Source organism: Peromyscus californicus, unplaced genomic scaffold (assembly GCF_007827085.1).
Source record: "Peromyscus californicus insignis strain IS unplaced genomic scaffold, ASM782708v3 Scaffold_12__1_contigs__length_115047231, whole genome shotgun sequence".
In the NCBI taxonomy this organism is placed as follows: domain Eukaryota; kingdom Metazoa; phylum Chordata; class Mammalia; order Rodentia; family Cricetidae; genus Peromyscus; species Peromyscus californicus.
The window spans coordinates 69466840-69606357 of NW_026294413.1; the positions used below are offsets into that span (position 1 = coordinate 69466840).

General features: G+C 48.2%; 5 protein-coding genes, 2 long non-coding RNA genes and 1 other non-coding gene across 11 annotated transcripts; 4 read left to right on the forward strand and 4 right to left on the reverse strand.

Moving 5' to 3' along the window:
* Nucleotides 1-12042: 12042 nt before the first annotated feature.
* Nucleotides 12043-28003, forward strand: CUNH14orf93 (chromosome unknown C14orf93 homolog). The gene is made up of 6 exons (XM_052733249.1): nucleotides 12043-12645; nucleotides 16797-17114; nucleotides 24374-24435; nucleotides 24627-24730; nucleotides 26537-26649; nucleotides 26927-28003. Exons 1-6 carry the CDS (start codon nucleotides 12043-12045, stop codon nucleotides 27377-27379), a joined length of 1653 nt encoding a protein of 550 aa, XP_052589209.1. The 3' UTR covers nucleotides 27380-28003.
* Nucleotides 28004-34569: 6566 nt separating this feature from the next.
* Ajuba (ajuba LIM protein) lies at nucleotides 34570-44811 on the forward strand. 2 transcript variants are annotated; one of them, XM_052733250.1, is made up of 8 exons: nucleotides 34570-35866; nucleotides 38869-38970; nucleotides 40496-40563; nucleotides 40681-40743; nucleotides 41890-42020; nucleotides 42108-42159; nucleotides 42878-42946; nucleotides 43380-44811. In XM_052733250.1, exons 1-8 carry the CDS (start codon nucleotides 34831-34833, stop codon nucleotides 43503-43505), a joined length of 1647 nt encoding a protein of 548 aa, XP_052589210.1. In that variant the 5' UTR covers nucleotides 34570-34830; the 3' UTR covers nucleotides 43506-44811. The 2 variants fall into 2 exon arrangements, with proteins under 2 accessions (XP_052589210.1, XP_052589211.1); XM_052733251.1 differs by lacking the exons at nucleotides 34570-35866; nucleotides 38869-38970 and adding an exon at nucleotides 39358-39838.
* LOC128107426 (uncharacterized) lies at nucleotides 37075-40674 on the reverse strand. Of its 2 annotated transcripts, XR_008217084.1 has the most exons (5): nucleotides 40561-40674; nucleotides 40152-40218; nucleotides 39829-40031; nucleotides 38737-38872; nucleotides 37075-37423 (listed from the first exon to the last, which is right to left on the reverse strand). It is a non-coding gene; the product is annotated as an uncharacterized LOC128107426 (long non-coding RNA). The 2 variants fall into 2 exon arrangements; XR_008217083.1 differs by having other exon boundaries at nucleotides 39829-40218.
* On the reverse strand, nucleotides 40663-41883 carry LOC128107427 (uncharacterized). The gene is made up of 3 exons (XR_008217085.1): nucleotides 41441-41883; nucleotides 41066-41138; nucleotides 40663-40769 (listed from the first exon to the last, which is right to left on the reverse strand). It is a non-coding gene; the product is annotated as an uncharacterized LOC128107427 (long non-coding RNA).
* A 14774-nt stretch (nucleotides 44812-59585) lies between the features above and the next one.
* On the forward strand, nucleotides 59586-71789 carry Haus4 (HAUS augmin like complex subunit 4). Its single transcript, XM_052733252.1, has 10 exons — nucleotides 59586-59922; nucleotides 61472-61545; nucleotides 63387-63529; nucleotides 63618-63749; nucleotides 64615-64749; nucleotides 67099-67195; nucleotides 69100-69245; nucleotides 69346-69476; nucleotides 71125-71193; nucleotides 71338-71789. The coding sequence occupies exons 2-10, from the start codon at nucleotides 61491-61493 to the stop codon at nucleotides 71513-71515; spliced, it is 1086 nt and encodes a 361-aa protein (XP_052589212.1). The 5' UTR covers nucleotides 59586-59922; nucleotides 61472-61490; the 3' UTR covers nucleotides 71516-71789.
* Nucleotides 71790-92575: 20786 nt separating this feature from the next.
* Nucleotides 92576-92648, reverse strand: Trnar-acg (transfer RNA arginine (anticodon ACG)). The gene has a single exon. It is a non-coding gene; the product is annotated as a tRNA-Arg (tRNA).
* A 324-nt stretch (nucleotides 92649-92972) lies between these two features.
* Prmt5 (protein arginine methyltransferase 5) lies at nucleotides 92973-102890 on the forward strand. Of its 2 annotated transcripts, XM_052733253.1 has the most exons (17): nucleotides 92973-93104; nucleotides 93725-93843; nucleotides 94148-94233; nucleotides 94989-95123; nucleotides 95570-95682; nucleotides 95806-95855; nucleotides 97280-97443; nucleotides 97963-98124; nucleotides 98736-98813; nucleotides 98902-98960; nucleotides 99044-99166; nucleotides 99250-99425; nucleotides 100343-100452; nucleotides 100670-100763; nucleotides 100908-101024; nucleotides 101297-101361; nucleotides 102141-102890. In XM_052733253.1, exons 1-17 carry the CDS (start codon nucleotides 92995-92997, stop codon nucleotides 102291-102293), a joined length of 1914 nt encoding a protein of 637 aa, XP_052589213.1. In that variant the 5' UTR covers nucleotides 92973-92994; the 3' UTR covers nucleotides 102294-102890. The 2 variants fall into 2 exon arrangements, with proteins under 2 accessions (XP_052589213.1, XP_052589214.1); XM_052733254.1 differs by lacking the exon at nucleotides 93725-93843 and having other exon boundaries at nucleotides 92990-93104.
* Nucleotides 102891-131608: 28718 nt separating this feature from the next.
* Nucleotides 131609-135967, reverse strand: Rem2 (RRAD and GEM like GTPase 2). The gene is made up of 5 exons (XM_052734291.1): nucleotides 135779-135967; nucleotides 134311-134655; nucleotides 134027-134100; nucleotides 132918-133125; nucleotides 131609-132590 (listed from the first exon to the last, which is right to left on the reverse strand). The coding sequence occupies exons 1-5, from the start codon at nucleotides 135879-135881 to the stop codon at nucleotides 132310-132312; spliced, it is 1011 nt and encodes a 336-aa protein (XP_052590251.1). The 5' UTR covers nucleotides 135882-135967; the 3' UTR covers nucleotides 131609-132309.
* Between the last annotated feature and the right edge of the window lie 3551 nt (nucleotides 135968-139518).

Consider the following 139518-nt stretch of genomic DNA (forward strand, 5'->3'; position numbering starts at 1 on the left):
TGTGATCTGCAATATGGTTGCTGGGAATCAAACCCCGGTGCTCTGGAAGAGCAGCCTCTGCTCTTAACCAATGAGCCATCTCTCCAGCATTCCCTCTCTCTCAAGACAGAATCTTACACGCTTACACCATAGTCAGGTAGCCAGGCTGATCTAGAATTCAGTATGTAGTCCAGATTGGCCTCAAACAGGCGACAGTAATTCCATCTCATTCTCCCAAGTGCTGGGATTACAAGACTGAGCCACCATACCTAGCTTCCCATTTTCTTATTAAACTCATAGGTCAGGGTCTCAAGTGAGGTGGGGAAGCCAGGAAGTCCCAGGAAGACTGAGAAAGGTCGTGGGTTTCAGATACTAAAGAACATCAATAGGTATAAGTAGGACTTGATTTATCCTTGGGGATCAAGATCGAGGGGATGCCTGGTGTGGTAGCACACACCTTTAATCCCAGCGCTTGTGGGGATGGGGACGGGGACAGGGACGGGGACGGGGGTGGGGGGTGGGGGGGGGTGGTAGGGTGGAGGGGGGGATGAGAGAGGGGGAGTGGCAGAGGCAGGCGGGCTTCTAAGTTTGAGGCCAGTTTGGTCTACAAAGCAAGTTCCAGGACAGCCAAGGATACACAGAAACCCTGTCTCAAAAAAGAAAAAAAAGGAAGAATTTAGTGCCCAGGGGGTCATTACTCAGTCCGTGAAGGCCGCCAAACCTGCGGACTTGGCTTTTATCCTCTAGACCCACAAGGTGGAAAGGAGAGAACCGACTCCTGCAAACTGTTCCCTTACCGCCACACTCGTGCTAAGGCTCGCGAGCGCCCTCACACATGAATATGTACGTATTTTACGTGTGTGTGTGTGTGTGTGTGTGTGTGTGTGTGTGTGTGTGTGCGCGCGTTTTAGAACAAGTAGGTGCGGTGAGACCAGTTTATGGGCTGCTTAAAACCCAGGTTTCAGCAGTAGTCTACATGCAGGGAGACATTTTGGTTCCTTCAGAATACGGTTTTAGCCCAGGAGGGGAACCTAACTCCGGCTGTGCAAAAACAAGCCCAAGGTGTAGGGCCCAGCGTGCGGCTACTTTGCCTTTCCCTGGGACAGTGTTACACTCAGAAACGTTCATGCACAAGTGGGCTGCTAGGCAACACGTGTGACCCAGAGACACTGCCCTGGGGAAGCCAGGGTTGAGGCCCACGCCCCTAACCCTGACGCTCCAGCCCAGTCTAGACAGTCACAGGTACCGAGCTAGTGCGCCGAGTTTGGCCAAGTCAGAAGGCGCTCACTCACAGGGTTGTTCTTCTGGGTCTGGTTTTACAGGGGAAAAGCGAGACACGAAAGGTGAGCGCAGGGTGAGCAAGGCACAGCCACCGGGCAGTGCGGCCAGGTCCGCCAGCCTGCGGCCCTCGGGGGCCCCCCGGGCGGACGCCTCGGGCGCGGCGCGTGTGCTTGCGGGCGGGGCGGCCGCCGGCCAATCCGGGCGGGCGTCCGGGAAGGGGCGGGGCTTGCGAGCTCCGGCTCCGCGAGTCCTCCTTTTTTGCACACACACGAATACAAAGAGCCATACGACCTTCGGGTATCCTTTTTCCATTTTTTTTTCCCCTCCTTCATCTTGTGTGCGTTTTCAGATTTTTTTTTTTTTTTAAATAGAGATCTGTGGCAGTGCTGGGGTGAGGAAACTGTTGCTAAGGGGAATTTTCTCTTTTCCCCATTTCTTTTTCTGTCTCTCTTTCTCTTTCTTTTTCCTGGTCAAGGTTTAAAAATATACCAAGTTGAGAAGCAGGATAGTCGTGTGCAACTGTTTCCAGACAAATTTGCAGAGAATTTTTTTTTTCTTTTTGCTATCACATTTTAAGAACTGGTAAATTTTGTGCTTGAAGGATTTTAAATTTTAGTCGCTTGGGGAAGTATAGATTTGTTTTTAATCGGGCTAAAGGGATAATGTAAATTTCTACCACAGGCAGCAGAGAGACTGAGGTGCCCTCACAAAGCCGTTTGGCAAGCGTTTTACACACACTCCCTCAGAGCCAAAACCAATTGGTGTGGATATGGCAAGTGTGCCAGGCCAATAGATTAAGTATACTGGGATATTATAATTGGGACACTCATTTCCCTGGAGAGAAGGGAAAGCCCTCTGACGGTGTGTCTTACACACACAATTTCATGAGGACGTGTGTGTGTGTGTGTGTGTGTGTGTGTGTGTGCCTAAAGCAAACCACTTCATATGGATTTATTCTTTGTGTATATGTAAAGTATGTGTACGTGTGCCGTATTAGATTTTATTTTTCAAGTGTTTTCCTTTGGTTTTATGTGTGCAAAGCAAACTCTAGGATGTAATTTTTTTTTCCTCTTGTGTTCCCAAATGTGATCAACACCGGATTTCGTACGCCAAGCAAAGCTTAGAGGAAATCCTGCACTTAGCATACTTAAGAACTTTCATCCTATTGAAATTTACCTTGTTTTCTGCTTTTCTTTTGATCAGATTAGTGAATAATTAAATAATTGCCCAAAAGCATGCCGTCAGCCTGCTTGGCAGCTGATGGAAGGGAAATTATTGAATCTGTAGCCCAGAGCCTCCTTTAGTGACTTTTAAGTGATTTTGCCTTTTTATTGCTGCTTGTTCGTCAATGTACAGCTGTGTATATTTTGGCCTCTATCCGTGGTTTTGGGGAGAGGTGTTCAAAAGGGAATTTTCTGGCTTTTTGACAAAATGCTCTTTTATTGGTTGGAATTTGTTTGAAAAAGTCCACAGGTAGGGAAGTGTGGTGAAAATAGTCCAGTCTAGTTATCGGAACTCTCTGGGGTAGGGGCAAGAGGAGGCAAACACAAAACCTAGGAGGGGTTAAAAAATACAACGTGATTATCATATTGCATTCTGTGAATGCAAAGCTTTTCTCACTTTTTCAAGTTTTTGGGAAAGAGTGTGCGCATTAAAGGACTTTTGGCCGGGGCAGAGCCTCCCCTTCCCATAGGAGCTGCGTGGGGGGACAGTCTAAGTGGGAGTTATACAGGATATACCTGTATCCAGTCTGTATTTGAAGATTGTGTGAAAACATTAGTATATGCGGACAGATCAGGGAAATGTCACAAGTGTTGTTGTAACCCGGAGGGTAAAGTTCAAGTTTTCACTACAACAACACCTCTGTATTCCTTAGCTAAGTGTTGTAATTTCACCTGCAGTAAAATTTATACCAGGTCTTAAATTCATAAGGAAAATGGCTCTGCTTGGATTTTCTAGACTTCCTGTTTATAGTAAGTGTGTTTTTATTGCCCAACAGTGCAAGTCAGATTGGTGCATAATAAATACTGGCTCCATTGTGGACCTTCCCTAAGTTTAGACATGCATTTCTTTGAAATGTAGTTAGATTCTGGCGACCTTAATGAGCACACAATGATGGTAATTTTTATGTTACCCTTTTAAAGTCTCGGGCACCTCTGCGGGCTGTCACCTAACACGTAGCTCCTCAGAGAAGAGAAAGCACCCTTAAGAGTAGTTGCCAGCCGGTGTAGGCATTCGGCTTTTACATCTCACAGCCTCGGCTCATCGCCTAGGAATCCCTCCCGTGGATTGGCTTGGTTGGGTTGACAGTCGCAGCGAAGCAAAGCAAATCTATAGCGTTTGCTGTGACCCCCCAACAGTAAAAGATGCAAACTGAACTAAGGAGGAGCTGCTGCTTTGCCACAGTCATCCGACAGATCTGTAACTAAACGCAGGCAGGAACCCCCAGATCAGCCCAACCAAATGCGTGAAGACACGTTGCGGCCTCCCGTACTTTACAGTCGTGTACACACAACTGTTAGAGCCCCACACAACAGAAAGCGAGTAAACAGAAAGCCAAAATGGCGCCCGGCGTCCTTGAAAAAGCCTCTTGGTCGTGTCCCTCCCTGAGGAGGCCCCTCCCTTCCCGGCTCGTTGAGTGACTGGGAACCGGCGCCAATAGCGTCCCCGGCCCTGCTGCACCCCTTTGGCGCCACCGCCTATCAGCGCGAGCCGGAGGGCAGGCGGGGCGGTGCCCCGACTCCGTGTGCGCGCGCCGGCGGGTACACGGGCGCCGCGGTCTTGGGGGCCCGGCGTTGGGCCCCGGGGTTGGTGGGGGGGCCTCGGCTACCCTTGAGGTCCGCTCGTGAGGCCCCGGGACCCACTCTGCTCGAGGACCTCCCCGGGCGTGGAGCCGAGCTGCCTGTAGATGGAGCACCGCCTCCCTGGGGATTCGACGCAGTCCCTGGCGCCCATCTGGGTCACCTTAATCATCAACATTAGCTCAAGGCGCCGTGTGCTGAAAAGCCCTGGGAGTTAGTGTCACATTTTCCCGTTTCTCCACAAATACAGTAAAGTCCCCTCTATCAGGTCTATTCTAGAAAAGCGGAAACCTTAATCTTGCCAAGCTGCACGTTAGCATGTTCATTTTTTTTTTTTTTAAAGACTGCCATCTTGATTTGAAAACTCTTGTGACAAATGGAGCATAGTGGTGTACACCTGTAATTCTAGCTCTCCAGAGGCTAATGCAGGAGGATTGCTACGAGTTTGAGGCTGGCCTGGTCTGCATAGTTCGGGGCCAGTGAAAGCTGGAGAGTTGGCTCAGCGGCTGTATAGGAAGGACCCTGCTTCAGTTCCCAGCACCCACATGGGGCTTGCTCATAGCCATCTGTAACTCCAGTCCCTCGGGAATGGATGCCCACTTCTGACCTCCTTGGGCACCAGGCCTGCCTGCGGGGCACTTACATGCATATAGGCAAATACTCATATACATAAATAAATCTAAAAATGTTTACATTAGAAAAGAATTACATGCTGAATTCTGTCACAGGAGGGTGGAGGGGAAAGGCACCCCCCCACACACACGGGGGAAAGAGAGGGGGAGTACAATTTTCAGATTGCTTTTGTTTAAGAGCCCAGCCTCTGCCTGGCTTTTCTGTTTTGTACCTGATGATGACATCTTAGAGGTTTTGTAAATTATTAGACAGGTCACTCTTTTTTTGTTTGCTTGTTTTTCAAGACAAGGTTTCTTTGTGTACCCCGTGGCTATCCTGAAATCACCTCTGTAGACCAGGCTGGCTCTCTGCCTCCAGAGTGCAGGGATTAAAGGTTTGTGCCATCACTACCCGGCCTAGACTGGTCACTCTACAAATAGAGGGAAAGTGTATTTTATGGTAACTGCTCACGTGCTGTCGTGTGATAACTCATTTCTGATAGGAATGGGTTTTAAGAAGACCATTTTGGCCGGGCGGTGGTGGCGCACGCCTTTAATCCCAGCACTCGGGAGGCAGAGGCCGGCGGATCTCTGTGAGTTCGAGGCCAGCCTGGGCTACCAAGTGAGTTCCAGGACAGGCGCAAAGCTATACAGAGAAACCCTGTCTCGAAAAACCAAAAAAAAAAAGAAGACCATTTTGTACCTAAAATGGAGGCAGCAGGGCTGACTAGCTGAGAAGGAGCCTTAAGTGACTAGTTCCTTTTTATTTCCAAAAATGAAGACTATGATAGCAATTGCCTATCACATTTAAGAAAGCCCATTTCTATCCCGACCCTGAATGAGTCAAAGGCCCATTGTAAGGACATATATCTAAAGAATACCGTATCACACCCATCTATTAAATAGTGAGAAACTTTTATTTTTCATAGTTTGAAGGTAAACTCAACCATGCAGAAAATTCAAACACAGAATGAGGAGAAAACAGACAAAGAAAAACTACCAAGAATATGATATATTTAGTCTGAACAAAAACACATGTGACTTGGGAGGAAAGAGGTAGTTCAGATATGGATGGCCTCTCCCTGAACTGTTCTGTTTAAAGATGAAGGGTTTTTTTTTTTTTTGGTGGGTTTTTTTTTTGGCTTTGATGTTGGTGGGGTGTGTGTGGAGGGGGGGGTTGTTGTTATTGTTTTATTGTTTTTTCGACACAGGGTTTCCTCGAATTCACACAGATCCGCTTGCCTCTGCCTCCTGAGTGGTCAGATTAAAAGTGTGATGTGTGTGTTATTCTTTATTCTGTCTGGACTTCACCCCTTCCTGTGTGGTGGAGTATGACTTTGAACTTCTGATCCTCTTGCTTACAAGACCCAGTCTTATGTAGTGCTGGCGATTGAACCCAAGGATGAGAGACTCTACCGAGCCTCATGGCCAGCCCCACCCACTGTATTTTTTTGAATTGGAGTTTTCGCTATACTCAGGCTGTTCTCAAACTTATAGGGGTTCCTTTGCCTCTAACTCAAGAGTGCTGGGATTACAGGCATGAGTCGCTTTGCCTAGCTGAAAAGTACAGTTTCTAAATTAATTTCACATGTATTAAAATTAGACTACCAGATGTGCTGGCAAATGCTTGTAATCTCAATAGTGGAGAAGTGGAGGAAGGAGGATCAGGCATTCAAGTCAGTCCTTGGTTACATAGCAAGTTCAAAGCCAGCCTGGGCTGCAGGACAGCTTGTCTCATAAAAGAACAAAGCAAATAAAATCAGACAGTGCCGAAATGACTCCTAACTATATTTTAGTAAGCCTCATTTCGACATTTGTCATTTGGGTTGTTGACTCATTAGTTTGTGGTGTTTTTTTTTTTTTTTTGTTGTTGTTGTTGTTAGTTGGTTGGTTGGTTGTAAGATGTATTATTTTGGCTGAGCTTGGTGATGCACACCTTTAATTCCAGCACTCGGGACACAGAGGCAGGTGGGTTTCTGTGAGTTCAAGACCAGCCCGGTCTATATATTGAGTACCAGGACAGCCAGCCAGGGCTACATAGAGAAACTGTCTCGAAAAACAAAAGAGAGAGAAAGCTTTTATTTTTATGTGTGTTGTGCTTGCAAGAGTTTACATGCACCGTGTGTGTGTGTGTGTGTGTGTGTGTGTGTGTGTGTGTGTGTGTGACTGTGTGCAGGAATCAGGGGAGGTGAGAAGATGGCATTAGATCCACTGGAACTAGAGTTACGGATGGCCATGAGCCACCTTGTGGATGCTGGAAACTGAACCGTGATCCTCTGCATGAGCAATGAGTGCTCTTAACCACTGAACTATCTCTCCAACCCCAAGATATTTTTGGTTTGGTTTGGTTTTTCTTTTGGTAACCAAGGATGACCTTGAATTCTGGCCCTCCTGTCTGCATCTCAGGCACGGTGGCCCACACCTATAATCACAGTACTCAGGAAGTTGAGACAAAGGGATTGCTGCAAGCTGGAGGCCAGTTTGGCCTACATAGTGAGTTCAAGACCATTTTGGGGTAGATAGTAAAACTCAATAAAACGAAAAACAGCTGGTATGCCTGTAATACCAGCATTTGAGAGATGGAGGCAGGAAGATAAATGGTTCAAGGCCACCCTCAGCTACACAGTTAATTCAAGTACACCTGGGTTACTTGAGCCCCAGTCTCAAAAGCAAAAAGGCAGGAGAGATGGCTCAGCTGGTAGGTGTTTAGTCCTCTTCCAAAAGCCCGTTTCCCAGCAACCACGTCCATCATGCAGTTGAGCTTCAGGGCTCCAAGGGTGTCCATACCCCCACCACCACCACACACACCAACTAAAAATAAGTCTTTAGCTGGGCGGTGGTGGCTTATGCTTCTAATCCCAGCGCTTGGGAGGCAGAGGCACTTGGATCTCTGAGTTCAAGGCCAGCCTGGTCTACAGAGCAAGTTTGAGGACAACCAGGGATAAACAGAAAAATCCCTGTCTCAAAAAAGCAGAAAAACAACAACAAAATTTGAATAAATATAAATGAATAAATACTAAAAAACAAAAAAGCTGGCCATAGTGGTTCGTGCTTGTAATCCCAGACTTCCAGGGGCTGAACTGCTTCAAGTTCAAGGCCAGACCGGGCTACAAAGACAGACCTTGTCTCAAAAGAAAGGAGGGGGGGGGGGAGAAAAAGGAGAAAGAAAGAGAAGAAAGAGAAGAAATTTGATGTTAAAGTTGGGGCAAATACCTTCCACTTCCGTTTCAAGCGTTTATGTTTTATTCAAATTAGAAATTCATTTTGGAAGTAAACATGAATGGACTAAAGGGTAAGCTGTGTGTCTCAACAGGCCACACTATAGCTTCCACAACAAGATTTTTTTTCTTATTCTGTTATTTTGTTTGGTTTATTTTTATTTTTTTCACTTAAATTTGGTTTTGATTCAGGGGTGGGATTGTAAGGGCAGAGGGTGGGTGCAAGGAGATGGGGAGATAAGTGGGATCTCAATGTATGATGTGAAATCCACAAAGAATCACTAAAATTAAAATTAAAAAAAAAATTCCTGTTGGGCATGGTGACAAGATACCTTTGATCCCAGTATTCAGGAGGTAGAGGCAGGTGGATCTCCACGAGTTCAAGGGCAGCCTGGTCTATATAGCTAGTTCCAGGCCAGCCAAGGATATGTATGTATGTATGTGTATATATAGTGAGACTCTGTCTCAAGAACAACCCCCAAACAAGCAAATTAGAGTCAGGGCTGATGTCTGTGGTAGAAGGACAAAACTTAGTAGTAGTAATTACACTATTATCAAGCTGCCATTTGTGGAGCACTGGTTATAGATCTCTATAGATATTTTTTGATGTGGACAATCTTTTTAAAACTTTTAAAATTATTTATTTCTGTGTACCTGTGTGTCGTTGAGGATGGTACCCTTGGAAGCCAGAAGAGGGCATTAGAACCCCTGGAGCTGAAGTTGCAGTTAGTTGTAAACCACCTGACGTGGGTGCTGGGATGTGAACTCAGGTCCTCTGGAAGAGCCGCAAGTGCTCTTAACCTCTGAGCCATCTCTCCAGTCCCTGTTATAGAAAATCTTTATGCAAATAAAGAGGCAGAGATGAGTGTAGTTGGAAGGTTTCTCTGTTCCTACCCGGCCCCTCAGTCCCACAGCTGCTTATAATTACTCAGAGGTTTATATTAATTGCCAGTTGCTTGGCCTATGGCAAGCTTCTTGTTAGCTAGTTCTTATATCTTAAATTAACCCATTTCTATTAATCTGTGTTTTGTCATGTGTTCCGTGGCTTTACCAGTCTGCTGGCATGTTGTTCCTTGGGCAGCAGGCTGGCATCTCTCTCCTCTCTCTTTTCTTCTTCCTGTCTCTCTCTTCAGTTTCCCACCTACCTATAACCTGACTTGCCATAGGCCAAAAGGCTTTATTTATCAACCAATCAGAGCAACACATATTCACAGCATGCAGAAAGACATCCCACAGCAGATGAGAAAACTGGGATTCAGAAAAATGAGATTAAGCTGGGCTTGGTGGTGCATACTTATAGTCTCACCATTGGGGAGGCTGAGGCAGAAAGGGCTTGGTAAGGTCAGCCTTGAACACGGAACAAGTCTGAGATTAGCCTGGGAGTGCATTGTGAGAATCTCTCTTTAAAAAGCCCAACCAATCAACCCCTCACCAAGTTAGCTGTGCTGGTTTATGCCTATAGCCCTAGCACTGAGGAGCCCGAGGCAGGAGAATTGCTATAATTGCTATATATTGTGCAGTGTTACATGGCAAGTACCCAGTCAGCCAGCTAGGGCTACATGGTAAGACCAAAAATTTGCCTGAAAACAACAAAAACCCTCTAACTTTCCTTCACGATCCATGTTTAAGATTAACGTCGTTGTATCACGGTGGTTAAAAAAAAAACAAAATCGAGGGGCTGAAGAGATAGCTGTGGTTAAAAGCACTCGCTGTGCCGCCGTGAGGACTTGAGTTCAGATCACAGCGCCCTCATAACAAGCCAGGCTGGCCCGGTGCACCTGTAACACTAGCGCTGTGGAGAGCAGAGGCAGGAGGATCGCTGTTACTTGCTGACAGCCTTGCTGGAAAAAATGAGAGTGCTAGTTTCAGGGAGAGACCCTGCCTCAAAAAAAAAGATGGAGGGTGATAGAGGAGGACACCCAGTGCTCTCCTCTGGTCGCTGCAAGAACACCCACATGCATACCACACTCATGAGCGCACACCCAGGTCTTCAGGTGCATAGTAGGCCCTTATTTAGGAAGTGAAAGAATACGTTATGTAAATGATCCATCCACAAGTTGATGTAGATTTGCCTAGTGGTTCCCTTTAACCTTTGGTTTCGAGTTTAACTATGCTTTCCAGTGACTAATGACAGGAAAGCTATAAATGGCTTTGAGTTAAGCTCTTTTTTTTTCCCCACCGGGCGGTGGTGGCGCACACCTTTAATCCCAGCACTCGGGAGGCAGTGCCAGACAGATCTCTGTGAGTTCAAGGCCAGCCTGGTCTACAGAGTGAGATCCAGGACAGGCACCAAAGCTATACTGAGAAACCCTGTCTTCAAAAAACAAAAACCAAAAAAAGCAATAAATCTAAGGGGGAAAAATCTTATGTATTTTTTGACTCTGCCTCCTGAGTGCTGGGATTAAAGGCGTGCGCCACCACTGCCCGGCTTGCTTATGTATTTTATGTATATGGATTTTTGTCTGCATGTAGATCTGCACACCAGAAGAGGTCATTGGACCCCATGGGACTATAGTTATAGACAGTTATGAGCACCATGTGGGTGCTGGGAATTGAACTCAGGACCTCTGGAAGAACAGCCCATGCTCTTAGCTGATAGGCAATCTCTCCAGCCCCTTGAGTTAAGTTTTTAGCGAATATGTAGCCTAGGAAAGCGATTTTTTTGATATAAAGGGAGAAAGAGCAAATTAGAGGCTTTTGACATTTTTGTTTGTTTGAACAGTGTCTCCTTATATAAGCCTGGATGTTGTGGAACCCACTATGCGGTCTAGGCTCTTCACGGTTGAGCCAACTCTCCAGCACCTTCTTCAGGACTCTTATTCTGAATGCACCTGTATAAAAATTATAGACTATAATAATAAATAATTATGGTAACAAAAATGTGGTATCAGCTTAAACATATATTACACGGAAAATAGCCATCACCAGGTTCTGTTTTCTTCTGTGACCATCACAAAGGCACAGAACTTCTCTGTACTTCTCTGGACCTGGCTAGTACTTGTTTCTAGCATTGTGTAGCTGTGACAACCTATACGAAGTGTCCTGGACTCCTTAAAGGATGGTGTCAGAGCAGCAAGGTGCAATACTGTTATTAACGACAGGAATCGGAGAGAAAAACAGGAACTAGATCTTCATCTTCTTCCTCAGCCTTGTCAACTTTCCAGGTGTCCCTTTTCCGTCCCCTGGGTTGCAGTGGGGGTTTGGGAGTGTCCTTGCTTGGGTGCAAGAAGAACGCCTTGAATCCTCTGAAACTGTACTCATCAGGCGAACCTTTGTTTTGCTTTACTCTTTCAGGGAAGGCCGTGTGGCACCAGTGTGCTGTGTGGTTAGGGAGCACAGGACCCGTCAACAGAAGGCTGAGGACAAGCAACCATGGACTGTGTGTGTTTTCACCTGCCAGCCTCCGCAGATCCCACAGCCTGGAGCCCCAGCCCTTCTGACCACCTTCCATGAGAAAGGAAAGTGAATCTCGAGGCTAGTGCTTACCTGGCCAAGGCCAGTCCTCTGGAACACTCGTGAAGCCGTCCGGCAGTGTGCACCCGGTTGTCTGGAACACTTGTGAAGCCGTCCGGCAGTGTGCGCCCGGTTATCTGGAACACTTGTGAATGTGCACTCGGTCCTCTGGAACACTCGTGAAGCCGTCCGGCAGTGTGCACCCGGTTGTCTGGAACACTCGTGAAGCCGTCCGGCAGTGTGCACCTGGTCCTCTGGAACACTCGTGAAGCCGTCCGGCAGTGTGCACCTGGTCCTCTGGAACACTCGTGAAGCCGTTCGGCAGTGTGCACCCGGTTGTCTGGAACACTCGTGAAGCCGTCCGGCAGTGTGCACCTGGTCCTCTGGAACACTCGTGAAGCCGTCCGGCAGTGTGCACCTGGTCCTCTGGAACACTCGTGAAGCCGTCCGGCAGTGTGCGCCCGGTTGTCTGGAACACTCGTGACGCCGTCCGGCAGTGTGCACCCGGTTGTCTGGAACACTTGTGGAGCCGTCCGGCAGTGTGCGCCCGGTTGTCTGGAACACTTGTGACGCCGTCCGGCAGTGTGCGCCCGGTTCTCTGGAACACTTGTGACGCCGTCCGGCAGTGTGCGCCCGGTCCTCTGGAACACTCGTGAAGCCGTCCGGCAGTGTGCACCCGGTCCTCTGCATCCATCAGCTATGTCCTTCAGTGCCACCATTCTCTTCTCCCCTCCCAGTGGCAGTGAGGCCAGATGCTGCTGCTGTGCCTGTAAGAGTGAGACTAGCCAGGGCAGCTCGGGTTCTCAGGGTGGGAATCCTCCTGCCGGCACCCCTATCACAGTGACAGGGCACGGCCTGGCAGTTCAGAACTCTGAACAGCTCCTGCATATCATCTACCAGCGGGTGGACAAGGCAGTGGGTCTAGCTGAGGCAGCCCTGGGTCTTGCTCGGGCCAACAACGAGTTGTTAAAACAGCTCCAGGAAGAAGTGGGTGCGCTACGGCAGGGGAAAGTGTGCACCGCTGATGAAGATGGGGAGAGCCGGGCCCGCAGCCCCCCGCCCGAAGAGCCTGGCCTGCTCAAGGGGAGTCCGGGAGAAGCCTGCAAGACACTCTCTGCCGTGGAGGAGGAGTGTGACAGCGTGGGCAGTGGCGTGCAGGTGGTGATCGAGGAGCTGCGGCAGCTGGGGGCCGCCTCCACCGTGGGGCAGGGGCCCTTGGGCTTCTTCGCAGCCCCCCAGAGAGATCTGCGGCTCCCAGGATGTGCTCTGGCTGCGGTGGAGGGAGCCCCTCTGCTCAACCCCGTAAGTAACTCCCGGGGTGACTGATATGCCCACGCTGCTCGGGATGCTGAATCATATGCCTTCCTCTCTTCCACTCTTTAAACCATTCTTTTGCTCGTGCCTGTGATAAAACAGAAGAGCACCCACCAAGTTTCCTCCACTTTCAGGGATAACCAGCACTCCTGTTTCCACCCCGGACCCGTTTTTTTGGCAGGAGGTCGTTTTTGGTACACGCGGTGACGTGGTGCCTCCCACCTTCTCAACAGCTCCACCATGCCATCTTTTCCACAGCTGTCTCGGCTGCTCCACTGGCTCTGCCTTTCCTGGCGAGAATGCCTGCCATGCACAGACGGCTCATTCATATTTTATCACGGCCTTCAGCTTGCCAAGAAGGGCTTCGATGCAGAGAGGGAAGTGTGGAGGGGAAGAGGGGGAAAGGTGGCGGCAGGGGAGTGGAAGGATAAGGACACTAGAAGGCAGGTGAAGGGGAAAAACGGAGTGGAAAGAAGGGGTTTGAAGAAGGAGGAAAGAGTGAGGAAGGAGCATAAAAGAGAGATGGCTCAGCAGTTAAGAGCACTGGCTGCTCTTCCAAAGGTCCTGAGTTCAATTCTCGGCAACCACGTGATGGCTCACAACCATCTGTAATAGGATCCGATGCCCTCTTCTGGCCTGCAGGCATACATGCAGGCAGAGCACTTGCACCTAAAAAATATGCACTCGTACCTAAAAATACATATATAAATAAATACAATTTAAAAATAAAAGAAAAAGGTAAATCTGAGCCTGGCAGTGGTGGCATGGTGGCAGATGCCTTTAATCCCAGCACTCTGTGAGTTCAAGGCCAGCCTGGACTATAAAGTGAGTCCCAGGACAGCCAGGGCTACACAGAGAAACCCTGTCTCAAAAAAAAAAAAAAAAAAAAAAAAAAAAAAAGTGATGATGATTGACAGGATCTCACTCTCTAGCCCAAGCTGGCCTAGAACTCACTCTGTAGTCCCTGGCTTTTCTCCAATTTGCTGGCGTTACAGGTGTAAACCACCATACTGGGTTTCAAGAGAATTTAACTAGGGAAAGATCAGATGAAAGGTAGGCAGAATACTGGGCATGATGGCACATACCTTTAATTGCTTTTCAAGATTTATTTTTTTAATTTTTAATTATGTATGAATGGGGGGGGCACATGTGCACTTGAGTGCAGGTGCAGGGGGAGGCCAGAAGAGGGAGTCATCTCCTGGAGTAGAGTTACAGACTATTACTAGCCCCTCGGCGTGGGTGTTGAGAAGCAAACTCGGGTCCTCTGGAAGAACAGTACGTTCTCTTAACCTCTAACCCATTTCTCTAGCCCCCTTTAACCCCCCCCCCTTTTTTTTTTTTTTTGGTTTTTCAAGACAGGATTTCTCTGTGTAGCCCTGGCTGTCCTGGAATTCTGTAGACCAGGCTGGCCTGGAACAACCACCTTTGCCTCCCGAGTGCTGGGATTAAAGACGTATGCCACCACCACCTAATTGCTTGCTTTTTTTTTTCTTTTTCTTTTCTTTTGGGCCTCGATCAGAAGGACTTGGGCCCCCCACGAGCAGAATTGCTTGCTTTTAATACCAGCACCCAGGAGGCAGAGGCAGGTGAATCTCTGTGAGCTGAGGGCCATCAGGGTGTACGTGGTGAGTTCCCGGTCAACCAGGACCATGAGACCCTGTCTGAATAGGAACATTAGGAACATCAAAGATGTGACAGTGACGAGAGACTCGCCATGATTTGTGGCCAGCCTGGGCTTCATAGTGAGTTCCAGGCCTGCCTGAACTAAATATAGAGATCCTGTCCCCCAAAAAGAAAAACAAATCAAGAATTAGCTGAGGAGAGACTGCAGAGATGGCTCAGTGGTTAAGAGAGCATACTGAAGCCGGGCGGTGGTGGCGCATGCCTTTCAGACCAGCACTTGGAAGGTGGAAGCAGGCGGATCTCCATGAGTTCAAGGCCAGCCTGGTCTACAAAGTGAGTTCGAGGACAGGCTCCATAGCTACGCAGAGAAACCTTGTCTCAAAAAAGCCCCCCCCCCCAAAAAAAAAGGAGTAAAAAAGAGTGCATACCTCTCTTCCAAAGGACCTGAGTTCAGTTCCCAGCATCCTTGTCAGGTGCCTCACAACAGCCAGATCCAAGGGGATCCGATGCCTCTGGCCTCCTGGGACCTGCACTTACATGTTCACATTCACACACAGACATACACACATACACATAATTAAAAATAATAAAAATACGTCTTCTGAGAAGGTGGGGGCAGAGAGCATATTCTGGGCAGAAAAAGACACAGAGATACACAGTGCTATTTCAGTTTTTCAGTGGTCCAGGGCCTTATGAAGAAGAACAGCCTGGCTAAATAGAAGAAGAACAGCAGAGAGGCCCTCAAGGAAGAGAACAGGAGGATGGCAGAGACAGGGAGTAACAGATGCTCCACACTCAACAGCCGGAGGGGAGTCTTCCGCTCTCCCCGACCCTCGGTCTGCCCGCTCTCCTCCCTTTCGCCCCCAACGCGGTAACAGTACCCAGTAAAGAGTAAAGATCCAAACACAGGGTGAATGAGAGGGCGGGAACTCCCAGCCCATCTGCTGGATACGAGGAATGAGCATCTCGACCTCTCCCCTAGACGCCAGCCTCTCATAGCAATGCGCTGCTGCTCTCCTAAAGGCTTAGCTCTGTAGTCGTGGCCACTGTTTCCACTCTCTCTGCCCGGCTTGGGCCTGAGAGACAGGAAACAGGAGGACCCCCAGGCCAGGTGGTGCTCTCCACTGGGGGTTCTTTAGGCAGGGAAGGCTTCCAAGCTGACAGGATGGAATTAGCTTTTAGATGTCACAGCACGGGAAGGAAGCAGCTCCCAGGCCTGTAAATCTCAGCTGCCTCCTCCGCATCTTTCTGTATGTGTGTGGCTCCCCCCACTTTCACTGTTTTGTTTTCTTGGCTGTAAAAATCCCCACTCTCTTCCCTCGGCTGTCTGCTCCGCTCCCTCTCCCTCGCCCTGTGTGTCCTTGACTGCACCGGCAGTCAGCTGGATGCTCAGGCTGAGACTGTGGGATGTGGCTTGGCCCAGACTGGCCCCTCCAAGGGACTAGAGGGTAGGTGAGGAGTCTGTTGTGTTTGGGACATCCTCTCGAGGGGTCTTGACTTTGCATTTCTCTGCTTCGCTCTCCCCTTTTCTCTCATGTCCCTTTTTTGTTGTTGGTACTGTTCAGTTTTCTTGTTTCTGTCCTGCTCCATTTCCCCTTCTTGTTCCCACTTTCTCTCCTGGTGCCTTTCAGACAGAGCTCTTAGCTAGATACATTTCTTGTGTTGTTTGTTATTTTGTTTTCTGAGACAGGGTTTCTCTGTGTAGCTAGCCCTGGCTCTCCTGGAACTGTTCTATAGACCAGGCTAGCCCTGCACTCAGAGATCCGCCTGTCTCTGCCTCCCGAGTGCTGGGATTAAAGGCGTGCGCCACCACCGCCCCTGAGATACATTTCTTTTTTTTTTTTTTGGTTTTTCGAGACAGGGTTTCTCTGTGTAGCTTTGCGCCTTTCCTGGAACTCGCTTTGGAGACCAGGCTGGCCTCGAACTCACATCCGCCTGGCTCTGCCTCCCGAGTGCTGGGATTAAAGGCGTGCGCCACCACCGCCCGGCTGAGATACATTTCTTATACTCAAGAGTATGCCATAAGTAACTGTTCACATAGACCGTCAAAGCATGCCTTGTTCATGTAAGACGTTTTGGGATTAACAACCCAACATTACAGGTCCTGTTTACATAAGAAGAACCTGCCCCGGGGCTGGAGAGATGGTTCAGTAGCTAAGAACACTGGCTGCTCTTCCAGAGAACCCAGGTTCGATTCCTTAGCACCCTCATGGCGACTCACAGCCATCTGTAACTCCAGTTCCAGGAAATCCAACACCCTCTTCTGGCCTCCACAGGCACTGGATGCATGTGGTACATAGATTTACATGCAGGCAAAACACCCATGCACATGGGGTGGGGGAGAGAAAAAGTTGCCAGTTTGCCTGATGTTCTCATAGACGCCCAGAGAAGTAAGTCATTGCCATGAAAGGCTGCTGACCTGGCCTCTTCTACCTTGTTCAATATCCTTGGCCAAGACTCGTGGGTAAGCCAGCCCTCCTCTGCCTGCTGGTAAAAGACTCTTCTTGTGTTCTTAGGTGGCGGATGATTATGTGGCCTCTGAGGGCACAATCCAACGGGTGCTGGTCCCTGCCTATGCCAAACAGCTTTCACCAGCCACACAGCTGGCTATCCAGAGGGCATCCTCAGAAACAGGACCAGAAAATGGCACCAAGCTACCAGCAGCCCACCCTGAGGACATGCTTGGTTCGGCGGCACTGGACAGTGCCTTGGAAGAGTCGGGCCCTGGTGGCAACGGGGAGTTGAGCCGTTCCATGGGATTTATTGGCTCCCCATGCAGAATCCGAGCAACCGGGCAGAAAAACTCCAGGCGCAAGCGAGATCTGGTGCTCTCCGTAAGTGAGCTCGGTGTTAATCATTTCTTCTTCAGTTTGAAAGAGTGGGTTGATTTTAAGCCTCCCAGTAGAATGGATAGTGTCCTGAATCCCTACTGGAATGGGAAGGATCAGGGGAGACATTATTCCATAACTATGGGCAGAGTCTTTTCCATCACCTCATCTTTTAGGCTTATCTAGATAGAATGGCACCTTCCCTTTAAAGAGAGGAGAATTCTATCTCTCAGTGTTCTCATAATTCTGATGGGAAGATCTTTAAGGATCGAATAGACTGACCACCGAAGGGTCCTGTTTTAGCCAATGTGCTGGGTAAGTAACAAGGGACCTCTTGTGTGGGAAAGCTGTTGTCCTGAAAAAGTGCCAAGCCCCACAGAGGTGCTGAGCCTGATGCAGTCTGCCCAATCCCAGAGCTCTGGAGAATCTCCTCATTCTGAGAGCTCTTGGCAGGCAGAAAGGGACTGGCTAGGAAGACTGCCTAATGTTTTATTGGAGAGGATGAGAGCCCCAGGGTCACTCTGCTGAGATGAGAGTCCCCGGTGGTGCGGCAGCCAATGGAACCTGAGGAACTTGTGGAGCCATGGTTCTCAGCCCGGAGTAACTGCCCTCCAGGGACATGTGTAATGACTAGTGACTTTTCAGACCGTTATCGCTGGTGAGTAGGTAGAGGGAGAATGCTTATATCCAACAGGTAGAAGCCAGGGAGGCTACTGAGTGGCCCACAGTATACATTCCAGCTCAACATGTCAACAGCGCAGATGTTAAGAGATTTTCTTCTGGAGGAGCATAGTCTCTTGGATCAACTGTGAGCTCAAGAGCTTTGTGGGCTTTGGGGGGCTTTGTTTTGTTTTGTTCGAAACAGGGTCTCATGAAACTCAAAGTGGCCTCAAAGTCACTGCAGAGTTGAGGCTGACCTTGAACTCCTCCTGCTTTTACCTCACAAGTGCTGGCTGGAATTTTAAACATATATATCATTATATCCAGCGTACTCTGAATTTATTTACTTATTTATTTAGAAGCAGTTGGAATTTATTAAATGTTAATTAATGAGAAGTAGGGGCTCATTATATTAACCCTAGTTGACCTATAACTTGCTGTGTAGACCAGAGTGGCCTCAGACTCATAGAGATATGCCTGTCTTTGCCTCCTGAGTGCTAGGATTAAAGGCATGCACCACCACTGCTGGATTTTGTTTATTTATTTTTCGACACAGGGTTTCTTTGTGTAGCCTTAGCTGTCCTAGAACTAGACCAGGCTGGCCTTGAAACTGGATCTTAATATAGATTGTTAATGTTTTCTAATTGTATTTGTATGTATGTGTGTGTATACTACTTGTGTGCAGGATTCTTCAGAGGCCAGGTGGTATTATATTCCCGGGAGCCAGAGTTACATGCAGTTGTGAGTATCCCAGTGTGAGTGTAGGAACTGAACTTGGGTCCCGTGGAAGAGCAGCAAGGTGTCATAACCACTGAGGCTTATCTCCAGCACTTCTTAATGCATTAAAAAATAAATTTTTATTTTTATTTTCTTTATGTGCATGTGTGAGTGCGTGTGTGCGTGCGTGCATGAGTGCATTTGTACGTGTGTATGTGTGTGTCCCACATGTGTTTAGGTATCCTCAGAGACCAAAGAGCCACAGTTGGAGGCAGTCGTGAGTCACCTGCTATGAGTGCTGGGAACTGAACTTGAGTCCTCTGAAAGAGCAGCAAGCCCTTTAGTTTAGATTTTAAGTAGTAGTGAAGAGAAAGGAAGGTACTCAGTAAAAAAGACATACTTGGAGACTACCTGTAATCTCAGAGTTGGGAAGCCAAAGCAGGAGAATATTGAGTTTGAAACCAGCCTAGGCTATAAGGTAAGTTTGAGGCCAGGCCTGGCACCATAGTAAGAAAGACTATTTCAGAAAAATAAAGGAAAACAAATTATTGAGCATATTGGCTTGCAAGGGAGGAATGGCTTTAGGGCCTTAGAGGGCTAATCTTGAACTCTAGAAGGAGTCCAAGAGCTCCCTCTCTCTGATCTGCTGGGATGCCTGTGGACCAGAAGGACCAGACCAGTGTGCTTAACTCTTTGGAAAGGTGTGGCTGCCAGCCACCCTTGGGGAAGAATGTTTATTTTTAGCTCTCTCAGGAGGTAGATGAGCCAGCAGCCTTTACAGTCTTAACACCTACTGTCTAGAGGACTTTCCCTTTGCACTTCAAGCCTGGTTTGATTTTTTTATCACCTGATCTCTTCCAAACTACTTATCTTGGAAGATAGGTAACTCCTTTTCTTTTTTGTGAGAAGTCACACTTTTTATGAAATCATTCACTTATTCCTTTGTGATTGCTTACATCTGGACTTTAGTTTCTAGTTTTTTTTAAAGATTTATTTCTTATTTTTATGTGTATAAGTATTTTGCCTTCATATGTTCATGTGCGCCATGTGTAAACCTGGTGCCCACCGAAACCAAAAGAGGGCTCTGGATTCCCAGGACTGGACTTAAGGACACTTTGTATGCTTCCATGTGGGTGCTGGGAACTGAATCCTGGTCCTCTGCAACATCAACCAGTGTTTTCAACTCTCTCCAGGCTCCTTTTTTTAGAGGTACTGTTTCATGCAGTCCAGGCTGGCTCCAGACCTCCTGTGTGGTTGAAGCTGACCTTGAACTGGAAGTCCTGCCTCTTCCTCCCAAGTGTTGGTATCACAGCATGTGCCGTCATGCCTGGTCTCAGAGTGCTAAGGATGGAACCCAGGACCTCATACATGTTAGGCAAGCACCTGTGAACTAGCTACCTTCCTGTTTACATTCCCATTAGAGAGAGAGAAAGAGAGAGTTGCAGTATGTTGTATATGATGAGGGCACACATACGTCACAGTGAATATGTGGATGTCAGAGGGTATCTCTGTGGGGTCAATTCTTTCTATTTTTACACGGGTTCCAGGAATCAAAATCAGGTTTTGGGGCTGTGTGGCAAATACTTTTACCCACTCAGCTACCTTGCTGGCCTCTGGTTTTGTTTTGTTTTTGTTTTATGTTTTTTTTTTTAATGTTTTATCTTATTATTAGTCTAGACTTTATTTGATGCATGTGGATATGTGTGGGTGTTTTGCCTACATGTATGTCTGTGAATCACATGCACACAGTGTCACACAGTGTCCATGGAAATCACAAGAGGGCATTAGATCCCCTGGGACTGGAGTTAGATGGTTATGAGCCACCATGTGGGTGCTGGGAACTGAATCTGAATCCCTTGGAAGGGCAACAAGTGTTATTATCCGATGGACCATCTTTCTAGCTCCCACCCTTTTGTATTTTTATTGACACAAGGTCTCTCTCTGTGATCCAGGCTGGCCTGGAGCTCACTCTGTAGTTCAGACTGGCCTCAGATTTGTGGAGCTCCATCAGCACCAGCCTCCCAAATGCTGAGATTACAGTCCTGAGCCACCATGCCTGACTTCTAAGTAGTCAAACAAAACTGTGTGGAACTTGGGGCTAATATAGCACCGTTCCTCTTCATAGAGTGGAGGCTAGGACTGCTAAAAGCTGATAGTACTTTCCTATTTTGTATAGTCACTCAGCTATAGAGATGGGGGATAGGCTGGGGATTTCTGAATAGGGACTGGTTATCGGTTTTGGTAATCTCCACTGACTGCAGGGGCTTGGGATGAAAATATAATCAGAAAAAGCGAAGCTAGATATAACATTAGTAAATCTAAAACCCTTCATTAAAACTCAAAGTGTCAGGATGGAGAGATGGCTCAAAGTTTAAGAGCACTGGCTGCTCCTCATAGAGGTCCTGAGTTCAATTCCCAGCAACCACATGGTGACTCACAAACCATCTATAATGAGATCTGGTGCCCTCTTCTGGCAGAACACTGTATACATAATAAATAAATAAACAAACCTTAAAACCAAAAAAATACCTTAAAGTGTCACCGGTGGCTCACACCTTTAGTCCTAGCACTTGGGAGGCAGAACCACTTGGATCTCAAGTTCAAGTTCAGGTTCAGGGCCAGCCTGGTCTATGAGTGAGTTCCAGAACAGCCAGGTTTTTCCTGTGTGGAAAAACCAAAATAAGTAAATAACAATGCTCAAAGTGTCAGTTGCAGCATGAACCCTATGACTTTGTGAGTGATGTGGGGTGACTAAGGAAGGTAATGCGGTCTTCAGATTTATTCCCAGGCACAGAGCCTCACTTTGGGAATTAACGCTCTCTCTGGCTAGGACCCAGCTGATGACGTAGACTCAGCTGTGGTGCTCCCTTGCAGGTAAGACAGGCTATCCCAGAGCCCACTCCTGATCACCAGGACTGAGGCTGTTCAGTGCAGGCAAGAAGACAAGGGAAGTTCTTGAAAGTCATCTTCAAATACCTCGTGTGGCTTTACAAGCAAAACCGGATCGGAGTTCTGAAAATAAAACTTTGCTTCTGAGACAGTCTCTCACTATGTAGTCCCAGCTGTCCTGGAACTCTGAAAACAAGGTTGGCCTCAAACTCACAGAGATCTGCCTGCTTCTCCCTCTTGTGTGCTGAGATTAAAGGCATACACCACCATGCTGGGTCCAATAAAACTAACTTTTAAAAATGTATTTATCTATTTTTATGTGTATGGGTGTTTTGCCTGCATATGTCTGTACATGCCATGGAGGACAGGAAGGGCCTCATAACTTCTTGAACTGGAGTTTCAGATGCTTGTGAGCTGCCATGTGGGTGCTGGGAATCTAACCCAGGTCCTCTGGATGAGCAGCCAGTTTTCTTAACCACTGAGCCATCTCTCCAGCCTCCAATAAAACTCTTTAATTAGAAATGTTCATTTGGGGGCCAGGCATGGTGCAAGTCTTTAATCCCAGCACTCAGGAGGCAGAGGCAGGCAGGTCTCTGTGAGTTCAAGGCCATACAGAGTGAGTTCCAGGACAGCCAGGGCTATGTAGATAGATCATGTCTCAAAAAAGCAAAACGAAAATGTTCAGTAGGACTCATTGTGGTAGTGCTAGGAAGGCAGAGGCAAGTGGATGTCTGAGTTTGGGCTAGTCTAGTCTACGTAGAGCATTCCAGGCCAACCGGGACTACATAGTGAGACCCTGCCCCCCTTCCCACCCTTCACCCCTGCCAAAAAAAAAAAAAATGTTCAGTGGAATAAACAGCAGTGATGGCTGCAGGATGGATCAAGGTTAGAGGGTATGGGTTGGACTCCCAACCCCCACATGGCTCACATCTATCTACAACACCAGTTCCAGGAGGTCTGTTGTCTCTCTGACCTCTGTGGACTCCTGTATACATGTGATGCACATACATGTACTCAGGCACACACACAAACACATACAATTAAGTAAATTCGTCAATTTTTTTTAAAGATTTATTTATTTATTATGTATACAGTATTTTGCCTGCATTATGTCTGCACACCAGAAGAGGGCACAAGATCTCATTACAGATGGTTGTGAGCCACCATGTGGGTGCTGGGAATTGAACTCGGGACCTCTGGAAGAGCAGCTAGTGCTCTTAACCTCTGAGCCATCTCTCCAGCCCCAATTTTTTTTTTTTTTTTTTTTTTTTGGTTTTTCGAGACAGGGTTTCTCTGTGTAGCTTTGTGCCTTTCCTGGAACTCACTTGGTAGCCCAGGCTGGCCTTGAACTCACAGAGATCCGCCTGGCTCTGCCTCCCGAGTGCTGGGATTAAAGGCGCGTGCCACCACCGCCTGGCGAATTTTTTTTTTTTTTTTTTTTTTTTTTTTTGGTTTTTCGAGACAGGGTTTCTCTGTGTAGCTTTGCGCCTTTCCTGGAACTCGCTTTGGAGACCAGGCTGGCCTCGAACTCACAGAGATCCGCCTGGCTCTGCCTCCCGAGTGCTGGGATTAAAGGCGTGCGCCACCACCGCCCGGCGCGAATTTTTTAAAGGAAATCGATGTGTATAAACAAAACTGACAGCTGCTTGATGCCGTGAAAGGAAGTGCTGACTCTCTCCAGAGCACCTTCCAGTTTCCAGTTCTGTTGTTTTAGATTTGTGTTTTTCAAGTTTCACGTGTGTACCTCTCAGACTTGCGATAATTTTTCATTTTCTTTCCAGGCTGTCCTGAAACTGCCTCTAAGAACCAGGCTGGCTTTGAACTCAGAGGTCTGCCTGCCTCTGTCTCCTGAATACTGGGGTTAAAGGCATGTGCCAGCCGGGCGGTGGTCGTGCACGCCTTTAATCCCAGCACTCGGAAGGCAGAGGCAGGTGGATCTCTGTGAATTTGAGGCCAGCCTGGTCTCCAAAGCGAGTTCTAGAAAAGGCGCAAAGCTACACAGAGAAACCCTGTCTTGAAAAAAAAAAAACAAAAAACAAAACAAGCAAACAAGGCATGTGCCAATATACCTGATTAGTGGGTCTTCAACCTCAATAGATAATTTCAGAATACACTTATATTCAAAGAAATATAGATAGCTGGATATGGTGGCACATTCCTGTAATCCCAGCATTCAGGTAAGGAAGGTATAGGAGCATGAGTTCAGCTTGACCACATAGGAAATTTACAGTCATCTTGGGGTACATGAGACTTTGGTTAAAAAGAAAAGCAAAAAATATAAACACTTAGATAGCTCTTTGGTTAAGAAAGGATATATTTAAAAATGGTGCTGTGGTAGTCTGAATGTATTTGGCCCCCATAATCTCATAGGGAGTGCACTATTAGAGGTGGATTTGTTGGAGTGGGGATGGCCTTGTTAGAGAAAGTGTGCCCCCGTGGGAGCAGGCTTTGAGGCTTCCTATGGTCGGAATACCACCCTGAGAGTCAGTTGACTTCCTGTTGCCTTCTGATCAAGATATAGCCAAACTCATGTCTGCCATGACCCCTGACATGCTCCCCACCGTGATGACAATGGACTGAACCTCTGAAACTGTAAGGGAGCCACCCCAATGAAATGTTTTCTTTATAAGAGTTGCCATGGTTATGGTGTCTCTTCACAGCAATAAAAACTTAACCAAGACAGGTGCCTAGAAGTCAGGCAGTGGTGGTGCATGCCTTTAATCTCAGCACTCAGAAGGTAGAGGCAGGCAGATCTCTGTGAGTTCGAGGCTAGCCTGGTCTACAGAGCAAGTTCCAGAACAACAAGGACTGTTACACAGAGAAATCCTGCCTCAAAAAACAAACAAAACAAAAACAAAAAGCAAACGGTGCCTAGGAAGTAGATTAAAGGATTGGGAAAGAGAAGAACCCACACACTGGGGCGATACTTTTTTTTTAACCCTAGGGACCAGAGGAAAGTTTCCCTGTCTATTCCTGACCTGATTCTTTCTCCCTCCTAGAAACTGGTCCACAATGTGCATAACCACATCACCAATGACAAGAGATTCAATGGATCTGAAAGGTATGGTCTCTTGAAGAAAAAAAGCTTACAGGGTGCTTTCCTGAGAGGGAAGTGGGGCAGGGGGATGCTGGCTTGTACCAGTCCAGGGAGTTTATTATACCGCTGATTTGTTCTAGGTGTGTCTGGCTTCTCTGGCTCCTCCAAAGTTGTCTGCCTTATAATTATTATTATTATTTTCTCCTCTGTGACAGCATTAAGTCCTCTTGGAATATTTCAGTAGTGAAGTTCCTTTTGGAAAAGCTGAAGCAGGAACTGATGACCAGTCCCCATAACTACACTGATAAGGAGCTGAAAGGTAAGGAACCTGACCTCCCTCTGCTCCTGCTCACTGCTTGCCCCTCCACTGCCCTGCTCTTGGCTGGGAGGGAGGAGGCCTGGGGATGATTCAAGTGGTGTTAAAATAGCACATGGCAGCTAGGGGTGGAACCTCATACCTGTGACCCCAGGGCTGGAGACTGAGGCAAGAGGATCACTTCAAGTTCAAGGCCAAGCTAGGCAATATACAGAGTTGTAGGCGAGCTTGAGAGAGAGAGAGAGAAAGAGAGAATGAGAATAGTGTTTGTGCATTTTAAAACCTTTTGTAATTGTTCTCACCTAGAATTATTAAAGATTGCTTCAAATTGAGATCGCTTCAAATTGCCTTCTTCCCCTACTCAGTTTGGAATGAAAAAGTGAAAAGGACCAGAGTGTCCTTACACATTATATTTAATATAGGGATCGAATCTGAGGTCAGGAGTTAGCCTATTATTGTTGTTGTTATTATTATTAAACAAGGGTCCCACCTGGCTGTCCTGGAACTGTCTATGTAGACCAGGCTGGCATTGAACTCACAGAGATCTATCTCCCAAGTGCTGGGATTAGAGGCATGTGCCACCATGCTGGCTTTGTTGCTGTTTTTTAAAACATGTATTTGTTTTATGTTGCATGTGTGTGTACGTCTAAGTGTGTGCATGTGTATCACTTGTGTGCATGAACCTGCTGAGGTCAGAAGGCATTGGATGCCCAGGAACTGAAAGTACAAATGGCTGTGACCTGTCGTGTGGATGCCGGGAAACCAAATCCAGTCCTCTGGAAGACAGCCAGTTCTCTTAACTGCTGAGCCATCTCTCCAGTCCCAGTCCTTTAAAAAACATATTACAATGACAGGCAGTGGTGGCGCCTGCCTTTAATCTCAGCACTCAGGAGGCAGAGGCAGACAGATCTCTGTGAGTTTGAGGTCAGCCTGGTCTACAGAGTGAGTTCCAGGACAGCCAGGGCTATACAGAGAAATCTTATCTTGAAAAAACAAACAAACAAAAACAAAACAAAATGTATACATTTACTTATTTAGTGTGTGTATTGTGTGTGCATATGAATGCCCGTGTATAATCATCTGCCACAGTATGCATGTAGAGCTCAGAGGATAACTTGTGGTAGTTGACTCCCTGCTTCCAGGGATGGTCATCAGGCTTGGTATCAAGCACCTTTCCCCTATAAGCCATCTTGCCAACACAGAAGCCAGCCCCTCTGTCCCTGATTATATGCCCTGGGGCCAGAGAGATGGCTCAGTGGTTGAGTACTGGCTGCTCTTCCAGAGGACCTGGGTTCAATTCCCAGCACCCACATGGCAGCTCCCAGCAGTCTGTAACTCCAGTTCCAGGTGATCTGATGCTCTCTTCTGGCTTCTGAGGGTACTGTATGGATGTGGTGCTCAGACACACACGCAGGCAAAACACCCATGCACATAGAATAGATTAAATCTCGGCAATAAAAAAAACCACTGCGGTGCAAGTTTCCTACTTTCCTTACTCCCTGTCACGTATACCCGTTGCTGAGGTCCTATGGCAGCCGTTAAAAAGCACTGAGATCCAGTGGTGGAACAGCAGGAGTAGATTTGATGCTAGAGATGAATTCACGGAAGCAGGTGAATCTACCTCTCTGTAGCGAGGGGTATTTGGGAGGAGTTAGTTTTGGAGAGGAAGGTGGGCAGAGGGCACTGAATCCAGGAGGACTGAACGCCCAGCCTGCGGAGCGGTGATCCGACCTTGCACTCAGTAAGCAGTGCGGGGGCTGGGGACCCCTGCTCTAGAAGGCCCCGCTTCTTGCTGTCTCCGTCCTCCAGGAGCCTGTGTGGCCTACTTCCTTACCAAGAGGCGAGAGTACCGCAACTCTCTCAACCCTTTCAAAGGCCTGAAGGAGAAAGAAGAGAAGAAACTCCGAAGTCGCCGATACCGGGTAGGTCTCTAGCCTGCCTTTCAAGACGTGGAACCCTAGCCTAGATCCTAGATCCATAGTGTGAGGGGTATGCCAAAGGTACAGCAGCCGAGAATACGGTTGACACCGGAGGGTAGACAGACAGACGACAGATGGAGGGTGAGCTAACTCAAAGATCCGACTTGAGGACTGGGTACATTTAGGCACAGATTTTACACGCCCTTTCTCCCAACATGAACCCTTTCTACAACCCACCGTCTGTTTCTCCTCCTAATCTCTGTCCCGGGTCTCACCATAGCTCTTTGCCAACCGATCCAGTATCATGAGGCATTTCGGACCCGAGGACCAACAGCTGTGGAAGGGTGTGACCGAAGAGCTGATGTCAGACGAGGAAGACAGTCTTAACGAGCCGGGTGTGTGGGTGGCCCGCTCCCCCCGATTCCGGTCCCAGCGCCTCACCGAGCTCTGCTACCACCTGGACGCGAACTCAAAGCATGGCACCAAAGCCAACCGTGTGTACGGGCCTCCCTCAGACAGACTGCCTTCCGTGGAAGCCCAGCTCCTTCCACCCGAACTTTACAATCCCAATTTCCAAGAAGAGGAAGGAGGAGGCGGCGGCGGCGGCGGCGGCGGCGGCGGCAGCGAGAAAGGACCCGTCTCTCCGTCCTTCGACCAGCCTCACAAGGCATCCTGCCCTGATTTGAACTCATTCATCGAAATCAAGGTGGAAAAGGATGAATACAATCTCTAACAAGGGTCACGCTGACGCCTGCCACTCTCCGCATCCCAGAAACGGGGGGGCTCAGCACAATGAGGCGCCTCCTGCAGATCTGCTTCTCTTAACATAGTGTTTACTTGAAGTGGAAGCTGGAGACTCTGGTGGGATAGCAGGGCAGGGGAGTGCCGCCCCCGCCCCGCCCTGCCCCATTGATAAGCCAGAAAATGCTTATTCCTAAGCATAAACCGTGCCTCGGAGGAGCCTGGGATGAAAAGGGGGGATGGGTCAAAGAAACATGAGGCCTTGATACATGTCCCTATCTCTGACTTTATCTGCCCCCCCCTTCCATTCCCCCTACCCCCAACCCCCTTCGTTGTACCCACAGCTCAGGAGAAACACTGCGGGTCTTGTGCTGCCCTGGAAGCAGAACAGACCTGTCCAGGGTAATACTGCCCCCTGGTGGGAAGTTTCAGTCATGGGCTTTCTCTTCTGAGCAGGGTACTATGGGCTTACCGCTATTTGGAAATTAGGGTCTAGATATGCTAGTTATTGTTTGGATTTTTTTAATGATAGTTATTATTTGTTGGATTATATGAGAAAAATTTATTATTCCAATATTACATGTGAGGAAATTAAAGCTTAACCATTTCTCATGTTGCTGGGCATAGTGACTCATATTTAGAATGCCAGCATTTAGGAAGCTGAAACTGGATGGCCGCTGTCAGTTCAAGACCAGCCTGGGCTACATAGTGAGTTCCTGGCTGGCCTGGGCTACAGAGTGAAACCCTGTCTCAAAAAAACCAAAACAAGGCTGAGCATCGGAGGTGCACACCTCTAGTCCAGCACTCAGGAGGCAGAGGCAGGCGGATCTCTGTGAGTTCCAGGCCAGCCTGGTCTACAGAGCTAGTTCCAGGACAGCCAGTGCTACCCAGAGAAACCGTCTCTAAAGAAAAACAAACAAAAAACCAAAACAAGCCAGGCATGGTGGCACATGCTTTTAATCCCAGCACTCAGGAGGCAGAGACAGGTAGATTTCTATGAGTTCCAGGCCAGCCTGGTCTACCTAGTGAGACCCTGTCTCAAGAAAAACAACAAAAGGAAACCAGCAAAAAGCCACTCCCATGTCTCACAGACAGCTTTTCTTCCATTCTGGTGACCAAGAACACACAGCTTTGTAGCTACTTTTCAGCCTTGTCAGCCAAGCTGTATTTTGAGGAAGGCGAATGTACACACATACATTACAAATGGATTAAGAAGTAAAAATGGCTTTATACTCATTTTGTCATGCAAAAAAATATTAAAACTGAGTGTGATGGTCTACGCTTGTAATTCCAGCAATAGGGAGGCTGAGGCAGGAAGGTCACAAGTTTGAGGACACCCTGACTAAGGGAAAAGAAAACAAAACAAAAACCAAACCAACAGTTAGTGGTTGTTTTTGCTCTTTTGGGGGGCCTGCCACCCAGCTCCCAAATAAATCACACATGGAGGCTTATTCTTAGTTATAAATGCCAGGCCTTAGCTTGGCTTGTTTCTTGCCAGCTTTTCTTAACTTTAAATTATTCCATCTATCTTTTGCCTCTGGGCTTTTACCTTTCTCTATTTCTGTATATCTTTCTTTCTTACTCCATTGCTGGTTGTGTGGCTGGGTGGCTGGCCCCTTGCATCCTCCTCCTTCTCTTGCTCCTTGATCTCTCTTCTTGCTCTTAACAGATTTCTCTCTTCCCAGATTTCTCCTTCTGCCTGCCAGCCCTGCCTATCCTTTCCCCTGCCTTGCTATTGGCCATTCAGCTCTTTATTAGACCAGTCAGGTGTTTTAGACAGGCATAGTAACACAGCTTCACAGAGTTAAGCAAATACAACATGAAAGAATGCAACACATCTTTGCATCATTAAACAAACGTTCCACAGCACAAACAAATGTAACACATGTTAAAATAATATTCTACAACAGAGCACTGGGGAGGTAAAGACAATAGTATCAGGAGGTCAAGGTCTTCCTCAGTCACATAGCAAATTCGAGGCCATCATGGGCTACATGAGACCCTGGCTCCAAACCACAACAGCAATAAGCTGATTCCTTACCAGGTGCCATGTACTGTGTTGGGGCTGTGGACACAAAGTGGATAGGTTCAGATTGTTAAGCTTCAACTCATTGTATAGTCAGGAAGCATGTCAACTGAGTAGGCAAAGGAGAAACTCTGGTAAGGGTGATCGTGGAGTAGTGCAGAGTCCAATAATAAAACATAGCTGGGGTAGCTAACGTTCTTTTGCAGTTGGGAATGGCCTATCCGGGACAGTGATGTTTAAAGGAATGCCAGAAAGAGGGGGAAGCATTAACCAGGACGGGGCAAAGGCCAGGAGAACGAGCAGAACAGAAGAGCAGTACAAAAGTCCAGAGGCCAGAGTGAGGACAGACAACCGTCACTTGTCACTTCTACAGATGCTCTGAAGAGGGCACTCAGATCGTATGCCACAGACAGACATTAACTGGAGGGCAGCGGGAAATCACCAAGAGGAGTTCGTCTGTTCGGAGTCGGGGACTCAAGTAGCTGAGGCTTGCCTTGATATTACCACATAACCAAGGATAGCCTTGAATTCTTGAACCTCCTGCTTCTACCTCTCAGGTGACCATGCTGGTTTTATGTGGTGTTGAGAGTCAAACCCAGGGCCTCCTTCATACTATGCAAATACCTTATCACATGATTTTTAAAGTTAGGAAATGAGATGATCATTTCAACACATTATAAGAATCTCTTGACCTCAGGGTAGAACATGACTGGCAGGAAGTGAGCCTTGACCGTAGCCTGACACTGTAATGGTGGTGGAGGAGGAGGGGGAGGAGGAGGAGGAGGAGGAGGAGGAGGAGGAGGAGGAGGAGGAGGAGGTGGTGGTGGTGATAACTGAGATGTTTAAGAAACAGATTTAATACAACTTGACTTACAGGATTTGGTCAGGTTTGAAGTTGAGAAGGCAGAGGGTCTGGAGAGATGGCTCAGTAGTTCACACAGGATGTTCTTCCAGACAACCAGGTTCATTTCCCAGCATCCATATGGCAGCTCACAACTGCTTATCACTCCAGTTTCAAAGGATCAGATGCCCTCTTCTGGCCTCCTTGGGGGACCAGGCACGCACAAAGTTCACAGACATGCACACAGGCAAACACCCATACAAGTTAAGTAAAATAATAATTGGAGGAGGGGTGGGTGGGGAAAGCAAGAAGAAACAGGACCAAGCTTAGGTTTCTGAGCTAGGCAGCTAAGCAGTTTATGGTTCTTGCTTAGCAAGAGCTGCAAGAGTGGTTTTAGGTGGCTGGGAGAGGACTCCAGGTTAACACAAATACTGGGTGCTTCTGAGGCTGCCAAGTAGAGGTGTGAGCATCAGCGTGGGGTGATTGTCATTGGTTTGTTTTCCAGGAACTGGAGGTTGACTCTTGGACCCAGTACAGAGTAAGCACTAACTTCACTGATGAGCTATACCCTCAGCCCTCTTGTTACTTTGTGTTTTGAGACAAGGTCTCATTACATGGCTTGGGCAAGTCTTGAACTTCTGATCCTCCCAACTCAGGCTTCACCTGGCTAGTCATTTGAGTTTTTAAGTTAAAAAAAAAAGTCTGGGTTAAGAAGTCAGCTGTGAGCCGGGCGGTGGTGGCGCATGCCTTTAATCCCAGCACTCGGGAGGCAGAGGCAGGCGGATCTCTGTGAGTTCGAGGCCAGCCTGGGCTACCAAGTGAGTCCCAGGAAAGGCGCAAAGCTACACAGAGAAACCCTGTCTCGAAAAACCAAAAAAAAAAAAAAAAAAAAAAAAAAAAGAAGTCAGCTGTGTATGTAGATTATAATCACAGTCTTGGAGATGGAGAAGGCTTGCAGAAGTCAGGCCTGGTGTCTCATGCCTACAATCCTAGCATTCAGGAGGATTTTTGAGTTTGCAGACCACTCTCGAAACAACCAAATCCTGTATCAGAAACAAAGGGCCATCTGGATGACTTACTGGCTTGGTTGCCAAGCCAGGCTACTGGAAGACCTTCATGGTAGCAAGAGAAATGGCCTCCACATGAGCACCAAGGCGCGCACGCGCGCGCGCACACACACACACACACACACACACACACACACACACACACACACACAACAAACACGACAATGAAAAATGAAAGGGGGCTTAGGGAGCTCCAGCACCAGTGTGGACTGCAAGGTGGCTCCCTAAGGTCATGAGCACTACTGCCCCATCAGGGCACCTCACTGTCCTTTTACTAGTTTCTGCTTCCTATTATCTCTTGTAAACAGTTGTTCATCTCAACTGTCCCCACCGTTGCCAAGCAAGCCTTTGGGTGGGTCTTTTTTTTTTTTTTAAGATTTATTTATTTATTACACATACAGTGTTTTGTCTACATGGCAGAAGAGGGCACCAGATCTCATTATAGATGGTTGTGAGCCACCATGTGGTTGCTGGGAATTGAACTTGGGACCTCTGGAAGAACAGCCAGTGCTCTTAACCTCTGAGCCACCTCTCCAGCCCTAGGTGGGTCTTTTTAGGAGTTTTAAAACTAAGATTCCCTCTTTTGGGGCTAGAGAGATGGCTCAGCATTAAGAGCACTGGTTGTTCTTCCAGAGGTCCTGAGTTCAATTCCCCGCAATCACGGGGTGGCTCATAACCATCTATAGTGGGATCTGATGCCCTCTTCTGGCATAAGGTCGTACATGCAAATAGAGCACTCATATACATAAAATAAATAAATATTTATATAAATAAATTTCCTCTTTCACCAGGGGTGACTTTACTCAGCACTTGGGAGGCAGATACAGGAGGATCTCAGTGGGTTTGAGGTTTGAGGCCAGTCTGGTCCACATATCATTCTAGGACAGCACTGAGAGACCCGGTCTCAAAAAAAAAAAAACCTAAACAACAAGGGTGGAGAGATGGTTCAGTGGTTAAGAGCACTGGTTGCTTTTCCAGAGTGCCTGGGTTCAATTCCCAGCACCCACATGGTGGTTCACAACTGTCTGTAACTCCATTTTCAGTGGATCCAACACCCTCACACAGACATACAGACAAAACACCAGGGCACATAAAATAAAAATAAACAAATCATTAAAAACCAAAAACAACAACAACAAATTACTTTCATCTTCATCATGCCCCAAAGTCAAAACTTCTAAATATTAGAGGTGTGTGCACAGTTCAGATATACCTGGAAGAACCCAAACCCTCCTTCCTTCTGGAGGTGGGGGTGGGGGTGGGACCCTCATCTTGGTTTTAAGAGGTTGCTCACAGCAGGCTGCTACCTAATAGGTTACCTCATTAGGAACGTCTCCAGCCTTCCGGGAGGAAACTGTCAAGGTCAGAGAGAAGCCGTAGGTTTGACCAGGGACAGGCTGATTGGGGGAAATGAATTGTGAGAGGAAATGCCACTTATCCAGAAGCCACCTGCCCATTTCCTATGTTGTTTCGTGTGGTTTTGAGACACCATGTAGCCCTGGCTGGTCTGGAACTGGCTATGTACATCTGGTTGGCCTTGAACTCACAGAGATCCTCCTGCCTATGCCTCCCTGAGTGCTGGGATACCAAGTACCAGAACTCCTGGCCTTATTTTTGTGTTTTGAGAGAGAGGGTTAGGTAGCCCAGGCTGTCCTGGAACTCACTACATCACCCAGATCGACTTCAACCTGTCCATCTAGTCTCCTGCTTCAGACCTCTAAGGGCTGTGAATATGTGTGTGCAACACTACACCTTCTTTTCTTCCCCACTCCTATGGTTACTAAAATTATAGAAAGGGCTCCAAAATATTTAGACGAAATAGTATGATTGATTTGTGTGTGTAATCTTCATAGTACCTAAATACAAAAGGAAGCTGGGTGTAGTGCATCCCTTTAGTTCCCAAGTGCGCCCTCATGCCTGGCAATAACTTATTTGTCTTTATTTTATGTGCATTGGTGTTTTGCCTGCATGGATGTATGTGTGAGTGAGTGTGTCATGTCGTATGCCCTGGAACTGGAATGACAGACAGTTGTGAGCTGCCATGTGGGTGCTGGGAATTGCACCGGGGTCCTCTGGAAGAGCAGCCTGTGCTCTTAACTGCTGAGCCTTCTTTCCTTATTCTTCATCATTGGGTCATTATCACTTCTTTCCCTTTTCTGCCCTGATCACTTATATCTTTTACTCCCCCTCAGTTAATACATTTTCCCACCAACCTCTTGTGACCAAGCCACGGGGAGGGTCAGAGCTGGGGAAGGTGTACGCTTGCCTGAAAACCATACTTTCCATCTCTAGTCACCTAAAATATTTGCTAAAAGTTTCACTTCCCAACACCAGGGGGTGTCTCTCCCGGTCTCTCTCTCTCTCTCTCTCTCTCTCTCTCTCTCTCTCTCTCTCTCTCTCTCTCTCTCTCTCTCTCTCTCTCTCTCTCTCTTGCCCTTAAGGGTGCATTAGTCCCAAACCTTCTCCTCAGTGTTTTTATGTACACACTAAATCTTCCTCTGTCCCTCATGAGGCAGGGATCAGCCCCAATCATTTTCCTCGCTCCTTTTCACATAAGCACATAAATCTTGCATCCTCCCACTCCACCATCAAAGAACCGTGGGTCCAGAAAGTTCTTTTTAGTGCAGTTCATCTTTTTGTCTTGCAGGCTATCAGGACCAACTTGTCCTTTCCCTGTTTTATGAATCCTTCGGTCCTTACAGCTCCCACACTTCTTGCCTGCGATTCATTAATTCTCAGAGCTATCTTTAGGAGGTCTCTGAACCTCCCAAGTATCCACTTCTCATCTTCCTCTTACGGTTATCTCCCTGTCCTATCACTTCTGTGGCCCCTCTCTCCATCTCCCCCTCGGTCCTCTCTCTAAGAACAGTGTCACGATGTCTGTGGAGAACATGCCCCTTCTGCCCATCGGTGATGGACACATTCCACAGTGCCCCTCCGCACATTCCAACTGTAAACAAAGAGTTCCCTTTCACTCATCCCCCGAACTCTTTCCTGTTCCAACTCTTGAATTTTATGGTCGCAGCTGCCCAGTCTGCCCCTTGACCTTTCACGTCCTGCCGGCAGCCCTCCACCTCGGGGGCAGTTACCACAGTGTCCTTCCTGCGATGCAGAAAATCCTTGCGCGGACACGCCAACCCGGGGTGCACACCGCGCTCCGCCCTTCCCGGAAAGTAGATCCGGCTAGGCAGACAAAAGTTTGGAGAAGTTGGGTCGGTGCGAGTGAGAGCCAGGGGGGCGGGCCGGGCCGGCGGGCGGTGGCGCGAGCCGACGCGTGGACAGACCTGCGGAGGACGGCTGCTGCCGTGGGCCCTGCCAGCCGTGCGCGGACCCTCTCGCCGGGGCATGCTTCGGGATCGCGGGAGCCCGGCACCTGGGCCGCCCGCTGAGCCGTCGTGCGTCGCTTGCACCCCGGGAATCCGAGCCCGGGGGAACCCAAGCCCGGCCTTGGGCCGAAACGCTGCAGCGTGCCGGGCGGGGAGGGGGCTGCAGGCCCCAGATCCGAGGGCATGGAGCGGTTAGGGGAGAAAGCCAGTCGCCTGCTAGAAAAGTTGAGACTCTCGGATTCCGGCAGCGCCAAGTTCGGCCGCAGAAAGGGTGAAGCGAGCCGGTCTGGGTCTGATGGGACCCCCGGAGCAGGCAAGGGGCGCCTGAGTGCGTTGGGGGGACCTAGGAAATCAGGACACCGAGGAGCTAATGGGGGACCTGGGGATGAGCCTTTGGAGCCGCCCCGGGAGCCAGGGTCCCTGGACGCCGAGCGGAACGCACGCGGCTCCTTTGAGGCGCCGCGCTTCGAAGGGTCCTTTCCTGGGGGGCCGCCGCCCACTCGAGCCTTGCCTCTACCTCCCTCGTTGCCTCCTGATTTTCGGCTGGAGACCACGGCCCCGGCCCTCAGCCCTCGCTCCAGCTTCGCCAGCAGCTCGGCCAGCGATGCGAGCAAGCCGTCGAGCCCCCGGGGCAGCCTGCTGCTGGACGGGGCGGGGGCCAGCGGAGCCGGAGGTAGCCGGCCGTGCAGCAATCGGACCAGCGGCATCAGCATGGGCTACGACCAGCGCCACGGGAGCCCGCTGCCCGCGGGGCCGTGCCTGTTCGGCCTCCCCCTGACTACTGCTCCGGCGGGCTACTCCTCTGGAGGGGTTCCGTCCGCCTACCCGGAGCTCCATGCCGCCCTCGACCGACTGTGCGCTCATCGGCCCGTGGGGTTCGGCTGCCAGGAGAGCCGCCACTCGTACCCCCCAGCCCTGGGCAGCCCTGGAGCTCTAGCCGGAGCCGTGGTGGGAACAGCGGGGCCCTTGGAGAGACGTGGGGCGCAACCCGGACGACACTCGGTGACGGGCTACGGGGACTGCGCCGCGGGGGCCCGTTACCAGGACGAGCTCACAGCATTGCTGCGCTTGACGGTGGCTACCGGTGGGCGAGAAGCCGGTGCCCGCGGGGAACCCTCGGGGATTGAGCCGTCGGGTCTGGAGGAGTCTCCTGGTCCCTTCGTCCCAGAGGCCTCCCGAGTCCGGATGCGGGAGCCAGAGGCCAGAGAAGATTACTTTGGTGAGTAGGAGAGATGAGGCTAGGGACCCGAGAGACCGGACAAGGCATGCGGTTTCCCAGCGCCCCGACGGCCCAAATCACCGGTGGCCGGGGGTTGCAGGCGGAGACCCCGGACTAGAAAAGAGGCCAGAGGGATGGAAGAGGGAGGAGGACCATAGAGCACTTGCTCGTTCCTGCCAGGTTTCTAATGGGACAGGGATACTGATTCCTGACAAATTCAACTCCTGATTTTCTCGGGGAGTCCCATATTTCTCAAGCATAGGAGCACCTCGGCTTGTCGCAGTAGGAGGCCTTGTAAGGAGGAGGCGCTGCGGGGCCGGGAGAGCATCCTCCCGCGCCCCCCTCGCGGCTGGGTTCCTGCAAGCTCCGGCGTGCCGCGCCCCCACCCGCTCCTTGCTCCGCCCGTAGGAATTCGGGGAATGCGCGGGGGGCGGGGCGGGCGGCCGCGTGCGTGCCGACTCCTGCCCTGGCGCTCCAGGTGCCGTGGGCGACGCCCGCCAGGCGGAGGGGTGCGGAGCGGGTGCTTGAGTTGGGGGGTGTTTGCCAGCTCCCGCGCAGTCGTGGCTGCTGTCGGGGAAATGGAGCCTGGGGTGGTTGATCTCAACTCCCTCGAATGGAAAGCGGGGACTCAAGCCTTGCCGCGCTCTCCCTAGTCCTAGTGGTGAGGTGTGTGCCCGTGGCCTTTTAAAATTGGCCAGTACCTCCGGAAGGCAGGGCAAAGCCAATGACCACCTGGAGACCATTACCCTTGGGTAGATACCTGCTCTGTGTGACTGCCAGGTATTAACTGACTTTGAGTCCCCATCCCACCCCACCCCCATAACTTGACCAGCATTCAGGAGCAAGTAGACCTCCTTTCCAGCTGTTGTTGAGGAAACCTGGACACAGCCTCTCCAATATTCTTTTCAAGAAGTATCGATCGGTTGCTAAAGCTAAGCGGTGGGGTGTTAATCAAACCCCACAGATATTACTTAATTATATAAAGCAGTTACGATTTAAACGTGGAGGACACTCCCACTAACTCTGGGGATCTTGGTTTTCCAAGTACACCCCCCCCCCGTTTCCCACCATGTTCCTCTCTGACCCCGTCCTCCACCCCCCCACCCCCACCCCCACCCCCGTCCCTACCCCCGTCCCTCCCATGGCTAGAAATAGGAACAGAGAGAAGGATAATTGGGAGGAAGTTCAAAGGTAATACCGTGGTAGGCAGGAAGGGACTGAGATTTCAATACGTAAACACACACATTTTTTTTTTCCACCTATTCGGGAAGGGGGGGCGGGGGTGTCGCAGAACAGATGATCTAAATCTCTTTGATCAAGGGAAACCGTGGCCGGGCCCATTTAACAATTTCCTTTTGAGGCCCACGAGAGACCTGGGAAGAGAAGTCTCACTGGCTAAACCATCAGAGCCCAAAGAAAGGAACTCAGAAAGTACAATGAAGCAGCGGGGAGACGCTAGGTGTGCGACGTTCTGTGAGCCGAGGGGAGCATCTTCCTCTTTCCGGTGTCCGTGGCTCCGACCGGACCCCCTGGCATGGCAATCTTGGGCAAATTTCTCTGGTCATGAGGAAGGGGAACACCCTTTGAACTCAGAAATGAGGCCAGGTTGCCTCTGACAGACCCCCTGCAGCAGACTCTGCCCCAATGCTAGCCTGATGGCCTGATGGTGCCTTTTACTGCTGTCTCTAGTTAGGGGCCCTCTTCCTTGGCTTCAGCTCTGCCCAGCTGCCAGAGGGTGGGAACAGGACAGGCCCGGGCCCATCAGATGCCGCAGCTGCTGCACCAGCTCCCAAAGCCCCTGGGCAAAGACTGGGATGGGCCCTAACAGGCAGGGAGCGTGGCAGTGTGCCGAGGGGGGAAGGTGGGGCAGGCCCGTTGGGATCTGCTCCCCAGAGACAGGTCTTAGCCCTCAGTCATGGGCCTGGAATTGGGGAGTGGAGGAAAGGATGAACACACCCAGGAAAGGCTGGTTCCAGAACCAGGTGTAGGTATGTGAGTGGCGAGTGCCAGGGAAGCACAGCTAAGCCCTGGTTCACGTGGCAGGAAGGCCATGCTATGGTCTGCTAACCTTCTCCCCCCTCCCCAAGATCCTATACACTCCTGGCCCCTGAAGCCCCAACCATGTTCTCAGCAGTGACTTCCCTAGAGAAGTGTTCACAGGGCCCATCTGCACAGAAGACCCTCTGCTGGGCCAGATCGAATTTTATGGCCGGTAAAAACTGAAGTCCCAGAGTGGGCCTGGGTTGCTTTCTTTAGGAAGTTTTTACAGGTGCTGCTGAGCCCCTGTGTACCGGCATCTCCATCTCCCACCACTTCCTGCCCACTTGTCCCAAAAGAAACAAAGCATCTTGAACTTAACAATTTTTTTTTTAAATTAGGTTCTGTGCCAAGCACCAAATAGGTGTTCAGAGAATATCCACTAATTGAGAAGAATGGATCTGCCTAGTCAAGATCTGGCTGCACCCTGTTTTCTTTCTTTCTTTTTTTTTTTTTTTTTTTGGTTTTTCGAGACAGGGTTTCTCTGTGTAGCTTTGCGCCTTTCCTGGATCTCGCTCTGTAGACCAGGCTGGCCTCGAGCTCACAAAGATCCGCCTGGCTCTGGGATTAAAGGCCTGCGCCACCACCACCCGGCCCTTTTTTTTTTTGAGGCAGGGTCCCACAGATTCAACTTAGGCTTCAACTGCTGTGTAGCCAAGGTGACCTTGAGCTCCCGATCCCCTTGCCTCTACCTGACTGCTGGATTCCAGCATGCCCCATCACATCCATTTCCTCGGTGCCAGGGGTGGAACCCGGGGCTTTACACATGGCGGGCAAGCATTCTACAGGTTGAGCTTGCACCTCCCCACCCACTGCCTCCCATTTCTAGTTACCCTCAGACACTGAGGGGACGGCGTCCTTCGGCATGGCATCAGTCAGGCACGTTCGTTCGAGAGAGCTTGGGGATTCCCGGGTTCGAGCTGGGGAAGGTGGGGCGTGACACTGACCAGCTCTTCTTCTCTCAGGTACCTGTATCAAGTGTAACAAAGGGATCTACGGGCAGAGCAATGCCTGCCAGGCCCTGGACAGCCTCTACCACACCCAGTGCTTTGTCTGCTGCTCCTGTGGTGAGTCCACCTGCTACAGAAGCCCCCCTCCCCCCCACCAGCCGACCGCTTTCATAGACAGGGGCACCTGTCAGGACCCGTAGCTACCCTGGCTACCCTGTCTCTCGTCCGTGCCTGTCTGAGTGCTACCTGGCTTTCCCTCTCCATGCTGGGTCTGCTGAGTTCTCTAGTCTTCCAAACTCCTTGCTCTTCTCTGAACCTCCCTTTTCCTTGTGCCTCCCTGCTGGCCCAGCTTTGGGCTCCCGCCCCACCTCTTCTTGGTGAGGTTTGGTCTTGGGCAGCAGAGTTGCCTGGGGCGACAGTGAAAGACTGGAATGTGGGAAGGGCGGGTGTGGGCCAGGGGGAATGGGGAGCTGGGGGGTGGGCAGGGAGGGGGGTTTTCTCTTGGCTGGTCAGAGTTCAGCCACCTCACTAGAGTGGAGGCCACCAGGCCATGCCAAGCTGATGACATCACACTCCAGGAATGTCTGCTGCTGCTGTTAGCTCAGGAGGCCCTCTGTGGGGGTGCTCCCCCACCACACCCTCCCTCACCTCTCATTATCCGTTTACCACTGCTTACCCATTCTGATTCTTCGGCTAACCCTGTAATCTCCTATCTCTGCCTGTCTGACTCCGGCACTCAGCTTTTCTCTTCCTCCCCCAGCTTCTGCCTGCATCTCTCTGGGCTGATCTGGCTGTCCTTTTCATTGGGCCTCTTCCGGGTATGTCCTCTCCTTTTCTCTCCCAAGTCATGTAAGTGAGCTTTTCTGGAGAACCCCCCCAGCCCCCCCCCCCCAACAGAGCTGGAAGTGGATTCAATGGGAAACTTGCCCATTCTTCACCCCTGCTCTCTCGCCTTGCTTATCCGTGACCACTTACACCTTATGGAGTGAGTAGCTTTGTGGATGTTGGTCTAAAGGGAGACAAACTGCCCGTGTAGACCTGAGGAAGAATCGCAGGCTGCCTCTGACCTCAAAGACGCTTGCATTTCGCTGAGCTCCCATACAAAGCAGTAACTCCAAGATATCCTGACCACCATAGATAAGGCTGTGGCAGGAAGGAGTTAGACGTGAGCCGGATACCTACCGAAACAAAGACCCCTAGGTTAGAAGGTCCCGGAGCGCAAGGCCTAGGACCAGTGAATACTCCCTGCAGATCAAGTAACACCCGGTCAGTGCTGCTTACCCGGCACACCAGCCTACCTGACCTTGGCTGTCTTTGGTGGCTCCCCATGCATGGAAGCGGTCTGGGTGGCAGACAGCTGTGGAGCTAGAGGAGCAGGAGACAGAACAGTTGTTTGGCTGCAGTGAGGCCAAAGCCAGTTGGAATTGTATCGTGAGATTTTTATGTCTATCCCCTGCCTCAGTCTCCACCTGCATACGGTGTTTTTGTTTGGGAAGGGAGACTAGAGAGCAGTTAGGAGGGGAAAGCTTTAAGGTCCAGGTCCAACTGTCCTGTGCAGCATTGGGGAGCAGGGCCCAGAGGAGGAAAAGCCCTGTGTGGGGGCTCCAGAGATAGGCTCCAGCCCCTTCTCTGCTGCTTCTAGGACGGACTCTGCGCTGCAAGGCTTTCTACAGTGTCAACGGCTCTGTCTACTGTGAGGAAGATTACCTGGTGAGCAGGGGCTGAGAGTTAGCTCTGACACAGGACGCTCTTTGGCGGCCGGTCGGTCGGGTTGGGTTCCATTGTTATCTCCAGCTTGGTGAAGACCTCCTTTCGTCCCTTCTCCAGTTTTCAGGGTTTCAGGAGGCGGCTGAGAAGTGCTGTGTCTGCGGCCACTTGATTTTGGAGAAGGTAAGCAGTGCGTCCTCAGCTGGGACCTGGAAGTGAGGGGGACGTGCTGGCTTTGGAAACATAAGAGAAGGCGGCCAAGGTGCCTCCCCAGAGTGGCCCCACATTGCCTACCCTGCTGCCTGTGAGAGCAAATTTGTGACCCTAGTCTCACCCTGCGGGGCTTCTGGGATCTTTCCCCTCCCTGACTGCAACATAGCCTGCCCTCCAGCCTGAGCTGGAGCTGGGTGGACGTGCTTCCTTTCCTGATACTGGTTGGAAACAGTTGGAACTCAGTTTTCTGCATTAAAAAGGAGGAATTGGAGCTGGGCTTGGTGGTACATACCTTTAATCCCAGCAGAGGCAGGTGACTCTCTGTAGTTCGAGGCTAGCCTGGTCTACAGAGTGGGTTCCGTTGTCTTGAAAAAAAAAAAAAAAAAAAGAATGAAAAAATTAGATTGGTGATTCTTTTTTTTTTTTTTTTTTTTTTGGTTTTTCGAGACAGGGTTTCTCTGTGTAGCTTTGCGCCTTTCCTGGTACTCGCTTTGGAGACCAGGCTGGCCTCGAACTCACAGAGATCCGCCTGGCTCTGCCTCCCGAGTGCTGGGATTAAAGGCGTGCGCCACCACCGCCCGGCCTAGATTGGTGATTCTTAACTATGGCCGTCTAGTAGATACCTGGGAAGGACTGAAAATAAATAAATAAAAATTCTGGCACCCACCTCGAGTTGTAATAAAAGGTTAGGTGTGGCCTGAGGCTGTGGTTGTGTTAGTCGAGCGAATGCCTTACATGACCAGCCCTGGGTTCCATCCTCAGCACTGTACACACCAGGCATGATGGTGCATGCATACCTGTTATTTCATTTCTCTGGAAGTGAGGCAAGAGGATCTGGAGTTCAAGGTCATCCTCAACTATTTTTAAGGCCAGTCTAAGAGACCTTTGACCCTGTCTCCAAGAAATAACAACAAAAATCCACAGGCCTGGAAATTTCTGAGACCTTTTTCAGGGTTTTGGTTGTTTTTTTGTTTGTTTTTTCCTCTATTTTAAGCCGCCTTGGTCCACTCAAATTCTGTAGCATTCTTCTAGGACAGGAGGGGGTTGGAAAGGAACATAATGGGTAGCTGGAGCAGACTGAACGGAGACTGATCCTCCTCCTACCCCGCAAGCCAGATCCTACAGGCCATGGGGAAATCCTACCACCCAGGCTGCTTCCGGTGTGTCGTTTGTAACAAGTGCCTGGACGGCGTCCCCTTCACAGTGGACTTCTCCAACCAGGTGTACTGTGTCACTGATTACCACAAGTGAGTCTAACCTGGGGGTGGCCGGAGATACGGGACTGGGCCCACGGACCCCTCAACCTCAGCTTATCACTGTCTTCTCTCTTTCAGAAATTACGCCCCAAAATGTGCAGCCTGTGGACAACCCATCCTCCCCTCAGAGGTCAGTGTGTCTGAGTTCCTGCCAGGGCAGCCAGTGCTGTTGCCCCTTGGGAGGAGATGGGGACATGCAGCCTGGCCTCCCTTGGGAAGTGGTACTTCTGAGGAATGCACATTCTGTGAAGATTTCCCGTGTGACTCTGCTCTTGGGGTCACCGCCCTGACCCAAACTTCCGGACCCAGACATGTCTGATAGACTTGCTGGGCCCAGGCTCCATATCTTCTGTCCCTGTCCAGAGAACAAGGCTCTCAAGGTCACCAGATACAGGGACTGGAAAAGGGTGAAACTATTCCTTAAGCTGGTAAAAACGGGGTCAGAGATTATTTAAGCTGTGTATGGAGAGGGTGTGCTCGGAGAAAAGCCCAAAAACCTCTTTCTTAGCCTGACTTGTGCTCAGCCATGTCTCTTTCCCCACCCCTCCCCACTCCTGCTTCTCCACACATGTGGGTAGCAGGTAAGGCCGAGCACCTCTATGGAGGGAGAGCTGCATGGCGCTGTCCTGGAGCAGTGCCGTGGGTAGGGATAGCATTTTTGGTAGGAGTTGCTAAAATATCTCAAAGCTACATGGGATTGCATCTAACTGCAGAGAGGCCTTTGTATGATCTGCCTGTTGGAGCGGGGGTGGGGTGGGGTGGGGTGGGTTTTCTGTGGCTGGGATGACGATTTTGAGGGACACTATGCTGCACTCACCCCCACCCCCACGGGGCTCTACGTGTTTCAGGGTTGTGAGGACATTGTGAGGGTGATATCCATGGACCGTGATTATCACTTTGAGTGCTACCACTGTGAGGTAAGTGTTGGATTTGGGGCTGATGGAGGAAAATTAGAGTTAGGGAGGGGGAGTCAGTCTTGGGAATAACTGGGCGTCTATGGAAGTGGTGCAGGACACCGAGAACTAGGACACTGTTGTGACCTGTGTCCAGCCTCCTTTGTCCTCCAGCTACTCTTCCTGGTTCTCGTTGTTGAGATCTCTTTTGAAGGTGGCTTCCCCAGCATGGACTCACTGCTGGAGATGATGGGGCTTATGTCATTATTTCTGCAACAGCAGCGACACCTGGTGTCCAGATGAAGTGTCTCTGGGGTCTTCACCCTGCCTCCCGGGGCCCCCCCCCATTCTTCCTACTCATTGGCTAGTCTGCTCCTGAGCAGGGCAGACTCCCCCAAGATGGCCTCGGTGTGCAGGGAGCCCCGAGCTGCTGTGAATTCGTTGCCTTCTTCCTTAGGACTGCCGTATGCAGCTGAGCGACGAGGAAGGCTGCTGCTGTTTCCCTCTCGATGGACATCTGCTCTGCCATGGCTGTCACATGCAGCGACTCAGTGCCCGACAGCCCCCCACCAACTATATCTGAGCTGTCCTTGCTGCTGCTGCTGCCGCCATCACCCCTGTGGAGAAATTCTCTGGCCAGCCGAGGCGAGGAATGCACTCTGCAGTCCTTGTGAAGAGTTCTCTGGGGAGGCCCCAAAGGCCAGAGACCCAAAGATCCTAACATTCCAAATAGGCTGTGGAGGAAGGACCTTCTGTTTGCTAGGAGGGTTGACTGGCCTTGCTCGTGTTCAGCCTGTGCCTCGGAGCACGCACGGGCAGGCTTCGTACTTTCTGAACATCGATTCTGATGTATATTTCCAGTGTATGTTTCTGTATTAGTCGAGCAGTGTGCTAGTGCTGGATCACACGAGAGGGCCTCACAGAAACCACCCCCAGTCTGTTGTACTCTACACACGGGGTCAGCCAGGCCTTTCCCACAGTGTCCTATCTTGGTCTGCATGAAGGGCTGGAAGCCCTGGACTTAATGACATGAGTCATTTCTTGGCTGTCTCCCTAAGGACTAGAGAGGTCCCCCATCTGTCTGCTGGGACGGGGACCAGCTCTGGGGGGGGTCCTGCTGCCTGTGTTGCCTGTTTCTCAGGGACCTGGGGAGGCTGAGTGGGGCCTGTCCTGGTTGCTGTTTTGCTTAGCTGGGGGGATGTCATGAGCAGGTCTCTGGGTATGAAACTTTCTGGGTGGGATGTCCAGGAAGCTTCAGGCTAGCCCCGCTCCCGCTCCCGGGTTGAAGTGCACTGAGCCCTCTAGCCCAGCCTGTGTGGATGCGTGTGTGTCCGTGTGCGCCTGTGCCCCTCCCTCTGACTCCTTTTTTCTCAGGTGACTTCGACACTTAGTTCCCCAGCAGTAGGAATTTGATTTTATCATTTGAGACCCACCTCATAAAGGGATCCTGCCTTGGATCTGCTCCAGCCCGACAACTCAAGGCTTTGTGGAAGCCAGCAAGAACAAAATGGTTTGACTTGGTTCTAGTCCGCTTGGCTGAACCTTGAATTCACCCAAAGCCGGATGTCTTAAAAGTCAGTTCACTCGCTGGCTGGACGTTCAGTGCATTTGATGAGCAGGTTGACAAGAGCTCCACCCCCTTGTGAGTGTTTTCCTAGCCACCTAAATGTTCTGTTCTTTTCATTACACTGAGCATTCAGTGGTTTCTGCCTGTTCATCAAGAGTACTTCAGAGTTATTAGCAACCTACATTTCTCAACTTTGTGGCACTTTGTAAGTGATAAGATTGTTCCCTGCCTTTATGAGTATCTTTTCCTACGTGATCTATTTCTTGGACACTTAAAAAAACAAAGTTTAAATTCTAGCAATAAATAACAATTGGTACAGATATTTTGTGAGTGTACTGTGTTTCTTACTTCGATATTTGTTATAAGTTCATTTGTAAGTATGCCTTGAAAATTTAATGGAACTCCATATGGTTTTGGTGCATTTGTCTGACTTCCACATCCGTATTGTTAAAATGTAATTGTACCATAAACAAGTGAGTCTGGAAATGATGGACTCCTGAGGACGGAAGACCCACTTTGCGGGGGCTATTCTAGGATCAAGGATCACTGTGCCAGCCATTATGGGAATTACTGGACAGGGTCTCCAAGTGAGGAAGAGAACAGATACATACAGTTGGGGAAATATATTTTTGGAGAAACGTTCTGAAATTTGGATTACTTGTTTTTCAGCTGAGACTTCTGAACTACGACTGAATGAGTAACTAAAAGGGTCCTGTGAGCAGGACATTTTCCCACTGGGCTGGGGAAAGAGGCAAGCTTGTATAGCTCTACACTCAGCCTCTTGGTCCTGAATTGAGTAAACGCATCCAACTCTACTTTGGGCTTTTCTCCATTCCCACCCGTGGGCTCCTTCCCATCTAGGTCTGCGCTAATACTGCCAGGGGCTCCCCCAAACTATTCTTGCCAGAGGGACAGGCTGCAGCAGGGGAGCAACCAGCTAGCCTGCATCAACATGGAGTCCCCATATGCCCTTTTTACTAGAAGATTGCTTCTCTTAATACTTGTCTTTGCTGCTTGCAACTGCTGGTGACTGGTGGGATGGCATCATGGGTGCAGCAATAGGGAGACTCTTTGGCTAACTTGGACACTCCATATTTACTAATATACTAGTACTGAGATGGAGAAAGGGGAAGAACCTCTGTGAGATGCAAGGTAAGGGTCAGGCTTTGGCAGCTGATCTGAGCTCTTGGCTCTGGATAAGCTCTGGTCACCAAGAACCCAACAAGGATAAGACGGGGGCCAGCGTGGTGGTTCAGCAGGTCAAGGCACTTGGCTGCCAAGCCTGATGACCTGAGTTCAACCCCCAGACCCCACCTGGTAGAAGGAGAGACCCAACTCCCACGAGTTGACTTCTGGTGCCCCTGGAGTGTGGCCTCCGCACACAGAATAAAAATTATGTAAAAAGGCCGGGCGGTGGTGGCGCACGCCTTTAATCCCAGCACTCGGGAGGCAGAGCCAGGCGGATCTCTGTGAGTTCGAGGCCAGCCTGGACTACCAAGTGAGTTCCAGGAAAGGCGCAAAGCTACACAGAGAAACCCTGTCTCGAAAAACTAAAAAAAAAAAAAAAAAAAAATTATGTAAAAAGAATGGGAGTAAGATGGACTGGACCCATGGGCTAGCATCTGTAGTTCCAGCATTCAGGAAGTAGATACAGGAGAGCCCGGAGAGATGGCTCAGCAGTTAATAGTACTTGCTGCTCTTACACAGGACCCAGGTTCTATTCCCAGCACCCACGTCACAGCTTAGAACCTTTTGTTAGTAACTCCAGTTCCAGGGGCTCTGACGCCTTCTGACGTCCTCTGGTACCAGGAATGAATGTGGTGCATAGACAAGTGTAGATAAAACACTCATATACATAAGAATAAATATTTTTTAAAATTCTGGCATCTAACGTAGTGGCATGTACCTAGTTCTAGCACGGGGGGCGGGGGCGGGGGGGGGGTAGCGGGGCGGCTGAGATAAAATCAAAAGTTTTGAGGCTAACCTGGGCTAAAGGGTGATGGCTCAATGGAACAGTATTTGCTTAGCATATGCCCCATCACTAATGGATGGAGTTGAGCACAGGGGGAAGTGAGTTCAAATGGTTTTCTTTGCCTTTTTCTTGTATAGAGTCTTGACTTCTACCTCCCGGAGCTCTTGAAGCCAGGAAAAGTGGAAAGATTATACTTACAGCCAGGCCACTTCAGGAGATAGTAAGCTGTTTCCAAGTATGTAAGCCTGTTACATGCAGTCCTTCAGAGTGTACCTTTAAGCAAAAAGAAAGTAGCTGGGGGTGATGGCCCAGCACTTGGGAGTAGAGGCAGATGGGTCTCTGTGAATTCCCGGTCAGCCTGGTCTACAGAGCAAGTTACAGGGCAGCCCGAGCTCCGTAGGAAGACCCTGCCAAACAAAACAAAAACAACAAACCAAAGTAAGAAAACACAAGCACTGGAATGAAAAAGATGGGGAAAATAAAGGTTAGCCAAAACATTTTGTTCAAAACTCAATAAACCTTTTGAGAGTCTTTAATTTTTTTTTTAACTTTATGAATGTTTTGCTTGTGTGTAAGTGCACCCCATGTACCTGGTGCTCTCAGATAACAGAAGAAGAGGAAGTTATCAGGTCCTCTGGCACTGGAGTTAAACACGGTTGTGAGCTGCTATGCAGGTGCTGAGAATCCAACCTGCGTCCCCTGAAAAAGCAGCTAGCACCCTTAACTGCTGGGCCACTTCTCTAGCCCTTGTTTGAAGTGTGTGTGTGTGTGTGTGTGTGTGTGTGTGTGTGTGTGTGTGTGTGTGTGTGTGTGTGTGGTGTGCATCGGTGCCCAAAAAGGCCAAAAGAGGGCGTCAGATAGCCAGGAGCTGGAGCTGCATGCAGTTGTAAGCCACCTGATGTAAGTGCTGGGAACCGGACTCAGGTCCTCCGTAGGGGCAATAAGCATCCTTCCCTCCTGAGCCATCATCTCTCCAGTCCTGGAAAACATTTTTTTTTCTACCCTGTTTTTGAAACACCCATACCTGAAAGCTGACCTGGCCAGCTCAGTGGCCGTGTGATGAGGCTCCGTAAGAGTCTAATCAACCTCAGTCCTGTGGTCCTGTCTGTCCCCTCTGACTTCGCTGATTGGGTCTCAGCTATGCCATAAAGGGATTCTAGGAAATCCACTGTCAGTCCCAGTTATAAAGGAGTTAAATCTTGACCTTGAAAATAGGAGCAGATTGCTGGGCTGGGCACGCCTTAATTCAGCACTCAGAAGGGAGGCCGGGAGCTCTTAAAATTGAGGCCAGCCTGGACTACACAGAGAGAACTTGTTTCTTTCTATTTTTCAAAAAATACTTACTGATTTTACTATTTTGTGTGTATGTGTGTGCACCTCATGCATGCCTGGTGTCAGCCGAGGCCAGAAGAGGGCATCAGATCCCCGGGAACTGGAGTTACAGATGGTTGTGAGCCACCATGTGGGTGCTGGGAATTGAACCTGGGTCCCCTGAAAGAGCAACAAAAGCTCTTAGCTGTTGAGCCAACTCTCCAGATTCCAGACCTTGTTTCTAAAGTGAGATACCAGCCTCTGGTGACTGTCTACCATCACAAGTGGACTGGTCTCATCTGTACAGCTCAGGCCACTCTCCCACTAACCCAGGCTGACCTGGAAGTTGTAGCAATCTCTGATTTGGTTTCTCAGGTGCCGGGATTACAAACGTGTGTGCGCATTCATCTTGGCAAATTCTCTTATTTTTTTTAAATATATTAATTTTTAATTAAAAAATTATATTCAGGTGTTTTGCCTGTACGTCTGTCTGTGCACCGTGTACGTGCAGTGTCCATGGAAGCCGGAAGAGGGCATCCGATCTCCTGTGGCTGGAGTTACAGAGGGTTGCGAGCTGCCATATGCCATAAGTTTTGTTGTGTGACAAAACTTCCTGGGGAGATGTGACACACACACATCTATTCAGCCCAGATAGGAAACCCACAACAGACCAAGGTACCAATATCACCAAAGTCCAACTTGGTCAAGCAGGAGTTTTATTAGGGTTACTTGCTGGCATTCGGATGAGGGGTTACTTACAGAAATGATTCCAAGACAGCTGCATCACCACGGTCCACCCCAGTAGGGGTGACAGCTCACAAAAGCAGGAAACCTGGACACACTGCACAGCCTGCAGGCAGCTCACTGGTGAGAGCGTCCTTTCCAAGTGACTCTGGTCTACACCTCTTCCCGTAGCTCAGCTGGTTTCTGCTTCTTCCAGGCTGTGGACTGGTCTCAGGATCTTCTTTGCAGCTCCAACTATCTGATCTTTTTTGCTGTTCAGCCTCCTTTCATGGGAGAGAGACTCAGCTTTCATGGTGTACTCTTGCAGGGAGGGGTCTAGTGAATCTGGTTAGTTTCAGGTACTTCCTGAAGATCTTTTGAGTTGTTTACCTTCCTAAGCTTTAAGAGCTTCCTGCAGGATGGAATGTTTTATCTCGGAGGAAATTGTTACATAACTGTGCTTGGAATTGAATCCAAATCCAGATCCTTTCTGCATAAACTGCCACTCTCCAGGCCCTCCTGATTTTTTTTTTCTTTTTTCTTTTCTTTTTTTTTCTTTAGACAAGGTATACTGACTAGTTTTGTGTGTCAACTTGACACAAGCCAGAGTCATCAGAGAGGAAGGAGCCTCAGTTGAGGAGATACCTCCATGAGATCCAGCTGTAAGGCATTTCTCCTTTAGTGATCAATGGGGGAGGGCCCAGCCCATTATGGGTGGTGCCTCCCCTGGGTTGGTGGTCCTGGGTTCTGCCTGTCTCTGTTTATCAGGATTAAAGGTGTGCTCCACCATGCCTGGTTCTATTTTTTAAATTTTTTTTATGATTATTTATTTTATGGGGGAGGGGCATGTACCTGCCCCCACCTGTGTGTGGAGGTCAGAGACCCACCCTCTGGAGTTGGTTCTGTCTTCTACCATGTGGGGCCCAGGGATTGAATTCAGGTCATCAGGTAAAGAGCCTTTACCCACTGAGCCATTTTGCTAGTCCAGCAAATTCCTTTTACTGTGTATTGAATATTATTTTGCCACCAGCAAAAAGGAAGAGCACTGGTTAGCTTTAATAGGTGAGGGCCAAATAGGGCATGATTTTAGAGAATACAGTCTCCTTCCTTCTAGAATGAGGACATAGAGGAGCCGGGAAGATGGTGCACTGGGTTCTTAAGAGCACCTGCTCTGTGCAAGCATGAGGATCTGAGTTCTAATCCCTGGCATCCAGGTGAAATGCTAGGCATGGCTGTGTGCACTGTAACCCAAGCATGGTGGAGACAGCCTGTTGTGTCTTGAGGATGGCTGGCCAGTCAGCCTACACCAAGCACCTTCAGTGAGAGACCCTGTCTCCAATGGTTAAGACTGAGTGATCAAGATGCTCCATGACCCGGTCTAGCCTTGTGTGTGTATATGGAACATACTCTTGTACGTATATCACATACATACACACACACATATGCACACATATACACACCACACACACATATATACACATCACATACATACATCATACACATATACATATACATCTATCATACACATATAACATACACCATACACATACCCAAACACACACATCCATCATACACACCAGAAGCAAAAATAGCATCTCGGACTGGAGAGATGGCTCAGAGGTTAAGAGCACTGGCTGCTCTTCCAGAGGTCCTGAGTTCAATTCCCAGCAACCACATGGTGGCTCACAACCATCTGCAATGAGATCTGGTGCCCTCTTCTGGCCTGCAGTCATACATGCTGTATACATAATAAGTAAATAAATTTAAAAAAAAATAGCATCTCTTGGTAATGTGACTCACCCAGAGTCACACACCTAGATGGCGCGTTATGACTCCTGAAGGTGAATGAAGGACCTTTCACCTCTTCCCATTACCCCTTATCATAGTGACACCATCACAGGTAAATGACACAGGCTTACTCATTGTGAGAAAAGCACTTTGAAATGACGATTTGGGGAGACTGAGGGACACAAGCAACAGAAATTAAAACTGTTCTGGTTTGTGTTTGTTATGTTGTTAATTAGAACTAACTGTGGCCAAAGTGCCCTCAGAAGCAATTTCGAACAAAACAAAAGAATGCTCTGGAAGAGGGTTCCTCCCCTTGAAGGGCACAGTCTAGCCAGGGAGACAAACACACACATAAAATGGCTTGAGATTATAAGCAACTTGTCAAGGAGAGTGTAAAGTAATTGATGGTTATGAATAAAAGACCTAATATCCCAGGGTACAGAGTGCTGATGAGCGAGGCTTTACAGCTTGACTGCAGATCAGGAAGTGCCAGCCCACAGTAGAAATTCTGTTGCTAAGTGCAGAGTCTATGTATAGAGAGGTCTGTTGTTATTATTGATGCTGGGAATTGAACCCAAGGCCTTGTGCATACTAGTACGAACTCAATCAGCCAGACTATCCGGTGTGTGTTAGGGGACAGTGGTTCTGGAACCTAGTCCAAAGCCAATACATCCTAAAGACACACTCTACCAACTAAGCTAACCTCCCTTGCCTTTCTCTGTCTGTCTTTTCTTTCTCTCTCTCTAAGACATTTTCTCTGTGTAGCCCTGGCTGTCCTGGAACTCACTCTGTAAACCAGGTTGGCCGCTCTAACTCAGGAATCCGCCTGCCTCTGCCTCCTGAGTTCTGGGATTATGTGCCACAATCACCCCAACCAGACTTTTCTTTTTAACTTTATATTTTGGAACAGGATCTCAGTGAATTGCCAAGCAACCCTTCATCCTAGGGTCCTCCTATCTCAGTTTTTTAAGTAGCTGGGATTTCAGGATGGCATCATCAGGACAGGATGTTGTCCTTCTGTCTCTCAAATTTTTTTCTTAAGTTTTATTATTATTAGTTTTTGTTGTTGTTGAGATAGGGTTTCTCTGTGTAACAGTTCTAGCTGTCCTAGCCTCAAACTCACAGACATCCACCTACCTCTGCCTCCTGAGTGCTGGGATTAAAGATGTGTGCCACCACTGCCTGCCAGTTTTATTATTTTAGATTGTGTGTGTACCTACATGTGAATGCAGGTGTTCGTGGAACCTGGAGGTCTTTGAACCCCTGGAGCTGAAGTTACAGGCGATTGTGAGCTGCTCAACATGAGTGCTGAGAACAGAAATCAGGTCCTCTGCGAGAGCAGATTTCACTCTTATCTAGCCCTCAGTTTTGCTGTTGCTGTGTTCCTGTTTGTTTTGAGACAGCGTCTCACAGTGAAGCCCTGGCTGGTCTGGAACTCTCTGTAGATCAGGCTGGCCTCAGACTCAGAGATCTGCCTGCTTCTGCCCCACAGCGTCTCACAGTGAAGCCCTGGCTGGTCTGGAACTCTCTGTAGATCAGGCTGGCCTCAGACTCAGAGATCTGCCTGCTTCTGCCCGTAAAGGCTGGGATCAAAGGTGTATGTTGGTATGCCTGGTCATTTATTTGACTTTATTTATAATTTATGTGTATGTGTCTGTATGGGCATATAACATGTGTGTGAGTGCCCATGGAGGCCAGAAAAGGGCATCTGCTCCCCTGGAGCTAGAGTTACAGGTGCTCGTGAGCCTGGAAGTAACCGAATTAATTCAGTTGAAAAGGCATTAACAGTGCTCTTGAGAAAGACGTGTGTGTGTGTGTGTGTGTGTGTGTGTGTGTGTGTGTGTGTGTGTGTTTAAAAGGTGGCTGAGGGGGTGGTGCACACCTGTCATCCTCATCCTGGCTCTTGAGAAGTCAAGGTGAGAGGATCAGAAATTCAAGGTTGTCCTTGACTACATAGTGAGTTCAAGGCCAGCCTGAGCTACATGAGACCCTGTGGAGGAGGGAAGGAAACCCCCAAAAGCAAACAAAAAAGTAAAAATCATTCACAATAAACATATACCAAAATCGTATGTACAGAATAATAATATTTGTTCTTTAAAATGCCTGTGCAGGATAAGCACTAGGGATCATGCTGGCCCACACCTGTACTCACAGCACTTGAGAGTTTACGGCTTGAGGCTTGTAAGTTGAGGCCAGTCTGAGCTACCTAGTGAGATTCTGAGGAACCCCAACAGGGCCCATGGCAGCTGTCACCACCTAGCAGGGCAGCTTATCCCCACTTTCTGCATCTATTTGTGTACCCTGAGTGCCGGGTCCAGTCAGCTTAGGAACTGAATCGGTTGGACTTCTTTGTGTATTCCTTTTTTGGCTTGTCACAGTCCTCACCGGTATTAAGGCTGACCTTCACACAGTGCACACCTGCCCCGTCCTTGTAGACTTTTAGGTCAATAATTCCTCATTTGGATGATTCTAATGGGCTTCCCAGGCAGAAAACCTTCCATTATTAACTGCTTTTGTTGTTTTTGGCTTGTTTTTCTGAGACAAGGTCTCACTGAGACAGGCCTTGGCTGTTCTGGAACTGGCTGTGTAGACCAGGCCAGCCTCAACCTCATAGAGACCAGCCTGCCTCTGCCTCCTGAGTGCTGGGACTAAAGGTATGAGTGCTCATCTCATTATTAACCACTTAAAGGAACCATAACATTCATTTTGCAATGCCTACCACACCCCAAAAGTTCACTCCAGAATCATCCGTGCTTGAGTATTTTTAATACAGGGGAGTTGGTCATGATGAACTTAAATGCAGTAACCTCCTTAGCTATCATGAGTGCATCCTATAAATTAGCTGAGCTAAATTTCTCACTGGTAAATAGAATATGGAGTGTGCAGTCAACTGCTAGCTTCCTCTTGCTTTGGTTTTTTCTATCAGAAGGCTTTAATCTCAGGAGGCGTTTCAAGATCACAGTGTAAATTCTTCTCAAGCATGAAACACCAAATGCCCTTGGGATGGCCTACTTCTCCTAGTTAGTATATGAATTTTAAGGGAGAAAACCTTGTTCATCAGCAACTTAGCTTGCTTACTAGCTAAATATCTATGTCTGTCTGTCTGTCTGTCTACCCACCCACCCACTCACCCATCCATCCATCCATCCATCTATCTGTCTGTCTGTCTACTACTTATCTAATGTGTATGGGTGTTTTGTTTGCACATATTTCTGTATATCACGTACATGTGGTGCCATGGAGGCCAGAAGAGGGTGTTGGATCCCCTGGCACTTTAGTTTCAGAGTCTGAGCCACCATGTGGGTGTTGGGAGTTGATCAGGGTCCTCTGGAGGAGCCACGAATGCTCGTAAATGACTAGGCCTCTCTTCAGCCCCCTAGGGAAATGCTTTCCTCAGCATGGTGCATGCTTTCAGTCAAGTCACAACAGCACACAGTTACAGCGGCAACTGTGTGCATTCCGCTTCAGGCCTGGTTTTTCAAAAGCCTTCCTCTCCTGAAAAAGTCCCTTCACAATCTCATAGTCCTCTGGCAGAAATTGTTTCAATCTGTCCTGTTTTTTGAGTCAATTTCTTTGCTTTTCGTTGAGATCCAAAACTTCTATCAGGGCTAGTTGATATTCCAGCTCTCAATAGTGTCTCAGGGTAAAGCAGGCTCACTGCGATCTGTGAAAATCTGTGTAACAAGTTCTGGTAAACAGCCAGCAAGCCCTTGAGGCTATCAGGGGCAGGGCTTAGAATTCCCTCAGAAGTGCTAAGCTATTGCCGAAATGGTACATTATAAACATCTGTCTTGAAATTTTCATTTGAAGTCAAAGGTTGATTACATATTTTCTTTTACCTGTCTTGATTTCTTCTCAAATCGTGCACTTACAGTGGCCATGACATTTTCTAGCTTAATCATGAATCTTTGTCCCTCTGAATACCCTCATTTCCAGTGAATGCCTTGGAAACAATTGCCTGACACTCGTTCCTCAGTCCATAATGTATCTATCAGATACCGTCTGAGTGGTACAGCTGATGTTCATAACTTTTTCTGAACAAGTGATTTGTAAGCAGACTGATCCTGAAGGCTTTTGTTGTTGTTATTTGTTGATGTTGTTGATTTTGTTTATTGGGAGCCACTAAGTCTAGTCAGTCTTTGTGGGTGCTGTAGAGCATCCATCTCTGTCTCTCTGTCTCTCTGTCTCTCTGTCTCTCTCTCTCTCTTTTTCTGAGACAGGGTTTCTCTGTGTAGACTTGACTGTCCTAGAACTAGCTCTGTAGACCAGGCTGGCCTCGAACTCACAAAGATTCACCTGCCTCTGCCTCCCAAGTGCTGGGATTAAAGGCGTGCGCCACCACTGCCCAGTTAATTTTTGTCTTTTTGAGCAGGGTTTCATCACAGTCCAGGTTGGCCTTGAACTCGAGACAGTCTTTGGCTTCACCCTCCTGAGTTCTAGAATGGCAGGTGAGAACCGCCATGCCAACCCACGGCTGTTTTCATGTCCGAGCTTTGCAACTTGTCATTGAAAGGCCGTCCTTTAGTGTTGAGCATATTGGACTTCAAGGCTCCCTCCCTTTAGTATCATTAACAGAATACTAAATACTGGCTGGAACTCTTTCTTTAGTTTTGTTTCCTGTCTAGGATTTACAAAAATCCTGTAAATTTCCACTCTTTTCTGCAATTTTAAACAATGCAACAAATCCAAGTCTGAAAGGTTAAGTAGACTTTTCTCAGGTTCCCCTTTCCATGTATCTCCAAGCTAAAATGCACAAAGGTTTTCAGAAGCCTGGGTTAGGAGCAGTGTCTTGAAAACCTTAACCGAGAATAGATGCTCTGCCTGGTTTTTTTTGTCTTGCATCGCCCCTACAGCCTGGCCGGAACCTAGCTCAGGCGTAGTCTTGGCTTCATCATTAATGAGCAGTTAAGAACTGAATGGTGGTGCTTTGTACATGGAGTGTGGCAGAGTAGAAGGTGATTCACACAGCCCAGGGAAGACAGCAGCCTACAAAGGCCCAACATTTCTTGGACCAGTAAAGAAAGTAGGGGGACCAGCGCCGAGGGAGTGTTGGAAGCTCATTCTGTCAACCGGTGGGTGCTGTTACATCCTGCAGTGCAGGTAGGTGCTGGGGGGGAAGGAGGAAGCTCTTCCTTGAGTACAAACCCAGATAAACCAAGGCTTTTAGAGAGTTCTTGTTACCCTCAGCCACAAAGAGGCATCACCAGGCTGTTCTTGTTGGTGCATACATTTGATCTCAGTAGCCAGGGCCACACAGCAAGATCTGTCAAAATAATTATGGTGATCAGACCCCACAAAAGAACACATCTTAATTTTATTCCACTTACATACAATCCTAGAAAAATCCACCTTGTAGAGCACTCTGGCCTCAGCTCACAGAGATCTGCCTGCCTCTGCCTCCCCAGTGCTGGGATTGAAGGTGTTTACTATCACATCCAGCCTATAGTTTTGTTTTATTTTCTTGGTCTTTTGAGACAGGGTTTCTCTGCATAGCTCTAGTTGTCCTGGGACTTGCTCTGTAGACCAGGCTAGCCTCACAGAGATCCGCCTGCCTCTGCCTCCCAAGTGCTGGGATTAAAGGTGTGCACCACCACTGCCTGGCTCACACTATAGTATTTTTAATTTATGTGCATGTATGTGTCTGTGTGTGTGTGTGGAGGCTCACAGAGGGCAGAAGAGGGTGTTGGATCTCCTGGAACTGGAGTTACAGGTGGCTGTGGGCTCCCAAAAGTGGGTGCTCAGAATGAAACTTAGGTGTTTTAAAAGGGCAGCAAGTGTTCTTAACTACTGAGCCATCTCTCCAGCCTTGTTTATTTATTTATTTGTTTGTTTGTTTATTTATTGACAGGGTCTCTTTAGGTAGCCCTGACTGTTCTGAAACTCATTATGTAGATCATACTGGCCTTGAACTCACAGAGATCCACTTGCCTCTGCCTCCCCAGTGCTGAGATTAACGGTATTTACCACTATGCCCTCTCTTTTTATTATATTTTTATTTTTAAATTTGACTATTTACTGGGGTGAATAATCAAATGTGAATGCAGGAGGATCAGGAGTTCAAGGCTAGCCTTGGGCTATATTGGTAAGTTTAAGGCTAGCCTGAAATACTTGAGGCCTGTCTCAAAAATAAATAAAAACCAATCATGTATGTATGTATGTATGTACATGCCTGTCTATCTATGTCGCTGGAGATTGAGTCCAGGATGTCACACACTCGTAGCAAGTTCTCCATCACTTGGCAATATCCCCAATCCCTCTTATCTTTGCTCTTAATTCATGATCTCACTGAGTTGCCCAGGCTGGCCTCAAGTTTGGGATCCTTTCTGTTTCAGCCTCCCGAACGCTGGGAATGGTGGTGTGGGTCGCAGTGCCGGACACTGAGGAGTTTTGGAGGGTGTTCAGTAACTGGTTTGTGATAGTGAAGAGTTACTACAAAACTCTTTAAATATTTTGTGCCGAGTTGGGTCGTGGTGGTTCCAGCCTTTGCCTTTAATCCCAGCATTCGGAAGGCAGAGTCAGGAGGATCTCTGTGAGTTCCAGCCCAGCCTGGTCTACAGAGTGAGATCTAGGACAGGCACCAAAGCTACACAGTGAAACCTTGTTTTAGAAAAAAAAAAAAATTTTTTTTTTTGCCAAAATACTAGAATGAGTATTTAAAAAAATGTGTGGGAAAAGGCGGTTGACAGGAAGCATGCTATAGAGGTGGGGTTCTCGCTCAAGGACACGGGGTGGGGGGGTGTCCGATTTGCATTCCTTTGCTGAAGTTCCATTTTTGCTCGTTTTGTTTTGTGAGACAGGGTCTCTCTGCATCGCCTTCACTGTCCCAGAAGTCACTATGTGGACCACGCTGGCCTTGAACTCACAGAGGTTCATGTCTCTACTTCCCAAGTGCTGGGATTAAAGTCTGTCACCATTGGGCCTTTGCTGCATTTCTGACAGCTAGGAGGCTCCTCTAACCTCCTAGCCCTCTAGAGTCTAGGGGGTGAACTCTCTCGTCTCAAAGAAAGCTCACCCATGAACCCCTCCCCCCCACACTTTCAGATGACCCAGGGTCCTGCCACCTACAACGCAGCCATACCCCATCTCTGCCTCAATTTGCTGGACTCTTTCATTCATTCTAAATGTTTTCAATTTTTTCTCTCCTTTCAGGTAGAGTGAAAATAAGATTTATTTCACAGTCTTTCCTATCTATTTCTGCAGAGAAATGTCTGTCCCCTCTTGAAGTTTCTCTGGTATTTATAATCTAAACTGCCCTTTCGACACCTATTTACTGCCTTGGATTCTTTCCTTCTCATGTGTGTCTTCTCAATAGGCTGTGAATTTCCTCAGGGTAGGAATTAGGTCACATTTATCTTTGTGTCTCCCAAGGCACTTAATAAAACACCTCACTTTCATAGTCTTTTTTAGCCATTATCTCATTTGATCTTACATCAATGCTAAGAGATTGGAGTAACCAGAAACGTGTTATCCCCCTTTTGACAGGAAGGAGAGCTGTAGCCCAAGGTCTCATGGCCTGAAAGGGACTAAGAGGGAAGAGATAATGGCCTATGGAGGTCTGTTCAATGCCAGGCTTCCACCACTATCTTCTCCATCCTTCTGGAAGGCAGACTTCTGTACCTTCACCTCCTCAGGGCCTCGTGTGCTTCAGAACCCCTCAGCCAAAGCCTTGTAGTTCAGTATTTAAGAACTTGAAGACTTGGGAGATGAAATTTTAGTAGATGCTTGCTATTTTGTCCTGAGCACTGTTTGTGTGTAGGCCTGGCATTTAATGAGGCTGCGCTGCGGAACTGAGGGAGCATAAACAATTTTTAAAAGCCTTGGAAAATGACAGGGCACTCTAGCATTAAACACGAAACATGGCAGCTGATGCTCTGACCAAGGGCATAAAATCTTTCTGCACTGGATCGTTCCTCTGTGTATACTAGTGGAAGCCTCTACTTCTTCCTTTTTTGGGGGGGGCGGGGGCGGGGACAGGATCTCTCTATGCAACCCTGGCTGGAACTCTCTAGGTAGACCAGTCTGTCCTCTGCCTCCCGAGTGCTGAGGTTAAAGGCAAGCACCCTAGCTCGTTCTAAAGGAAGAAGTGAACAGTTCCATCTCCTAGCACACTTTGCTCCACTGTATCTGTTTGTTTTCTTATGTAAGAGAAACAGCTCAACCATTGCTGTTTTAGAAACCTGGGTTTGATTCTCAACACCTACATGGTGGCAACTGTAACCAGTTCCAGGGGATCCGAGAGCACCAAGCACGGAAGTGGTTCACAGACATTCAGGCAAAACACCCCCAACACATAAATAACAGTAAAATAAACAGAGCTTGAAAAAGAGAGCTAATAACTTTGAAGCAGTTTATTTCATATAAAACTTTCACTCTGATGAGGGTGGGGGGGGGGGGTGGCAACTTCAACATGGTGCCCAGGCCGGGCCTTGAACTCAAGATCTTCCTGACTCAGTCGCCGGAGCAGGTGGAATGAAGGACGAGTTGAACACCACCACGTCCAGCTAAACATCTTATATCCTAAAATAACTCACTTCCTGATTGGGTTCCCTTAGTTTTGTAAAACCAGTGTAGGCAGGAGTAGGGCTTGAATGAAGAATGAGAAATAAAGGGGAGGACAGGGCCGTTAACTTGGCTGAATGGGTAAAGGAGCTTGCTGCCAAGCCTGTGACTTGAGTTCCACCCCTGGAACCTACGTCTGGGAAGAACTGACGACTCCCGCAACGTCTTCTGACCTCCACAGCACACACAATCAATAAAACGTGATTAAAAATAAAACAAGGGGAGGGCAGAGGAAGCTGGGCTAAGAAATTCAATAGCCAGGGGAGATGGCTCAGTGGTTAAGAGCACTGACCTCTCTTGGAGAGGGCCTGAGTTCAAGTCCCAGAACCGGCATCTGGCGGCTCACAGGCACCTGTAATATCGGTTCACAGGGCTCTGACTCCCTCTTCTGGCCGGCGTGAACACTGCACACGTGTGGCGCATGCGCGCGCCCACTTGCATAAATTAAAAAAATAAACCAGCCGTGGTGCGGGAGCGTGAGACCTTAACTCAGCGCCGGAGAGGCAGAGGCAGGCGGATCTCTGGGGTTCCAGGCCAGCTTATAAAGCGAGTCCCAAGACAGGGACAGCCAGGGCTACACAGCGAGACCACAGCCAGACCATATATATATATATATATATATATATATATATATATATATATATATATATATATATATATATATATATGAATCTAAAACCAACAGCAACAACAACAACAAAAAAAACACATCCAAGAGGAAGCCGGTAAAGGTGCGATTTGTTCGAGAACCACCTAAGCTCCCGGGCTGGGCCGCTACCTCTAACTACAGCCTTCCGAGCCTTAGCCCCATTAAACCGGTAAATTGCCAACTTCCAGGCGGTTGAGCCGAGTGCGCGCTCCCGGGGCGGGGCCTCCGTTCCCGCCCAGCGCAGCCCCGCCCCGCCCCGCGGCCCGGCCGATTTCAGACTGGTTCCGCCTACACTCCTGGCGGGATCGTCTAACCCCGGCAGTCCCCGGCCTCGGCGCTCGGCCAGCGAGGTGTGCAGGTTTGCTCTCGACGTCCGCGAGCTCTCGCGGCGAGGCCGCGCTCGCCCTCCGGACTCCTTGGCGGCCCAGACGGTAGGTCGGCGGCGGAGAGCGCGTTCTGCATCTTGATTATCTCGGGCCTTGTAAGGGTCACCTCTTGTGAAAACACCTGGAAAATCAATCTGCGTCCAGTGCAGCGTGCGGGGACGGCTGGAGGGCTGGAAGCTGGCCACCCCCGCGCCTGTGACTCCCGCAGCCCGCGCAGGGTGGGGTGCAGGGTGGGGTGCAGCCTGAGGTCCTGTCCTGTGGCCACTGAAGGCCGGCGGCTCGGCTGAGGACCCCGAGCCGGTTGAAACCCCCGTGGCTGTGTGCCTAACCGGCCCTCAAAACTTTATTTGAAGGCGTAGCTCAACAATAAACTGAATTGGTAAAACTGAACTTAACTAAATAGCTTTTGTTGACAAGTCGATTGTTATTCATTCATAATGCAAGGTAAGAATCGTTATCGCGGTTTTGCAGGTGGAAGAGGGTTGGCACCAGAAAGCGTTTCCCTGAGCCTCACACAGAAGCATCGGGGTGGCAGAGCCACAAATTAAGGCCTAGCATCGCGCTTCCTCAGCTGCATCAACGTTACAAAACAAACGACTAGTTGCTTTCATGTGACTCAGAAAAGGAGCGAATAAACCAATGTTCTGTGGACCTGAAGCGTTAAGTCCTAATAAGCTTCAGGGTCAGCCCTGCTTCGGGCTCAGCCACCTTTTGGAGGTCAGCGTGGAGCAAACACCGGGAAAGAATGGGCAGGCGATGTTTATGTTCCTGTTCAGTTTCTCACTGACCTCTGTTGATGACATTCCTTCCAAGGCACTCCAGGCTCTAGCAAAGCACCCATAGTGTGTCCACTCTGCAGTCTGCAGTACACTGTTGTGCCCTCCTCCTCTAGGTGCACTTTACTAGGGCTGTTATAGGAAAAGCGGTTGTGGTTCAACTGTCTGCCACTCCTGTCCCCAGACAAACAGCTCTTCCATGAGAGGACAGAGTCAGAGAAGCGCCACAAACCAGTGAGATGCTCCATAGCTGAGCTGTCACTGGGGAAGAGGCACACTTGGACCCCCCACTCCCCAGTTTACTGGGAACATGAGTGCAACAGTTTGTAATGCTAGGGGGCACCCAGTGGACTGGGTGGGGTGGGGGTGAGGCAGCGTAGTTTCTTTAGAAAGAGACATTTTTTTGGACAGCTTGGGAGACATTTTGTTCTTTCCTTTTTCCTTTTCCTTTTCCTTTTTTTTTTTTTTGAAACAGGGTTTCTCTGTATAGCTTTGGAACCTGCCCTGGAACTCGCTCTGTAGACCAGGCTGGCCTCGAACTCACAGAGATCCGCCTGCCTCTGCCTTCCGAGTGCTGGGATCAAAGGTGTGCGCCACCACTGCCAGGCAGACATTTGATATAGCCCTTCTCTAGAAGAAACATCTCTGAGCAAGATATGGGGGTGCACTTGGGAGGCAGAGGCAGTCGAAGATCGGAAGTTCAAGGCTTGCCTCCGTGGCACGAAGTTTGAGACCAGCCTGGGCTTGTGAGACTGCCTGAGGTAGCGTGACCCAGAGCAGCCGGGGGGTTGTTCATCTTGCAGTTTCCTTCCATACAGGTACCACCAAGAAAGTCAGATGGCATCTGGAGATTTCTGCTCACCTGGAGAAGGGGTGGAGATCCTGCAGCAAGGTAAGGGTAGATGTCTGCAGAAGGCGTCTCCAGGGCTCTTGTCTAGATCCTTGCCTCCCGGGATGAAAAGGGTGCATCCCCCAATTCTGAGGAAGGTAGAATTCAGGAGGCTCTGGAGGACTTGGTTTGAGAAGCGGGTTGGACCAACTGTTCCTGCGGATTCATAATCCACTTGTGCAGTAGATGCTGCGTGCCGTGATGTATTGGCAACATATTGCCAAGGTAAGGGTGGCTGGCCTGTCCCTTAATGGCTTCTTTCCTGCTTGTGTGTTCATGTTTCTCTTGTAGCCCAGGCTGGCCTTGAACTTCTGATTCTCCTGCCTCCACCTCACAGTTCAGAGATTATGAGTGTGCACCGCCACACTCAACTTTCTGCCTGCAAGTGAAAATAAAAGATGTTATTCCCTAAAATGACTTAGGATATAATAATCCAAAAAGGAAACATCTTCATGTTTGGTAGGTAATGGTAAAAGACCACAAATTCAAAGCCAGCCTGGGGCTACATAGAACACCTTAAAAAAAAAAAAAGATTCTAGTAACTTTGTGTGGATGAGGTATTTTGGTTACTGGTGATTTGTACTAAAGTCTCAGTCTCTCTCTCTCTCTCTCTCTCTCTCTCTCTCTCTCTCTCTCTCTCTCTCTCTCTCTCCCTCTCTCTCCCTCCCTCCCTCTCTCAGAGCTAGGAAGCAAACCAAGTCCTCAGCAAGCACGTGCTCCACCCTCTACTCCTGCATTCCCGTTTACCAAGACCTTAACTTTGGAACCAGGGCTGTAGCTGGTGGTTGAACCCTTGCTGGGGCTGGAGAGACGGCTCAGAGGTTAAGAGCACTGGCTGCTCTTCCAGAGGTCCTGAGTTCAATTCCCAGCAACCACATGGTGGCTCACAACCATCTGTAATGAGATCTGGTGCCCTCTTCTGGCCTGCAGGCAGAACACTCTATACATAATAAATAAATAAATAAACAAACACTGTATACATAAATAAACAAACAAACAAATTAAGGGTTGGAGATTTAGCTCAGTGGTAGAGTGCTTGTCTAGCAAGCGCAAGGCCCTGCGTTCGGTCCTCAGCTCCGGAAAATAAATAAATAAATAAATAATAAACAAACAAACAAACAAATAAATAAATAAATAAATAAAAGATGAACTTTAAAAAAAAAAAAGAACCCCTGCTTAACGTGTCCCTGGCAACTTTATCAGACACTTGTTTCCCCTTGGTTAATACCCTCATAGATAAAGTAAATACTTGCTAATCTGAGCATCATTTCCGGTTTATTTGTGACTGTGTTTTGAGGCAGGGCCTCACAAGGTAGCACAGGGTCCTCTGGAAGTCACTTAGCCCAAGCTGGCCTCGAACTCCTAATTCTCCTTCTCCTGCCTCAGTCTCCAAGTGTGTGCCACCACATCCAAATACTTGTTTTATATTTATTTGTGTGAGCGCTGAAGCGTGGTGATCAGAAGACACATTTCAGGAGTCGGTGGTCTCATTCCACCGTGTGGTTTCCGGGGAGTGGACTCAGGTCATCAGGCTTGGTGACAGTACCCTTAGTACGAGCTAAGCCGTCTAAACAGCAACTATTTGCTTTTGACCCTGTGTTCTCAGACTGATTTCAAACTCTTGGATTTAAAGGACCCTCCTACCTCAGTCTCCCGAGCAGCAGGGACTTCAGATGTATGTCATTGCCCTGGCTTTATTTTTCCACTTAAATCCCATTTTATTTACAGAATTTCCCTACTCAAAGCCAGGGTTGTCTTTTGTTTGTTTGTTTGTTTCAGAAGTAAGTGATGTTATGCCCAATTAAAGCAAGGAGTCCATGTGTTTGCTTTGTTGTTTTTTTAAGTGTGTGACAAGCAGTTTCCTCCTTGTGCCCTGACTGAAGAGGACCTGATTCAGAACCCGTATTTCAGCAAACTGTTGCTCAGCCTCTCACAGCATCTGGATGAAAGTGGCTTAAGCCTCACCCTGGCGAAAGAGCAGGCCCAGGTAAGGCCCCTGGGAGAAGGGATGGAGGGAGGAAGGTCAGGGCCTGGAGAGAGAAGAGTCTCAGACGGGGGTTTTGTCTTGTTTGGAGGCGTGGAATGAAGTTCGGTTGCATAAGACAGCATGGCTGAGGTACGAGATCTTACAGAGAGTCATCCAAGAGCTGCTTGTGGACTACTATGTGAAGGCACAAGACACGAATCTGACGTCGGAAGACAAAAAGGTGAGGCCGAAGAAGTGAGGTAGTGTTGGTTACAGCGATGAGAGCCACCAGGGTAGCGCTGTGGCAGCTTGGGACTGTTACCCAGGGCTTGGGAGGCTGTGGGAAGAGCTGCAGTGTGGACATGTGAGGCCAGCCTGGGCAACACAGTGAGACCCTGTAGGAAGAGAGGAAAGGAGGTAAGAAAGAATGGACACAGGGAGAGAGGAAGGAGGTGAGGGGGGTGGAGGGAGAGAGGAAGGGAGTTGGGGGGCGGCGGAGGGGACCTAAAGTGGTGACTTGAGGACTTTTCAAAGTGTGAGAAGAGGTGCACGGTGGGGTAAAAGAAGTGGGGATGAAGTTCTTTTTGTTCTGTTCTTTTGAGACAGGGTGTAACCCTCACTGTGTAGCCCTGGCTGGCCTGGAACTGGCTATGTAGACCAGGCTATCCCCAACCTCACAGCGATCTGCCTACTTCTGCTTCCTGAGTGCTGAGATTAAAGGCCAAGTCAAAAGTTGTTTGTTTTTTGAGACAGGGTTTCTCTGTGTATCCTTGACAGTCCTGGCACTCGCTCCGTAGACCAGGCTAGCCTCGAACTCACAGAGATAGGCCTGCCTCCTGAGTGCTAGGATTAAAGGCATGTGCCACCGCTGTCCAGCTAAGTCAAAAGTTGTTTTTTTTTTTGGTTTTTCGAGACAGGGTTTCTCTGTGTAGCTTTGCGCCTCTCCTGGAACTCACTTGGTAGCCCAGGCTGGCCTCGAACTCACAGAGATCCGCCTGGCTCTGCCTCCCAAGTGCTGGGATTAAAGGCGTGCGCCACCACCGCCTGGCAGTCAAAAGTTTTATAGTTATCTTTTTTTTTTTTTTTTTTTTTTTTTGTCTTCTCAGTTTCATGAGACCCTTGAACAGCGACTGCTTGTGACTGAACTCACACAACTTTCAGGGCCTGGCCAGGAGACGGAGATGCCCCCACTGCTCGGGCTCGAGAAGGCTGACCTCCTGGGGCTCATGCCACCCTCACAGGTGGGAAGCAGACACTGGAGCAAATCTTTGCAGTTCTTGTATCTCAGTTGTGCCTCGGTCTCTCCATCTCTTCCTGCAGGGTCTCGTGTGTTTAATCAGGTTGGCCTTGAACTTGGAGCTTCCTGGTTACACCTCCCAGGTGCTGGGCCTGCAGGCATGCACCACCATGCTTGATTTGTGAGGTCCTGGGGATCAGACCCAAGGCCTCTTGTGTGCCAGGCAAGCACTTTACCTTTCTCACACAGGTCGTCCTATGGTCAGACTCAAGAAAAACCTTACATACAAGAACGGGATATCTGAAAAACTACATCTAGCACTGCATTTTGTTTTTGTTTGAAACGAGAGCATTTACGTGATGTTTGGATGCGCTGGGTGCTCCGTCACTGCCCTCTCGGGTTTAGCTGGTGTTCCTTCCCAGAGTCCACGTCTGAGTCTGTGACAGACAGTTTTAGACGCCCCATTTGCCCAACCCCGGTAGTGTTTCTGTCCGTCTCGGTGCTCCAGTTACTCGTTCTGTGCTTGGCAGGGCAGCCCTGTTTGCACCAGGTGATTCCTGAAGGAGGCAGGCCTCAGGGCCTCCGTGGCCACACAGTGTGTGCGTCTTACTGAGATACATCTTAATGAGATGCACAGATGAAATCCCCATGGTCATCTTGCTCTGCCACTCAAGCAGAGACTGAAAGAGTGAAGTGTAGTGTTGTTATAAAATCATGTTGAGGCTGTTACACTCTCCTTGCTCACTCTCTCATTTTCAGATGTATACGAGTGTTTTGCCTACATGTATGTCTCTGCACCACACGTCTGAGGAGGCTAGGAAAGGGTGTTGGATCTCCTCATGTTGCTTTCTCTACAGCACATCAGCTGACCTGAGCCTGCTGCCACCTTGCTGCTGAGGCCAAGGCCCGGCCGACCCTTGAGTCTTGTGGCCTCTGCTGCTGCCCCAATGTCTGGAGCCAAATGTTTTTTTAACTAAGTCTCTATCAGATGCTGGGATGAAAACCCACTAGCTCCGAGAGGCAGAGAAAGCAGCAGGATGACCTTCCTCTGAGGTCATCTCAGAAAGAGGGTTTCTCCTACACCTTCCGAAACAACAAACAAAACCTCTTCCAACCGGATGTCCCTCCCTTCTACTTCCTGTGGGTCTCTCTCCGACCTCCCAACTTTCCCTCACTGTGTTTGGTTACTTCAGTCAACTGGTTGCTTGCTCTGTCTCTTGATGTATGGTTGATTTTATGTAAATAACGAAATCTTGGGGTTCACAGTGTGATCAGATATCCTGCAACACCCTGGTATTTCAAAAGTAGAGACTGCTACTGGGAGGTGGCCCAGTGCATGAGCACATACTGCTCTGGCAGAGGACCTGAGTTCAGTTCCCAGGACCAACCTGGGGAGGATCATAATTGCTTGTAATTCTAGCTCCAGGGGTTCTGACACCCATTTCTGGACTCCACGGGCACCTACACTCCCGTGTACATGTTCTCCCACAGACGTAAACTTATAAATAAACCTTTAAGAAGAAATCCTAACGCCTGGGAGGCAGATGCAGGTAGATCTCTATGAGTTCGAGTCCAATCCGGTCTATATAGCTAGTTCTAGGCCAGCCAGAGACACACAACACAGTAAGACCCTGTCTCAGAAACAAAACAAAGTGAGTAGAGGCTCATGCCTATAAACCCAGTGCTTGGGGGCTGAAGCAGAGTTGTGAGTTCAAAGCCAGCCTGGGTCTGTGTAACAAGTGTATCCCAGAAAACAAACAACAAAGCCAGGCGGTGGTGGTGTACACCTTTAATCCCAGCACTCGGGAGGCAGAGGCGGGCGGATCTCTGTGAATTTGAGGCCAGCCTGGGCTACAGAATGAGTTCCAGGACAGCCAGGGCTATGTAGAGAGGCCCTGTCTCAAAGAACCAAGAAATCAACGACAATAAGAAAACAATAATCATAAACAGATAAATAAAATGATAACCTCCAGTAGCACTCTGAACATTGTCTAGGCACTGGGTGCTTGATAGTTTCATTGTATCAGCTTAAACCACTCCCAGGGATGGGGAGATGCCTAGTGGTGGAGCCCGTGCCTAGCATGCCCAGGGTCCTGAGTTCCATACCCACCATAGAAGAACAAACAGAACCATTGGTAGGATTTCACTGTATGGATATAGCATAATTTGCTTGCTTAGTGTTAGGATTTATGTTTTGGAAATAGGGTCTCATGTAGTCTCTGGCCTTGGTCCCCCAAATACCTCCATCCCATGCTCTCTGATGCCATTTCTTTGGTTATTTGTGAGGCGGCCCGTGTCCTCAGGCCCATTAGCGAGGTGTTCCTGGTGCCAGTGGTCTGTGTGCTCTCTTTAGGACTTTGTGTGGATGAGAGCTCGGCTCCAGCTGGAGGTGGAGGAGCAGCTCAAGAGGAAGAGCTTCACTCTGCTGTGCTACCACGACCCCAGTTCAGGTGAGAGCCGCCTGTCCTGTCCAGGCTCCTTGACTGGCCTGCTTTTCAGTTTGATAAGGGTTTGAGACAAGTCTGAGACAGGGTTTCTCTGTGTGGCCCTGGCTGTCCTGGAACTCTCTGTAGACCAGGTGGGCCTCGAACTCACAGAGATCCGCCTGGGAGGCTTAATATTAATTATAAATGCTTGGTTGGTAGCTCAGGCTTATTACTAACTAGCTCTTACATTTAAATTAACCCATAATTCTTATTTATGTTTAGTCACGTGGCTTGGTACCTTTCCTTCGTAAGGCATTCTCATCTTGCTGCCTCTTCCTGGCAACTCTGACTCCGCCCTCCTTCCCATCATTCTCAGTTTGGCTTTCCTGCCTAACGTCCTGCCCAGCTTCTGGCCTGTCAGCTTTTTATTAACCAGTGAGAGTAACACATATTCATAGTGTGGAAAAGGATTGTTCCACAGCAGTTTTCCAAGTGTTGGGATTATTGGCATGACCCACCATGCCCAGTTTTGACTACTCTGACTGAGACTTTAGAATCAGAAATGTTTGTTTCCTAGGTAGTAGGATTAAAACAAATACTTTTATAAGGACTCCTTTTAGTTGTGAAGGTGCTGAGCTGGGTGGCGTCTTCTCACTTCAGGAAAAGATGAATTGCTTTCTCAGAAGGATCAGAATGGCGGTGAGCACAGTTCAGTGTATCTGTGCCTTCCTCATCTTTATTTTGTGGAGTACAGGCTGTAGAGATGTTCAGTGGCTAAGAGTCCCCTGCTCTTTGCAGAGGACCTGAGTTCGATTCCCAGCACCCATGTCAGGAGGCTCACAGATGCTTAGAACCCCAGCTCTATGAGATCTGGTGCCCTCTTCTGGACTCACACGTGCACAAAGCCGTATACACATGTGTACACATAATTTAAAAATACAGAACACATAAATAAAGGAATAAATAAGCACATAAATAAAGGCTTGGGCTGGAGAAACGACTCATCAGTTAAGAGCAGTTGGCTGTTCTTGCGGAGGACATTCCCAGCAGCCACAGTGGGCAGTTCACAACTGCCCGTAACTCCAGTTCCAGGAGCATTGTGATACCTCTGGCCTTTGTAGGCACCTGTACTCACATGGACACACACACACACACCCCTATTACATAATTAAAAAGAAACCCAAGTAAGCTGGGTGTGATGGCCCATGCCTTTAATCCCAGCACTCTGGGACACAAGCAGATGGATCTCTTAGTTTCAGGCCAGCCGGTCTTCATAGTAAGTTCGGAGGCAGCCGGGGCTACACGGTGAGATCCTTTCTCAACAAACAAACAAAAACACGGGACTACCTAGCTCCCCAGGGGCTGTAGCGGGTTGATTACTTTGAATTCCTGGGCAGCCTGGGCTACAGCGTGGGAGAGCCTAACTATAAGATGCAGACACTGTTAGAAAAGCAGGAAAGAGGAGCTGGAGAGATGGCTCAGTGGTTAAGAGCACTGGCTGCTCTTCCATAGGTCCTGAGTTCAATTCCCAGCACCCACGTGGTGGCTCACAGCCATCTATTGTGGGGTCTGATACCCTCTTCTGGCGTAAAGTTGTACATGCAGATAAAGCATTCATATACATAAAACAAATTTAAAAAAAAGAAGAAAAAGAAAAGCAGGGAAGAGGGAGGACTTAGGATCTAGGACAGGGCATTAGACAAATGTCCTGTAAAGCTTTTGTTTTTTCCAAAACAGGGTTTCTCTGTGTAGCCCTGGCTGTCCTGGAACTCCCTCTGTAGCCCAGGCTGGCCTTGAACTCACAGAGATCCGCCTGCCTCTGTTTCTTGAGTGCTGGGACTAAAGATGTGCACCACCACTGCCTGGCTGACGGAGGCCCTTGTAGGGTGGTATCTACTGGGCTTTCCTGTCCTCCTGTCTCTGCCCAGATACTGATGGAGAAACGCTGAAAGCCGCGAAGGTGTGGAAACTGTCAGAGGTCCTGGTGGGAGAGAAGCAGCAGTGCCTGGAGGCCAAGAGCCAGCAGAAGGAGCAGCTGGTGCTGCTGGAGAAGAAGAGGGCTACCTACTCCCAGGTTTGTTGGGAGTGGCCTGCTCTCCTGGTTTGACCCCCAGGAGCCCTTCCGGTAAGCCAAGGCTTCTCATGACTTGCTTGTCCTTCCTCCCGGGGCTCAGGTGCTTCTCCGCTGCCTCACCTTGCTGCAGAGACTTCTGCAGGAGCATCGGCTGAAGACTCAGTCTGAGCTAGACCGCATCAATGCCCAGTACCTGGAAATCAAGTGCAGTGCCATGATCCTTAAGATGAGGTGAGCTGTGAGCCTGGGTTCTGTCTCCCTGCCACTCCTCCACCCGTTTCCTCATCTCTCTTCACCATGCCGAGTACCAGTGGGTCCCAAGAAGTGTCACCCGGCAGTATAATTAGCCTTTCTTTGTGGTACCCAAAAGCTTTCTACTCTCAAGTATTTATTTTTTCTTTTTTTTTTTTTTTTTTTTTTTTTGGTTTTTCGAGACAGGGTCTCTCTGTGTAGCTTTGCGCCTCTCCTGGAACTCACTTGGTAGCCCAGGCTGGCCTCGAACTCACAGAGATCCGCCTGGCTCTGCCTCCCGAGTGCTGGGATTAAAGGCGTGCGCCACCACCGCCCGGCTCAAGTATTTATTTTGTAGCCTTTTACTCTGAGGTCAGTTGCTTGGGGATTCATGGTGACTTTGTCTATCTCATTTCTATATTTTGATTATGGCTAGCTACTCTGGATTTTTTTTTTTTTTTTTTTTTTTTTTTGAGATAGGGTCTCACTATGCAGTCCTGGCTAACTGGCTGGCCTGGAACTCACTACATTGGCCAGGCTGAGTTTGAACTCAGAGATCCACCTGCCTCTGCCTATTGAATGCTGAGGTTAAAGGCGTGCACCACCACAGCAGGGTTAACTGTTCTTTTTTAAAAATTCTGTTTCAATTTATTTTTATTTTGTTAGGTGTGTGAGTGTTAGGATTGCATGAATGACCTCTGGTGGCCACAGAGATCAGAAGAGGGTGTCGATTCCCTGGAACTAGAGTTACAGGCAGTTGTGAGCTGCCTTGTGGGTGCTGGGAATTGAACCTAGATCTTCTGCAAGAGTAACAAATGCTCTTAACCACTGAGCAATCTCTCCAGCCCCCAATTTATTGGCCATTCTTTTTTTTTTTTTTTTTTTTTCGAGACAGGGTTTCTCTGTGTAGCTTTGCGCCTTTCCTGGGACTCACTTGGTAGCCCAAACTGGCCTCGAACTCACAGAGATCCGCCTGGCTCTGCCTCCCGAGTGCTGGGATTAAAGGCGTGCGCCACCACCGCCCGGCTTATTGGCCATTCTTAACTGTACTTTAAAAGAAGTTTGTGGGCTGGCAAGATGGTTCAGAGGTTAAGAGCACTGGCTGCTCTTCCAGAGGTCCTGAGTTCAATTCCCAGCAACCACATGGTGGCTCATAACCATCTGTAATGAGATCTGGTGCCTGGTGCCCTCTTCCGGTGTTCTGCATGTACGCAGGCAGAACACTTTATACCTAATAAATAAATTTTTTTTTTTTTTTTTGGTTTTTCGAGACAGGGTTTCTCTGTGTAGCTTTGCACCTTTTCTGGATCTCACTCTGTAGACAAGGCTGGCCTCGAACTCACAAAGATCCACCTGCCTCTGCCTCCTGAGTGCTGGGATTAAAGGTGTGCACCACCACCACCTGGCTTTAATAAATAAATCTTTAAAAAAAAATTAGTGTGTGTATGTCCCACAGTGCATGTCGAGGTCAGAGGACAAGTCTGTGGATCCAGTTCTCATCTTCCTCCTTTACATGGGTCCCAGAGATTAAACTCAGTTGTTAGGCTAATGCAGCTAGCACTTTTACCCACTGAACCCTCTTGCTGGCCCCTAAACTCTTGTTTGGTTTGGGATCTTCCATAGAGCATTTCTTTCTTCCCTCTGTCAGGATGGAGGAGCTGAAGATTTTGTCTGACACTTACAGTGCTGAGAAAGTGGAAGTGCATTGTCTCATTAGGTAAGAGCCCCTAAGAACCAGACACAGCTCTTCACGGCCTGTTCCCAGGCTCTTCAGATGTGTTCATGGTGACATGTTTCTGTACTTATCTATTTTCTGAGGACTTACGTCCTTCTGTTGAACTTTCTCTGCCGGGGCTCTTAGGGACCGTTTGGAGGGAGCCATTCGCCTACAAGAGCAGGACATGGAGAAGTCGAGACTGGCCCTGAAAACCTATGAGGTCCTGGGAGAAGACTTTGAGAACCTGGTGAAGGAGTACACCCAGCTCAAACTGGCAGTGGAGAACAAGCGTTGGGCTCTCCAGGAGTTTAGCAAGGCCTGACCACTGCGTTGGGTGTAGGCAGAGCCAGGAAGCATGGATTCTACATGGCCACCACCTCCTCTTCCTGCTCAATGGACCACCTCCCCTGTAAGGGAATGTGGGGACACTTGCTTAAAACACTGCAGTCATGACAGCCTCCTGGTTTCCTTGTTCACAATGACTGGGTCTCTTCTGAAAAATGTAGCTATCAGATTTATATAATTTTATGCATATCTGTTTGCATCAGTCCTATGTAATATTATTTTCTGAATAAAGTAGTAATATTATGTCTTAAGATTTTAGTCATTTTCCTTGCAAAGATAGAAAAAGAGCATTGAAGTGTGTGTGAGTATGGTGGTTTGAGTAAGAACGGCCCCCATAGGCCAATATATTTCAATGCTTAGTTACCATGGATTTGATAGGATTAGAAGGATTAGGAGGTGTGGCCTTGGAGGAAGTGTGTGTGTTGGTGGGAGGGGGGTTGGGGGGTGGCAGCAGCTTTAAAGTTTGAAAGCCCATGTCAGGTCCAGGGTCTCTGCTTATGGATCAGGACGCAGCTCTCAGCTACTGCTCTAGTGTCACGCATGCCGCCATGCTTCCAGCCATGATGTTAGTGGACCTAACCCCCCAGTTAAATGCTTGCTTTCTTAAGAGTTGCTGTGGTTGTGGTGTCTCTTCACAGCAGTAGAACAGTGACCGAGACAGTAAGGCGGAAGAACTCAGTGGATCCAAAGATAGAGCTGAACTGGAATCCTATCCAAAGGTAGATGTGCCAGCCTGCCCTTGAGTCCCAGTGGAAGAGAGGAAGTGGATTCGATCTGGACCTGTCTACACTCTCCAGAGGAGTGCTAGGTGCTCAGGAAGACTGGAAACTACTTCGTCACTGTGGTTTGCCGTGGGGGCAATTATAATAAAGCAGCCAGCTGCTCTTCTCCCTTTACCACAGTGTCTGTGCTTGAAACTACTAGCAGCCCTGCGACTCAGGCCTTAGCCTGGGGAGAAATCCCCCAGGCTATGGCTCCCTTGCTGATGCCGAAGGTCATTCTAACTAAATCTCTTAGCGTTCTAATACAACTCAAGATTCAAAGGCCAGGGTGAAAACCTGCAGCTCAGAGAGTTAGGGCAGCAGCTGGCTAACTTCCTTAGCTGGCCTCCCCAGAGGCCTCCCTCCTTCCACACTACCCCAGCTAAAAAACACATGCTCCGCCCCTCCCTGCCACTTCCTGTCAACTAGTTCCTAATCCCGCCTCTGAGCCCAAGTCAATTTTACTTAACGCAAATGCAACCCATCCTTACATAGTTAAACAAATACAGCATAAACAAATGTTCCACAGCAGCCAGGCATCCGGCTCATCCTCGGACACAGCCATGTATGCTCCTGTGGCATAAGGACTTAATGCCTCTCCAAAAGTAAGAGTGGGAACCCTGAGGACACAATTCTACAGTCCGCTTAGTGAGGCCAGGCAGGGGTCTGCTGGTGTCAGCTTGGGAGCAGGGCAGGAGCAGAAGGCTTCACTCGGAAGCTATGAAACCCTGGTCCAGAGCAAGCACCTGGAGCCTTCTGCTGAGGTCAAATGAAGGTCAGGACTGGCCTAGGAAGAACCAAAGTCTTGTACTTTACATTAAACCCTTCTGTAAATGGTGCTAACTACTATCTGTACACAAATGTTGGTCCACGGAAGCAATTTCTCTCCCACACTGTTTAGAGAAAGTTTTATCTATAGAGACATTGAAAAATAGCAGGATGAATACCAATATATTTTAAATCTACATTTGATATTGATAACATTTTGCTCTTTTTTCTGGCTCCTTTCCTTCCCCTTTCCCTTTTTGCTTAAAAATTAAAGGCCCATGCCTTTAATCCTGGCACTCGAGAGACATAGGCAGGTGGATCTCTGTGAGTTTGAGGCCAGCCTGGTCTACAGAGTTAGTTCCAGGACAGCCAAGGCTACACAGAGAAACCCTGTCTCAAAAAAATAACCAAAAAAAATTATTTTTATGATTTTATGGATGTGGGTGTTTGCCTGCATGTGTACGTGTATCATCTGTGTACCTGGTGCAGGCAGAGGCCAGAAGAGTCTGTCGGATCCCCTAGAACTAGACTTACAGACAGCTATGAACTACCATGTAGGTGCTGGGAATTGAACCCAGGTCCTCTAGAAGAGCAGCTAGTGTTCTTGACCACTGGGCATCTCTCTAGCCCCGCCCCCTTTCCCCCTTCTATTAAAGATTCAGATATAAATATATACATTTTCCCTGAACCATTTTACAGGAAGTTACAGATTCCAGGAGGCAACTGTTAAAAACTAGGACATTCCTCTGTATAACGAATAAAATTGTTATTCATAAAAGTTAATAATTCCGTAATGGCTATTACACAGGTCATCAAATTTCTCAAACTTCTTTTCCTGATCTCAGGTTCAGTAAAATCTAATGTCTTACGTTTGGATGTCAGGTTTCATTCATTTCTTATTTAAATTAGTATTATGTGGTCAAGGCTGGCCTCAGATTCATGGTCCTCCTGCCTCAGCTCCTAGAGCTGGGGTTGTGTGTATGTGTGCTCTCCTCCTATTTCTTCATATGTTTAATGTGACAAGGTCTCACTGTGTAGGCCAGGCCAACCTTCAGTTCAATCCTCAGGCCTCTGCTATGTGCTGGGATTACAGGTGCGCACTTCCTGGTTAACTTTTCTCCTGGTCTTTTTCTTTTCACCTTCCTCCCCCTCCTCCCCACTGGGGAGTGAACTCAAGAGGCTTGTGCCTGCTCAGGAAGCACCCTACCACCAAGCTGCAACCGGCGTTTTTTGGGGGAGGGTATTCTTTGGTGGAGGGCAGAAGCTTGTTTTCATTTTGCTGGCATGCACAGCATACCTGTGTACCACATCAGTGGCCAGTGCCTGTGGAGGCCAGAGGGATCAGATCCCCTGGAACTGGAGTTACAGATGGATGTGAGCAGTCATGTGAGTGCTGGGAACAGAGCCTGGGTCCTCTGGAAGAACAGCAAGTGCTCTCAACTTCTGAGCCATCTCTCTAGACCTTCTTTCTTTCTTTTTCTTTTTCCCTTCCTTCCTTCCTTCCTTCCTTCCTTCCTTCCTTCTTTCGTTTTCTTTCTTTCTTTCTTTCTTTCTTTCTTTCTTTCTTTCTTTCTTTCATTTTCTTTCTTTCTTTCTTTCTTTCTTTCTTTCTTTCTTTCTTTCTTTCTAAATAAGTCTCATTATGTGATCAGGCTAGCCTTGAACTTGCAGCAATCCTGACTCTGCTTCTTTTGTTTTTTTTTTTGTTTTTTTTTTTTTTTGTTTTGATTTTTGTTTTTCGAGACAGGGTTTCTCTGTGTAGCTTTGCGCCTCTCCTGGAACTCACTTGGTAGCCCAGGCTGGCCTCGAACTCACAGAGATCCGCCTGGCTCTGCCTCCCGAGTGCTGGGATTAAAGGCGTGCGCCACCACCGCCCGGCTGCTTCTTTTGTTTTTGAGACAGCATCTCACTATGCAGCTCTGGCTGACCTGGAACTTGCTCTATAGATCAGGCTGGCCTTGAACTCACAGGGATCCTCCAACTTTTACCTCCCTTGTGTAGGATTAAAGTTGTGCACCACTGTGCCCAGTTGGATTTCTTTAATGTATGAAAGCATTTTCTTGCGCCTACCATGATGGTAAATACCTTTAATTCCAGCTTTTGGAGTCAGAGGCTGGATCGTTGTGAATTCCATGCCAGTTAGAGCTACACACTGAAACCCTGTCTCAAAACAAACAAACAAACAAACAAACAACAGCACAGTACACTTTGTTGGGGCTGGAAAGGTGGGCATCCTTCCAGAGGACTGGAGTTCCCTAACTCTAGCTCCAGGGGACCCATTGCTCTTTTCTGACCTCTTAGGGCATGTGCAGACACTCACACAAGAACACATACATATAAATAAAAAATAAAAGTAAATCTTCAAAGAACAAAACCAAACCAAACCCCCCAAACACACTTTCTCTAGGTAGTTAGAAGCATCTGGAAACAAACTTCAAAAACCACACAATAGTTCTTCCTGCTATATCTGACAGCATGAGGCTTTCTTATTTAATTAGATCTTGGTATTTGAAATAATAAGGATGGCTGGGGTTGGGGATTTAGCTCAGCGGTAGAGCGCTTGCCTAGCAAGCACAAGGCCCTGGGTTCAGTTCTCAGCTGGGGGGGGGGGGGGCGGATAAGGATGGGACTGGAGAGAAAGCTCAGAGGTTAAGAGCACTGGCAGCTCTTCCAGAGGTCCTGAGTTCAATTCCCAGCACCTACATGGTGGCTCACAATCATTTATAAAGAGATCTGGGTGTCCTCTTCTGGGGTGTAGGAATATATGCAGACAGAACATTGTATATATAATAAATAAATCTTTAAAAAAAAAGAAATAAGGATGATAACTTAAAAAAGAAATGGGCGTGCCAGAGAGATGCTTCAGTGGGTAAGAGTGCTCAATGCTCTTGCAGATACCCAGCATTCATACTGGGAGACTCATAGCTACCTATAACTCCAGCTGCAGGGGATCTGATGCCCTCTTCTTACCTCCGTGAGCACACAAATATGCATGGCATACACTTACTCAAACACACACACACACACACACACACACACACACACACACACACACCACACATACACACGCACACATAAATAAAAATAAAATAATCTTGGGGATAAAAGAAAGCTTGGGTGTAGTGGTGCATGCTTATAATGTCAGCACTAGGGAGGTGCAGGCAGGGGGCTGTTGAGTTTGAGGCCAACCTAGATTGTTCAAAATCAGCCTGAGCTACGTACCGAGATTACTTAAAAAATATATAACACTCAGAAGACCAATATTAGCAGACACACAACAGCTTTCAAATGGGAAGCAACACAGAGTGTGGACCAATGTGCCTGCGAGCCAAGCGCTGTGAGCCGGAATGTTGAGGTAGAGCCTCGGGAGGAGGGCAGATTTGATCTAGACTCTGTTGGGATAGGATTTTGGAAAAAGCAACTAAGAAAAAAGGAAAGAGAGGTCAAAAGAGAGGAATGGGCAGGCTTTCACTTGTGTGACCAAAATTTGAGAAAGACATCCTATCGCTTCACCTGAGGCTTTGGAGTGCTGGTCTTTGAGAAAAGCGTCCACGGCAGTGTGTTTCCCGCCCTGTTCCCAAGGGGCGTGAAGATAAACAGTGAATGGTTCCTTCTGTTTCAGAGGTCTCACGGAAAATCAAGCATTTGCCTGAGACCGTTTTTGTTGAGCTAGTTTAAATTTTGTTCATTGAGTGTGTGTGTGTGGGCAGTGAGTGTGAGTGTGAATATGTGTGTGTGGGAGTGTGGGAGTCAGAGGATAACTCGTGGGGAGCTGGTTGTTTCCTTCCATCATATGGACCTGAGGCTCTCACAGGCCATCAGGCTTAGAAGTAAAGATCTTGCCTGCCCTGGCAAACTATTTTTCTTTTTAACCTCTGCTGGGGAGGTCAGTTGGTAGACTATTCTCGTCTAGCATGAGTAAGGCCCTGGGTTCAACCCCAGCACTGTGTAAACTGGGTGTGGTGGACTGTGGAGATAGCCCAGTAGGGAAAGGGCTTGCCTTGAAATCGTGAATACCTGATTTTGTCTCCTGTGACCCCACATAAAGCCAGTGTGGTTGTGCATATCTGTCACCCTGCTGCATAGACATTCGCCTGTCAGGGTCAGAAAATCAAGGTCGTAGCCAGGACTCCAAGACATAGTGACAGCCTGTCTCTAGAAACAAAACAAAAAACAAAACAAAGAAGAAGAAGAAGAAGAAGAAGAAGAAGAAGAAGAAGAAGAAGAAGAAGAAGAAGAAAAGAAAATTCAAGGTTGTCCTTGGCTACATAGCAAGTCCTGCTTAAAAAGAAGAGGCATGTGGTAAAGAAAAAAAAAAACCTCACAAGTGTATATGGTAAGAAAGAGGGGTTGGAGAAAGATGGGCTGGAGAGATGGCTCAGAGGTTAAGAGCACTGTCTGCTCTTCCAGAGGTCCTGAGTTCAATTCCCAGCACCCACATGGTGGCTCACAACCATCTGGAATGAGATCTGGTGCCCTCTTCTGGTGTGTAGGCATACATGCAGGCAAAACTCTGTATACATAATAAATAAAAAAAATCCGCCGGGCGGTGGTGGCGCACGCCTTTAATCCCAGCACTCGGGAGGCAGAGCCAGGTGGATCTCTGTGAGTTCGAGGCCAGCCTGGTCTCCAAAGCGAGTACCAGGAAAGGCGCAAAGCTACACAGAGAAACCCTGTCTCGAAAAACCAAAAAAAAAAAAAAAAAAAAAAAAAAAAAAAAAAAAAAATCCTTAAAAAAAAAAAAAAAGCCGGGCGGTGGTGGCCCACGCCTTTAATCCCAGCACTCGGGAGGCAGAGCCAGGCGGATCTCTGTGAGTTCGAGGCCAGCCTGGGCTACCAAGTGAGTTCCAGGAGAGGCGCAAAGCTGCACAGAGAAACCCTGTCTCGAAAAACAAAAAACAAAAAAAAACAAACAAACAAAAAAAAAAGATGGAGCCACACCTGACAGCATTCCTTACGCCCATTACACCCTTCTCCCTAGAATAACTCGAGTGATTGGGCACATATAGTGCCATACTTCTCTGCAAACATGCCTAAATATTGTCTAATGCTAACCAAGTGTGGCTGTTTTATAATTTAACCATTCCCATCATGATAGATGTTTATTTAGATTGCTTCCAGTTCACCCTATTACAGAATGTTTTGTTGAATATCATTTCATATGTATCTTGCCCAATTGCCTTTCTTTATTCTTTTCTAATATTTTTTTTTCCAGGTGGTGCTCGCCTTTAAGTGAGTTCTAGGACAGCCAGGACTGTCTGACCAAAAAAAAAAAAAAAAAATTTAGATTTATTTATTTTATTTTATGGGTATGAGTGTTTTGTTTGCATGTATGGCCTGTATGATACATATGTGCCTGGTACCCATGGAGGTCAAAAGAAGGTGTTCATCCCAAGGAACTACCTAATATGGTGCTAGGAACTGAACTCTGGGCCTCTGGAAGAGCTAGCTGTCTGTGCTTTTAACCGCTGAGTCATTTCTCCAGCTCCAAATCCATCTTTTTGGTTTGGGTGCTGCAAATTTGAACTCACACGCTTGTACATCAAGTGCTCTTACTGGCTAAGTTGTCTCCCCAGCCCCTGCCTTTTGCTTTTGGGGAGTATTATAAATTAATGTGTTCATTTATTTTATGGAAAAATAATTACCAAGTGTATGAATATGGTTGTTGGTTTTTTTGGGGGGGCACGTTGTGTGTGTGTTTGAGACAGGGTCTCACAATGTAGCTCTAGCTGGCTTGGAATTCTCTGTGTAGACTCACTGAGATCTTCCTGCTTCCCAAGTGCTGGGATTAAGGGTGTATGCCACCATGCCAGACATGAATTCAGTTTTGTAGAAAAAAACAAAACAAAAACCTTTCAGAAAAAGAAGAGGAACAGAGGCGTGCCTACCCCTGAAGGAAACACTCTTTGCTTCCTGTCAGTCCTTCAATGCTTTGCCCATGTGGTGTTGTAGCAGGCAAGGTGAACAGCTAAGGTCTGGTGTCTTGGCTACCCTTTCCTCACACTGTTCAGAAGGCGTTACTGTTTCCCTTCCACTCTGCGGTGGTCCTAGCTCCCTTTATTCGCCTCCTGCCCGTCTGTTAAGTGAAGGAAATCACCTCCAGAAAGTGGAGTAAGATCACACTGGTAAGAAAACGCAGGGTTTTAGACACATAATATAGGTGTTCTCAAGGAAGGTTGAATTTGAAGCCTAGCCCTGCAGCATTCCCAGCCACCAAAGGTAGGAAAACATCGCCCCCTAGAGGCCAGCCTGGTCATCTTCAACGGTGAGCAGGATCTCTGGGCACCCAGGAAGACACTGCATCATCAATCCCGAGGGACCTCAGAGGGGTTTTAGGAAAGAAGTAGGTTTCCTTTTACATTCTGGGTGAGATATAGAATTGCACAAAATGCAGTTTATTTGGGGATTTAACGACAAAAGTGTGGTCCAGAACCAGGAAGCCCAACTAGATCTTCACAGTTTGAGTCTGAAGGAGAGGCATTTTTTAGTGGGTTAGGACAAAAGGGATTTCATCCTATCTAGAATGTACCTGGTTATCTTAAGCTACTATCAAAGAGTCAGGAGCATTTCTGGGCTCGGTGTGTCTGCACAGTTCCACATGCCGCTCTAAGGCCTCTGTGGTTGAGAGTCAGCTTGGAAAACACACAGACTCGCTCTGGGGCGAGCATGGTAGCTAGGATTCAAACGGCTGCAATTGCCAGGCCTGGTGGCTCACGCTGCAAGCCTAGCATTTGGGAGGCTGGGGCAGGAGGATCGTGAGTTCGGAGTTCAGCAGGGCTGTATACAGAGACACTCAAAAAGAAGGAAGAACAGAGCCGGGCGCAGGTCTTTAATCCCAGCACTCAAGAGACAGAGGCAGGCGGATCTCTGTGAGTTCAAGACCAGCCTGGTCTACAAAGTGGGTTCCAGGAAAGGCACCCCCCCCCAAAAAAAAAGGAAGAACGGAAGGAGAAAGAAGAGGTGAGAGCGAAGGATGGGAAGACAGAAGGGAAAGAAAGAGGGAAACCGGAGAGCAGAATAGAAAGGCTTTCTGGCATTAGCACCAAGTGGTAAAACTAAGCTGGGGCTGGGTTGGGGGTGGGGCCAGTAGAAGCGGTAAGGGAAGGACTGCTCCTCACACACTGTACCCGAAGGACCAGAAGAGGACCATGAAGTGCAGGGTTCTGAGGGAATTACCAGGAAAGGAGTTACAACTTCCCCTTCCTGGGACTTCAGAACTCCAGGGAATAGGGGCTGAAGGTTCCAGGCTCCCACCCGCCAGTACTGAGGATCCCTCGAGAGCCAGAGGGACAGAGGGACTTTATCATTCGTACACAGGCATCCAGTCCATTAGCACTGCTTTCAGCCTTGGTCACAGACGCCTTTCTGTCCCAGTCAGTGTTGACTCCCGAGGGTGAAAGTGCTCAGACGAAATGACTGCTGAGTGCTCAGCCTGTCACCCACCTCCCTGTCACCCACCTCCCTATCATTCACCTCCCTATCACCCACCTCCCTATCACCCACCTCCCTATCACCCACCTCCCTATCACCCACCTCCCTGTCACCCACCTCCCTGTCACCCACCTCCCTATCACCCACCTCCCTGTCACCCACCTCCCTGTCACCCACCTCCCTATCACCCACCTCCCTGTCACCCACCTCCCTGTCACCCACCTCCCTATCACCCACCTCCCTGTCACCCACCTCCCTGTCACCCACCTCCCTGTCACCCACCTCCCTATCACCCACCTCCCTATCACCCACCACACACAGGTACCCTGAGGAAGAGCGTCAGAAAGAAAATAAGATGGATGCTGGGTGGTGGCGCACACCTTTAATCCCAGCACTCAGGAGGTAGAGGCAGGTGGATCTCTGTGAGTTCGAGGCCAGAGTGAGATCCAGGACAGTCAGAACTGCACAGAGAAAAACCAAAACAAAAGAACAGCAGCAAAGATGGAGGCGTGCTGTGAAATGAATGCCGTCATGATAGGACATGGCTCATGAGCTCACAGCGGCTGTGGTTACCTACACAAGACCTGCACAAGGTCACAGCAGCCAACATTCCAGCATGCATGACAGAGGGGGTCATGAACTCCACCCCTAGCTGAGGAGCTATTGGCAATTGATGACTGCGGGGAGGGGGCGGAGGAAGTCATTTTTTCTTTGGGGATGTGGTTGCTGGTACATTACCCATCCTATAATGGATGACCCCACACCTATGAGCGTGCGGGAGCCACTAATTGGACTCAATGGGCTCTTAAAAAAAAAATGAGGGTGGGAGGGAGGTGAGTTCAGGGGTCCAGGGAGATTGGGAGGGAAGATGAGGGTTGGATATGATCTAGGTATACTGTATTCATGGACCAAGTTGTCACAGAATAAATTTAATATACAAAGGAAGCAGGCTGCACTTGCGCATAGCTAAATCTGTACATTTTTGTATTACACATTAGCCAACTCAGCATTTTAAACATCATCACACAGGGTTCTGGTTTTCATTTAATCCTAAATTTGATAGGGACACTGAGCTGGGGTCACTGGAAAAAGTAGCTGTAATCACACTGGGGCCAGAACAAAGCCTGGTTAAAATCCCTTTCCATTAAACAAGGCTCCAAGGGGCTGGAGACATGGCTCAGCAGTTAAGGGCACTTATTGCTCTTGCAAAAGATCCAGGTTCAATTCCCAGCACCCACAGGGCAGCTTACTGTCTGTAACTCCAGTTCCAGGGGACCTGATGCCCTTTTCCGGCCTCCGAGAGTACTGGCACACACATGGTGCACATACACAATGCAGGCAAAACACTTATACATATAAAACAAACTAAATAACAAATCCAAGGCTTTGAAAGTTTATTAGGTCCCAGATACTTTTCCTTTTTGTTTGTGCTCAAGACAGTGTCTCTCTGTGTAGTCTAAGCTAGTCTTGAATTTGTAGTAATCCTCCTGCCTCCGCCTACTAAATTCTGGGGTTACAGGCATGAGCCATTATCTCGATCTCATACATTTTATCAATAGACATTCCCCACATTAAAACTGAGCCAGGCTTACTTCTAGCACTCAGGAGGGTGAGCCAGGCGGGGTTACATAGTTTCAATCCTAATTCAAACAAACATAAACAAGAAGCTCACACAAGCATACACACACACCACCATCACCACCATAACAACAACACTGAGAATATTTAAAAATATTTGTAGGCTGGACATGGAGGTTCACACCTGCAATCCCAGCGCTTGGGAGGCAGAGGCCAGACGATCATCAAAAGTCAAAGGCCAACTTGCTACATAGTTAGTTTCAGGTCAGCCATCACTACATAGCAAAACCCTGACTTAAAAAAAACAAAGTAACTAAGATTTATTTAGTAATTCATTTCTCTTTTATCTGTGTTTGTTTTTACTTTACGCATATGGGTGTTTTGCCTGCAGGTATGTCTGTGCGCCATGTGCATGCAGTGCTGGAGGAGGCCAGAAGAGGGCAGCAGACACCCCACCCTCCACCCGGGGAAACAGCTACAGACCGCATGTGGTTGTAGAACCTCGGTCCTCTGCAAAAGTAACAAGTGCTCTTAACCACTCTATCATCCCTCCAGCCTCTTATTAACACCCCCCACGTTTAAAAAAAGCCCATTGTGCCTTCTTCCTATTGCTACCCAGAGAGATGGTTGCCATTTTGGCATCGTGGTTGTCATGAGACCTCTTGTGAAGTCTAATTGTCAATAAGAGAACCAAGAAGTTTATATGGCACCAGTTAGACCCATAACTGGTAAGCACCAAGTCATAGACATCAGGGCATGCAGACTACTCAAAGGACCAGAGATCAGTGCCTGACGTCACTCCTGGGGGGACAGAGAACAAAGCGTGCATCGCCATGCCAGCAGCATCCAGAAGTTCTTGGTCCACAAAATCCAGGATGTCGAAAGTGCTGCTGATGTACTGAAAGTATTATTATTATTATTATTATTATTATTATTATTATTATTATTATTATTATTTATTATTATTTTCCAAGACAGGGTTTCTCTGTGTAGCCCTGGCTGTCCTGGAAGTCACTGTGTAGACCTGCCTGCCTGTGCTTCCCGAGTACTGGGATTAAAGGTGTGGACCACCGTGCCTGATGCCTGGCTTTTATTTTTATTTATTTATTTAGCTTTGGTGACATTGCTTCATAGTTTAACAAATCACTCAGATGTCTAGCTTAATCAAAGGAGCTGGTTCTTCTCTCCGTGGCGACAGTAAGTGACTGAAGGTAAGGAAATCAATCTGGTCTCCATTCACAAAGGAGGTCCTTAGGTACATTTTTGTTCCTGGAGCACTGTTTTTTTGTTTTTCGAGACAGGGTTTCTCTGTGAAACAGTCCTGGCTGTCCTGGAACTCCCCTTGTAGACTGCACCAGGCCTTTTCTTTTAAGCCACCAACCAGCTCCCAAATCATGACACAGAGACTTACTATTAGTTTGGAATGCTTGGCCTCGCTTAGGCTTGTTTCTGGTTAGCTCTTTTAACTTAAATTAACCTGTTTCTCCTTATCAACTTTTTGCCTCAGGGCTTGTTACCTTTCTTACTTCTGTAGATTTTACTTTCACTGCTTCTGTAAGTCTGGCTGGCATCTGCCTGACCTCTTGCCCTGGGTGTGTCCCTTGTTCTCTTCTCCTTCTTCTCTTGTTCTTTCTCTCAAGCCTTGATTTATTCTTATTATTTATTCTCTCTGCCTGCCAGCCCCGCCTATTCTTTCTCCTGCTTAGCCACTGGCCATTCAGCTCTTTATTAGGCCAATCAGGTGCCTTAGGCAGGCAAGGTGAAACAGATGCAACACATCTTTACATAAGTAAACACACACCCTTACATGATTAAACAAATGTAGCATAAACAAGTGCAGCACACCTTTACGCATTCAGAGTAACATTCTGCAGCATAAACAAATGTAACACATCTTTGCCTAGTTAAAATAATATTTTACAACAGTACACCAGGCTGGCCTTAAACTCACTGAGATCTGCCTGCCTCTGCCTCCCAAGGGCTGGGATTATAGGCGTGTGCCACCACCACCTGGCTTCTTGGACCACATTTTGACAAATACCGTTGTTTAAAAAAAAGGAAGCGGGCTGGAGAGATGGCTCAGCAGTTAAGAGCACCGACTGCTCTTCCAGAGGTCCTGAGTTCAATTCCCAGCACCCACATGGTGGCTCACAACCATCTATAATGAGATCTGGTGCCCTTTTCTGGCCTATAAGCATATGTGCAGATAGAACATTGTATACATAATAAATAAATCTTAAAAAAAAAAAAAAGGAAGCAACGACCTTGGAATCAGAAACTAGACTCTTTTCCATCTGGTCCTTCCACAGTTAAGTATCACTTTACTTAAGATACACCTATCTCTGTTTTCTTACCTGTATAATGGACATTAATAATTCTTACCTTACACAGTTATATCTAGAGGACTGACGATATTTTGTAAAACACCTGATGTGTGGTAAAGCTTAATAAATGTCTGCCTAGGGGGATGGTCATGTTATTTACAGCAGAGGTTAGACAGCCACAAAAGCCTGGCGAGGAATAGGGTGAATGAGGCAGAGCAGCCAGGAGCCCAGCCTGGGCTTATACGTAACTTTTAGAAATGTTGTCGATGTAATATAAACATGCTCATCATTGAAAAAATGGAAAACGTTACTTTCTCCACACAACTGAGGTCATTCTGCACGCACAGTTTGTAATCTGTGTCACTTAGTGGTAATATTGAAAGCACTTCCCCACGTTATTCAATTTTCTCTGGCAACATTGACTTTAATGGCTGCTTAAGATGTCACTGCATGGATGATTTACTTACCCATTGCCACTCTCCATTCTCTAACTTGCTTTGTGGTTTTAAAAAAGCCTTTAATGAGGGACTGAAGGGATGGCTCAGTGGTTAAGAGCACCAAGGCTCTTCCAGAGGTCCTGAGTTCAATTCCCAGCAACCACATGGTGGCTCACAACCATCTGTAATTGTCCTGTGAGATCCAGTGCTCTCTTCTGGTGTGCAGATATACATGGAGACAAAACATCCATATGCATAAGTAAAGCCCTCACTAAGCATTTCTCTTGGTTAATCTTTTGTCCCAGTGTGTAAAAACCACCAAGGCTAGCTTTCTAGAAGTAAATTAAAGAGGATATGTGTAAACAGGGTTTCTTTGTGTCTCAGCAGCCGCTCCCAAATAACCATTCAGAGACTTATTATTAATTATAAATGTTCAGCCGATAGCTTAGGCTTGTCTTGAGCCAGCTCTTACAACTTAAATTAACCCGTTTCTGTTAATCTATGTGCTTCCCTGAGGCTCAGTTACCTCATCTATGAACTTTCCATGTTGCTTCTTTCGTGTCTGGCTCAAGACCCTCTTCCTCTGCCCTTCTTTTTTTTTTTTTTTTTTTTTTTTTTTTTTGGTTTTTTTTGGTTTTTTTTCGAGACAGGGTTTCTCTGTGTAGCTTTGCGCCTTTCCTGGAACTCGCTTTGGAGACCAGGCTGGCCTCGAACTCACAGAGATCCGCCTGGCTCTGCCTCCCGAGTGCTGGGATTAAAGGCGTGCGCCACCACCGCCCGGCTTCTCTGCCCTTCTTATTCCCAACATTCTCTCTGCTCCGAAAATCCTGCCTAGCTATTGGCCAATTAACTTTTTATTAACAATGAGAGCAATGCATTTTCACAGTGTAGAGAAGGATTATTCCACAGTAGATATGTGTGGTGGGTTAGATAAGGATGACCCTCTTAGGCTCATATATTTGAATAATCCAGAGAGTGGAACTATTTGGAAGGATTAGAAGGACTAGGAGGTGTGGCCTTGTTGGAGGAAGTGTGTCACTGAGGGGTGGGATTGAAGGTTTCCAAAGCCTACCCCAGGTCCAGTTTCTCTCAGCTGCTGCTCCAGCACCATGTGAATCACTGTGCTCCCACCACGGACCCCACCATGACGATAGTGGAGTAAGCCTCTGAAGCCAGCCCCAACTAAATGCTTTCTTTCATAAGAGTTTCCTTGGTCATGGTGTCTCTTCACAGCAATAGAACACTAAAATACTGTGTCTTTTTTTAAAAAAAAATATTTATTTAGTTAGTTTTTTTTTTTTTTTTTTTTTTTTGGTTTTTCGAGACAGGGTTTCTCTGTGTAGCTTTGCGCCTTTTCCTGGAACTCACTTGGTAGCCCAGGCTGGCCTCGAACTCACAGAGATCCACCTGGCTCTGCCTCCCGAGTGCTGGGATTAAAGGCGTGCGCCACCACCGCCCGGCTTATTTAGTTAGTTTTTAATTATGTATATGTATTTGTGTCTCAGGGGGGATGTGCTCATGGTTGCAGGTGTTTAAGGAGGCCAGTGGCATCAGATTCCCTGAAGCTAGAGTTATAGTTTGTTGTGAATCACCTGACATGGGTGCTGGGAATCAAACTCAGGTCCTCTGAAAGAGCAGTATATGCTCTTAACCACTGAGCCATCTCTCCAGCCCCTGACAATATATCTTTTATTGGCCATATTCAAAATATTTTATTGTAAAACATGGTACAGGCTGATAGATGGTTTTTCAATATTTTTGAGCTCACACACTGTTGAGCAATGCATTGTCACAAGGACGTGGCTTTGGTGAGAATTTCAGTCACTTTAGACTTATAGGAAAGCTGTAACAGGGAGTGGAAAGGAAGGCAGGAAAGTAGCCAGGCTTGTCTTTCTTCTAGAGGTGGAAACCCACATCCAACGTTGCTGGCCCATCCATGGCCATGGACCCCAGTTCATGCAGAAATGAGGCAGAGTGGAGAGAAGACCTCAACAGCCCCCAGGGTCAAGACACTACTTTTGATTCCTTGACTCCAGCTCTTCGGCTGTATTATGCATGGAAATGTCCTTTTGGTGTTTATAAAGCTTATATCATTGGACCAGTCATAGCTGGAAGTGATTGCAAATATGTTTCTCTTGTGATTGAAGCAGCAGGCCACTATGCATTGAGCTCACTGCTAGAAAGTCTTTAGTTTTGTCTTGGAATCATTGTCCCAAAAGCTGACCCTACCATCAGACTCCACACCTGCAAGGTGCTGTGGGTCAGATGAAAGACAATTAACTGCTCCATTTATCACATATGTGTCTTTAAAAAAAAATTTATTTATTTTTATTCTATGTGCATTGCTGTTTTGCCTGCATGCATATCTGTGTGAAGATGTCGGATTCCCTGGTACTGGACTTACACACAGTTTTGAGCCGCCATGTGGGTGATAGGAATTGAACCAAGGTCTTCTAGAAAGAGCAGTCAGTGATCGTAACCACTGAGCTATCTCTCCAGCCCCCACATAGGTATCTTGGGCCAATGACATTGTTTGTTTGTTTGTTGATGTTGTTGTTTTTATTGAAATGCCAAGACCCGAATATGTTAGTGGGAATTCCCTTAATGCAATGTGCTCTCTATAGCAATAATCATAGCTTAAATCTCCACTCATTAAGGGCATATTTGTTGGTCCCCTTTGCATGCTCTGAACTCTATTGCATCATTTATTCTCCCAGCATTCTTATAGGGTCTTTGGGGACAAGACTTCCTCAGATGCTAACCAGAAATGAGGGCCAATGACATTTGAAGGTGAAAATTACCTTTGGCTGGATCTGGGGGGTTGATGTCATGAATAATAGTTCTCCAAAACCAATTGGCTTGTTCTGTTTGTCTTTAAAGATTTATTTATTTATTATGGATACAGTGTTCTGCCTACATGCATGCTGGGAATTGAACTCAGGACCTCTGGAAGAGCAGCCAGTGCTCTTAACCGCTGAGCCATCTCTCTAGCCCCCTGTTTGTCTTTAAAAATAGACACACGAGGGCAGTGGTGACGCAGGCCTTTTAATCCCAGCACTCGGGAGGCAGAGCCAGGCAGATTTCTGTGAGTTCGAGGCCAGCCTGGGCTACAGAGTGAGTTCCAGGAAAAGTGCAAAGCTACACAGAGAAACCCTGTCTTGGGGGGGGGGGGGGACCACACGTGGATGCTGGCATTTCATGTAGACTGGCTTCCTGAATGTCAAAGGCTGATTCTCTAATAGATAGTCAAGTGCCCCTCTGCAGTGGCCACAACAGCCACCAGGTATATTACATGGTGCCTGCAAGGCCATCATAGTAATTGACAATCAGATATCCTAAACTTAAAAGTCTTATCGAAGTTCTTGGTCATCCATGTAGTTTGGGGCTTTGATCCAGTATATGGTAGGTAGTAACAGGAGCATTATGCTGTGATCTGGATAGCCTTGGCCTGGATGCTGTTCAGGCCCCACATCTTGGCTGTCTTATCACATGATGCCATAAACACATTTCTCCTACCCTCACTCTAGCAGGTGTCCAGCAACCACCCCATGTGTATCTGCTGGACTTCCAGAATGGTCTGCCTATTGTCTATATCTATATATATTCTAATATCAAATTTTGTATTAATTTTTGGTTGTGTTGTGTAATCACGACAACAATGTACTGATTTTTTTTTTTTTCAGAGCTGAGAACCGAACCCAGGGCCTTGTGCTTGCTAGGCAAGTGCTCTATCACTGAGCTAAATCCCCAATCCCGATTTTTTTTTTTTTAATAATTCTAAATATCTCAGGAGCTTTATATCCATAAGACAGAACTGGTCTAGAGCCTTTTTGGGTGCTGCTCTTGACAGTTTTTGATACTGGCTGTGTTTCTGCTTCATACATTAATTGAGTAGCTTTCTATTTTTTTTCTATGTTTAGAACAGCTCCTGCTTTCTATTTGTCTTGGCAGATTAATACTGTATAATAGAGATGACAAGGGAGAAAATGCAAATCGGCACAGATTAGTTTGCCTCAGTAACTCCGCCACTTTCATAGCCAGAGGAAAGCTCTGATTGTAAAAAGCAATTCAGAGCAGCGGGAGGGTCGACCAGGCCATTATGTAGGTGTTGAAGAGTGTGCTGCTGGCCAGGCTGGTGTGGAGGTGAGTGAAGGTGGGGGGGGGGGGGACGGGGAGGAGGGGGACGAGCATGACAGAAGTGTTTAAACAAAGAACAAACTCAGTCAAATCAAACCAAGCCTGAAGACAGGGAACACTGGAAGGGAGGGAGCACTATCTGGGAGTGGGCACCCGCTCCCTTCCCTTCCCCTCTCTCCCCTCCCCTCCCTTCCACTCCCCTACCCTCCCCTTCCCGAAAGTCTCCAATGCTCTGGTCTGTTGTCATTAGAGTCTACTGGAAAAGTAATCTTATTTATTATTTGTTGTTGTTTGTATTTATTTATTTTGGGGGGTGTTTGGTTTTTCGAGACAAGAGTTTCTCTGTGTAGCCCTGGCTGCCCTGAAAAACTGTAGACCAGGCTGGCCACATTCACTGCAACCTTATTTCTTACCTAGACTGTTTGGCCTTCTTCCACGCCTGTCTTCATCCCAGCAAAGTCCCCTCCCTCCCCCCCCCCAGCCCCGCCCCACCCCGCCCCTGCCCCATCCTGTTGTACAGCTCAGATCTGCAAGCTTCTGACGTCAGAGAGCAACTTTGGGGATTCTTTTTTTCCTCTTTGATAAGGGTTCTGGGTCACCAGGCTTGTGTGGTGAGTGCTGTGCCCATGGGCCACCTTCACTGACCTGAGCTCTGTATCTCTCTTTCAGCCCTTCCCTTCTTGCTATACACAAACCTGTAGTTATGGGCCTTTCCCCTCCCCAGTGCCATGGGAAAAGGTTGTAGGAAGGCAGGAGCAATATGGTACAGAGTTCCCAGAGACTGCTCCTTGGTGGCCAACGCCAGTTAACGAGGAACAAAGACAACAGAGATGGAAGAAATTCAGCCCCATAAATGTCCATACTCTTGAAAATTAGTTTAACTAGTGAAAAAACAGTATTTCACAAGTTTTCCTTCTTTCTCTCTCACCTATGGATTTTTTTTATTTATTTTTATTTTTTTTTGGTTTTTTTTTTGAGACAGGGTGTCTCTGTGTAGCTTTGCGCCTTTCCTGGATCTTGCTCTGTAGTCCAGGCTGGCCTCGAACTCAGAGATCCTCCTGGCTCTGCCTCCTGAGTGCTGGGATTAAAGGTGTGCACCACCACCGCCGCCGCCTGGGTCACCTATGGATTTTTAACAGCCAATGGAGCAACCACTACCTTGCTATCAGGAATGAGACCCCAAAAACAGATGGTCCACAACTAGACACTTAGTGTCTCAAGAACAAACACCTACCGAGTCTTTCGTGGATGTAGTTTGCTGGGCACAGCTGAGGCGGAGAGAAAGGAAGCCTCCCCAACAGCTTTTTTATTGGTTGGAGTGTGGGCAGAGCATTCACTTCCCATAGACATCCAGCTACTGAAAAGATCTGCAGGGAGGGAGGAATTGCAAATAAATTCTACAGATCCGCTCCCCTACAGAAGAACTGTAGCTCTCCATTCCCAAGGTGTAGGCAGGGGCGTGCAGGGTGACATCCTTCTGAAAAGTATAGTATGGAAAATTGTCATTGGTGGAGAAGGACAGAAAGAGATCATATCTTGTGTGTGTGTGTGTGTGTGTGTGTGTGTGAGAGAGAGAGAGAGAGAGAGAGAGAGAGAGAGAGAGAGAGAGAGAGAGAGAGAGAGAGAGAGAGAGAGAATTTGTGTGTGTATGAGCTAGTGAGTGTGTGTCTGGGCTGGTTTCAAGAGATCGTCCAGACTCAGCTTCCCAAGTAGCAGGGCTATAGGTATCACGACTGTCCTGGTAGGAGAATTAGTATATTGTTGAGAAACCTGAGAAATCCCCTCTACCAGATGATAACATCGACAGTTATAAGCCATGCTGATAGAACGTATCCTTGATATGTGATGGAAATGGCACCAGGCAGGATGATTGTTGCAAGTCTGAGGCCAATCTGGGTTATTCCAAGCCAGCCTCAGCTACAGAGGAGAACCCTGTTTCAAAAAATCAAGAACAGGGAAAGAAAGGAGGGAGGGATGGAGGGAAGGAAGAATAGAGAGGGAGAGAGGAAGAGAGGCGGGGGGGGGGGGGGGCGGGCGGGAGGGAGAGAATGACAGCTTGTTTCTGATTTTCTTTCCCAGTCTAATCATGAGAAAAACATGAGACAAGTTCCAACAGACGGGCATCTTATAACATGCCTGACCAGCACTCATCAAAATGAACAATCATTGGAACCAAAGAACATCTGAGAGACAGTCACAGGCCATAGGAGCCTAATGAAGCATGAAACCCAATGTAATATGGTTTCCTGGAGCAGCAAAAGGGGTGGTGGTGGGTGGTGGTGGGTGGTGAGTGGTGGTGGTGGTGGTGGTAGAGGTGGTGGTGGGTGGTGGTGGTGATGGGTAGTGGTGGTGGTGGGTGGTGATGGTGATGGTGGTGGGTGTTGGTGGTGGAGGTGGTGTTGGTGTTGGTGGATGGTTTTGTTGTTGGTGGGTGGTGGTGGTGGTACAAAAGCATCATCAACCCCTCATGGTACATTTTCTTAGTTCTCTGGTTTCCTGACTGTCCTTCTTGGGTAGGGGGAGGGGGGAGAAGTCTTACTTTACCCAGGGCTCCTTAGAGCACATCCTATCCACATCCTTCCTGTGTTGCTAAGGGCACTGTCCTCCAGAACCCATGGTGATCTCACTAGTCAAGACTTCTTGTCTGGAAACTTCCAAATATTGTCTGGTTCAGATCATGCAACTCTCTATTACACAGCACTCTCTAGATGAACTCTGCACACCCGAACCCTAAATCCGATTCTCCCTGAACGCTCCCACTGCAAGGACAAAATGCCGACCCTATTTTTCCCCCCTCCTGTGTCCCTGAATTCTGTCAAGGCCTCCTCGTCCTGGTTAGGTATGTTTTTTAAAATTTAATTAATTAATTAATTTGTTTGTTTGTTTATCTATTTATTTATTTGTTTGTTTGTTTAGCACTCTGTCACAAGCAGAGGGAACGTCAGCGGAGAAAAAGCCTCCACTAGATTGGCCTGGAGGACCCTCGGCATCTGTGGGTTTCCTGCCTTCAGGTATGTGTTCCCCATTTCCCTTCCTAGGTCCTTCCTTGTCGCTGCCGCTGCCTTCTTTTCCAGCTGTTGACGGGAAACGCAGATTTTCTTGGTCCTCGTCCAGGCAGTTTCACGATTCCAGGGCACTGTAATCTCTCTCATGAATCCCTTTTCTCTGAGGGGTGTGTGTACGCGCTCGCAGATGTTTATTTACATCTGTGTTGGAGACCGAATCACGAGGAATTAGTGGCTAAATTACTACAGTCTATTTTTAAGTGTAGCATAGTAATGAGACAAAGCTCGTCTTAATTGATGAAATTTCACCGGAATTTTCATGTTCAGATTCACTTGCCCAGATACAAGACACAGCTTTGAAAAGAGGAATGAGAAACGCCAGCATAGGATGGCTGCAAATCCGAACCAGGTTAAGACCTGAAAATAACAGCGTGAGGAGATAATGAAAGAAATAAGGCGGCTGAGAGACGAGGAAAGAAAAATAAATACTTTAAGAAATAAGGCGGCTGAGAGACGAGGAAAGAAAATAAAAACTTTATAACTAGCAGCTTAGTCACCATTAGCAAGGGATGCAAATAAAGGAGTACCAGTCCCAACGAGCCAGCCAGGAGTCGAACCTGGAATCTTCTGATCCGTAGTCAGACGCGTTATCCATTGCGCCACTGGCCCGCAGACGTTCTGGTGTGGCCCAATGATGCTACTTCAGGCTTCGCCTGCAGGGTGGCCTGGGACCTGTAGTCTCCCTGGAACTCTTCAGACGGACAGGGCATTCTGGGAGATTGCAGAGCGTCACCAGTGAGAGTCTGTCATTGGTAGAACCGGGGAGCCACGCCGACGTCACCGTGCGGCCTGTGGATTGGCGGGAGCGGCCGCGCGGTCCCTCCGCCTCCGCTCCGGAGCTGTGAAGACGCTCTGGTTGTTAAGGCGACTTGTCCCGCCTCCCGGGGACTGTTCTCAGCTTTGTGATTGGTCCCCAGGATCAAGGAATCCCGGCGTGGGCCGCGCGAGGGAAAAGATGGCGGCGATGGCAGTCGGAGGTGGCGGTGGCAGCCGCGTGTCCAGCGGGAGGGACCTGAATTGCGTCCCCGAAATAGCTGACACACTGGGTGCTGTGGCCAAGCAGGGGTGAGGGCTGAACCTCCGCCAGAGGAATATGGGATCCAAATTTGGGGACCAAGGAGGGCAAGACTTGTTCCCCGCAGGGGATGAGGGCTCGAGACACCATGACTCCTTGAGTGGGCAAGACTTCGGCCCCAAGAACGAGAGGCTGAAACTCTGGGAGGCGTGTGGTCACCGAGTTCAAAAGTCAGGGGAGTTATTGGGTAAATTAAAGAAGGGACGCAAGGCAGCCCCCCGAGGGCCTTGAGGCTGAGATTGAGAGTAGAAGGAAGTGTAAGGGACAAGCAAGAGAAGAGGTTCATCTAGCGGGGGGGAGGCATGGGCAGTGTTGGGACAAATCTGGATTTGACATTCCTGGAAAGCCAGTGTTATCAGGGAAGAACGAATGCTGCCTGGCTTGGATGTCCGTTTTTTTCTCATTCATCTTTTTCATGGCTGTGTTTTGGGGAAGAAACGGATGCACAGTGTAGTGAAAGTGATGTGCCCCAAGATGGGCTGAACTCAGTAGCCCGTGGGGTGACTGATGGCGTTATAGAACTGTGCAAAATCATGCTACTTTAAACCCAGTTGGTTGGATCTCTGGGTCCTCACTTGACATGATAATTCTGAGTCCTTCGCGGTTGTAGGTTTGATTTCCTCTGCATGCCTGTCTTCCACCCGCGTTTCAAGAGGGAGTTCACTCAGGAACCTGCTAAGAATCGGCCTGGCCCCCAGACACGATCAGACCTACTGCTGTCAGGAAGGGGTAGGGACCATCCCATGTGCCCCTTATTATTAGAGGCAGTAATAACTAATGCTTTATAGGTCTTCATTTTTCTTCTTTTCTGACTTGGTTGTATTGGTTAGCCCCTGTGATATAGGTAACTCTTGTTTCCTCATTTACTTACTAAAAGTCACAGTCCCCCATTCTCCATCAGGCTATCCCTATATCTGAGAGAAAAAGGCTTGTTTTCATCTCTGCTCTTTATTTCCCGCTGAGAACTAGAAATTGAGCAAGAAAATGCCAGACCTCATTGAGTCTTTGTCTTTTCTTGGGTGGGGGAGTGCAGACTGGAATACGCTAATTGTGGGCAAGCTTTCTCCGTGGATTCATCCAGACTCAAAAGTGGAGAAGATCCGAAGGAACTCTGAGGCGGTAAGGCAGTTGGATTTCTCTGTGGGGTCCTTTTAAAGATTAGGTCTGACTTAGGTATTGTGGCACCTACTTGTAACCTCAGCATTTGGGAGGCTGTTCCACATCAGGAAGATAATGGAGGAGGATTGAGAGTTCCAAGCCAGGAAAGGAAAAGGGGGGTGGGGGAGGAAAGAAATTAGTTGTGTCATCAAACTGGGTTAGGACAGTAATTCCCATTCCTCCAGAACCTGGTAAATCAGAGTACAGTTAAAAGTGTCTAATGCTGGGTGTGGTGGTTGACATCTGTAACTCCGCAGAGGCAGGCAGATCTCTGAGCTGGACACCTCTGACCTTGGTCTATATAGAGAGATCCAGGCCAGTCAGGGTTACATACTAAGACCCTGTTTCAAAAAGAAAAAAAAAAGTTTGAGTTCAAGGCTAGCCTGGTCTACATAGTTCTAGGATAACCAGGAGTTTGTAGATAGACCCTGTCTCAAAAAGAAAAAAGTAGGCTGGGTGGTGGTGGCTCACGCCTTTAATCCCAGCACTCAGGAGGCAGAGGCAGGCAGATCTCTGTGAGTTCAAGGCTAGCCTGGTCTACAGAGCTAGTTTCAGGACTTTGGAGGCTGAATGAGGATTGCCTCCAATTCAAGGCCAAACTGAGTTACATAGTGAATTCCAGAACAGCCTGGGCCACAATGTCAGGTCCAGTTTTAACTTCTCCAAAAGTATTTGGTTCCTAGCCCTTAATGTTTTTCTCTTTCCCTGTGTTGCAGGCTATGTTACAGGAGCTGAATTTTGGGGCATATCTGGGCCTTCCAGCTTTCCTGTTGCCCCTGAATCAGGAAGATAACACAAACCTGGCCAGAGTTTTGACCAACCACATCCACACTGGCCACCACTCTTCCATGGTATGACTTCTTTCCTGCTGGGTATCATGATGGTCAGCTGGGTGAAGTTCGCTTAGTTATGCCTCAGTGTATTTGGCCAGATTGATATGTTAGTACTACTCTCCCCTGTCCCCCATCTCAAAGTGCTGTGTAGAGAGTTTCAGAACAGAATCTCTGGGGCTAGAGGTGCAGCTCAGTTGTAGATCACTTGCCTAACATACTCTGGGTGTGAGTCTTAGCACTGTAAAACAACCAAATCATAGAAAAATACTTCATTTTTCTAGTTAAAGTAAAAGGTAGGTATTTGCATATGGATGTATATAAGATATTAAACACAAGTGTAATCACGTTTAGAAAAGCATATAAATAGATTAACTTGAGATCTGGATCAAGATCCTTTGAGGGAAGCTTCTGGACCCAATTAGTTCAAAACAGTGTTCTAACTCACAGTCCCTGTTCATCCGCAGTTCTGGATGAGGGTGCCCTTGGTGGCACCAGAGGACCTGAGGGATGATGTAATTGAGAATGTACCAACTACACACACAGAGGAGTACAGTGGGGAAGAGAAGACGTGGATGTGGTATGTCTCCTCTTGCTGCTTTGCCTGCATGGGGTAGGATGAGGAATATGGGGGACTGGGAAGAGCTCCCTGAGTGATAAGCCACATGCATTTGACGGTATTTTTGTTTCTGACTCTGGGCAGGTGGCATAACTTCCGCACTCTGTGTGACTATAGCAAGAGAATTGCAGTAGGTGAGTCCACGGGGTCCTGGGGTAGCAGGAACCTCCTAGGAGCAAGAAGCAGCAGGTTCATCCCTGGCTTGGGAGGCAGAGGCAGGTAGATCTCCGAGTTCAAGGTTAGCTGGGTCTAATTAGTGAGTTCTAGAATAGCCAGGACTATGAGATAGACTCTATCTTAAAAACAAAAAACCAAAAAAAGCAAACAACAAAAAATAGCTGATGGGTGGTGGTGCATGCCTTTAATCTTAGTACTTGGGAGGCAGGCAGACGGATCTCTATGGGTTCAAGGCCAGCCTGGTATACACAGCGAGTTCCAGGACAGCCAAGGCTACACAGACCCTATTTTGGAAAACAACAAAATCAAAAAACAAAACTAAAAAACAGAAATAAGAGTTATCAGTTTAGAAAGTTCCAGGACAGGGCTACATAAGTGAGACCATGTTTTTAAAACAAAACAAAACAAAAACAGCCAGGCGGTGGTGGCGCACGCCTTTAATCCCAGCGCTCAGAAGGCAGAGGCAGTCGGATCTCTGTGAGTTTGAGGCCAGCCTAGTTTACAGGGTGAGTTCCAGGACAGCCAGGGCTACACAGAAAAACCCTGTCTCAAAAAACCCAAAAACAAACAAATAAACAAAACCCAAAAAACCCCAACCCCCCAGCAGTTTCAGGGCTAGAGCTATGGCTTAGTGGTTAAGAGTACTTGCTGCTCTATCATGAGGACCAGAGCTCAGATCCTAGCACCCTTACTGGATATCTCATAACTGCATATTAACTCTAGCTCCAGAGGATCTGATTCCCTCTTCTGGCCTCCATGGGCACCTCTACACACATGGTATATGTGCACACACATGTGGCACACACATAATATGTACACACACATATGGCACACACATGATATATGTACATACATACACACATATGCACATGAATAAAATTTAAATCTAAAAAGACCAAGGATCAACAATTTCATGAGGCTGGGGGTATAACTCAGTTGGTAGAGCACTTGGTTGCCTATATACACATGAAGCTCTAAGTAAGATCCATAGCACACGTAAAACCAGATGTAATGGCACATGCCCGAATCCCAGCACTTAGGAAGTGGAGGCAGGAGGATCAGAAGTTCATGGGAAGTTCAGTGCTATACTGGGCTACTTGAGACCCACTCTTAAAATAGAACCAGCACTGGCCATTCTGTTTCCATGTACCTTTAATTCCAGAATGTGGGTGGCAGATCTCTCGTGAGTTCGAGGCCAGCCACGACTATACAGTGAGAACCTGTCTGAAAAAGGGAAGAAATAGATGAGTTCTGTGTGTGTTTTGGCTGCCTTCTCTGGGCTCAACCACCAGTTTTCAGCAGAAGGAAAAAACTTGCATCCCAGTAAGGCAGGGCTCCCTGCCTAACAACAGGTGGTAGGCCTTTTTCTTCCTTTGTGCAGCTCTTGAAATTGGGGCTGACCTCCCATCCAGTCACGTCATCGATCGTTGGCTTGGAGAGCCCATCAAAGCAGCTATTCTTCCCACCAGCATTTTCCTAACCAACAAGAAGGGATTTCCTGTCCTTTCTAAGATGCAGCAGAGGCTGATCTTCCGGCTCCTCAAGGTGGGTGGCCCAAGGGTATCTCCTGACTTGTTCACTTGTACAGCACATTTTCTCTCTGCAAGAGGCATAGGTGATTTTGTGTGTGTGTGTGTGTGTGTGTGTGTGTGTGTGTGTGTGTGTGTGTGTGTGATTTCTGGAGAAGGAACCAAACTTCATGAGAAATTTGTTGTATTATATCAGGAAACTTTTTCTCTAATTCTACTGTATTTAAATATGCTGGCATAAGCCACCTGGCATTAGACTCAAAGTTTGATCCAGCCTAAGTCAGGCTGAACTGAGTTTCCCTGCCTGCCATGAAACCTGCAAGGCCCCCTCACTTGTGGCCGTTTGAGTCAGGATGATGCTTATATGGCAAAGGAGGCCTTTATAGACTTATCAGAGCCCCACCTTTTTTGGTCTCGGATTGCTGCTGGAGACCTGTTGGTGTGGGTTTTATTTCATGTCAGGCTTTTGGTCGTAAACCAGAATTTGTGATAGTCATGGTCTGTGGGCTGGGTCTAATGGTCTGACTTCTCACAGTTGGAAGTGCAGTTTATCATCACGGGCACCAACCACCACTCAGAGAAGGAATTCTGCTCCTACCTCCAGTACTTGGAATACTTAAGCCAAAACCGCCCTCCACCCAATGCGTACGAACTCTTTGCCAAAGGCTATGAAGACTATCTGCAGTCCCCACTTCAGGTAGGTTTGGGGCACATTCACAAAGGTGAGAGAAGGGACTGGAGAGGTTATTCAGCAGTCAAGAGCACTGGCCTCTCTTCCAGAGGACCTGGATTTGATTCCCAGCACTCCCATGGTGGCTCACAACTGTGGTCCCAGGAGATCTGATGCTTTCGGTACCCTTTCCTCAAGCACTGCCTGCGTGTGGTGTGCAGACATACATGCAGGGAAAAGACCCATGCACAGTTTTTTTTTTTTGTTTTTTTTTGTATTGTTTTTCGAGACAGGGTTTCTCTGTAGTTTTGGTGCCTGTCCAGGATCTCACTGTGTAGACCAGGCTGGCCTCGAACTCAACAGAGATCCGCCTGGCTCTGCCTCCTGAGTGCTGGGTTTAAAGGTGTGCGCCACCATCACCTGACAACACAGATATTTTTTAATTGAAAAAAAAAATCTCAAAAAGCCACAATAATAATAAAATAATAATAATGATGATAGCAAGAGATGGGGCAAGAGCTATCTCTTGAGAGTAGGTGGTCCAGGATCCTATGAAAATTCAGGAAGCAATGGGAGATTTTTGATATCTTGGCCATTTGCCAAAATCTGGCCAACTTGTTCTTTTTCTCATTTATCAGCCACTGATGGACAATCTGGAATCTCAGACATATGAAGTATTTGAAAAGGACCCCATCAAATACTCTCAATATCAGCAGGTATAGTGTTGGCTTCAGGGTGGCAGAGCACAGGGTAAGATCAGTGAAGAAGGGGTCATAGCTATGAGGTTTTCTGTCCTTCCCCCAGGCTATCTATAAATGTTTGCTAGACCGAGTACCGGAAGAAGAAAAGGAGACCAATGTCCAGTGAGTGCTTTCCTCATGGTCCCAGGGAGCTGTGCGCCTGTTTCTCCATCTGCTCAGTCTGCTTGACTCTTCCCTTTTCGTAGGGTGCTAATGGTGCTGGGTGCAGGCCGGGGTCCCTTGGTGAATGCATCTCTCCGGGCAGCCAAGCAGGCTGACCGGCGGATAAGGCTGTATGCTGTGGAGAAGAACCCCAATGCTGTGGTGACGTGAGTAGCAGCCTGCTTGCTGGGCAGCTTGTCCTGGGTCCCCGTTTCCAGCCCCGGTTCTTACTCTGTTCCCTCTGTTTCAGGCTAGAGAACTGGCAGTTTGAAGAATGGGGGAGCCAGGTGACAGTTGTCTCATCAGACATGCGGGAATGGGTGGCTCCAGAGAAAGCGGACATCATCGTCAGTGAGCTGCTGGGCTCCTTTGCCGACAATGAGCTGTCACCTGAGTGTCTGGATGGAGCACAGCACTTCCTGAAAGGTTTGTCCAGGCTGGGTGGATGAGGCAGTTGATGGCTGGTCCAGGAAGCAGCCTTGGAAGTCAGATCATTCGGCTGCACATTGCTGCTTGCTAGATTAGAAAATGATGTCAGATATCGGGGCTGGAGAGATGGCTCAGCAGTTAAGAGCACCAGTTGCTCTTCCAGAGGTCCTGAGTTCAATTCCCAGCAACCACATGGTGGCTCACAACCATCTACAGTGGGATCTGTTGCCCTCTTCTGGAATAAAGGCACATATATACATAAAATAAATAAATAAGTCTTTAAGAGAAAAAAAAAAGAAAATGATGTCCGATATCAAAACTTCTGAGAGAGCCATAAGTGGGTGGACTACCTAAGGTCTGTGAGCTCCCTGAGTTGGCATAATATGTATGCACTTTGAGGACCATGGGTAGGGCCTGGCCACAGAGCATTTACTTAAAATGAGACTCTGGGTACAGTCTCTGCCATAAGGGGTACTTGAGCTTAATGTTCATTGGGAACGTTCCTGGGGTATTACGATCCCCACAAAATTTCAAAACCACCAGATTGGAGTCCTGCCTTGCCTCCTGGTAGTCGTCAGCGGTGGGCTGTGTACATGATGTGGTCCCGTGGGATTGTGTCATTGGGACGTCCATCATAGTCATCTTGGTGTGTCTAAGACTGTTGTTTACACATAGTAGTTTAACACTCATCCCAGAATTTGTTCTGTTGCTAAGTATGCATGACTACGTTACGTTTCTTTACTTTTAATCTGTGGCTCTAAATTAGCCTCAGAGTGAAATCCCTGTGGCACATCAACCTGTCTTCCTGCCATGCCCCGGGCAGCCGTGGCATGTTTCATTGTTTGGGCTTTCAGTTAGTGCAAACCTGCCGTTTCCCTCCCTTTGGAAACTAATTGGTCCCTCTTGCTCTGTAGACGATGGTGTGAGCATCCCTGGAGAATATACCTCCTTCCTGGCTCCCATTTCTTCCTCTAAGTTGTACAATGAGGTCCGAGCCTGTCGGGAGAAGGACCGTGACCCTGAGGTAAAGAGCTGCTTTTCTGGAAGGTGGAAATATTCGTTAGTCTTCTCTGTTTTCTTCCTGTGGAGCAGATGAAGAAGTAAAAGAGAAATTGGGATTGAAGGAAGTGTTTGAAGTGAAGCGGTGTTTTTGTTTGTTCTTTGACCTGGGGTTTGAGCTTTCTCTGGGGAAGTTGGTACCCCATCTGTGTCCTCTAGCTCTGGTTTCTCTCTGTGTACAGGCCCAGTTTGAGATGCCGTACGTGGTTCGGCTGCACAACTTCCACCAGCTGTCTGCACCCCAGCCCTGCTTCACCTTCAGCCATCCCAACCGAGGTAGGCTCCTGCACGGCCATCCTGCTTCCCCCCCTCGCTGTCCCAGTCTGCATGTCTAGTCCTCTTGTGCGAGAGCTTATTCAAGTTTTGCCAAGTTCTCCGGGGTTCCAGCCCCTTGTCATCCAGCCACACCTTTCCTAACAGATCCTATGATTGACAACAACCGCTACTGCACCTTGGAGTTTCCTGTGGAGGTGAACACGGTGCTGCATGGCTTTGCCGGCTACTTTGAGACTGTGCTTTATCGGGACATCACTCTGAGTGAGTGTCTGGGATGGTGTAAGGACATCACCGCACTGGGGACATTCCTTCAGTCTGCACGTTCTTGAGACTGCTCCAGAAAGCTTGACTCCTTCGAGTTTTTGAGGCTGGGGCTGAATACGAGTGGATGTTATGTTAGGGCTAGCACACGAATTTGGTGGGGAACCAGGTCAGGAATTGGGGATCTTGGATTCCTCCTTTTTATGGTCACAGAAGATCACAGGTAAGAGGGAAGGCGGAGACCTCTAGGTTCCATTATTCTGTCTCCACAGGTATCCGTCCAGAGACTCACTCTCCTGGGATGTTCTCATGGTTTCCCATCCTCTTCCCCATTAAGGTAGGCATCACCTGTAGGCTGTATGTTGAGGGATAACTTTGCTCGTGGTGTTCTGCTCCTGTCCCTCAGATAGTTGGCTGTAACCCACGTTCTGCTCTGTCACCTGCTCTGAGAAGTTGGTACATTCCGGTTGGGGTCACCTAAGTGGACTCCCCACATCTCAGAGCACTCTTGTCCGGTCTTTACCTGGGGCAGGCATCTCTTTTTACAGCTCTCATTTGAATTTGCCTCATCATTTAAACCCTTCAGTGCCTCTTCCCACTGCCCTTCGGTGACGGTGTTGTGAGAGTTGGTTTGGTGGATTTTTCCTGCCTTCCAGCTGCTGTCTCCAGCTTTTATTCCTCTCTGCTTTGCCTGTGAGGGTCTTTGCTCATCTCGCCACCCTGCTGACTAACCTAGGTTTCCTGGAAATTCCTGCTGTCGGGTCGTTTTCCGGACCTCCTAGAGTAGGTTGGCTTCCTCTTAGGTGCTTTCATGGAGTCTTGTACATGCTCATAGATTCTCCACCCTTTGTTCACCCCCTGAGTGTTCCATATTTTGACAGAGTAGGTAAGGTCAGAATACTTTTGTTTTTATCTTTTGTTGTTTGGTTTTGAGAGAGATACGGTTTGGAATTATGGCCCAAGTTGGCTTTGAAATCCTCCTGCCTCAGCACTCTGGGGTTATAGGTTTGTACCCTCCACTTGGCTGTTTGCCATCTAGTCTCTGCCTACCCTAGGCCATTACCAAGTACAGTGCATCAGCTCTACCTGAATTTCCCTGTCTTCTTCCTATTCCAGCAGCCCATCACGGTGCGCGAAGGCCAAAGCATCTGCGTGCGTTTCTGGCGATGCAGCAATTCTAAGAAGGTGTGGTATGAGTGGGCGGTGACAGCACCAGTCTGTTCTTCTATTCACAACCCTACCGGCCGCTCCTATACCATTGGCCTCTAGCCCCGTGTGCAATGTCAGAGCCTTGGAAACGCTTGGAGTTCTGTTCCTACAGCACAGAAGGTGCAGAACATCTGCTGGTACAGTTCATCTGAGAGACCCTCACCCCTCAGAGATTAACGTTTCAGTCTGCTTTCCTACCTTATGTCATGGTGGGCAAGGGTAGGCATTCCAGGACTGCCAAGCATGGTGGTGCACACCTTCAATCCCAGCAGTCTGGAGGCAGAGGCAGGTGGATCTCTGTGAGTTCAAGGCTAGCCTGGTCTACCTAGTGAGTTCCAGGCCAACTAGGGCTGCATAGTGAGACCCTGTTTCCAAAAAGGAAAAAAAAAAACAGACGGGACACAAGCCACCAATCTTCAAAGGCCTCTGGCTAGGGCATGAAGAATTAATAGTGCTGGATATGAAGCAGCATGAACAGGTACTCAGCCTTCAGAGCAGGGGTCTGGAGAAAAAAAGAAAAGGTTTGTGGAACAGCCCCGAGAACATGTGCATCGAACAAATTTCCAGCCTTTGCCTTGCCTTATTCTGTTGTTGTTTGGATGGTTTTGTGTAAGAAGGAAATACAAATAAAGTGAAGTTATGGCCTCTGCTGCTTTACGTTGCTGTTCCTGCCTGTTTTCCTCCACCTCACTTAAATCTGGACATGTTTGGGTCTGTGCTCTTGCCTTACCTAAGACCCAAAGGGACCTAAGAGACTGAGTGAGAGCCAGTGCTGTTGGGTAGTAGAGTATGGAGTACTCAGTGGTAACCTGTGAGGTCCGGAGTCATGTCTGTGTCCACCCCCTCACCCCCCACCCTGAGACTTCTGGATGTAGGCCTTTTCTGACTGGTCCATTAGGTCCGTTAGTCTGTTCTCTAGGAAGCATGATATGAGTAAAACTAGTTAGCTTCTGCCTGCCTTAGATGGATTGTCGGGCGTCTCCAGTAAAGTCACAGAATAGTTAGTCCGGTTGTCCATTTTACAGAGGGCTATTTGAAATCAGTACAGTGAAATGATGTTGCTACATGTTCCAATTAGTACTGTGTCTAATAGCCAGTCAATTTTGGGGTAGTGCAGGATTGGGCAGCCAAAGTCTCCAGGAGTTATGAAGTGAAAGATGGCATCATCAGTTCCTTTCTTTTAGAAGAGAATACTTCGCAGTATGTGTCACTGAGAAATGATCTCAGTTTACATTTGCAGTAGGGGGTAATGTGGGGTGCTGATGTGGACAGCAGTGTGGCCTTGGCATCTGGCAATATTCAAGTCCCAAGTAGTGGGTTCAGGAGGGACAGTCCGGAGGGTTGGGTAGCTGCCCACCCAGGACGGAGGTGTGGGGCCCTACAAAACAATCTCCGAGAACGAAGATCCTACCCTCTTCTAGTCAGTAGGTCCATGTGGTCAAGGATGACCTCTGTTGGCTCTGCCCAAGGTTTTGAATGAGGTACCATCAGCATCTATATCGAGGGAATAAAGACTGTTTTCCCTTTTTTTTTTTTTTTTTTTTTTGGTTTTTCAAGACAGGGTTTCTCTGTGTAGCTTTGCGCCTTTCCTGGAACTCACTTGGTAGCCCAGGCTGGCCTCGAACTCACAAAGATCCGCCTGGCTCTGCCTCCTGAGTGCTAGGATTAAAGGCGTGCGCCACCACTACCCGGCCTTCCCTTCCTTCTATAAGTCACTTAACCAAGGACTGAGTGGTGAGCACCTACCAAAGACTACTACCAAAGCACCTATCAAAACACCAAAGCACCTGCCAGAGCACCTTAGACATGTTTGGCCCAGGTCAGTGACTTCACCCAGGTGCTGCCATCATCCCTCAAACTCCCAATATTTGGTAAATTCTTCCTGAAGTGGCTGATTGGTTTTTAAGCATTCCTCTGCCCCTTGGCACTGTGGTCTCATCTGACAAAGCCCAGGCACTGCTATGCCTGTGGGAGGTTAATGTGATTTGGGGGCAGGGATGGAAGAATGGCCTGCAGTGCATAGTGGATGGGATTTAATGCCCTTCAAGGGCTGGGGAGATGGCTCTTCAGTTAAGAATACTAGCTGTGCCTGGCGGTAGTGGTGTACGCCTTTAATCCCAGCACTCCAGAGGCAGGGGTAGGTGGATCTCTGAGTTCGAGGCCAGCCTGGTCTACAGAGTGAGTTCCAGGACAGGCTCCAAAGCTACACAGAGAAACCATGTCTCAAAAAAAAAAAAAAAAAAAAAAAAAAAAAAAAACCCAAAAACAAACAAACAAACCAAAAAAACTTTTTTCAGAGAGGAACTGGGTTCAATTCCCAGCATCCATGTGGTGTTTACGACCTTCCAAAACACCTGTTCCAGGGGATCTACTGGCCTCTTCTGAGCTTCATGGGCAGTAGGCACACACATGGTGCACAGACATGCAGCTAAAACACTCCTGCACATAATTAAGGGATTTTGACCCATAAGTTAGGACATTGAGAGGTCTTGACAGTTACCACCTTAAAATGCATAATATTTGGAACATTACTGCTTTTAGAACTTCTAGAAAAACCCAACTAAACCCAATGAGATTGTCAGGCCTGGCAGGGCAAGGCTGAGAGAGGAGGATTGGTTGAATCCTGGAGTTCAGGGCCATAATGCACTCACTCTGCCACTGATCACCACAAGTTCCAGCATCAATTTGGTGGTGACTTCCTGGGAGTGAAGGACCACTAGAATTGCCTAAGGAGGGATGAGCGACAGAATGGATCAGTAGTGGTTTGAGTGAGAATGCCCCCCATAGGCTCATACATTTGAATACTTGGTCCCCAGTTGGTGGAACTGTTTGGGAAGGATTAGGAGGTGTGACCTGTTGGAGGAGGACGGTGTCATTGGGGGTGGGCTTTGAGATTTCAAAAGCTCATGCCATTTCCAGCCAGCTCTCTCTGCCTCCTGTTTGTGGATCAGGAAGTAAGCTTTTAGCTACTGCTCTAGCCCCATGCCTGCCTGTCTCCTAGCATGCTCCCCACAATGATGGTCATGGACTAACCTCCTGTAAGCCCCAATAAACTCTTCTGTAAATTGTCTTGGTCATAGTGTTTTATCATGGCAATAGAAAAGTAAGGTTCAAAATTCCGCTTCTGATTAGTAGAGGGGCTGTGCCTGTGAATAGCCACTAACACTCCAGCCTGGGCACCATAGTTGCCTCCTCAAAGGCACCACCTCCTCAAAACAAAACCAAAACAATCCGAAGTTTGCTCATTTATTTTTTTTCCAAGATGGAGTTTCCTGTGTAGCTTTGCTTGTCCTAGAACTCACTGTGTATACCAGGCTGGCCTTGAACTCAAAGATCTACCTGAAAAAGGCGAGTTCCACCACGTCTGGCATGCCAGTTTATTCAAATTAGCAGCAGAAGACTGCCTACTCATTGGAACATCATAGTGTATTTATTTCTGATAGCTCTTTCACTAAACAACATGATCTGGGATCACTCAGGTATATATTACCCATGGTTGACAGAAATGTCATGTGATACATGACTATATATGTCTGTGCTTAATGGCTGTGAATGAAGACTTCATATACGCAGGATTGTCGGTCGACTTCAGTGAAAGATCTTTTTGGGGGATTGCTCATAGAGCCTCAAGCATACTATACACACACAGAGTTACATCCCTATCTCCTTAAATATTTACAGACAAGGTCTCTTGTAGTACAAGTTAGCTTTGAACTTGGTATGTTATGGAATACCCAGGGGCCGGGGAGAATCTACAACCAGCTAATAATTAATCTTTGAGGATAAGAAATAATCTCTGTACACAAAACTCCTTAGTCCATATTATTCTGTGTCAGTTCTCTCTCTACACAGCTTCTATTCTGCTCTCATGCCTAGTTCCTTTCTTGCCTGATTTCTCTCTACCTTTATCTGCTGTCCCCTCTATGTTCTATCTCAATTCTCTCATCTTAGCTCTGCCCCATCTAGGTCCTCATCTATCTAGTTCTTTCCCACCTTAGCTCCCCTACATCTCCTTCTTTCTCATCTTATTCTTCCTCATCTTGTTCTTCCCCAACCTGGCTCTTCCTCATCTTCCATCTTGTTCCTCTAGTAGTCTCTTTAAGCCCTTCAATCTAGTTCTTCCCTATCTAGTTCATTCCTCTCCAGTTCTTATCCATCTAGTTCTTCTGTTCTCTTGTCTCTGCCTCGTCTTCAAGTTCTCTCCTTAAAAATCCTCCTCTCTCTCTTTATACCTCTCTGATCCCCCAAGTCTCTCAGGAATCCAGTTATAAACCCAAGCAATAGCAATCCTCTGGCAGGGCAAGGTCATCAGACTTGAATTCTTACAGGTTCATAAAGGCAGGTAAGAATTTTCCTCAGGCAGTGACCACCAGGCTTTCTTTTACAACCCAAAATGGGAGTGGCAAAAGAGGAGGTCAACTGAGTGCTAATGACCAGTTAGTATATCCAAAAGGGGATCTATGTGCTCAGTCTACATTCCTAAAAGTGGTTAGGTAAGAAGTAAGGTTGTATAAGAAAGAAGGGTCTCACCCTAAATTGCACAAGAAATAAAGCTATTCGCCTGACCTAGGAGACAGGTGTTGTTTCGTTTGGTCTTGGATGCTTGATAGGCATTTTAGATAAATACACTGTTAGGAGTTCTTGGAAGCATACATAGCATTACAAGAAAATCATTTTAGGAACCAGCTAATATGTAGATACAAAAGCTAAAATATCACCAAGACTTCTTAAGCCATGGCTTGACCTTTGGAGAAGTCCTTGACTTTTCCAAGTAGGAGCTTTTGTGATAGTAGCTGAATCCCATTACGTTTTCCTGTGGCTTGCAGCAGTTTGTAGCTGCCCATGAAGTAGGATTCTCCTACTTCTACCTGTTGGGTGCTTGATTTCGTGGGACATGGTGTCCAATTTTCCTCAGTGTTTGGGATGGAACCTAGGACTTCCTGCCTTGACTGCTGGACAAATACTCTGCCAGCTGAGCTACGTCTCTAGCCCCAATCTGTCTTCATCTTCTTTCATTGAAAGCTTTGTGCATGGGTTAAGATATTCTCATGCTGTAGCAAAAACTGCAGAGTTCTGGGAGTCTAGGCAGGAGTCACCATGGCTGACTAAAGATGAGCAATGCTTGAAGTCACAAGTATTTTATTTAGAGAGGAAGATAAACTTGTTTTGCTTTGTATGTGTTGTGTGTGCTGTTTGCACCAAGCAAGATGTCCTAGCTGGTTTTTACTGCTCCCTACCTACCTAATTGCTTTAAGACAGGGTCTCTTGATAAACTGGAAGTCCCCTGCTTCAGCTAGGCTGACGGGCTGGCCATTGGGTTCTCAGGATCTTCCTGTCTCCATTTCTCTGGTGATAGAGTTACAGGAGAGTGTAGTCATTGAAAGACCCAGACACAGTTCCCCCAGAAACCCAAAAGAGCTGAGGGAAGAGATATCTTAAAAGTGAGTCAGTTCCCCCTTCCTGGAGAGGGTGAAGTCAGGTGTTTTCAAAAAAACAAAGTCAGGATGTCTGATGGTAACCGATTAACCATGAGATGCTCCTCTCCGGAGATAACATGACCAGACCCCGGAGATGAGTTGTAAAACGCCTGACAGGGCAAACAGATAAGCTAAAATAAGACAAAGTCCAGGCCCGGGAAAATCTCGACCAATCAAGGATGGACCCGTACTAACCCCCTCCCCTCTAAGAAATTTTGTGGTTTTTGCCTATAAAAACTAACTTCCCCAAGAAAGAGTAACTCCTCCATGCCTCACTGCACTGAGGCCAGTGAATGCTTGAGATGAGTTCCCTGTCACGGCAACTTGTAATGGAAATAAACCTTGCTTTTGCATTCTGGTATGCTTGTCCTGGGTGGTCTCTCTGGGGGTCACGATCTGGGCACAACAGTCATGTCAGCCATTTTATGTGGGTGCTGGAGACTTGAACTCAGTTCCTCAAGCTCGCACAGAAAGCACTCTTACCGCTGAGCTACCTCACCATCACTCCTGTTTTGTTTGTTGTTGTTGACAGGATTTCATGACCTTGAGCTTGATGTGTAACTGATGAGACCTTGAATTTTTTTTAATTACTTTTTTCCTTTTGTTCTTTTTTTGTTTTTTCAAGACAGGGTTTCTCTGTGTAGCTTTGCGCCTATCCTGGAACTCACTCTGTAGCCCAGGCTGGCCTCGAACTCACAGAGATCCGCCTGCTTCTGCCTCCTGAGTGCTGGGATTAAAGGCGTGCGCCGCCACCGCCCGGCCTTTAATTACTTTTAATGAGCTGCAGCAGTGGCTGAACTAGTCGCAGGCTCCTTTAATCCCAGCACTCGGGAGGCAGAGGCAGGCAGATCTCTGTGAGTTTGAGACCAGCCTGGGCTACATAGTGAAAACCAGGACAACCAGAGCTAAGTAGAGAGACCCTGTCTCAAAAACAAAACAAAACAAAAAGACTGGTTGCTATTCCAGAGGACCCGGGTTTGATTCCCAACACCACTCTGAGGACATGCTTGGTGCACAGACACACATGCAGGCAAACACCCATCTATCTATCTATCTATCTATCTATCTATCTATCTATCTACCTGTCTGTCTGTCTGTCTGTCTGTCTATCTATCTATCTATCTTTTATTTAACTAAAAAATTTTTTTGAGATGGTCTCTCTGTGTAGCCCTGGCTGTCCTGGAACTCCCTCTGTAGACCAGGCTGGCCTCGAACTCAGAGATCCACCTGCCTCTGCCTTCTAAGTGATGGGATTAAGTGCATGCGCCGACACCTTCTAGGTGGTTTGCTTTGGTTTTGAGACAGAGCGACTCCAATTCCTGGAGATGCTCATGCCTCCTCCTCCACGTGCTGGAATCTCAGCTTCGAGGATCCGCGCCAGCTCTGAGCTGTGGCTTTGTGCGTCAAGTTCTGTGAAAATCACTGCACATTCACAAGAACCCTGTGACATAGGAGCCGTGCATTCTTCCCACAAGAGGGAAGGAAATGATACCTAGAAGACTAAGCTGCTGCAGACCACGGTCAACTGACTCCAGAGCCTTTTGTCTGAACCTTAGGACACATCACTCCCACCTTGTTTATTTTTAGTACAGTGTGTGTGTACACGTATGTGTGTGTGTGTATACAAGTATGTTTGTGTGTACACATGTATGTGCCCACATCTGCCACAGCGCGCCTACAGTCAGAAGAGGACAACTTCCTGTCCTCTGTGGGTCCCACAGATGGAACTCAGGTTGTCAGACTTGATGGTTGAGTGAGTCACTAGATGGGCCAGCTTATCAACCCCATTTACTTATTTTTTGAGACAAGATCTCATGTAGTTCAGGCTAGCATCAATTTCTCCATGTGCTTGAAGGAGACTTTAAATTCCTGGTCCTGCCTCTCCCTCCCAAGTGCTTGAATTACAGGTTGGCACAGTCAAGACCAGCCTCAGATTTGAAGCTAGGATCTTTTTGGAGCGAGGCCTTACTATGTAGCTCAGGCTGGTCTCAAACTCTCTATCCCCCTGCCTCAGTCTCCTTAGTGCCTGGATTACAGGCATGCTCACCAAACCTAGTTTACTTCCTCCCTACCCCAGGGTAGTTGGCATACATTAAAACTTTCTACATTAAAGTCTATAATTTATTTTTAATTCTTGTTTATTTATTTAAAGACAGGGTCTTACTATGTAGCCCTGGCTGGCCCAAAACTCGTTATATAGACCAGGTTTACTTCAGATTCATAGAGATCTGCTGGCTGGAATTAAAAGTGGAATTAAAAATTAAAAGTGTGCACCGTCAAGCCTGGCCAAAGTCTACAATTTGATGGGCTTTAATACATATAAACACCCATGAAACAATTTCTTTAGAAGGTTTTCTTATGGCCTTTTAAAATCCTTTTCTCCTGGCCCTGCCCTCCTTGCTCACATACCTTGGCAATCACCAGTCTGCTCTCTGAGACTATTTTCTATAATTTTGAATTGATGAATCATTTAGTGTTGTAGTTTGAATGAGAATGGCCACCATATGCTTAGTTACTGGGGAGTTGAAATGTTTGAGATTTAGAAGGTATGGCCTTGTTGGAGGAGGCGTGTCACTGGGGGTGGGCGTGAGGTCTCAAAAGCCCAGGATAGGCCCTGGTCTCTTGCTCTCAGCCTGCATCTTAAGGATCATATATGAGCTCTCAGCTTCTTGGCCAGTATCCGGCCTACCTGCCTGAGGCTGTGCTCCCCACCGTGAATGACAATGGACTAATCCTCTGAAACTGTAAGCCAGCCCCAATGAAATTCTTTCTTCTATAAATTGCCTTGGTCATGGTGTCTCTTCATAGCAACAGAAAAGTAACTAAGACAACTATGTACTCTTATTTTGGTCATTTTTTTTTTAAACTCAGCATATTCATTTTCAGATTTAACTATGCTGCATGTGTTAATAATTCCAGACTAACAATTTATTTTATTTTATTTATTTAATTCCATGTATGCGTGCTCTGCATGTATACCTGCATGCCAGAAGAGGGCATCAGATCCTACTATAGATGTTTGATCCACCATGTGGGTGCTAGAAATTGAACCCGGGTCCTCTGGAAGAACAGCCAGTGCTCTTAACTGCTGAGCCATCTCTCCAGCCCCAGATCTAACATTTTTTAAATGTTATCTTATTGACTTTGTTTGGCATCTTTCATTTTTCTTAATTTGACAGCTCTGTGACATTTGGAGAGACAGTTGCTGGACAGAAACACTTTGATAACTTAAGTAGCTGTCACCTGTCCGTCAGAGAGAAAGGGTGCAGCAGGATTGGTTAAGCCCACCTTAATCATAATATATAATTCTGCATTCCATAAACTCTGATTTTCTTGGACAGGAAGTAACAATGAGACTCCAATTGTTGATGGGAAGGGCTCAATGCAGATTTGCATCATTCTGGTTGCTCTGTTTTCTAATTTTTAGTTTTGCATCTTTTCCTTTTTATTGAAAACTTGTGCCTTGACTATAAAGATAACTCAGCTGTTAAAAGCACTGTCTGGCCGGGCAGTGGTGGCACATTCCTTTAATCCCAGCACTTGAGAGGCAGAGGCAGGCAGATCTCTGTGAGTTTGAGGCCAGCCTGGTCTACAGAGCGAGATCTAGGACAGGCACCAAAACTACACAGAGAAACCCTGTCTCGAAAAAATCAAAATAAATAAATAAATAAGTAAATAAGTAAGTAAGTAAGTAAATAAATAAATAAAAGCACTGTCTGCTCTTGCAGCGGAGGATCCAGGTTCAGTTCCAGCACTCATATGGCTGCTCACAACCATCCATACTTCAGTTCTATAGGGTCTGTCTTAGGGTTTCTATTGCTGTGAAGAGACACCTTGACTATGACAACTCTTATAAGGAAAACGTTTAATTGGGGTGGCTCCCTTACAGTTTCAGAAGTTCAGTCCATTATCATCATGGAGGGGAGCATGGCGGTGTGCAGGCAGGCATGGTGCTGGCTACATCTTGATCAGAAGGCAGCAGGAAGTGGACTGTGTGACAATGGGAGGTATCTTGAGCTTCGGAAGCCTCAAAGCCTGCCCCACAGTGACACACTTTGTTGTGGGTTATTTGTACACTGTGTGAAGATGTATTGCTGTGATTGGTGTAATAAAGAGCTGAATGGCCAATAGCTAGGCAGGAGATACAGGTGGGACTTCTGGGGAGAGAAAGAAAGAAAGAAGAGGAGGAGGAATCTAGGCATGTGGGGGAAGCCAGGAGACATGCAGAGGAAACAGGAGGTGCAAGATGGAAGAAAGGTAATGCCATGTGATAGAATGTAGATTACTATAAATGGGTTAATTTAAGTTATAAGAGCTAGTTAGAGGGGCTGGGGATTTAGCTCAGTGGCAGAGCGCTTGCCTAGCAAGCGCAAGGCCCTGGGTTCGGTCCTCAGCTGGGGGGGGGGGAGGGCTGGTTAGTAGCAAGCCTAAGCCACAGGCTGAGCTTCCATAATTAAAAGAGGTCTCCAGGTCATTATTTGGGAGCTGACTGGCAGGCCAGAAAAAGACTCTTACAACGCTTCCTACAACAAGGCCGCAGCTACTCCAGCAAAGCCACACCTCCGAATAGTGCCACTCCCTATGAGCTTATGGGGGCCAATTACATTTAAACTACCACAGGATTCAGTGCCCCCTTCTGACTTCCTTGGCACTGCATGCAAGTAGTACACAGACATACACGTAAGCAAAACACATATACACATAAAATAAAAATCTTTTTTTTTTTTTTTTTTTTTTTTGTTTTTGGAGACAGGGTTTCTCTGTGTAGTTTTGGAGCCTTTCCTGGAACTCACTTGGTAGCCCAGGCTGGCCTCGAACTCACAGAGATCCGCCTGGCTCTGCCTCCCGAGTGCTGGGATTAAAGGCGTGCGCCACCACTGCCCGGCAAAAATCTTAAATTAAAAAAAAAAAAAAAAAAGAGGAGGTAACATTTCCCAGCTCCCTCCTGGAATCAAGTTTTAATCAGAGCAGTTATGGGTCATCAGTTTGAATGTTTTGTGAATCCTCTTTTCCCTGTTTATGTATTATGTCCAATGACCTTTTTTTGTTTTGTTTTTTTTTTGTTTTGTTTTGTTTTGTTTTTACTCTTTGCTCTTTTAGGAGCCCGCCACCCAGCTCCCAAATAAATACATGGAGACTTATTCTTACTTACGAATGTCCGGCCTTAGCTTGGCTTGTTTCGAGCCAGCTTTTCTTAAATCATCCCATCTACCTTTTTCCTCTGGGCTTTTACTTTTCTCTATTCTGTATTCCTTTCTTTCCTTCTTACTCCGAGTCTGGCTGTGTAGCTGGGGAGCTGACCCCTGGAATCCTCCTCTCCCCCTCCTTTTTTCATTCCTCTCTCTTCTGTTCTTCTATTTTTTCTCTCTGCCTGCCAGCCCCACCTATCCCTCCCCTGCCTTGCTATTAGCCATTCAGTTCTTTATTAGACCAATCAAGTGTTTTAGACAGGCACAGTAACAGCTTCACAGAGTTAAACAAATGCAACATAAAAGAATGCAGCACATCTTTGCATCATTAAACAAATATTCCACAGCATAAACAAGTGTAACACATCTTAAAGTCTACTGTTCTGATCTCTTCCTTTGGGGTTGTTTTCTTGCTTCTACAAGTCACTTAGCTGGGAGATCCAGCTGTTTGAAAACTTGTTAGGTAGTTGAGAGCATTGATTTCGTTCCTTGCCCACCTTTGTTCTCTGCTCAATGATACTTGGGTTAGGCACCTTGTACCTTGTGAAACATCCTTGGCATTCTTCTTAGGATGAGCAACAAAGGCCAGAGCTTACAAAGGGCTTTCCACTGATACCAGCAGCAGCACTGGTAGCAAGGGCAGTACTGTAAGCATTACAGCTTGGATGGAAAGATATCCTGGTAGCCGGGAGCCAAGGAATACCACAAAGTCACCCTGCACAAAGAAACCTCACTGGCCACTCCCATGGTTCCAGGGACTTACAAGTACAGCTGGGGAACTCCACTACTGAGAAGACAGAGAAGTGAGTGTGGCTGAAAAAATGGGGAAGGGGGACCACTGTGGCCCTGGAGAAACAACTAGAACAGGGAGGTGGGTGCTCTTCTGAGTCATCTCTTTAGCTCTTTCCCATTGTGAGACAAGATCTCACTAAATAGCCTTAGCTGGCCTGAACTCTCTATATAAACCAGTGTGATTGAAAGAAAATGGCCCCTAAAGGGATTGACATTACTAGGAGGTGTGGCTTTGTTGGAGTGGGTGTGGCCTTGTTAGAGGAAGTGTGTCTCTGTGGAGGCAGACTTTGAGGTCTCATATATGCTTAATCCACATTCAGTGAGATAGATCACTTCCTGTTGCCTTCCACTCAAGATGTAGGACTCTCAGCTACTTCTCCAGCACCATGTCTGCCTGCTCGACACCATGTTGCAACCTCTGAAAATGTGAGACATCCCAATTAAATGTTTTCCTTTACAAGAGTTGTTGTGGTCATGGTGTCTCTTCACATCAATAGAAACCATAACTAAGACAACCAGGCTGGTCTAGATCTGCCTGCCTCTGCTTCTTGCAGGCTGGTCTTGAGCTCATAAAAATCTGCCTGCCTCTGCTTCTCAAGTGCTGGGCTTAAAGGTGGTCACCACCACACCCTGCTCTAGGGGTGTTTTTTTTTTTTTTTTTTTTTTTTTTTTTTTGGTTTTTCGAGACAGGGTTTCTCTGTGTAGCTTTGCGCCTTTCCTGGAACTCGCTTTGGAGACCAGGCTGGCCTCGAACTCACAAAGATCCGCCTGCCTCTGCCTCCCGAGTGCTGGGATTAAAGGCGTGTGCCACCACCGCCCGGCTCTTAGGGGTGGTTTTTTAAAGACATGTTTTTATAGAATTGGTGTATTGTGGGGCTCGAGAGGAGATAGCTCAGTGGTTAAGAGAGCTTGATGCTCTTCCAGAGGACCTGGGTTCAGTTCCCAGTCCCCATGTCAGATGGCTCACAACTGCCTGTAACTGATTGAAGGAATTCAGTGCCCTCTTCTGATCTCCGTGGGTGGCACACACTCAGACACACACATCTGAAGCAGTCCCTTCATCCTGAGGACCTTTTTTTTTGTTTTGTTTTTTTTCGAGACAGGGTTTCTCTGTGTAGCTTTGCGCCTTTCCTGGATCTTGCACTGTAGTCCAGGCTGGCCTCGAACTCACAGAGATCCACCTGGCTCTGCCTCCCGAGTGCTGGGATTAAAGGCGTGCGCCACCACCGCCCGGCCTGAGGACCTTTTTATGAGAAGAGCATGATAGGGAGACGAGTGAGACAGACCAGCACTGGACCCGTTTCATATTCCCCCAACACCATATAACAGAACTGTTTTCATGTCTGTTAACTGATTCTTCTAGCCCCATGTGACTCCAGGCTTATCACTGGCTGCCAGCCACCACATCTGTTTTCTGGGTTTAACCCAGGGAGCGTATATCTCTATAGCTGTTTACCAGTTTAAGGGTTGGGAGACAAGGTAGGTTATGTGGCACTGTAAGGTTTGCTCACCTCGGAAGTATCCGCTGGGCTAGCCACATAGCCCATCTACCCAGGAACTGTCAGTGCCACGTGGCAGCCTTAGAACAGCTAATACCAGACTAAACACGACCATCTGTTGGGTTAATTATTCCACAGTGGCAAGGAGCCATGTCTAACTCTCTGTGTGACCCAGATGTGGAAAGGCTTCTGTCGTTACCTCTTGGGTCAACCACCTTGACACAGCAGCAGGAGTCCCAGTGCGACGTGCTAGGTTGCAGCTGCTGCAAGAAACTAAAGAGCAAAAGCTCTCAGGAGTCGCTTAATCGAAGTGCACGTGTGTGCGTACGTGTGGGGGAGGGTTCTGGCTGCACCCAAGAGTACTGCTAAGCCTTGCTTCTGGCATTCTCCAGTCTCGGGTCTTGAGTTGGGAGAGTCCTAATACTTGATTGAGAACTAAAACTTAATTGTCCTTAGGCATGAATTAAAAGCTTGAGAATTTTTTTGGCTCTTAGCTTGTTCCCCATTTATAGGTGTCAGTGCTGGGATTGAACCTGCAGCTTTGTGCACTTAAGGCAAACACTCTACCCATATGCCACTATATGTCTCTCTTCTTTTATTTTATTTTATTTATTTATTTATTTATTTTTGAGACAGGGTTTCTCTGTGTAGTTTTGGTGCCTGTCCTGGATCTCACTCTGTAGACCAGGCTGGCCTTGAACTCACAGAGATCCTCCTGCCTCTGCCTCCCAAGTGCTGGGATAAAAGGCATGCGCCCCTACCACCTGGCTGTCTCCCTCCTTTTAAAAAGATTTTGTTGTTGTTCTTTTAATTTTTTGAGACAAGGTCTCACTATGTAGACCAGGCTGACCTGGAGCTCACTATGTAGACCAGGCTGGCCTTTCATTCATAGAGATCTGCCTGCCTCTGCCTCCCAGTTGCTGGGATTAAAGGTTCATGCCTCCACATCCCAAAAACGATTTTATTTTATGTGTGTGAGGATTTTGCCCATATATATGTCTGTGTACCAGGTGCTCTGGGAGGTCAGAAGAGGGCATCAGATCCCTTGGAACTAGAGTTACAAATAGTTGTGAGCCACTGTGTGGGTGCTCGGAACTGAGCTCTGGTCCTCTACAAGGATCTTAACCTTTGGGCCACCTCTCCAGCCCCAAAGATTTGACTTCTAGTCATGTATATATGTGTGTGTTTGTGTCTGTGTGAGTATATGATGTGTATTTTGTGGTGCCCTAGGGGGTCAGAGGCATCAGATCAGCTCACTGTGGAGTTATAGGTAGTGATAGAAATTGAACTTGGGTCACCTAGAAGAGTGATATGCTCTCTTAATTTCTGAGCCATCTCTCCAGCCCTATATATACCTACTTTTAAAACAACCCATCAGACTAGATTTTCTTGCAGTGACAGTCTTTTCTCATTGTTTAGGGTCTCGGTGGAGCTGGAGGACTGGAAAGTGATTGTCACTGTATTGGTTAGACAGGTCCTGTTCAGCGAACCATTTTGGAGCAATGGGAACTTTAGGCTACATTGCCTGGGAATGAAAGGTTTGTGCCATGGCAAGCATTTGCTTAGGTAAGCAGTTCTGCTGGGGATAGCGGGACCGAGGGAAGTTAAGTAGGCTTGGGGAATTCATGTGGCCAGGGAGATGAGAGTCGTAGCCTATGTTTCTCACGGTTTCCTGACTCCTGAGTGTGCCCAAGGAGCGCTGTGACAATCGAGCTTGCTGGTCTACCTATGAGAGTTGGCCGTATGACTAAGTGGGTGGGTGATGGCACAGATAGCCCTTTTCCTGATGGGGACCGGGAGCCGGATCTGGTGTCAGCAGGTGGATATTTGTAGCCTGTGGCCAAACTGGCAGAAGGTGGAGTGTCTCTGCCAGGTGAAGAACACGGAGGAGGGTTGTAGATGGAGAACTGGAACTTAACCCCCGCTGCTGCTTTATATCTAAATGGAGCAGTTCCCTCGGGGCCCTGACCCCACCGCTTCCTTTTGAGTCACAGTCTCTCAATGTAGCCCTGACTGTCCTAGAACTCTCTTTGTAAACCAGGATGACCTTAAACCCACAGAGATCTGTTGTGGCATATTTGGACACTGTGTGAAGCTATATTGCTGTGATTGGTGTAATAGAGAGCTGAATGGCCAATAGCTAGGCAGGAGAGGATAGATGGGATTTCTGGGGGGACAAAGAACTCTGGGAAGAAGGCAGGATTAGCCAGCAAGAGACAGGAAACAGGAGGTACAGGACAGAGAAAGGTAACGCCACATGGTGGAACATAGATTGATATAAATGGGTTCATTTAAGTCTTAAGAGCTAGTTGAGAACAAGCCTAAGCTAAGGCTGTGCTTTCATAATTAATAATAAGTCTTTGTGTCATTATTTGTGAGCGGGTGGCTCAAAGAAAACTCCGACTACAGAGATCCTCCTGCCTCTGCCTCCTGAGTGCTAGTATTAAAGGTGTGCACTACATCACCTGGCTTACCCAAATGGTTCTAACTGGCGGACTTACTAGACTTGGGAAAGGGAGAGAAAGGTTGGGCCTAGACAGAAAGGATGCTGTGTTCTCACTCTGCCTCTCTTTGTTCTAGCTTTGAGTCAGCTCTGAACCTTGCGAATCAGGCAGTTCCTTCCAAGGCTTCCAGCTCTCCAACCTATTAGACCCCTGACATGGGAGTCTCGAGGACTGAGTCATTTACTCTGGCTATTCTCATTCTCATGTTCTCTCTCTCAGCTCCCCATCTCATTGTGTTTCTTTTTTTTCTTTTTCTTTTTGGTTTTTCGAGACAGGGTTTCTCTGTGTAGCTTTGTGCCTTTCCTGGAACTCACTCGGTAGCCCAGACTGGCCTTGAACTCACAGAGATCTGCCTGCCTCTGCCTCCCGAGTGCTGGGTGGGATTAAAGGCGTGTGCCACCACTGCCTGGCCTTGTTGTGTTCCTTACTGCAGGTAAAGCAGGCACTGCACACCACCTCCTAAGGTCCCACTGGGTTGTGTAGTACCTTTTCATGGACTTTTCTACTGTCCATCCTCCATTTCGTGGGCCAAGCCATTCTGAGGACAAGGCCACTGACTCTAAGGAATAGGGCCACTTTTATTTATTTAGTATTTAGATTTAATTTTATGTGTATGGTGTTTAGCCTGCATGTATGTCTGAGTGCCACATGTGTACAGTACCCACAGAGGCCAGCAAAGGGCATTGGATCTCTTGGGACTGGCGTTACAGATGATTGTGAGCTGCCATGTGGGTACTGGGAATCGAACCCTGATCCTCTGGAAGAACAGTCTACAGTTTTAATTGCTGAGCCATCTCTCCAGTCCCATGGGACCACTTCTAGACACCAAGAAGAGCTTCTGCCGTGCACCTCTGGGAATGGATTCTGCTAAGCACAGTGTCTAGATGAGGAGAACGGGATCTCCACCTATACTAAACACCTTTATCCCTGTGTACTATCTCCAAAGATGACTTTGCCCTTCCTCAGCACCCTAGTAATTTCTTTATTCTTTCCCTATTGGTAAGGTCACGATCAGTAACTAAGGAAGTTAGCCTTTATCCTACACGCTATCAAGAAAAGCCTGGAGGACTTCTGAATGGAAAAGACACTGGAACGTCGGGGTGGGTGTGCCGTGAAGCTTTCTGCTGCAGGAGAGATACCATGGACTTACGCATCGAGCCTGCTGTAGGCCCGGCTTCTTGCGGGGAGGTGTGGAATTGTCTTTTCTGCCAAGCACCTGGGATCCCTGGGGGCTCTGAGGAGTTTGGTGAAAGGTGGGATGCTGTTACCCTTTCTGTGTGTACTTAGCCTTCTCCACCAGCCTTCATCTGACCCAGAGTCAGAGGACAGAGTGGGTCTGCTACTCTCCACTATGTCTGTGTCTCTCCCGTGGCCTCCATCCTAGCAGTTAAAACGGTTCCTGTCTTCTCTGTGTGCTCTTCTCACTGGATTTCGTACCAGGTGTCTGCATACAGACAGACAGACAGACAGACAGAAGCTTCTACAAAAGGCAGGCCGCCTTCCTCTGGGATGGCTATTGTCCACTTGTGTGTGTGGTCTTAGTTGGGACACCTATGTGATGTTAACAACTTCTTCTTCTTCTTCTTCTTCTTCTTCTTCTTCTTCTTCTTCTTCTTCTTCTTCTTCTTCTTCTTCTTTTGGTTTTTCAAGACAGGGTTTCTCTGTAATTTTGGAGCCTGTCCTGGATCTCGCTCTGTAGTCCAGGCTGGCCTCGAACTCACAGAGCTCCGCCTGGCTCTGCCTCCCGAGTGCTGGGATTAAAGGCGTGCGCCACCACCGCCCGGCGTGATGTTAACTTCTGAGCTAAAACCTTGGTGGTTAGGGCTCGAAAACTTTGCTAATGCCCTTTCACCCTCTTGGTTGTGCCTCTAGGAAGAAAAGCGGACAAGGGTTTCACACCCACGTGGAGTTTCCCACTGGTATCTGGGTTACATTCTCAACCGCCCGGCTCCCTCCATTATCCTAACTGTCTTTGTACCTCTCTGCACACTTGGCCACTTCCAGTCTCTTGCTCCGCACCTCAGGACAAATCTTGTCTTTCCACCAGATGGCAGTGTGAGAGCCTTACCACCTGCTGGGCTGTGATCTAGAGACGCCTCTTAGCTCAGGCTCCTTACCCAGCCGGCCTTTAGGCCCGGCTTTTGACCTATAGTGGGAATCCCAGTTCAATGTCCAAAAAGGCTTGGGCATTGTACATCAGGGCTGCCCACACTTGATTGATGTCTACAACTGTTTCCTCTTTTTATAAAGTTTATATTTGTGTGTGTACTGTAGAAGAGCACTAAGTACCCTTAATCATTTACCCACCTCTCCAGCCCCCTGCCACTGCTTACTAACCAGATGGAGAATTGGAACCTAACCCCAACCCTTACTTTTCAGGTAGCTCTACCTGGGATAACAGATTTGGGGACCAGTAAATTCCAGAGAATTGAGTAGTCCAGGAATAGGTCTGCCCAAGAGAAGGGCACCCTCCTCTGCCTGCTCTGCACAGCGGGGGTTAGAAAAGAGCATGGCTCCAGGCCTAGGAGCCAACCTAAAGGAGAGGACCTGAATTCAGGGGCAGGGCTCTGTAGGGATCCTCCATTCTTTAACTGATCTCTATGGCAACAGAATGCTAAGACTTTATCATGCTAAAAATATGGATAATTGCCGTTGGGTTTTAATTTGTCAGCTCTCAGGCTTCTAGGTGGGGTGATGGTTGTGTGGAGATGTTAGCCTCTAGAATGGCCCTCTCCACTAAATCACGCAGTCCTGGAGGCTGGGGGGTGACATCAGCGGCCACTGGACTTGGCTAGCGCCCGACTCTTGGCCAGCAGTTTCCCCTGTGGCTCTTCTTCTCTGCCACCCACTCCCCTTCTCAGTCCATCCTGCTTTACTCTTTGGGCCTATGGGAAGGGAACTAAAGAATGAGAACTCTATTTTTAGGTGGGAGCTGCTGGCTATGGCCCAGTCCCCTATAGTTATTGATTTGGCTGCTAATGTATCTTGAGCGGTGCAGGGAACCATTTTTTGTTAGTCATCCTGAGGCCATGAACCTGAGCCGTAGCTGGCTTAGACTCTTCCAAACTATTATACTCACAGGGCATGTTTCCGCCCCTTCTCAGATGAGCCTCTGTTTCTGTTTGGTCTCCCTAATATCTCCACCCCCAGCTAGCTGTCCTTTCTGAACCTTGCGTCTTCTGCCTCGGCTTTTTATTACTCCGTCCTTAACTCATCATACAGCTTCTTGCTGAAAGACGGCGATGGGTGTGAGGAAACATGTAAGACACCTTTGGCTGTACTTTTACCCCATATAAGGTGGCAACATCTAGTAGGTAACAGCTGGTGTCCCTGTGTGTGACTCAGCGTTGTGTTACTCATCCCTCCGTAGGGGGTGGTGAGAGTAGAGAGAGGCAGGCAATGAACAGTTTCTGTCCAGGCTAAGATGGAAGAAACCACCCTCCCGCTCTCCCACCTGAGCACGGGTGAGTGGGAGGGGCTGGGTGAGACTGTGACCCAGATCCCGATCCTTTCCCAGCAGAGTTAGCATTTTCCCACGAATCCTCAGTTCTAAATAGGCTTCTCACTTGACTTTGGGCTCTGTTGTAGGTTGGCTTACTATTGTTTTGATTAAATGCGATCCAAAAACAACTTGGGGAGGAAAGGCTTTATTTCATCAATGATGTCGTCCGCCATTGAGGGGAGACAGGGCAGGTGCTTGAAACAGAAGCCGCCAAGGAACCGCTTACTGGCTTGCTTCCCCTGGTTTGCTCAGCTACCTCTCTGGGGCAGCCCAGGCCCACTGCCTAGGGATGACCTACAGCGGGCTGGGCCCTCCTGTAAACCAGCCATTGAGAAAAAGCATCACAGAGATAACTAGAGGCCAGTCTGATCCAGACAGATCTTCAGTTGAGGTTTCCCCTTCCTCGTGTGTTAAGTTCCTGGCAAAGCTAACCAGGGCAGTCTCATCGTCTGTGTTTATGTCTCCTCTAAGGCCCTGACAATGCCTTCCTTTGATTGGCTGTGTTCTGGAGCTGGAGGGCTGGCTCAGTGGTTAAGAATACTTTTCATTCTTCCAGGGACCTGAGTTTGATGCCTAGCACCACGTTGAATAGCTCACAACTGCCTGTAACTCCAACTCCAGGATTGGATGCCCTTTTCTGACCTCCTAGGGTACCCACACACACGTAACATACACACACACACACACACACACACACACTAATAATAAAGATAAATCTCTAAAAAGCTATGTTCTTTTATTTGAGATAAAATTTTGCCAGGTAGCTTGGCTGGCCTCAAACTCACAGCAGTCCTGCTTCTGCCTCTCTTTTTTTTTTTTTTTTTTTTTTTTTTGGTTTTTCGAGACAGGGTTTCTCTGTGTAGCTTTGCGCCTTTCCTGGATCTCGCGCTGTAGACCAGGCTGGCCTCGAACTCACAGAGATCCGCCTGCCTCTGCCTCCCGAGTGCTGGGATTAAAGGCGTGCGCCACCACCGCCCGGCCTGCTTCTGCCTCTTTTTTTTTTTTTTTTTTTTTTTTTTTTTTTTTTTGGTTTTTCGAGACAGGGTTTCTCTGTGTAGCTTTGTGCCTTTCCTGGAACTCACTTGGTAGTCCAGGCTGGCCTCGAACTCACAGAGATCCGCCTGGCTCTGCCTCCCGAGTGCTGGGATTAAAGGCGTGCGCCACCACCGCCCGGCCAGCTTCTGCCTCTTTTAAAGCTTCTTCATTTTATGTGTTCAGGTGCTTTGCCTACATGCATATCTGTGCACCATGTGTGAACCTGGTGCCTGAAGAAGCCAGAAGAGGGCATTGGATCCTCTAGAACTGGACTTGAAGATAGTTATGAGACACCATGTGGGTGCTGGGAATTGAACCCAGGTCTTCTGCAAGAGCAGCCAGTGCTCTTAACCAATGAGCCATCTCTTCAGCCTCTGGAGTTCTGGGATTACAGGTGTGGTTCACTAGGCCAGGCTTCTAGTGTGTGTGTGTGTGTGTGTGTGTGTGTGTGTGTGTGTAGTCAGGACCTCACGCTGTAGTACAAAGCTTGCATAGCCCTCACTGTGTAGCCCAGGTTGGCTTCAAAGGTGCTGCAACTGACCTGTGTCAGTCTCCCAAATGCTGCGTTTACAGTTGTTGGCCACCACATCTGGCTTGCAGCTTGCTGTATTTGTTTGTTTGTTTGTATGTTTTGAGTCAGGGTGTCACTATGTAGCCCTGGCTGTCCTAGAACTCACTGTGTACACCAGGTTAACCTCAAACTACACAGATTCACTTGCTTCAGCTTTCCAAGTGTTGCTCGGATTGTAGGTGCCCTCTTGCACCCCTGAGAGAATAGTTCTAACCACTGTGTCTATTCGTTTCCTCTTCACAACTGGCTAATTGTCTTTTGTACATTGTAAACAAGGAAACAGGTGAGAAGAGATTAACTTTAAAAAATTCTGTGGTTTAATGCAAACGTCACCAGTGAGAGATATAGAGAGACAGACAGACAGACAGACAGACTTGCCCCACAATCTGTTAGCAAATTAGATTCCAATATGACTGGTCTAGCTTCAAGATCTTCTAACTAGCCAGGCAGTGATGGCGCACGCCTTTAATCCCAGCACTCGGGAGGCAGAGGCAGGCGGATCTTTGTGAGTTCATGGCCAGTCTGGTCTACAAAGTGAGTTCCAGGACAGCCAAGGTTTCTACACAGAGAAGCCCTGTCTCAAACAAACAAACAAACAAGAACGTGACTCCTAGTTGAAGTTAATATGCCCTTCCTAGTGTCATGCTACTGTGGGTATCGTTCTGTCGTTTTGTTGGTGCTGAGTTTTGTTGTTTTATTTGTGAACCAATGAGTCTAGTGAGGGTTACTTAAAAGTGGGTGGGTGAGGGCTTATTTACAGAAGCACAGGTGTTTCACCATTAGCTATACCACTGAGGAAAATGTTTCCTTTCCCCAGCAACTACTATCCACCTATAGCTCCCCTCAGGAGGCCTTTTCCGTGTTTTTTCTTTTCAGTGTGTGTGTGTGTGTGTGTGTGTGTGTGTGTGTGTGTGTTGGGGGTGGGGGTGGGGGACACGTGGGGGGGGGACAGAAGACAACTTGTGGGAGTTAGTTCTTTCTTTCCACTACGTCGGCACTGGGCATCGAACTCTGGTTGTCAGGCGTAGTGACAAGTAACTTCACACCACTGGGCGGACTCGCTGGATGTTTTTGGATTTTTGAGGTAGGGTTTTATGGTAGCCCAGGCTGGCCTTAAACATTCAGAAGGCCCCTGTCTCGAAAAACCAAAAAAAAAAAAAAAAAAAAAAAAAACATTCAGAAGGCGTCCACCTTGGCCCCTGAGTGCTGGGATTACAGGTGTGAGCACATGGCTCATTCTGCATTTACAGTTCTTTGCAAATTATTCTTCAATAATTCTAGTTTGGTGACGCCATACCAATCTTTTTTATTATGTCTTTCGCCTTGCACACAGGATATGTCTATTGAACTAATTTCCTCTCAAAGTCAGAGGCAGGCTTTACAAAAACTCCCTTCTAGCTTAACCCCCACCCCCACCCCCAGCGTCATCCATTCCTTTCTCCTCCAGGAGAGAGGATACAGCTCTACTGTTTTTTGGTGTTACCATGGTAGCTCGTGATACTTCTAAAGTGCCGCTTGCCATCCACCAGAGACTGATATTTCCATAGCAACCAGGTGAAGGCACTTGCTGGATGAGCTGGAGACAAGAAGAAATTTTGGTCTGAGTTGTGTGTCAGAATCGCCCAGCTCCAGTCTTCCTTTCTCGTTGTTTGCAGGATTTGGATCCAGCATCCAGAGCTGGCTTGCTTTTGAGACTTTTCCCGACTGAGGGCTCTGTGAATATGTGAGGTGAAGCTGACTGCCCACTTATATCATGTGGGAGAGTGGAAGTGAGGGAAGTCTGCTCCAAGGCCACTGGTTTTTGTTGTTGTTTGTTTGTTTGTTTTTTAGAGACAGGGTTTCTCCGTGTAGCCCTGGCTGTCCTGGAATTTGCTCTGTAGACCAGGCTGCCTTGAACTCAGAGATCTGCCCGCCTCTGTCTCCAGAGTACTGGGATTAAAGGTGTGGGCCACGACCACTGGCTTTCAAAACCACTTTTAAGGTTGGGTGCTCTGCTGCCTGATCCAGATATCTGTACTCAAGAGCCCCGGGCAGTTGGCTGAAGTCACTACAGAGCCATTAGGCACTTTTGTTTTTAGAGTGATTGGGTAGATGGATGAGGCTGCCTGAAGACTGGAAAGGAGCCAGGCAGTGCTGGGCTTACAAAGGGGAAACCATGACCTTGGAAATCAGACACTTGTCAAATGTTTGCCAGTGTTTTAGAAAGGATGTGTCCCAGTCAGTGCCGAAGCATGCGGAAGCCCAGTTGTTTAGAATAAAGGGTGCTGGAATTTAGCCTCCTCTTCAGCCTTACACTGAAGAAAGCTAGCAGATGACCATCCTATAGTCCAATGTTGACTACAGGGTCATTCTGCAGGCACATGGAACTACGTGTTTCAGATTCCTCTTCTAGCACCGGTAGCTGAGAAAGCTCAAGTCTTTCATTTACCTCTGATTTTCCATCTGTGAGAGGAAATGATGGTAGCGCCTGTTTCGTAAGTGTGTTCCGAGGATTAAATGAGATGCTAAGTACAAAAGAGTTTAGAGTTTGTTAGTCTGGCACTGTCATCATCCCCACTCCTCGGGATGCTTACTCAGTTAACTGCCCACCCAACCTCATTCTCATTTTAGAAAACACTCAACATTTACAAGGGGAAAAGGGTGGGTGGGAAGTGGGAAGTCAATGAGTTCCTGGTTAAAGTCTCAAGTCCTGTACGTGTACAGCTGGCCTAATTGACAGGAAAACAAATGTCACTAACCGATCATTCTTACCTGAAGCTCTGTATAGGCAGATCACAATGAAGAAGGCTTTGAAAACTCAAGGTACCACCTAGGTATCTGTGCTTTGGCTGGCCTTGAAGGAAGAAGCCTAGCGTAGTACTTAGTAGTGTTACAGTCCTTTTCTGGTAACCTCTGCGCCTTCCACAAACACAGCGCCTGCCTGTGGCTTCCCAGAGCCTGGTCCTATCCTGGCAATTTTTTTTCCTAATAAGTATTTTTTTTGTTTTGTTTTGTTTCGTTTTGCTTTTCAAGACAGGGTTTCTTCGTGTAATAGCCCTGGCTGTCCTGGAACTCGCTCTGTAGATCCGCCTAGCCTTGAACTCACAGAGATCCACCTGCCTCTGCCTCTGCCTCCCAAGTGCTGGGATTAAAGGTGTGCCCCACACACTGTGTGTGTGTGTGTGTGTGTGTGTGTGTGTGTGTGTGTGTGTGTGTGTGTGTGTGTGTGTAGACACGCACACACACACACAACCATATGTGGAGGTCAACGGTCAACCTCAGATGTTGCTTCTCAGACGCCACCCATCTTGACCTTTGAGCAGGGTTGCTCACTTGCCTGGAGCTCACCAATAAGGCTGGCTGGCCAGCAAATCCCACAGATCCACCTGTCCGCCTCGTTCCTCCCCACTCCACCCTCCCAACTGCCCTTGTGTTTAGTCCTCACGACTACCCTTCCAGCATGTCCCTTACCATCTTCATTTCATACCTACAGTGGTATAGATGAAGTTTAGAAAAATAAAGAGGGCAACATTCTGAGTGCTAACTAAAAAGCCTGCAAGGTTGAACTGAATTCATATTTAAAGCTTGAGTTTTACAAAGCCAGCAAAGTTATGGATGCCTGACTTCTGTATTCAAATGCGTTAAGTCAGGCTGATGGGTTAGGCCCATAATCCCAGGGATTGGAGGATGAGACAGAATGTTTGCAAAGTCAGAGTTTGCCTGGGCTACAAGGTGAGTGAAAGGCCAGCCTGGGCAACTGAATTAGACTCTGTCTAAATTTCTTTTTGAAAAATTAAAAGAAAATTTAGAAATTAAAAAAACACATATGGGGCAGCAAGATGGTCCAGCAGGTAAGGTATTTGCTGCCAAGCCTGATGCCTTGAGTTCCATCGCAGGGAACCACATGGTAGAAAGAGAGAACAGACTCCTACAAGTTACCCTCTGACCTCCACATGTATGCCAGGGCATGCATGTATGCATACATACAGCCACGCCCACACATGTAAATAAATGTAATAAAAATAAGCTTTATTATTTAAGGTTTTTTTTCTTTATTACAAAAAGGGACATCCAGATTAGTGGCAGAGTGCTTGCCTAGCATGTCTCAGACCCTATGTTCAAAAGAAAAAGAAAAATTTAAAAACATGGAAAGGACCTTGGGCATATCCATCAGTAGGCCAGGAAGAAAGGACCGGGAAGGAGGATGCTCCTGCCTGCTTCTCAGGCTTCTGGACCACCTGACACCACCATCTACCCAGATTTGATTGCCTTTTGCACAGGGATGAAGCGAGCTCCTCCCTGCATTTTCTTAGGTTATTTTGTTTTGTTTTGTCCAGACAGGGTTTCTCTGTGTAGCCATGGCTGTCCTGGAACTCACTCTGTAGACCAGGCTGGCCTCGAACTCACAGAGATCTGCCTGGCTCTGCCTCCCCAGTGCTGGGATTAAAGGTGTGCGCCACCACTGCCTGGCACTCTTATGTTGTTTTATGACTGTTTTTCCTTCTTTTGCCAATTTATAGTGTGTGTGTGTGTGTGTGTGTGTGTGTGTGTGTGTGTGTGTCTGAGATAGTATGTAGTCCTAGTTATCCTGGAACTCACTATGTAGACCCAAATCCTACATATCCTTTTAGGTCCGGTTCCTAATTCTAGAATCCCAGAGCACAGAACATGGCCTGCAGTTAAGGGTGTGCTTTAGGGGCTGGAGAGATGACTCAGAGGTTAAGAGCACTGGCTGCTCTTCCAGAGAGCCCTGGTTCACTTCCCAGCAACCACATGGCAGCTCACAGAAGTCTGTAACTCCAGTTCTAGGGGATCTGACACCCTCGTGCATGCAGGCAAAATGCCAATGTACATAAAATAAAAACATATATAAATATTTAAAAAAAAAGAGTGTGCTCCAGTGGCTGCTGGTTTTGACCTGTGTTAGCACAGTCACCAACTCCCCACGTTTCCAGCTTTAACTGAAAGCTCCTTGAGGCTCTGAGATTGTGCCATGCATATGTCTGTCTTCCCAGCAACAGTGCATGGCATATTGCACATGCTTACTACTTGAGGGGAACAAAACGTCTTCAAGCATTTATGGTTGAAATATGAGATTCCCAGAAAAAATAGACTCAAGATTGGTGTGGATTGAAACTGCTAGATTAACAAAGAAGACGTGTAGGCTTCCCGGGATTCCCAGAGGACTTCTCCCCACAATGCTGGCACCCTTTCAGAAAGGAGAGCCCCTATTCTAGTCTCTAGATGGGGTTAGACACAGCCGAGCCTCAAGTCACAACTGTAGCAGAAGCCTGAATGGAAAGAGCTTCCTTGACAAGAATTGCCCTCTTTCTTTGGCTTGTCAAGGGAAAGCATACAGGGTCTGGACACTGAGGAAGCCTGTGGACAGAGCTACAGGAATGGTAGAAGATGGTAAAGGAGCCTTGTGGACAGAGCTACAGGAATGGCAGGAGATGGTAAAGGAGCCTTGTGGACAGAGCTACAGGAAAGGCAGGAGATGGTAAGGGAGCCTTGTGGACAGAGCTACAGGAATGGTAGCAGATGGTAAGGACCATGGACTTTAAAACGTAACTACAGTGGTTAAGAGCTCTGTGGGCATCTGACTCAGCCACAGGCAACTTAGGCCCCAAGACAAGTTGCTGACAGCTCACCTCAGCCCAGGGCAATACTTCTACTTTGCCTTGGGCAGAGGGGAGCCGCTGGGCTCTCCGAGAAGACCTTACCTCTCCCAAGTCTGGTGGGAGCCTGGCTTTAGCTTCTGTCTGTTCTGAGCTCTTTCCCGTAGGCGTCTGGAGGGAACACAGATGGGGCTGGCTGATGGGACTGGCTGAGTTGGAGGGAGGGAGGCTTGTGCTATGTGGCTCTCCTCCTGGGGGAGGTCCTGCCATCGCCTTCAATGTGTGACATTCATGCTTGAAGCATCTATCTCATGAATACTGGACCTTTGTTGTTCCTTATCCCTTCTGGACATCTGACGAGTGACAGTCTTCCTGTATGCTCAATCCTAGCTCCTCTACCACATTTATGGTAATAGCTTCTTTGCCTTCTCATCTGCCTGTGCCCAGGACTCTCCTTGGTTCTCCTTTCTCTGTAACATTGACAGTTTACTGCATATATATATATATATATATATTGGTCTTTTTAGACCAGGTCTCTCTGTACAGCCCTGGCTGTCCTGGAACTCACTCTGTAGACCAGACTGGCCTTGAACTAAGATTCACCTGCCTCTGCCTCCTGAGTGCTGGAATTAAATGCATGCCCCACAACACCCAGCCTGACAGTTTATGTTAAATTATTATTATTATTTATTTGTTTGTTGAGACAGGGATACCTTTCAAGTCCAGGGACTACGGGCATGCACTTCATGCCTGGTTTTATCTTTATTTGGTTTTGAGCAAGCAATAAATGCCATGGTTGAAAATCCCAAGCCAGGGGGCTGGTGAGATGGCTCAGCCGTTAAGAGCACTGGCTGCTCTTGCAGAGGACCTGGGTGCTATCCTTAGCACCCACATGGTGGCTCACAACTGTCTGGAACTCCAGTTCCAGGGCATCCAGTGCCCTCTTGTGGACTCCACAGGCATTGCATGCAAACGATGCGCTGACATACATTCACAGAAAGTAAGAATAAAATATTTTTTCAAAAAGTTCAAAACTCGATGTGGTGGTTTATACTTGTTGTTTCAGGAGGCTGAGGCAAGAGGATTTCTGGAAGTACAGGGCAGCCTGGAGTGCAGTGGGAGACCCTGTCTCAAACAAAACTAGGGTCTGCTGAGGTGGCTCAGTGGGTAAAGGCCCTTGCTGCAGCCTAACGGGCCATGTTTAATCCCCAGGACCCTTATAGTGGAAGGAGAAAACCAGCTCCTACAAGTTATTCTCTGGTCTCCACATGCACACCATGGCTTGCTTATACCCCAGCACACAAATAAATGAAATAATAAATTTTATTAGTTTATTATTTTATGTGTATGAGTGTTTTGCCTGCATGTCTGTCTGTGTACCACTTACGTGCCTGATCCCCCCAGAGACCAGACAAGGGTGTCAGATCCCCTGGAACTGGAATTGCAGACAGCTTTGAGCTGTCATGTGGGTGTTGGGAATTGAACCTGGGTCCTTTGGAAGAGCAGCTGGTGCTCTTAACTACTGAGCCATCTCTCCAGTTCAAATTAAAAAAATAAAATAAAATAAACCAAGGCCGGAGATGCAGTTGAGAGAATGTTTTCCTAGCATGAATGAAGCCTTGGGTTCAATCCATAGTACCCAATAAAGCCAGGCATTGTAGTTGAGATCTGTAATCGAAATACTCGGAGGTAGACACAGGAGAATTGGGATACTCCTGCCATCCCTAGCTCTGTGTAGCTCAGGCTGGGTTTAAACTCATGATCCTCCTGTTCAGCCTCCTGAGTGCTGGACTAAGTCCCATAATGTCTGACCTTCCAGCCCGTGCTTCTTGTGCTTCTTGTGACACACAGCGTCACCTCCATGTGTATCACTGTTTCTAGCCCCTGAAGTCAGTTCCACAGCTCCTACCACTCACTGCTGTCCCAGCCCATGCACAACTCTACCAGCCTCCTCATCTCAAAGGACCATTGCTAACATGCTGCACATGCGGGGACCTTCAGTGACTCACTCCCTGCAGTTAGGCACAAACTCCTTAGCTGACATTTAAGGTCCTTTGTGGTCGGGCTCCAAATCTTTTCCGTGCTCATCTCTTACCCTCCTCTTCATGTCCCTGAGGTTTCAACCCAAATGCACAACCATCTGGTCCCTTATTGGCCCTGTGTGTTTTCCTGCATTTGAAAATCTGAACTTCCTCTGTTCATGGGCTCCAGAGTTCCAGGCCTTCTTACTGTACTATTGCCATGACCAGGTGATACCCCTGACTTTCACCACGGCCATCACATGGCTCTGCCCATTGTGTCCCTGCATCTCCTCTGCTGTACTTCTCCCCCATTTGTGTTGAACTGCAGATTTAAAGCTAGAACCAAAGCAGCTAACAGGTAGAGTCCCTGCCCCGCTGTTTACTGGGTAACTGCAGGCAAGCTGCTGAAACAGTTTCCTCTACTGTAAAACCGACAGCAACACCTTCTAAGGTCTTTAAGGAATTAACAAACACAGTTCAATCTAGTCCTAAGGATAACTCCATCATTTGTATTCTCATCTCATCCTCTGCTGGGGCCTTGCTCCCTAGTTACAAGGACTTAGGAAGCACCTCATCTCTCTCTACCAGGTTCTAGGACGCTGCATGTGGTGGGTTGGAGGCTTGGCTCGCCAGCATTCAGGTAGCTGATCTAAATGTCTAGAGGTGAGGAGAGCTGCTGCCTCTGCTCTCTTTGTTCAAACTCATGGCTCAGGCAGCAGCAGGCGTGGGTGTCCCCAGGGGAGGCAGTGACAGCTTCAGTTCTCACACGGGCTTTGCAGGTGACAGCTGGAGCTGTGGGGCCCTGCCAGGGAAGGCACAAGCCCACCCTAGCATGCCCCAGCTAATGGGCATCTCTAGGGGGCATAGTCTCTACCTTGAACCAACCCACGTCAAAACTGGGTGACTCTGGAGCTAAAGGTCGCCTCTCCAGGTGCTCCCTATAAGGTGGGGTAGGATAAAGAGTTAGGACCCAGAGCTGGAGCCTGGGGCTCTGGTATCACCATTTCTCTCCAGACCTGCTGTCTCATTGTGGAGGGCCTGCCCTAGGATCAAGTCACCTCCGGACCTTTCCTAAAGATGTCCAGTCCTGGCTTCTCAGGCCTCCCACTTTTCCTACCTGTAACAGAAGCATCCCCTCACGTCTCCTTTTCTGGGAACTTCCAGAACAGAAAGCCAAGATGAACACAATGCAATAGAAAAAAATTTTATTGGAAAGGAGAAAGGGGGATTCCTTGCTGGTACCTCCCAGGCCCTGGCCAAAGGGGTTGCCAGCACTCAGCTCTACTTTAGGGCACCTAAAGGCAAGAGTCTGCCTACACCTTAACTTCAGTAACCTTAAAGGGAGGGGACGTGCCATAGCAGAAGGGTAAATCAGAGTCCAATCTCAAGAACAACTTCCAGGCCCTTTCCTTTAAGAACTTCTTAAGGGCAAAGTGGTCCTGGGTGGCGGATAAGAGAACATTTTCAGTTATCTCTGGAAGAGTCATCTCTGGGTTTTTACCTTTAAAACTTGCTTAAAGGTAAGGCATGTTCAGAGTACCAAGGAGGTCAACTCCATCCAGGAGGCTACAAAGCACTTTTCCAGTTCTAGTTTTTGGAGTCTCTTGCCAGGAGAGGTGGCTTCTTGTGAGTTAATAATAATAATAATAATAAAAAATACCTTGCAGCACGGATTTCTTCCCTGACTCGCAGGTCGTGAGGCGCTGTGGGTGGTCAGCAGTTCAGACCAGGCGTGGAGGCGGTGGACAGACCAGCCACCCGGCCCCGCCTCCCGCTCACACCAGGGCATCCTGGGAATATTTGGTTTCCTAGACCGACAGGAGTAGGGTGAGGGGGCGAGCAGAGGGCACGGTGACCATGGCGACTGCTGTGGCCATGGCGACCGTGGCTCAGAGCACGGAAAGGTCGTGACACGACCTGGAGCGCTGCTTGAAGAACTTGGCGTTGCGCGGCACCAGGTTGGCGAGGAAGCGCTTAGCCTTCTTGGTGAGGCTCTCGCGGCGCGTAGGCGGCGCGGGGCCGTCGGGGCTGCCAGGCTCGGCTCGCTGGCCCCGGCGCCGCAGCCTGATCTGGCGCACGGCGCCCTCGAAGAGCTCCCGAGTGTTGTGGTGCAGGGCGGCCGACGTCTCGATGTGCTTGCAGCTCAGCGTCCCGGCCAGGTGGCGACCCTCTGCAGGAAGGAAGCAGCAGCTCAGGCGCCCGCCCGATGGCTAGGGCTCTGCCCGTGGCTAGGGCGGGAGATGGGGGTGGGACCACTGAATCCCAACTCAGAACTGGGTTGGGATCCTATAACGGAGGTGCTAAAGGGAGGGCGAGGTGCCTAGGGGGATCAGTGAGGGCTACTGAAGGACCCCAGGAGCTGGGTAGTGGGGCTCCTCTCTGACCCAGGGACTAAACGTAAGAATGCACCAGTAGGGGTAAGCGGCCTCCAGGAGAAGAATGACCTGGAAAGTCATCTCTTGAGATTTCGAATACAGAATGGGTTCAGGATACACACCCTCTAGTGATACCTCCCTGGAGCGGGCCAGGTCACTCTTGTTTCCAACAAGGATGACAGGTAGGTCATGGTGGGGCCTTCCAGCCCGGAGCCGAAGAAGGGTTTCAGGAACTTTGGAGAAGCTTCGTCGATCTGTGACCGAGAAGACGATGAGGAAGGCATCACCCGTCTGAAGGCAGTGGTCCTGCAGCCATCCTCCTGCATCGCCCTGCAGATGAACAGAGAGCCATAACATGCTAGAGCTGGAGGCATAGAGACTGGAACCTGCATCTCAACCAAGAGGAATCCGGACGTGAGAGAGGCCCCATGCTTAGGACTGGGAGATAGTTAAGGGCAGAATTCTGATACCCAGGGGCCTTGTGGAGGATGGAGAAGTTAAAGTGATGTGAGTCCCACGTGGGAGAGCTGGGGAAATAGGATCTCAGGATAGGTTAACCGTCTATGTTCTTAGGCTTAAGCTCCTGACTTAGAAAAGAATGTTGTTGAGGAAGACGTAAAGGCTTGGGATGTAGCATTGGTAGAATGCTTGTAGTATGCACAAAGGCCCGAGATGGGTTCCTGGCATGTTGCAAACATGTAATCCCCCAACAGCAGGCCGGGGCAAGAAGGGAGTTGTGCGTTCCAGGCCACTGTGGGCCACACTGTGAGACCCTGTTCCCCAAAATAAAGAGCTAAAAAATTTAAAAGTAACAGAGCTTAGTCTCTTCTTTCTACATAGTAACATTGTGTTCAAGTATTCAGAAGCCTGGAATTCTCCTCCCTTTACTGATCCTGTGGAGCCCTTTTTTTCCTGTCACATCAGACTATCAGGCTGAAGTGTTTACCAGTGGGTCAGCGTAGGTGTGTTTACCCTGACTCGAAGCTCAAGAGTGTCAAATTCAGATTCTAACTTTTGTCTGAGCCAGAAGGTCCTGAAAAACGGTGGGTATCCCAGCCACGAGCCACAATAGGCACACCAAGGTGGGCCTTTGCTCCTGGAGATGCAACAATGCAAAGTCATGTTCGAGCCCGTGTTGGAGCCAAGACCGGCAATGTGAGCAGCTTCAGCCAGACTGCCTTTCCCAAGTCCCTGCAGCCCCACAGGCTCTCGGCCACATCTCCGTCCTCACCTGCTCCCAGATGTCATAAACAATTAAAGTCACTTCTTCTTTGTCCACTATGATCCGCCTCTCATAAGTATCCTCTGTTGGGAAAGAGAGAATAAAGCCAATGAGGAGGTTCCCCAGCACTTGTGAGACTTGGTAACCAGGAACACCTTGGCTCCCAGCAGCAGGGAATCCCCTCTGGGGAGACTGCCACAGAAAACACTGGGGAAATTTCTCTTAGCTTCTGTCCTCCAGTGTCTGTTCACACCAGAAACACTTTCATCCCTACAGGGTGCCCCCCCAAATACCTGAGTTCTCCATCTCATGAGCACTGTCTCCCTGGAGACCTCCAAAAGTGCCGGCTAGGGTGCTTTTGCCTACGCCACTCTCCCCCACGAGCATGACCTTGAAGACACCATCCTTTTGGGTGGGGGCTGCATCCCCCGAGCCCACAGAGTCAGAGGAGCCAGAGGATGAGGCCTGAGGTGGCCAGTCAAGTTCATCGACAGCTTGGCCCCGCCGCAGCTGGTGTTTATAGGGTACAGGCATACTTCCTCTTCGTCTGGGGGCCCCAGGGACAGGAGGTGGCCCACTCCGGTCCAACTCTGCCAACAGTTTCTCTGGCTTCTGTTTCAGAAGTGTGGTGTCTGCTTCTAGAGAGGGAGAGAAAAGGAAGCTGTGAGTGAGGTATCTCTAGATACCTGCTGAGGGGTTAATGTAGGCTGCTTCTTCAGAGCAGATAAAGACCATGATCCCAAAAGGAACTGAGAGTCATTAGTCCAGCCTCTTGTACTAAAATTACCCAGAAACCCAAAATGATGAGCTCTCAAGGAGCTAGCATAACGATTTCCTCCTTGTAGGTCCTGGCCACAACCTGTTCAAAACATATGCCAGGTAGAGGAGGCACTTGTGTTGTGCACAGGGTTACACACCACTCACACCTTACACTGCCACAGGCACACCCCTAGACTAGGCCCCTGGACCAGGTGGGTTGGGAAGTCATCTGTCTCTCCACTAACGGGCTTATTGCTTCCTGCACCTCAGTTCTCAAACTGAGAGCTGCTGGCAGGTGTTGGCAGAATCAGAAACTTTCCAGGAGCCTTGTTCCTAGGGCTGGGGGCCGGGGGCTGGGAGCCGGAGAAGGGAAGTGTGCTGTTTCCTGTGTCCCCGTAGGTAGGTGAGCACCCCCCAGTGCATATTTGTGTGTGAGAGAGAACCCTCCTGGATTTTTGCCTTGTCCCGGTGAGTGGGAGAGAATATTGTGTTCGTGGGGAGGTAGCGATGGAGAGAGTGTGTATTGGGGAGGATGACAATTCAAGGGTTGGGGTGACTAGAGGAACAACAACAGACACAACAAAGGGGGATGGAGCGAGGCTATAAATAGCACAGGATCAATATTTGGCAGGCAGCCAAAGATGGAGCTAGAAGAAACCCTTACAACAGGTCCTTAGGGAAGCCCCCTCAGCGGGTGATTCCTGGGTTTGTGGGCTGCCGCTTTCCTTCCCCCTTCCCTCCTGGCCGGCTCTGCTTATCAGGGATGAGGTTAACCTAGGGGCCAAGGACCCAGTGTCTCGAGCAAAGCCCGGAGCGTGTTGGGGGAGGGGCACCTGGGCAGCTTGCCCCCTCCCCCTTGGCTGTCCAGACCTCCAAAGTGCAGGGGTCTCCTTGGCTGCGTCTGCTCCTGCCTTCTCAGTGAGCCCTGGCACTGACCTTCCCACAACGCTTCAGCTCCCCCACCCATGGCTTCGGCCACATCCTACTCCGCTTAGCCCTCACCTGGTGTGGGTGTCCCTGGTGGGGAGGCCTGGCGGCTGCTGGAAGGACAAAGTGCCGTGGTCTCTGTATCCGTGTCCATGTTGCTGTCAAGGTCCGTGTGCATCGGCGTGCATGTGCGAGTGTAGCCCAGCGGCTCACAGCACGGGTTCCTCACTCAGCAGCACTGTCAGCTTTTCCCTTTAAATACTGCCCCCCCCCCCCCGCTCCCCCCCCATCCCATCCCAGACACCTGGAGAAATTGCCCCGCCTCCTGATGAGGTCACATATGCTAATGAGCAGTGATGTAAGCGGGATTCCCTCCTTCTGTCCCCCTCCTTTTTCTTTGTGTCACTTCCCTCTGGGAGTGTGTGCCGCACGGGCACAGCCTGGTGAAGGCAGAACGGAGCAGTCCTAGGGTCCGAAGGGGTTTCAGAGGGCAGCGTGGAGCAAGGGGGCTGTGGATAAAGGAGTTGAGAGTGGCAGGAAGCAGGGACCCTGGGAGCCAGAGGACTTTTGCTCCAGGGTCCAAGACTACACGCCTTGTTTGTTGTTTCCAGCCCCCATCTCGCTGTCCGGCTTAGGGTGGGTGCTCAGTGGCTAAAGAGAGGGCGGCAGACTGACTACAGGCTAACTTGACAAAACGAAACGGGCCAAGAGATGGCGAAGCTGGGGGATGGCCACCCTATTACTGCCTGCCTCCTTCACTCTGCCTCGTCAGGAGTAAGAGCTACAAAAGTCCGCAGGCAGATGAGAACGCTGAGGAGGCTCTTTGTGCAGCTTCATTTTTGTCTTCGCCTCCCTCGCCGCTAGGTCCACGCAGCCAGCGCTAGCCAGCAGCAGCCGAGCTGGCGGTGATGGACAGCGTCTATGGGAAGCCCGCACAAGCAACTCCTTGACTACTCCGTGTCTGCCCAGCTTCCTTCCATTCAGGTTCTGCATACCCTTAAGCACTCAGTCACCTCTCTGCCTCGCCCTATTTTGCCAAGTACCCTTCGACAGGGCAGCGTTAACTCTCTTCCTTTTCACGACAAAGGTTTAGAGTGGTTGGTGGGTGGCCTGTCCCCAAAGCACTCAGGCAAGTGTCGCTAGGATTCCCACCCTTATCTTCCCAATGCCACGACAACCCCCGCCCCCCACCTTCTACACAAAGCTGCTTGCCTTCTCTTAAATATCCACAACCATTTTAATTTTTTTTTTTTTTTGAGATAGAATTTCTCTGTGTAACAGTCCTGGCTGTCCTGGAATCCTATTTGTAGACCAGACTGGCCTTGAACTCACTGAGATCCACCTGCCTCTACCTCCCAAGTGCTGGGATTAAAGGCATGCACCACCACCGGGCAAATGATTTATTTTTATTTCATGTGCATTCATGTTTTGCCTGCATGGATGTCTGTGTGAAAGTGTTGGATTCCCTGAAACGAGTTACAGGCAGTTATGAGCTGCCATGAGGGTGCTGGGAATTGAACCTGGCTCCTCTGGAAGGGCAGTCAGTGTTCTTAACCACTGAGCCATCTCTCCAGCCCCAAATCCTGCAGTTACATAAAAACTTTAATTATATATATGTAATTTAAAAAAATCTTATGTGCATTGGTGTTTCCCCTACATGCATGTCTGGTAAGGGTGTCAGGTCCCCTGGAACTGGAGTTACAGACAGCTGTGAGTTGCCAAGTGGGTGCTGGGAATTGAACCTGGGTCCTCTGCAAGGGCAGTCAGTGCTCTTAGCCACTGAACCATCTCTTCAATGCTCCTTGCAACTTTCTTTTTTTTTTGGTTTTTCGAGACAGGGTTTCTCTGTGTAGCTTTGCGCCTCTCCTGGAACTCACTTGGTAGCCCAGGCTGGCCTCGAACTCACAGAGATCCGCCTGGCTCTGCCTCCCGAGTGCTGGGATTAAAGGCGTGAGCCGCCGCCGCCGCCCGGCGCAACTTTCTTTTTTTGGTGATACACTTTGTCATTCTCAGTGGACTTTTCCATGGAAGAGATGAGTAGCAATCCTGGGAATAGGTGTGGTGCCGCTGATGTGCAGATGAGCTAGCTCCAGGGCAGGATCTGAAGGAGCTAACATAACTCATGCAATCGACTCTGTAGAGCCTCCAGTCTCCAATCACAGCTTATCGTTCTAATTTGCTTCTCCCTGCTGTGATAAAACCTCAAAACAACCCAGGGGAGGAAAGGGCTTATTTGGCTAGCAGGTTAGAGTGCATCTTCAGGGGAGGACAAGGCAGGAACACAAGACAGGAACTTGAAAAGAAACCATGGAGGGAAGCTGCTTCCTGGATTGCTCAGTTTCCTTTCTTCTATAGTCCAGGGCCCCTGCCCAGGACAGCACTGTCTATGTGGGCTAGGACCCCACAGCAACTAGCAATCAAGAAAATGTCCCACAGATGTGGCCACAGACCAAGCTCACAGAGGCAATCCCTCAGTTTAGGGTTCCTCTTCCCCGGTGTCATTCTGACAACTGAAATTAATGTGACGCTTATTTTATCCACAATTTTGATATAAGAAGTATATTCTGTAGTAGAAGCACACTTTGAGCAGTGACCTTGGCAGCCATGCATTTCTATGAGTGACCCTTGGCCTTTTGGAAACTTTACATTTCAGATGTGAGTATGAACGTGTGTGTGTGTGTGTGTGTGTGTGTGTGTGTTTTCTTTCTGCACTTATTTTTTATGGATGTCTATGGCCACACGAACGCAGCTGCATTCATGGAGAGAGGTCAGAGGACAACTTGGGAGCTGCTCCCCCCTCCACTCTGGGTCTTGTGTTTTGAACTCAGGGTGTCAGGCTGGGGGGCGAGTGCCTTTACCCTCTGAGCCGCCTCTCCGGCTCTGTTTTATCTATTATCATCTTGCAGTTCTGGGAATCAAACCTAGGACGTCCTACATGTCAGATAAGCCTGACGCCACGGATACTTCTCTTTGGTTTACAGTTTTAAAGGAGTTGGGCGTGGTATCACATCTGTAATCTCCCCTAGCGCAGTGGTTCTCAACCTTCCCAACGCTGCAGCCCTTTCATACTGTTCCTGTTGTGGTGACCCCCAGCCATAAAATTATTCTTGTTGCTACTTCATAACTGTAATTTTAGTACTGTTATGAATTGTAAATACCCACGTTTTCCAATGGTCTTAGGCAACCCCTGTGAAAGGGTCATTCAACGCAAAGGGGTCACGACCCACCGATTGAGAAACACTACTCTAGAGGCTGAGGTAGGGTTATGGAGTTGGAAGACCAAGCCTGGCCTATCCAGCAAGACCCTGCCTCAAAACTAAACTCAGAAGACACCCTAAAGATGCAAGCTTTACTTACCTGCAGAACTCACTTAGGTGCTTGGATTCAAATTTCTTTGATATTGAGAGAGAGTGGGTCAAAAGCTGCAAAGCCTGGCAAGTTTCCTACGGGGACTCTGCCTCTTCATACCAGTCTTGGACCATGGGCGGGAAGGGAGGTCCAGCTGTAGGGCATTTCCTTTCCTTTTATTGTGAGGGGAGGGGTTGAGATGGGGTTTCTCTGTGTGGCCTTGGCTGTCCTGGAGCTTGCTTTGTAGACCAGGTTGGCCTCAAACTACTGCCTGCCTCTGCCTCCCGAGTGCTGGGCTTAAGGGTGTGTGCCACCAAGGCCCAGCATAGGGCATTTTCTTAGTGATTGATGGGGGACGGCCCAGCCTACTGGGGGTGGTGCCATCCTTGGGCAGGTTGTCCTGGGTTCTCAAGAAAGTAGGTTGATCAAGGCATGAGGAGTGAGCCAGTAGGCAGTACCCCCACATG

Coding starts and splice junctions, on each gene's coding strand:
- Prmt5 (XM_052733253.1), top strand. CDS start 92,995: ATGGCGGCGATGGCAGTCGGAGGTGGCGGTGGCAGCCGCGTGTCCAGC. Junction 94,234..94,988: donor TCCGAAGGAACTCTGAGGCG/GTAAGGCAGTTG, acceptor CCTGTGTTGCAG/GCTATGTTACAGGAGCTGAA. Junction 98,125..98,735: donor ATCTGCAGTCCCCACTTCAG/GTAGGTTTGGGG, acceptor CTCATTTATCAG/CCACTGATGGACAATCTGGA.
- Ajuba (XM_052733250.1), top strand. CDS start 34,831: ATGGAGCGGTTAGGGGAGAAAGCCAGTCGCCTGCTAGAAAAGTTGAGA. Junction 35,867..38,868: donor GGCCAGAGAAGATTACTTTG/GTGAGTAGGAGA, acceptor TTCTTCTCTCAG/GTACCTGTATCAAGTGTAAC. Junction 40,744..41,889: donor GCCACTTGATTTTGGAGAAG/GTAAGCAGTGCG, acceptor CCCGCAAGCCAG/ATCCTACAGGCCATGGGGAA.
- CUNH14orf93 (XM_052733249.1), top strand. CDS start 12,043: ATGTCCTTCAGTGCCACCATTCTCTTCTCCCCTCCCAGTGGCAGTGAG. Junction 12,646..16,796: donor GAGCCCCTCTGCTCAACCCC/GTAAGTAACTCC, acceptor TTGTGTTCTTAG/GTGGCGGATGATTATGTGGC. Junction 24,436..24,626: donor AGATTCAATGGATCTGAAAG/GTATGGTCTCTT, acceptor CCTCTGTGACAG/CATTAAGTCCTCTTGGAATA.
- Haus4 (XM_052733252.1), top strand. CDS start 61,491: ATGGCATCTGGAGATTTCTGCTCACCTGGAGAAGGGGTGGAGATCCTG. Junction 63,530..63,617: donor TGGCGAAAGAGCAGGCCCAG/GTAAGGCCCCTG, acceptor TCTTGTTTGGAG/GCGTGGAATGAAGTTCGGTT. Junction 71,194..71,337: donor GAAGTGCATTGTCTCATTAG/GTAAGAGCCCCT, acceptor CGGGGCTCTTAG/GGACCGTTTGGAGGGAGCCA.
- Rem2 (XM_052734291.1), bottom strand. CDS start 135,881: ATGCACACGGACCTTGACAGCAACATGGACACGGATACAGAGACCACG. Junction 134,656..135,778: donor ACCAGGGACACCCACACCAG/GTGAGGGCTAAG, acceptor CTCCCTCTCTAG/AAGCAGACACCACACTTCTG. Junction 134,101..134,310: donor TCATGAGATGGAGAACTCAG/GTATTTGGGGGG, acceptor CTTTCCCAACAG/AGGATACTTATGAGAGGCGG.